This window comes from Sarcophilus harrisii, chromosome 1, assembly GCF_902635505.1.
Source record: "Sarcophilus harrisii chromosome 1, mSarHar1.11, whole genome shotgun sequence".
In the NCBI taxonomy this organism is placed as follows: Eukaryota; Metazoa; Chordata; class Mammalia; order Dasyuromorphia; family Dasyuridae; genus Sarcophilus; species Sarcophilus harrisii.
The window spans coordinates 340,874,534-341,007,272 of NC_045426.1; the positions used below are offsets into that span (position 1 = coordinate 340,874,534).

The following is a 132,739-nucleotide window of genomic DNA, read 5'->3' on the forward strand; positions in this document are numbered from 1 at the left end:
CCTACATTTGTAGAGGGGAGGGGGGAGTGTGGGCGCCCGCACATAGATGTGCCTTTAGGGGAGAAGAAACTGTGGCAGCTTTTTAAACTGGGTCTGGAAAGGAGGGCAGAATGGAAGCTGCAGAGCAGGAGGTGTGTTCAAAAGAGGAAGTATAGAGGGAAGTCGCCGGTGGGTTCATACCTCAGTATCAGTATTCTACATTTCTCAAGGACTATTTACACACAGCTGTTCCCAAAGCCATGCGCCCACAACTGCTCTGATCTGACTGGGTCTCTCACCTTCCTCCCCAGGTTGTTGGCAGAACTATTATTGGGAAGATAAGTAGCTTACAAAGAAGTTAGGGGTGGAAAAAGTTTCAGATCACGCATCATGATCTCAATGGAATGAGACTTGTTCCTTATGGCCTTTTCTATAGAAGGGAGCTAGAGCTAAGGGTGGGGGAAATTTTTTATTCATTAGCCAAGATGACAGAAAAATCTGGTTATTGTGTATGCCACTTTGGCCTAGAATGGAAGAGGAAAAAATATTTATAGAACCATAGAATCTCACAACGGAAAGGGAACTTAAAAGATCATCTAGTCCAGGCATTCTTAACCCTTTGTGGGGTGTATGTGTGTGAGAGAAGTGGAGTCTAGTGAAGTTTATGGACTGCTTTTCAGATTAATATTTCTAAATGTATAAAATACATAGAATTATATTGAAATAAAGATGCATTTCTCCTCATCTATATTCATAAACTTCCTGATCTACACTAGTTTTGAACTCTTAGGTGACAAGGGCTGGGAGGTCTGTCTATGGACCCCAGGTTAAGAATCTCTGATCTAATTCAAACCCCTCATTTTATAGATGAGAAAACAACGGCTGAGAGACCTGCTCAGACAGTGTTACCTGAAAAGTTAGAATCTGAATTTAACTTTGCTGACTTCCAAGCCAGGATCTTTACCATTCCATTTCATAGCTACAATTAAACTCAAAGGATTCCATCAAATAGCCAACCTCTGGGACAGTTATGGTACAGTTCTATTTTAAGGGAAGATATCTGTCATATATTTTAAGAAAAATGGTTCTATTATCTTCATTTCTTATATCCAGATCTCAAAGTAACTATTCTTCAGGCTTTCTTCCTTATGAACAACTTTGTTTTTCCTTTTAGCTTTCTGAAGGCATTGTGGCTCAATATTTTGAGTATACCAAATTTGGGAGTCCCAGGCCCCAATTTCATATTCTCACCACAAACCTACCTTAAGGCCACTGCCTGCCTACCTTTGCCACAGTAGGCAAATCACTTAAATCTTTTTTGGTTCTCAGCCTTCTCCTTTAAAAGGAGAGCTAGACTACAGAGATGGTCTCCAAGGTTCTGTCTAGCCTTCTAATAAAGACAGTTTTGAATTCCATCTCTGATATTTACTAATGATATGATTCTAGGCATATCTGTAACATGAGTTTTAATATCCTGATTGATTTTTGCAGTACTAACACTAGAGTTATTGGGAGGAACAAATGGATTTAATAAATGAATGAATGAAAAACCATTATTAAGTACTATGCTAAACATTGAAAAAACACAGAAAAAAGTGAGACAGTATCTATTCTCAAGCTTACAAATTCTAATAGAGAGGGTTCAGTGGCAGAGAGGGCTGGGAAGGTCCAGGATTCCTGAGAGTTCCTGCACTTCTGGGACAAGGGAGAGGTCTGGCAGAAGAGAGCAGGGCACATGGCAAGGCTTCTCAAAAGACTGTAGTTGATGATCCCCTGCTCATCCATCTAAGAGATGTGAACAGCCATGTTGATCGGTCTGACTTATGACTTGTTATAGATATGTAAAACACTTTTTCTCATTCTTAAGGCACTAGAACAGATTTCAGGATTAAGGAAGCCATTTCCTCTGACTACTACACCTGAGGTAACTGGACTGCATTACACACAAAGTAGATCTGAAAAGTAGTAGGCGACAAGAATGCATGATCAGCACTTGCCCAGTCAAAACTGATGTCCAGTTCCTCTTACTGTCCTGTTCTCTTGTTGCTTGTAGTTAAACCCCAGAAGTGAAACTGGTAAGAAAGCAAAAAGTGAAGTGGCCTGACCCTTGCCACTTGGAATCAAGTACCTATGTGTCTTAGGACATCCTGTTAGGAACTTAGGAGGTCAAAGCCCCCATGACCCAAAGATGAGTCTGTGGCTAGTACTTAGGGAAAGGCAACTACTAGATTTGGAACCAAGGAATGTGGGCCCAAATCCCAGCTCTGCTACTCACAAGCATCCACTAACTCAGCTTTACCATTTCCCTCACTGTCTTGCGTGGGTGAAGGCCCAAGAAAGGGGTGTTAGCAATGCTGGAGAAATAAAGGAGAGTTCTGATAAACAGTTCTCCAGCTTCCATTTAAATTCTGCCCCTGACTCAGGCAGCTTGGAGGCACAGTGGATAGAGCGATGGGCCTGGAGATAGAAAAACTTGAACTCAAATTCAGCCTTGGACATTTACTGTATGACCCTGGGCAAATCATTCTGCCTCAACTTCCTCATCTGTAAATGAGGATCATAATAGCACCCACCTTCCAGATAGGTTATTGTGAGGATGAGCTAACAAGTGAAAAGTAATGCACTTAATTAGTTTTTAGGGGGTTTTCTTTTCTTTTCTTTTAATAATTTTTTATTGACAGAACCCATGGCAGGTTAATTTTTTACATTATCCCTTGCACTCACTTCTGTTCTGATTTTTCCCCTCCTTCCCTCCACCCCCTTCCCCAGATGGCAAGCAGTCCTATAGATGTTAAAATAGGTTACAGTATATCCTAGATACAATATATGTGTGCAGAACCGAACAGTTCTCTTGTTGCTCAGGGAGAATTGGATTCAGAAGGTATAAATAACCCGGGAAGAAAAACAAAAATGCAAGCAGTTTACATTCATTTCCCAGTGTTCTTTGGGTGTAGCTGCTTCTGTCCATCCTTGATCAATTGAAACTGAGTTAGATCTCTTTGTTGAAGAAATCCACTTCCATCAGAATACATCCTCATAAGTAGCATTGTTGAGGTATATAATGATCTCCTGGTTCTGCTCATTTCACTTAGCATCAGTTCATGTAAGTCTTACCAATCCTCTTTGTATTCATCCTGCTGGTCATTTCTTACAGAACAATAATATTCCATAACATTTATATACCACAATTTACTCAACCATTCTCCAATTGATGGGCATCCATTCAGTTTCCAGCTTCTAGCCACTACAAACAGGGCTGCCACAAACATTTTGGCATATACAGGTCCCTTTCTCTTCTTTAGTATCTCTCTGGGATATAAACCCACTTCTAAGTGTTAAATGTCAACAATCCGAGATCTCTTCATATATTCTTTTACGTGAATTTTGGAAGATCAATTCAATGTGTACAGTCTTGCCGATGAGTTGTTAAAATTTATCTTCTCTCTTTGAAGATGGAGACAAACCTTTATAGAGAACACAAATGATTCTTGCCTAGAATCCCATACACCCTGTGCCTGCCAACTAACCAATGCCTTGTTCTGTAAATTGAGCAGAACCATACCTTTCTGAAGCAGATTCAGAATTCACCTGGTCCAGGAATTTCATTGTATGGTCTGGGAAATGGAGAATCAGGCAGGAAAGGCAAATTGCTCAGTTGTATTTCTTTCTTGAAGTCTTTTGCATTTTGCGGGTGTGTGTGTGTGTGGAATCTTGTTGAAGCCAATTTCTATCTTGTATCTCTTTTCTGAAGATCAAAAAATTCATTTTGCAAATAATATATACATTCTTAAAGTCAACAAAGCAAACTTGTATCACTGTAAGCCTCCCACTCCCCTCTTTTTTATGATCAGGGAAGTAAAAGCAGGTTTGCCCAACACATCATTCTCTTGTTCATAAAGTGCTTTCTTCACAACAGCCTTGTGGGGCAGATGCTTGTGGAACTTTTTATACGGCTCTATTGATGTAGAACAAATATCACCAGCTACTGGAGAAAAGTGCTCCATCATGTGGCTAGTATCAAATAGAGGAAGGACTGGGATTCTGCTCTTCTGGCTTATCCAAAGTCTGTGCTATTTCCATTCTACTTCTTGCCTCTAACCAAGAAAAAGAAGTGTTATGTGTTGTCAGCCGTATGATGAAATAGAACCTTAGCTTTCATAGCTGAGGATTCCCAGAGCCACATTCAGCTATAGTACTACCCATTCTTTCTTTTGGTTAATAAAAGTTACAAGTACACGTGATATGGTTTTGTCCAATTTTTTTCAACTGAAAAAGACAAAATGACAATATGATTTGTTTGTTTTTTAATTTGGGAAAGCATTTCTCTCAAACTTTTGAAAATCTAACTGAAATCAGGCAAGTACAAGAAACTATGGAATTTACACACAGAAGTTATTTTTAAAGTTGGCTCAATGCTAGCCTTTCTAAAGACCACAGAAAAATAACTAATTTCATCCCCTTGGCATTTTAAATAAATATGGTAGAGAAAGAAAGACATAGAAAAAAAATAACAAAGCAAAATTTTATTTCACAAGAGCAAATAAAAAAATTCTGATACTTTTCTTACATAATCTCTGAAAGTTTGAATGATTTTTTTAAAAAAATAATTTAGGCTTGGAAAAATTAAGTTATTTGGAAGTCTCACATGTGCAAAAATACAACAGAAATTGTTTCAAAGAAAACTGAAAGGAGGCAATTGGGAACATCACTTTCAACAGGATGTAGGGGACTTAAGGAACTGAAGATCAGAGTTTGAATAAATGATAGAAGCCAAGATATGCTTCTGTTACCACTTTTATGAATTAGAACATAAATGGTAAATGTTAATGCACTTCATTAAGAACCTGGTTACTAATTATTTATGATAAGCAGCAGAGTGGGAAATTCTGAACTCCTTTCCTTCTGGGCAACTATAACTTTAAAACAAGAACTGGTTTGAAAATCTAGAGTATTTACTTAGATCTATCTTTACAAAACCTATGATACTACAGTTTTCTTTAAATATTTAAAGGGAAAACATGGATCTTTAAATATTATGTCAAGTGTGATTTCTGATGGATGGTTAAAAGAAAGGGGAACTGCCTGAGTTCTTTTTCTTTGATAGGCCTGATACTCTCCTCAATGCTTTTCTGTGTGAATATAGCTAACTCAAATTACACTGACAAGAATGATAGGGGATGTAAGGCAAGTGATGCCTGCTTTGTCAGATGACAACTCTATCTGCACTCTGAAAGGAACCCTTGGTTACTTTAAAATTGTTCAAATGCTGGAAAGGGCAAAACTGAATAGACTGAAAAGGAAAACAATAGCACTTACATAACTGAGACATCTTAATTGGTTTGTTTTCCATAGGATACTCTTTCCCCTCACCTTCAATACAGAATGTAATCTTAGCCAAACCTCATCAAGGACTTACTACCAAGATATCAAAATCCAGAAAGTCTTTAAGAGAAAATTTTGAACATGAAGCAGTCATGGTGGGCTTACTGTAGGCATCTGGCAGTGAGTTGCAATAAATTTGTAATTTTCAAGAGAAATGACTTAGGAAATAGTTACAAATTCTCCAAAATAGAAACAAATTTGTTCAACTGAAGATGATTTGCAGTCTCAAGATGAGGTCTTTTGAAAGCCTGCACAGACAACAATGGGATAAAATAAATATTTGTGAAGGAAATATAAATCCTAGTATGAAGTCAAGCAACTAAAAAGTGTTAAAAGTAACAACAAACATAAAACATTTATAGGGTCATAGGATTTAGAACAGATATTGCAGATCATCTAACCTCTCATTTTATTAGATGGGTAAAGAAAAGAAGGGACTTGTTTCAAGTCACCCAGGAGCAGAGTTGTTCCTGGAGTCGAGGTCCTCTTTTCACAGTTAGTAATCTTTCCAATATACCATTCCATTATGTGGTATTCTTTTGGGGGATTAACAGAAATGCAGAGGAGTAAATAATCACTGAAAATGAAGTATGGGTGTATATAGCTTTCAGAATACACAATACCCTCAAATCTAAAAATGAGGAATAACTTTGGGGGAAGAGAGAAAGATGAATAGTCACAGTAGAGAAGGGTTTATTTACAAAGAAGCTCAATATAGGGCTTCTTTATATAGGGAACTTGCCTGCTTTATATTTTAAATATGTCTTATTGACATTCATTTTCAGTCCTCTTAGCAACCTAGGTTACTTCAAGCCAAAAGAGATCTTAATTCTTAAGCTATCTGTTTCTAACAATCCCACAGTGAAAGCAAAGTACAGGGTGAACAAATGGGGAATAAATTCTATACTACTGGCAAAGATAATTTGGGCAAAAATTATAGCAAAATACCCATTTAACCTGATACCTTAGTAGATGGGTATGTGGGATGGCTGATCTTAAACAGTTCCTCTACAAAAAGTATGAAGGCCACTGTTTCACACTGCTCACATTTCCTGCCATCTTCCTCACTTTTGAAAGATGTTTGTCTCTAATAATCTAGTCAATCTGAATGCAGGTAATGCCTGATGTCTTTGTATACTTATTTCAATAGACAGACATGTCTTTCTCTCAAAGGGTCTATAGTATAATAGGAGAATGAGACACCAACAGCTATGAAGCACGGGATTATGTAAAAGGCAACAGGATTCTACGAAGAGGAAAAAAAAACATTCCAATACAGTGAAGCAGAAAGGGAAAATGTGGTATTTTGGTAATGAAAAGATTCTATGCTTTTTAAAAAAGGTTTTCTTATAAATGAACACAGACAGACTTACTTTGAGACGAAAAATATCAAGCGACTTTGCCCAAGGACACCTAAAAAGAGGCAAGACAATTATTTATTTATATTTTCATTGACTATGCCATTTTCCTGTATAAAATATGCAAGTCCTAGGGTTGGGATTTAGAAGATAAATAATAAGTTCTTAACTTACTAATGGCTTATGTTGTAAAAGCTCACTTAGAAGTTGGTGGTTTGGAACTTGAAATCATCTCTTCATAAAATATTCCAAATGGTGATTAGATTCCCAGGTTATCCCTCAAAAAACCCATCTGACAGGTGGTAATATCAAAATATTACTAATAATATCCCTGTATTTCAAATCTTTAAAAGATTCCGAGTCCAAGTTCCAAAGACTATGGGGCACCAGCATTGGGGACAGATCTAAGCAGAATCCCACAGTAATGCTGGGGAGGATCAGATTGTCTTAAATTCATCATTTTCTCTGGTAGATGATTTATTTAGTTAAAATCTTATTTGATATATAGGAAAGGTTATTTTCAAGATGTCACAATCTATATAGTCAATATACTCTATATCTACTTTATAATCTATATACAACAAACAAATAAATAAAACTTCCCCTAAACAGACTGAGAGATGGTTAAGATTTTGAATTTTTCTTTTGTAATAGCTGGACGATGCTGTTTGAATGAAAGAAAAATTTCTTAAGTGTGATGAGTTTTATATAGAAAATTAAGAAAACCAGAGATTTGATTCATCTTCCCAAAAAGATTGAAATAAATTAGAATGAATATATTACAAATTAGTCTATTTACTAGTTATTCTTCCTTTGTATAGTATCATGAATGAAGAACGTGCAAAATTTATCTATATGGTGTGCCAATTAGTAAGGCACTACTTACTGTTTTTCAACTCGGACATCTTCAACAAGAAATCAAGTCTCACAAGGTATGGTCATTGTTTAGCATTTTTATTCTTTGAAACCCATAAGTATCAAAGACAACTAACTTCTCTGACTTTTATCTTAAAAAATAATTAAAAGGAGATACTCTAAACTAGAAATTTTAATTGGAAAGAAACAAATGCCTTTTTGGGGAGGAAGATTACATTTTCTCCTCAGTCACTGCCCTCATTTCTATCTCTCCTTCTAACTCCCCCTCAGCTCAGTCTTGTCTGAAAGAAGTAGCTGTATTGGCTCCATGATGATAGATAAATTAGATCAAGGCAAATCCAAAAACTCCCAAACTCCTCTACCTCCAAATGAAAGTTTTAGGAGCTGCACATTTAGCTATTAAATCAGATTTAATTTTATTTAATCTATCTTATGAAATCTGAACATGAACATAAGATAGCTAGCTTTGCACCCAGGAAAGCTTTTTATGAATTAGATGATCCAGCTTAGAAAAGGGCGAAGTGATTTATTCTTAGAGGAATATGAATGAAAAGGTAAAGTTTGTTTCCTAGAAAAATAATTTCATAGAATTTAAGGAACTCTGACCTCTGTATATACGAAAGACACAAATATTACCAAGAGTAATTCTTCAACTGAATATATTTTCATTGCCCCACCTTCTAGCAGCAGAATTAAAAGCACATTTAAAACACATATTTCTACAGATTAAGTTTATAGGAAAGTAGTCACGAGATTATGCTGATTATGCCAAGTCAAAAATAAATTATCAGCAGAACACCATTGGTACAAATAAGTCATTTTTCTTGAAATCATGCTATGTTAGAATTAATGTCGATAATACTCACTGGTTTAAGTTTTCTATTACCACATGTGATAGAAAGATGCCAACAGATTGCAGTTGTGAATTTCTGAAGCTCAGGAAAAGGCAGAGGAGCTCCCCAACATAGTCTGGACCTAGAGTTTGCCACCTATTCAAACAAACATCTTAGCATTTAGTCACAGCTTCAACTTGAGTCTTTCTGACAATGTAAGCATCAATTTTATCTCTTACAGAACATCCAGCATCAAGGGGCCCATCTTTCCTTCTATCAATTTATTTATTTCAATACATTTATATCTTGTTATTTCTCAATTACATGTAAACAAACATTTTCAACGTGATATTAAAAATTTGAGTTCCAAATTCACTCCCTTTCAGAACAGAAGTAGAAGGGGAAAGCATAAGAAAGGGGGAAGGGCTATAAAAGGGGAGGACTGTTTGAAAGAGGTAGCAGTCAGAAGCAAAATACTGGGGAAGAGGGAAAAGGAAAAAAGAAAAAATATAACTCGGGGAAAACAAGATGGCGGGCAATACAGAATTAGCAATTTAACTGTGAATGTGAATGGGATGAACTCTCCCATAGAATGGAAGCTGGTAGCAGATTGAATCTATCCTTAGTTGTTTACAAGAAAGATTTACAGCAGAGTAATACATTCAGAATAAAGGTGAAAGGCTGGAGGAGAATTTATTATGTTTCAACTGAAATAAAAAAAAAAAAAGCAGAGGTAACAATCCTGATCTCAGATCAAGCAAAAGCAAAAATAGATCTATAATACCATACAAGTGGGGAATCTCAACTTTGCTCTCTCAGAACTAGAAAAATCAAACCACAAATAAGAAAAGAAGTTAAGGGGAAAAAATTTTAAAAAGAAATTAAAGGGGTAAATAGAATTCTAGAAAAGTTAGGTATGATAGATCTTTGGAGAAAATTGAATGGAGACAGAAAGGAATATACTTTTTTCTCAGCAGTACATGGAACCTATACAAATTCCTCCCTTCTTCTCTTCCCCACTCTCTGAGAAAAGCAAGAAACCTGATACAGATTATGCATGTGCACACATGCAAAACATTTCCATATTAGCCAATGTTGCAAAAGGAAATATTAACATCAAATTTCAAGAACAATAAAGTAAAAAAACTATGCTTCCAACTGCTTTCAGATTTTATCAGTCCCTCTCTGGAGGTAGCCAGCAGTGCTCTTTCTAAATTCAGGGATTCTTATTTGTTGTTGAGTCTTAAGACACATCATATTCTTATGACCTTGTGGAACCATGATGTCTGTGGGCTTTCTTGACAAAGACACTGGAGTGGCTTGTCATCTCCTTCTTCAATGGATTAAGGCAAACAGGGTTGATTAACTTGCCCAGGGCCAAACAGTCAGCAAGTATCTGAGGCCCAACTTGAACTCGGGTCCTCATGACCACAGGCCCATCCACCGGGCCACACAGGTGTCACCTCAAAGATTCTTATCCTATATCCAATGAATTGACAATTCCTAGTAATTCTAGGTTGGAGTGCCATCAGTTTAGAGGATGCTCAATAAGCATTACAACCAGGACCACCTCTAGTCGTTCTAAATCTGTATCTTGCCACTGGACCCAGATTGCTCCAGAGGCACTGTTTACATTCAACCTGAGCCAAAGAGGGCCAAACAGCAACTAACTGGGGCTTGGCCTGGGATCTACTGAGTCCTCAGTAGGTCAGTTAAACAACACAGCTCTTTTCTTTCTTCTTTCCCTTCCCTTCTCTGTCCACATAGGGCAACAATACCCTTACCCTTAAGTACTCTGCCCAAAGGAATGTAAATTCCGATTGCTGAAACCTCCCAAGATATCTTGAGGTTTACAGGTTATGATCAAGTCATCAACCCAAATCACTCTGGTTCTCATTGACTTAACAATAGGTTCCAGGCCAAGCTCCACTTGGTCACTGTTTGGGCCTCGACTGATTCAGGGTAAATGTAAACAAGTGTTTCTGTTTTGATCAGAAACCTAGATGCATCTTCTTTTGACTGGGTAAAAGAGGCCATTCTCTGCCTCATTTCTTAACTAGCCTTAACTTTAATCAGTGATTGGGCATTGCTTTGGTCAAACTGAAAACTGTTAAAGACATTAAGGCCAAGGTCTCCCACTGCCTCCAGGGCCATCTCCAGTCGTCCTGATCTATATCTGGCCACTGGACCCAAATAGCTCTGGAGGGGAAACTGAGGCAGGTGATCTTGCCCAGCCCTCCCTCACTTAAATCTAATTCACTTGCATGTCCTGGCATCACCTCCCTGATATCATGGTCCTATTTGAGAATGAAGAACAAACAACAGTGCCATCAATTTGGAGGATGTTTTTATTAACAAACATTTATTAATGATGACCTTCAAAGTCTGGAAATGGAAGAATGTGAAAATTCTCAGAAAAGTGAGAATGAATGGGTAGAAATATAAATGTATGTTATGTTTCTCATCCTTTTTAAAATTAAAAAAAATTTTTTTTTTGCATTTGGGAGTTCAATCTCATTAAATTCTTAATTCAGATGGATGACCTTTGGTTCTTTCTTTACTGATTGATGACACACCTTACAGCTTCCCCTCTCCATAATAGGGGGCAGAAGGAAGGAATATTTCATTATATTCTATGAAGACAAATTAGAAAGTCAGACTTTTTTCCCAAGACAGACAACCTACCTTCTAAGTTTAGGGCTCCAAAGGGCCTTTAATGAGGAATTAGTCTTGAAGGCCTCTAACAATAGCTATTTGAGGAACAAAGAATCACTAGAAGAATTCAATTTATTAACAGAATCATAACTCACTCAAAACTGTGGAATATAAAAAATTCACAAAGCCTCAACAGAAGCCAATTTTTTTCTACAACTTGGGATGAGGAATAGAGGAAAAGGGAGTTCATATTCCATATATCATAAGATTCCCATCCTGAAATAAGTGACCAAGACAACTATGTTCGTCAACTACTATTTAACAACAGATTGGTATTAATTATTGTCTAATAATAATAACCAACAGCTCATTCAGGTTTACTTTCTGACATTTTCTAAATGACTAATTCAAGGAAAAAAGACTTACTTACAATTTTAGAAGAGTGTTTTTCTGGTAATTCAGATCTCTGGCAATCATACTGACAACATCATGAAGAACAGGCATTCGGTACAAGAGGCCTTCCAAAAACAGCTTTAGTGCCCAGAAATTTTTCTAGGAAAGTTTTTTTTAATTAAAAAAAGATTTTAATTTACTGCCATAGCAAACATTTCATTGTAATTCTTTTTCTTTCTCCCTAACTTAATATCTGCAGAGGTACCTGAAAACAGCATTTATATATAATAAGGTAACAAACTTGATTCACATTTATAGATAAGGGCATTCATAATATTCAGCCATCATTACATGCCTATTTTATTTTCAATGTCCCCAAAAGTTTTAGTGCACTTCTGGTTTTAACTGTTATTAACAGCTCCTCTCTCTTTCCCCTCCCTTCTCTCCCCTCCTATATATAGATACACACACATACAGGTAATATAAATAACTTAATTCTTCTCTACTTTTCCCTCTCAGCGAATACTCAAGTAATAACCTTCTTCCTCTCCCTTCCTTTTATTTCATAGTTTTTGAAATTGTCATTTTCTGTTTTTTTTTTTCTTAAAAAAGATTTCTTTATTCATTCTCTTCATTGCTTATGAATTTTGTCTGCTCTACACTTTTATTGTTTCACTTGTGATTATAATAATTATTTAACCCTTATCTGCATTCTCCAAGAATTTCTTCCTGAAAGACCACAAGAGTTATTTTCCCTTTATTATTAGCCTTTAAGTGACTATATATGTTATATAGTCCTCTTCTACCTTCTTCCTCTTTCACTCTGTCTTCACCCATTCTGCAATTAGTCCCACAAAAAACAGTGATTTTCTTATAGATAAAGCATTATGAGGTTTCATTCCTGTTTCTCTACTATCACTTCTATTTGACTTCCGCTTTCATTCATGTCTCTTTGTATACATTTTGAAAGAAATCTCTTCAAGGACTATCTCTTCATGATATTTCTGTTACCTTGGGTATATGAGAAACAACTAATTTTGGGGGTCTGGTTTTCTTTGAAGTAATGTTTCAAATTTTGACTGAAGATTTTATCTTTTTTTCATTTATAGTTAGATTTGTAGAGTAAATAATTTTGGGCTGTATCTTGAGTTCCTTTGCTCTTTAGATGACATTTCATTCTCTCCTTTGGTTTTCAGTGGTTCAGAATAGTCTTAAATTTAGTCAAAATTACAGTTAGGTGATATGCTAGATAATGTGCCAGGTCTGAAGTCAGGAAGATTAATTTTCTAGAGTTCAAATTTAGCCTTAGACACTTACTAGTTGTATGACCCTGGACAAGTTATTTCATCCTGTTGGCCTCAGCTTCCTCATCTATAAAATGAGGTGCAGAAGTAAATGGCAAACTCCTCCACGATTTTTGCCAAGGAAAACGCAAATGGGATCATGAAGAGTCCGACATGACTGAAATGAATGAACATCAGTAACAAAAATTTAAATTTCCTTTCCTTTCTATTTGAAGGTTTTTCTCCTGGTTGCTTATAGAATCTGTCATTTGTCAGTGGAATGGTTAAATTTAGCTACTAATTGTCTTGGAGATTACAATGTAAACTATGGATTCTTTGAATTGGTACTTTTGTTTTGTTTGAATGGCCTGGACAGTTTCTTATATTATTTTTCACTAGTGTTGAGGTATTTTGACTTGTCATATTTTTCAGGAAGCCCTCTAATTCTTAAATTATCTCTATTCATCTTGTGTTGAAGATCAATTAACTTTTGCTTGTATGGAGATAATGCTTTCCTTTGTTATTGCCTTTTGCTTTTCAGACTGTCCTTCATTTCTGTATACTTATATTAGTTATCCTTTCTCATTTCTTTAGTGAGACTTGCCACCATGGATTCTTTTTAAAAATTTCTAATCCTGGCAATTATTTCTGCTGAGTAGACTGTATATCTTATTTTCACAATTCTTATTTTAAACATTCTGTTACATCCTGCAATAGTCCCCTATCCCTCAAAGTCCTGTTTCACCAGAATAATTTTCCTTTGTCTGATAATACTTGTTTATAGATACCCGAACTCTCTAATTTGATCTGGAGGCCACATAACTTTCTGCTATTAGTATATTGCCTATTGATTTATCTGCGTATGCTCAAGGTCTTTTAAGTTTTCTTCTTCCTGAGACCTTCCCAGTCTTTTTTCCTTATTTTCCACTACTATTCTTTATGTAACCTTTTTCTCCCCTTTGACAGCAATTTCCTTGGAGGATAAATCTCAAAGAATCTCAGTCAGGTCGGTCCCTCCATGTTGGGCAACTTATGATTAAAAGTGTTGGTTCTCTGTCCCAAGGGACTTCTAGGGGATCAGTGTTATGTACATGGCATGGAGGGGCCAGAGGGCCAGAATATGCACATTAAGTAAAGACAGAAAAGCAGCTCTAAGAATGTGTTTACCTAGAAATTGATCATTAACTCCGAGTGGCCTGTAACTTATCAAGGCAAAGAATGCAGAAATCCAGATGGGGAATAACACAGATGGGGTCTATATAAGCAACTATAACTGCGCCATAGGGGATATATATATAAAAAGGAGAAGAAAGCAGGAGAGGGGGAAATGCAATAAATGCTTGCTGTGCTTAACAATCTGGTGTGACGGGTGTTCTGTGAGGAAGAACGCAGCAGGGTAGTAGCTGCGCCGGAGACGTCCAAAGACCTGGAATGGTAAGGAACCCAGTTGTAAATCTTCTGGGTGAGTAGAGGGAAACAACAGATCAGAACTGGGCCCAGATGAATGCTAGACTCCTTCCCTGCAGGATTACTGAAGTGACACCAAGGTAAACATACATGTCCTGTCCTTTGTCTCTCAGCTATTTCATTCACTGGATGGATGCTAGCTCTATTTTCATCCATCTCTTTGTTTGATATACAGCCTGAGATTATCGACTATTCCTCATTTGGAATGCAACATGTAGATATGGGTCCCCTCTTTAGTCTTTTCTGGATCTATGACCTGGAACTAGACAGTGAGCAACAGAGCTAGCAGTTAACTCTGGGTGCACCATCTGTCCTTAAGCTAAGACTGAATCACCCGCCATGCTTCTGGCCAGATGCTATACCTAATATCCACAAATCTGTCTCCCTTATCCTTATCTAGGCGGGGAAAAAAAATCATTTGCTATCATTTTTTCTTTTTATTTCCTTATCAGAATTTGACCTGTACATTTTCTAAATCTGTTTAAAAGAGTTGTGGGCTATGGAGATTGCTGTACCTCTTCTCCATCTTGGATAACCCAAGCTCAGTATTTTTATCCACTTACACTGCATTTTATACATTGTATTTTATGCATATGTATAATAACTACAATGCCAAAGACAAGTACTTTGGGGAAGGTCAGCTGAAAGAAAGTATCATTTTCCTCTTCCTCTTTAGGAGTAGTGGAAATATTCAGGGATTAGAAGAGATTTCATGGAGCTATCATCATTTGAACTAGTCTTGAAGGATGGTTAGGATTTCAGAAGACATAGATTTGGCAGTAGACTGGGAGAAGGGGGAAGTGTTCCAGGTATAGAGATTATTTCATCTTGGGCAATGAAATGGAGAGAGAAAAAAGCTGGTTGTATATAAGGACAGTAGTAGTAGTCTAGTTTGGTGACACAGAGTACATGTAGCTTGGGGAAATATGAATAAAGACAAAGGAAAATTAGTTTTTTGAAGGATCTTCACTACCAAGATAAAGATCACCCATTTAAATTCCTTCAATGGCTCCCTACTGACTACTACAAGTAATGCTAGGAAAGATTAACCTGGCAATAAGATAAAAAGAATAGAATGGGCGAGGGTGGGGGAAATGCAGGTAGGAGGAAGCTAATGAAGAATTTTTATCAGGTAATAAAAAGGATCTGAACCTAAAAAGATAGGAATAGAGAAATTGGTGGCTATATGGAATATTGTACAGATTTGATTAAAGCCTAGTAAATAGTCATAAATATTTATATAATTATATACATATAGACTAAAGAGTTATGCACTGCCTTTGTTTTTATGACTATTAGTGGGGTTCAGACTTTCTCTTTTTTTTTAAACACCCACATCCACAGGCTGGAAATAGAGGAAGGAGCTCCTCACGGCCTAATACCACTCTGACAGAGATTTTTAACCAACTCCATTTCTGACATGGGCTGGCTTGTGCCATTTTAATGCAATGTAGTGGTGCCTCACCCTCAGGGGCTCATAATATTAATGCCCAATTTAGTGCAGATACTAAAGTGGCCTAAGTCACTGTAATTCAGAGCACACAAGCTCAAGAAATCTGCTGACCTCACTATCTCTATAGCACAGATGACAGAAATGTGCCACCAAAATTGGGAGGTTTTTTAAAGAAGAAAGAAAAGAAAGTTTTAATTACAAATTCAAAATATTTATAACTTACCCCAAAAGCTAACATAATTTCAAGAAAAGAAGTCAACCATGGCAAGTCAGTTATCAGCATCTGAAGCACAGCTTGAATGGCGAGAAGAAAACAAGCCTCAAGGTTTAACTAATTAGAAAAATAAACAACAATCAGAATACATTATTTCTCTTTACTAAGTAAAATGCTGTGAGTGCAAAAGCACCCAGGCCTATATTATGAGCAAACTAAATGACAGATAGGGCTCATTTAATCACAGAAGCATGAAATAAATCCTCTACCAGCTGACATTTATAGAGTACCGAAAAAAAGCTTTCTGTTATCTCATTTGATCAAACAACTGAATTAGGTAGGATAATTTTTTTAGTTCCAGTACAGAGGTAACTGAGGCTCGAGACTGATTGTGAGAAGGGTCAAAAAACACCGACTCTATACAACATGAGAGGCACTGAGTTGGAGAACAAAGACAAAAACAGGCCATCCACCAGAAGCTTATACTAATGTAGTTAAGTCTATATAATGAAATACAAAGCAATTTCAAAAAGGAAGAAGCATTAAGAACTTTAGGGGTGATAGAATGCTCTGTGCTAACAAGTGGCACTGACAAGCACTGTGAGAAACCTGATTCTATGAAGTGGAGAAGAGGAGGAAGGGGACATCAGACATGGGGCACCACTTAAACAAAGATACAGGGATGAGAAAGTACCAAGGGGAATACACTTTAAGCCAATTTGACTGTACAGCAGAATTCCTAAAATAAGAAATAAGATTGGACAGAACTGTAGGAGTCAGATCATGGGAAGGCTTAAATGCCAAGTTAAGGATTTTATATTTTATCCAGGAGGAATAAACCATGTCTTCTCTCTCCAAGTTCCAAGTAAAATCAAGTTGCTTCAGTAGAAGAGCAATGAGAATGCCTATCTTAAATCACCCTTAACAAGAGATATGATCAAATCTTTCCAGAGCTCAGATGTTCTTCCCTGACAGCCAAAGTCTAAATTCTTTGGCTTGGCATTCTGGGTCATCTCTATCTAGGGACAGACTTCTCTCTCTACTCTTCTTAATGAATTCTCTTCACTCATACTGGATGACTTGTCCCATTCCTATTCCCACAAACATGACCCACTCTTTCTTGCCTTTATGCTTTTGCTCACATAGTGCAATACCCTCTCATTTTTGATTGTTGAAATTCTTCACTTTCTTCAAAGCCTGGCTCAAATGCTAACTCCTGATTGGCCCCAGTTAAAAGAGATCTTACAGACCTTTTCAAACTATCTCTTATTTAGTTTTTTATCTCCTCTAATACCTAATACATAGTGCCATTCACATGTGTGCCTAATAATAAATGTGAAATGAATCAATGAATGCATCTTTATTCAATGCTTATCCATGTGTGTCAGGCACTGTGTTAAGATGTTAGAGATAAAAAAAGAGTTAAAAGGCAGTTTGTGCCTTGTGCCTTCAAAGGGTCTACAGCCTAATGGGAGAGACAACATGCAGACAAATATATACAAAATAAGCTATATATAGAATAAACATGAAATCATTAAATGTTATGAACCAGAACTTGAAACAAAGTGTTAAGTCACTGGTACTGATAGAAAGAATGCTTAAGTTTACACCTTTGAGAGTTCACACATTAGCTCACACATTACAGTTCACATGTCCAGGAGATTCACAAAGTTACACATCCCACAATCCCATTCTCAGAGGAGGAGTCAAGCTTTGAGTTTACACCTCTAAAAGAGCATAAAGGGAGCTGAGTCAGTGGAGAAGTCAGTTGAGGAGATTGAGAAGCTAGAGACTGCAGTTGGGGAGAACTAGGGATTCAGAAGAGAGGCTAAAGCTGGCAGAGGCAAAAGACTAGCAATGAATGAGAGCTCTCGGAACCAAAGAAAACTAACCGGGCTATTTTGGAAGAGACAATAAAGGATCGGAACTTTTAACAGCTGGCTGCATTTGGAGTGATTATTACTCTAAACTGAAACTAAGGCTGACTCCAGAAGCTCCCCAAAAAAACTGCTCCCAGAGAACCATTATATTTTAGAAAAAGAAGAGAACATCACAATTAACAGAGAGAAGGAACCAGAATTGAGAGAGGTTGGGGAAGACTTCCTGTAAAAAACAATATTTTTAGTTGGAACTTAAGGTCAATAATCAAAGTAGAAGAGGGAGAATACTGTGGGCATTCCAGGATAGCCAGAGAAAATGTTTAGAAAAGAGATGGAGTGACTTGTTCCTGGAACAGCTAGGAGGCTAGTGTCACTGGGTCAGAGTGCGCATACACACTGCTAAGTGCAAGACTGGAAAGGTAAGAGGAAACCAGGTCATGAAGGGCTTTGAAGGCCAAATAGCATTTTTAAATTTGTTTCTGGGGAAGAAATGAGCCAGGCAGATTTACCAATAGATAAGGTGATGAGGGGCTGGCTGTAGTAGAGTGGCGTAGCATCAGAAGAGAGAAGGGAGTGCACTCAGGAGAGCTTGCAAAGATAAAATAGACAGGTCTTGGCAACATTTGGGATATGGGAGAGGAGGGTTGAGATAGTGAGCAATGCAGGAAACTTCCTGAGTTGTGAGCTTGATGCACTGGGATTATTTTGTTGCCTTCCACGGTAAAAGAGATTAGGAGGGTGCGTTTAGGTGGGAAGAAGTTGTTCTGGATACAGTGAGGTTAAGATGTGTATAGGACAGCCAGTTCAAAATGTCTAAAAGGAAGCTGGAGATGTAAGATCGGAGATCAGTAGAAAGACTGGGGTAATTCCCAAGCTGATGTTTAGTTTATTTAAATAGAAACCGAGGACTATCGTATTAAAAATCATTCATTGTTTAATACTTCAACTTTAAACATTACAACACATAGAGGAAAAAGAAGCAAAATTATAAACTTACAGAACCATAAAATACATTTGAAGGCAAAGAAACATTGACTTTCAATCTCAATTCTTCTAAAATGCCAAAGGACACATCCCACACCATCTGCAACAAAATATGTTGTAGGATTTAGAATTGAAAGACTTAAGGTTATCATCCAATTTGATCCCTTATCACTTCTTTAAATATATATTTTATCCCCCTCCCGATTACATGTTAGTTTTTGATTACATTGGTTCTGTTCATGCAAGAACGTTTTAATTTTATATAATCAAAATGATCTTACATTTTATCACGCTCTCTATATTTTCTCTGGTCCTAAATTCCTCCCTTATCCATAAATCTAAGATAAAACCATTCCATGTTCTCCTAATTTGCTTATGCTATCACTCTTTATATGTAAATCATATACCTGTTCTGACCATTCTTGGCCCACAGTGTGAGATGCTGGTCTATGCCTAGTTTCTGAAATACTGTTTTCTAGTTTTCTCAGCAGTTTTTGTCAAATAATAAGTTTCTGTTCCAAAAGCTTGGCTTTTTTGGGATTATCACATAGTAGATTATTGTGGTCAATTAATATAAGGAAATTTGTACCTATTGTTTTGATAATTACCACTTTATAATACAGTTTGAGATCTAGTACAGTACAGTTAGACCACTTTCACGTTTTTTTTTTTTATTGATTCCCTTGATATCCTTGAGATTTTGCTCTTCCAGATGAATTGTCATTTTTTTCTGGCTCTATAATGTTTTGAAAATTTGATGGATATGGTTCTGAATAGACTAATTTGGATAGAATTGTTATTTTATTATATTGGCTTGGCTTACTCAAGCAATTTTCCAATTATTTAGATCTGTGAAAAGTGATTAATGACTATTCATATTATTCTTTGGTTTGTCTTGGTAGGTACATTCCCAGATATCTTGTACTGTTTGCAGTTATTTTTTTTAAATAGAATTTCTCTACCTCTTTCTGCTGGACTTTGTTAGTTTTGCTGATGATTTATGTTGGTTTATTTTGTACCATGCAACTTTGATAAAGCTGTTTAATTATTTCCTAGGATTTTTTAAGTATAACATCGTATCATCTACAAAGAGATAGTTTTGCTTCCTCATTATCTATTCTATTTCTTTTTTTTCTCTTTTTCCTATAGCTAACATTTCTAATACAATATTAAATAATAAAGGTAATAAAGGGTATGCTTGTTTTTCACCCCTGTTTGTTCTGGGAAGGTTTCTAGTTTATCACCATTAAGATAATACTTGCTGATGGTTTTAGATAAATATTATCATTTTAAGTTAAGCTTCATTTTATCCCAATAGTCTCTAGTTTTTTGTTTTTTTTTAAATAGGAATGGGTGCTATGATTTGGTCAAAGGCCTTTTCTGCATCTATTGAAATAAACATATGCTTTCTATTGGTTTTATTATTGATATGTTGATAGTCTTCACAGTACTGAACTAGTCCTGCATTTCTGGTATAAATCCCACATGGTCACAGTGTATGATCTTTGTGATATATTGCTGTAATCTCTATTAGTATTTTGTTAAAATTTGTGTGTCAATATTCATTACAGAAATTGGCTTACATTTTCCTTTCTGTTTTGGCTCTTCCTGGCTTAGCTATCAATCTCACATTTGGATCATAAAAGGAATAGGATTCTTTCTTTGCTTACTTTTCCAAAGAGTTCATACAATATTGGGTTTGGCTGAATTTGCTTGTGAATCCATTTAGTTTGGTACTGAAGATTTTTTGGGGGGAAATTCAGTGATGACTTGTTTAATTTCTTTTTTAAGCCTGGGTTAAATATTTTACTTTTGTTAAACTGGGTAATCTATATTTTTTAACATATTCATCCATTTCATTTAAACTATAAAATTTCATGACATTTAAGTGGACAAAATAGCTTCTAACAATTGTTTCATTTCTTCTTCAGTGATGGTGAATTCACCCTTCATTTTTGATACAAGTAATTTGGGTTTTTTCTCTTTTAAATAAAATCAAATTAACAAATGGTTTACTTATTTTCTGATTTTTTTTTTCATAAATTACAAGCTAGTTTTATTAGCTCAATGATGGTCTTACTTTCCTTTTGATTTTCAGGATTTCCAATATGGTATTTAATTAGGAAAGTTATTCTTTTTTCTAGCTTCATGTTCAATTCATTGATATGCTTTTCCTCTATTTTACTGATGTAAGCAATTAGAGATATAAACTTCCCTCTAAATACCACTTTGGTGGATGCCATATATTTTGGTATGTTGTTTCATTATTGTCATTTTCCTTAAGAACAATGATTTGTTCTTTGACTCACTTTTTAAAAAAAGGATTATTTAATTTCCAATTAATTTTTAATCTCTCCATCATCAATTACTAATGCTATTTTTATTTCTTTTTGATCTGAAAAAGACACATTTATTTCTACTTTTCTGCATTTCTATCCTAAGATGTAGCCAATTTTTGTGTAGGTGCCATATGATACTAAGAAAAAGGTATATTCCTTTCTATTCCCATTCATTTTCTCCAGAGATCTATCATATCTAATTTTTATTCACTTCCTTAACTTACTTCTTGCTTATTTTTTTGGCTAGGTTTATCTGGTTCAGAGAGGGGAAAACTGAGGGCCTCCACTAGTAGTTTTACTAGTGATTTTCTCCTATACCTCATTCAAACTTCTTCAAAAAATGTAGATGCTATATATATGTTTAGTACTGACATGACTTCATTGTCTATGGTGCTTTTCAGCAAGATATAGTTTTCTTCCTTATCTCTTTACCGATTTCTTTTTAGATTAATGTAATACTTAGATGTAATATAGATGTAATACTTAAGTAATTACATTACTAAGTAATAGTAATTACATAGATCTAATACTTAAAGGCAATAAGTATCAGGAATGTCCTTAGAACTCAGTTCCTCTGCCCCAAAGCCAATGGTCACTTATGGCCGAGTCAGATTCACTTATTTTGTTCAAATGCAAAATGTTCCAAGCTAACTAAAACTCAGAAGTCAACTACAATGGTATTTTTCTTTTGCATAGAGTTGTTGGTAGTTTGGTTGTTCATTTACAATTTCTTAAATCCCTAAAATGATATATTCATGTACTTGAGGTAAAGCAGAGTTCATATTTTTCTAATTCATTTCATAGTTTATAAAGTGCTTTTCTTAAAGCAATCCTGCATATTAATATAGGATAGGTGTTATTCTCCCCATTTAGCTCATAACGGTAAATGGCTTGCCCAAGATCACAAAATCAGTAAATATTAGAGTTGAGATTGGAATTCAAGACTTCCTTTAAAAAAAAATACATATATATCATATTTTTCTCCTAGCTTATACTATTATTTCAGAGGCTGCATGTATTAATTTCAGATTTTGACTCATAATACCCATGGTATACATTCAGGAATGCATGACAGGAAGTCTCACACAAACAGGGAGTGAGCAATGAGTATAAAATTGTAAACAAGCATTTGAATATATGACATAAACTCAAGAAATTTAAAGAAATCATCTTTCCTGAAAAGAACACTCTCCCATCTATTTTCTGCAAGTTTTCTTATAGAAACTTTAGGAATTTCTGCACTGCTTTTCATCTGAAGTATTAATGCAGGCCACCTCAGGATACTAGCTTGCTTCTTTGGAAATGACAAATTACCTGTCTGAAGGAAGATGGTGGTTCTCTCAGAGTGAGAGTAGTTAGGAGACCATTCTGCTCCAAAATAGGACTACTGCCCAAAATTGTGATGAGTGTACTCCAACATCTTGACTGGAAAAAAAGGGATTTTAATTGACATCAAACTGCAGGCTCTCAAAATCTTACAAAGGATTTTCAGAAATAAAAAGGTGGAAGAGTGGGGTTGGGGTTGCTAATCTTTACAAAATACACCAAATACAAAAATAACACTCTATTTCCCTTTTCTCTCCCCAAAGATGTCAGAATTTAGGTATTTTAGTGGGGAGAAAAACAATAGAGAAGGCTTAGCGAAGACTTTCTAAGCAGGTGTTGTAACATGCCTTTGTTTAAAGAAAGAAACTGACTTTTTTGAATAATTTGGCACATGAAAATTTTTTCAGGCGAACAGGATAAATAATTAGAGGTATGCATGAAATAGAAATCTGGTTTTGGGATCAAGTTTTGGGAATCAAATCAAGTTTTGGGAAAAAATCATTTCTATAGTGCTTTGAGAAGTTTGCAAAGTACTTTTCTTATAACACTTCTGTGTGAAGGTAGCACAGAAGTTAGTAGGTCAGCTAGGCTTAGGGACTAGCCTGTGCTTTCACTGATAATAAAGGGCACCCAAAGATGAGGAGACTTTTGCCCCCAGTGCAGATCAGTTCCTTCTTCTTTGTGATTGCTAGTGTCAGAGCTATGCAGAGCACATTGAGGCTTGCTCTGAGGCACATGTCTGGTGTGTCAGAGCCAGGACAATAAGCAGGGAAAAGTACTAAGAGTAGACATGTATAGAGCTCCCTAGGATTTACAATATACTTAATATACATTCTTTTCTTAGGGAGGAGATAGTGTTTCAAGTATCATAATTCCTATTTAAAGAAGAGGAAAAAGGCTCAGAGAGGTTCAATGACTACCTTGCCCAGTACTAAATTATCTGTGTAAGAAGGCAGGAAGAAAGAGCTAACAAACTTGATTCTTCTTTTCATTTAGGGCTTACTTTTCAGCATGGAGAAAAAAGAAAATAAAGCTGGTCAGTAGCAACTTCTGAATTATAGTAAGGAATGAGAGACTGGATTGTACACTCAAACTGCTTAAAGCCTCTTTCTGTGGCTGTGACAAATACAATTATCATAAAAACCAGTTTGGCTAACTATGAATAGAATTAAAACAAATATTAAATGTCACAGAATTAAAGGTTGAAACTAGATTTCATTTTTTAAAACAAAAATTGGCTCACAGTAAGTGTGAATATAATGTGAATGAAGAATGAATAAATATGAATGGAGTTCTTACATTTCTGTACAAGGACTGATTGTTGTAGAGTACTCGGAGGGCCTGCTTAATTAGTGTACAACACTTTACAGGAGAACCTGAAAGAAAAGAGTTGAAAAACAAAATGACAGAATTGGCCTTTAAAAAGACACTATAAGGAGCAGCTAGGTGGCACAGGGAATACCCAGCACCAGCCCTGGAATTAGGAGAACCTGCATTCAAATCTGGTTGTAGCCACTTACACTAATTGGCTGTGTGACTCTGGGCAAGTCACTTAATCCCAATAGCCTTACGGGGAGGGGGGGGGAGAGAGGGAAGACAATATATTCTCCAACCCTAAAAAAAAAGTTCACTCAAATAATCTACTTAGCAAAATGGCAAATTCCTTCACAACTTATTTAAGGAACAAATAATTATTTTAATTAAATGACCATAATTGTTTCAGCCTGTCTGTAGTAGTTTAAAGGAAATATTTCAGGTGATCAATCTCCCTATTCATGCAGGGGTCCTCAAACTACAGCCTGCAGGCCAGATGAGGCAGCTGAGGACTATTATCCCCCTCACCCAGGGCTATGAAGTTTCTTTATTTAAAGGCCCACAAAACAAAGTTTTTGCTTTTACTATAGTCTGGCTCTCCAACAGTCTGAAGGACAGTGAATTGGCCCCCTATTTAAAAAGTTTGAGGACCCCTGGTCTAAAGCATAAGGATGCAATTAAAAAAAGCATTTGTCTCTGGCTAGGGAAACTATAACCCCTTGAGAAATGGAACTTAGGACAAGGGCTTTGAGGGTAGTAGTTTGCTAAGAAGGAAAGGGGATCTAAAAAGGAAGATTTAAAGATACCACAGAAATGACTATACAGAATGTCAGAATAGAAGGAACCTTAGAAATCATTTACTGCCCTTTTATTGGAGGAAAATGAAGTCCAAAGAAAGCAATGATTTGTTTAAGGTTATGCAATTAATAAGTGGTAGAGATGGGACTCTGTGACCAACTTCACAATTTTGATGAGGGTTTGGTTCTGTCTGTTATGTCACCTTTGATATGTACACAATATACATATATATAAAGATGATGTAGATCATACATACATACACACATATATATAAGTGCATATTTGTTCAATTTAGATTGCTGACTCGCATCCCGCACAACAATATATTTCATACTTTATAATACTTTTTAATAGTGCTCACCCACGTTCAAAATCCACTCATTAGAGTCCTGGAAATCCTTCCCTGAGGGGACACTTCCTGTCCAGAACATCTTCAGGTAGCACTCAAACTCCAAGGGTGCGAGTCGACAGGCTGTGCAGCAGGCCAGGTTGTTGATGGGAAGTAGTAATGAGTACGCAGCACTGGTGAAATCACCACTTTTGCACAAGTAGAAAGGAATCTTGTCTCTAAGATCCCTTAACCTGTGTAAAAGTTGCTTCCTTTAAAATTAAACTTCTTAAAGGTATAAATGAGATAGTAAGTGAAAATCTGTTTTAAAATATGCATAGAATCTAGACCCCTTCATTTTAAAGGATTTGGGCAATTTATAATTTGACCTTGAATGTAAGTGCATTAAGAAATGGGGATCATATGTATATTTGAAGGGACACAATTTATTTCTTACCCAACGCCTTCATTACACTTTACTGCTTTCAAATAGCGAACTAGTTCTTTGTACCTGAATGGGGGGAGAGAAAAACACTTTCTTACATCCTGTTTCAGTTGTTTAAAATGGACAAAGAATTTTAATTTTGTGTCTAGTAATTTCCTGCCATAGTTTACATCTCTACAGACATTTCGACATAATATTGGAAAAAAACTCATCCAAAATAAGAATGGTGATAATGTCAATCTGACAATTTGTAAAAAGAAATTTTTAATGGTCAATGGTTAAAATTAACATTCTATCAAGAAACTTAAAAATCTAATAATATATCAGGAAATTTTAGAACTAGGAGAGGACTTTAAGATCATTTTGTCAAATTCTTTCATTTTATAGATGAATAACCTGAGGTTCAGAAGAGTACATTAAAAAATGAGCATTTTCATTTTTTTTCCTTCCTTCTTTCTTTTTTTTTTTTTTTGCTGAGATAATTGGGGTTAAATGACTTGCCCAGGGTCACATAGCCAGGAAGTGTTAAGTGTCTGAGACCAGATTTGAACTTGGATCCTCCAGACTTCAGCTCTATCCCCCCATTTTATTCTTAATTTTCTTTTTTTTATTGTGAGCATCAAAACACAAATATTCCAATATACAAAATAGAAACAAAAGGATTGCAAAAAACAAATAAATCCCAAATCCTTGAAATTGTTAGGTTTATTAAATTTAACAAAATACTAACATACTGCTGTGTTTGTATACCTAAAGGATACATTCGGATCTCCTGAATTCTAATACTCTGCCCCTTTCACTGAATCAACTTGCTTCTTTCAAGCATCTATCACTGCTTATAAAATGCAATGACATGGAAGCATGGCAAATTAGAATTTTCTTTCTTCCCCACTGTATCCCCAAAGGAAAACCTCAAGAAATTCTATGAATCCAAATGATATCATACTTAACACAAACCTAAAAATTTCTCTATTTGTTTTCAAGGACAACAGCTATACACTAACATTTAAAAGCCTTCTAATTTTACTTTTGATGAATTGTTTTGAAAAGGTCTCTTTCAGAATAGACAAGACACTTAAAATATCTGCCCACTTAAATGTTCTCTGCTTCACATGCTACCAATCCTCACCCTCCCAAATTTAATGTTCTTTCCAAAAGATAAAGAATTAATTCCTATTAATTAAGAAATAAGAGTCTCTGCCTTCAGGGATATTACAGATTTGGGATGATGGAAAGGGAAGATATAAAAATTCATTTAGGTGAAAATGAATGAAATAATAGTAAACTGGTTCTATCAAAGAAGAAATGCTGATTAGTACTGTGGCAAAAATATAACCCCCTCTCCAAAACTGTGTCAAAACATAATTTAGGATCTTTAATATTTGTAGTGAAAAAAAGTCTTATTTTTTGACTATATATTATCATCTTTGGATTGTGGGATCATATGGGGGAAGAACCTGTCATTATATCTCCATTACCATCTGAATTCTGGTTCTCGATTCTTCAGAAACCTAGATTCTTGGAGCCCAATTTTCTCTTCTCAATTTAGTCTGTATAAATTTGCCACTTTGATTTTTCCTAAATCCTGCTGTTTTCAGGTCATTCTTGAAAATCTTCACTTGGGTTTCCTATTGCTAAAAGGATCAAGTCTCAATTCTTTAGCCAGTTATCCTAACACCTCTATAGTCCATTCTTAAGCAGAATGGTACGTAGTGTGGCAAGAACATAATACCTGGAGTTACAGGGTTTTACCCTGGCTTTGCCATTTATTTATTACCTGTGTGACCATGGATAATCTGTTTTCTCTTCTGAGTCTGTATTCTTTTAAAAATGTTATTGGTTAGGTCAGATAACCTATAATTTAGGTGATACTGCCAGCACTAAATCCTAGACTGTATTACATGAACCTCTCAGCTCCAACTAGACTATCTTTTAGTGTCTCCCAAATACATCTTGAACTTATTAATGTATGCATTTCTGCCCTAAAACCTAGGCCAAAAACATTCTTTTCTTCCCTCTACATCAACTCTCAAAATCTCATACATATTCTTTGAGGCTCAGCTCATATCTTATTCTGTGTGGATGAACTTTTTAACTGCCATCACCAGTGGTGGTCTTAATTCTCTCTTTTCTTCCCTCTTCAGAACTCTTATAACATTTATTTTCTCTATCACCAATAGAATCTCATTACTGCAGAGAAGACTAAAGACCATCTAGTTCAATTCCTACCTCAAATATTAATTTCATTTAGATGACCTTTGGCAAATAGCTAACCTGTTTCTATCTGAAAATATCGATTCTCTCCCCTTAGTAGCTTGTTCCATTCTCAAGTTTATTTTCAGTGCCAGTCTAATTTTATTTAACTCATGTCTAATATGCATTATTACTCTAGTTAGACTTAATGCTCTCAAAATGCAAGAACGATACTCCTTTGTACTTCATATAGTACACCTTATATAGTTAATAGTCTTAATATTTCAAGAATATACACTTCAAAAGGATTATGCAATTATAAAGCAATGGAAGGTTCGTTTTTGATTGTTTTTAAAATGGTATCTTTATGTGACAGAAAAGAGGCCAAAAAACTGTCAGGAAGAACTATGTCTTCTTGAAGTTGGGAAAACAGAGTTTTGAGACTGAAAAAGGTTCTAATATATGGCTATATATGGTGGCATGAAAATAATTTATGGGATTTTATAGGAAGGACATAATCAGGTTTTCTATAATGGAAGCCCAGCAGATCAGGATCCAGTTATTGAGACAGATGGATTGGCCTGGGGCCCAACTTTGTTCCTCTAGAGATGGAAAAAGGTAAGCAAAGAAAATAGATATACCTTGGCCTCGGGGGTATAAAGATAAAGTGTAACATCCAAGAGTTTGTGAATAGGAGAGGATCCCTCTTTATAAGCTTAAGGGATATTAAGTAAATTCCTGGGATTGGGCCTAGTCTATTTCTTTGTTAATTACTTGCTGGACCCATTTCACAGATGGAAGATACTCCAACATATTAAATATTGAATAAAAACTGTCTGTTTACTATATAAAAGAGAAAGGATCAGTAAAATATGGCTTTGAGCCAAATTCAGCCTGCTATAGGTTTTTGTTAAAAGAGCATGAACAAACAATAGTTTTTACATGCTGTAGAATCTGAAGGATGGCATAGTTAAAAGAGTTTAAAAAATTCAAACCATAAAAGAGACTCTTGTAACTCTGTCCTCCAGTTTGCTGTGCAGCTCCTTATGACCTCATGGACACCTAGGCCTACTCTCAAGTTCTGTCAAAATTAAGAGCAAGGTCTTTTCTATGAGAATAGGCCTAAAGTCAGCCCTAAGAGTGATCCCTTTTCTCCCTCTATCACCCTCTAAATGGTTCATATTGCAGAGATTGGGGGTGGGGGTAGGGGTAGTGAGAGAAAGTAACAGATAATACTTTGTTTCCTCACCACTCTCTGCCCAAGGAATTATGGGAAATGTTCTTAACCCATTAGAGATGAAAGTTTTCCTGTGCAGAAAAAGGGGAAACCTTGGAAGCCATCTTTCTCAGACATATTTGCTGCCAAAAATAGGAATTAAAATTGGTGGGAGAGTCAGGTTAGTTTTTTTCATTAAGAACATCTCTCCCCTTAGGTAAGAAAGAAATCAAAGAAAGGAGAAAAAGTATCCTCATACGCAAAAACATTTATAACAGCTCTTTATAGTGGTGAAGTGGAAACGAAGGAGGTATTCATACAGGCAGGGCGATGGCTGAATATATAAAAGCAAAGGAATATCATTGTGCTATAAGAAGTGACAAAAGAGACTTTAAAAGGAATCTGGAACACTTGTGTCAACTGATACAGAGGGAAGAGCAAACTATAGATCAATTTATTATATGGTAACATAAAGACACTATTTTGAAAGACTTAAATTAACTCTGAATAATGCAATGACCATTCAAAATTCCACAAGACGAATGATGAAGCAAGCCGAATTACAATATTGAATTTGTTATGTACATGATGCAAAAGTTGTAGATTGTCTCTTGTACAATCCTTTTTCTTCTGTTTTAGTCTATATAATGAAATACCCATTTTATTTGGTTTTTGTTAAATTCAACATTTTTAGGTCAAAGGATATGAACAGACAATTCTCAGATGAAGAAATTGAAACTATTTCTAGTCATATGAAAAGATGCTCCAAGTCATTATTAATCAGAGAAATGCAAATTAAGACAACTCTAAGATACCACTACACACCTGTCAGATTGGCTAAGATGACAGGAAAAAATGATGATGATTGTTGGAGGGGATGTGGGAAAACTGGGACATTGATGCATTGTTGGTGGAGTTGTGAACGAATCCAACCATTCTGGAGAGTAGTTTGGAACTATGCTCAAAAAGTTATCAAACTGTGCATACCCTTTGATCCAGCAGTGTTACTACTGGGATTATATCCCAAAGAGATTATAAAGAAGGGAAAGGGACCTGTATGTGCACGAATGTTTGTGGCAGCCCTTTTTGTAGTGGCTAGAAACTGGAAACTGAATGGATGTCCATCAGTTGGAGAATGGCTGAATAAATTGTGGTATATGAAAATTATGGAATATTACTGTTCTGTAAGAAATGACCAACAGGATGATTTCAGAAAGGCCTGGAGAGACTTACACGAACTGATGCTGAGTGAAATGAGCAGGACCAGGAGATCATTATATACTTCAACAACAATACTATATGATGACCAGTTCTGATGGACCTGGCCATCCTCAGCAACGAGATCAACCAAATCATTTCTAATGGAGCAGTAATGAACTGAACTAGCTATGCCCAGAGAAAGAACTCTGGGAGATGACTAAAAACCATTACATTGAATTTCCAATCCCTATATTTATGCCCACCTGCATTTTTGATTTCCTTCACAAGCTAATTGTACAATATTTCAAGTCTGATTCTTTTTGTACAGCAAAATAACAGTTTGGTCATGTATACTTATTGTGTATTTAATTTATATTTTAATATATTTAACATCTACTGGTCATCCTGCTATCTGGGGGAGGGGGTGGGGGGTAAGAGGTGAAAAATTGGAACAAGAGGTTTGGCGATTGTTAATGCTGTAAAGTTACCCATACATATAACCTGTAAATAAAAGGCTATAAAATAAATAAATAAATAAATAAATTCAACATTTTTAAAATGTTAAAAAACTATGATGAACTGAGATAAATGAAGGCTGTTGTGGGTGGGAAGAAGCAAAAGGAAGATTTTAGGGACTCACAATGTAGAAAACAAAAAATAGGGAAAGGAAATATATTTGAAGAACTCCTTCTTGAGTGATGACAACAAAAACTAGAGATGAATGACAGAATGTAAAAACTGGCTTATTAGGTCTTTACTAACTTTAGGGGAGCTCCTTTAGGCAGACTACCTCTTATTTCAGTACAAATTCTCATTAGAACAGGGGTTCCTAACTTAGGGTCCAAAGACTGATTTCAGGGATCCATGAAATTGAATGGGAAAAGTTAATACCTTAGTTTTAATTAGCCTCCAAATGAAATTCCTTTGATTACTAAAATAATGATTTGAAAACTATAAATGGGGGTCATCCATGAGACTCCTTCCCCCAAAAGGGTCTAGCCCAGGGGTCCTCAAACTACGGTTGCGGGCCAGATGTGGCAGCTGAGGACGATTATCCTCCTCACCCAGGGCTATGAAGTTTCTTTATTTAAAGGCCCACAAAACAAAGTTTTTGTTTTTACTATGGTCCAGCCCTCCAACAGTCTGAGGGACAGTGAACTGGCCCCCTATTTAAAAAGTTTGAGGACCCCACTCTAGCCTATTGCAATCACTTCTTTCAGAATCTGAATTTCCTATGTCATATAAATGCCTATTAATTTTCTCTGAATATTGTTTTTTTCTTCCTGCAAATCCAATTAATCCTTATTTAGTTCGGCTAATCCTAAATTTAGTCGACTTTGCTATTAGCATCACTACTGTACAATTTTTATATCCCTTGACAATCTGAACACAAAGTACTATATAGTAAAGGAACATTTTAAAACAAGGCACATGATGGAATTCATACACTCTTTTACTGCTTTTAAACAATAGAAGAAAATACATCAAGAAATCAATGTCTTTCTCGGTGAGATTTTATTCTCAGCAGAACACAAATGATTTAATTCTAGAATGAGTTGGAGGCAGAAGAGAAAAGAAACAATAAAATAAGATTTCATTTGCTTAAATAGTACCTCACTTTTATTTATTTCTTAGATTTGCAATCTATCCTCTCTAAATAAAACACTGTATTTCCTAAGTGACACACAACTTAGGAGTTAATCCCCATAGATATAAAGAATGGTTAGGCACTTACCGTCCCATACTTTCCATTTTTTCAGTTCTAGCCTTTATCACATTAAGAACTTCCCAGAGGAATTCCTTCTTTCCATTCTTTTTTTGTTCACCAGTAATGTTCTGGCCTTTTAAAACCGTAGTTAGTAATCTGTGATCCCATGATGGAACATTCAGGCTGAAAATTGGTTAAAATGATACAAACTGAATGATTCTTTCCTTATTTTAGAACCTAAATATTTTCACAGAGAACCAACATGTATATAGAAAAATAGTGATATTGCTTATAGAAGCATGCTCACTTGGTAAGGATCACAAAGACTGTGATTTTTTTTCCCTTCTTTTATTTTCTTCCTCTTAAATTATGGAGCCTTGAAAAAAATCTCCAAAATAAATTTTTATTAGTTTTAGATTCCTATTTTTAGTAGAGTAATTTTCTGTACTTTCTCTTTCAACTTCACCTTTTCTGAGTTGTATATCAAAACAAAAAGCAAGAGAAATTAAACTCTTCTTCTTAAATATATACACATAACAAATAATTTTCTAGACTGCTAATCTAGAAAATATTCTGTGCAAAACAATGCCAAGGAAATAATATGCTATGGATGATTGAATATTCTAACTCTGAATAATTATTACCCCTTGATTCTTTGCAGCCTCAGCTATCCTCTCCTTACCACTTTAGTGTACATGTTCTATAAGGTTCTTTTCTTTCCCTTTTCTTTTTGGTGAGCTCAATCAATTCCACTGCTTTAATTAGGGATTCCTTGAAAATGCCCCCTAAATTTGTCTTTAGCACTCCCTCCTGTATTTATACCTGTCTAATGGAATCTATTTGGATGTCTCACTCGGATGCTTCTCAAATGCAACATGTAAAAAACTGAACTCATTACCTTAAGTCTACCCTCTCCTGTGAACTTCTCTATTTCTTCTGATGGGATCTCAGACCCATTTCTGGTTGATATAAAGAAAAAGAGTGGGGCAGCTAGGTGGTGCAGTGGGTGGACCACCAGTCCTGAAGTCAGGAGGACCAGAGTTCAAATCTGACCTCAGACACGTAACACTTCCTAGCTGTGTGACTCTGAGCAAGTCACTTAACCCTAATTGCCTCAGCAAAAAAAAAAAAAAAAAAAAAAAAAAGTCAGACCTTCCGTAGCACAATTTGCAACTCTTATTTTTCTTGTCCATCTCCTGCATCCACACATTTTCATCCACTCTAGTTCTCTAGCTAGTTAGCTCTGCTCGATTTGCAATTCACTGAATAGTAGCAGCCACTCCCTTGGCACAAGAAACCCCCAAACAAGAAGCATTTGGAAACACTAGGGGTGTTGGCAGTTATTTGTGTAAGGAATAGCAGATTCAGGGAGGGACCCGGGAGATTCCAATATTCTCCAGAGATCATAGGTTGAAGTGCATATGGAATGCCACAGAAGCATTAAGTTGGATTACCTTTGCAGAGAATATAGATTGAATGAAAGATTACTTTAGGCTGCCTAAAATATTTCATTGGTCAGATTCAGGCTGTGACAGCACTTAGAGAGGTAAAAACCACAGATGTTATTTTTAATATATACTACTTTTTTCCCCCTGAGGCAATTGGGGTTCAAGGATTTGCCCAGGGTTACATAGTTAGAAAGATATATACTATATTTTAACATCTGTGTCTTAAGTTTTATCTACTAACTTCTATTTGTTAAAGCTCCATGCTATGAAATACTAATAATCATAATTCACATGTAAATAGTGCTTTGTTATTTGTGAAACATTTTACACAATCATGAAATTTTCACAACAATCTTGTTATATAGGTGCTATTACTGTCACCATTTTACAGATGAGAAAACATTGAGAGTAGTATAGTCACTTATACAGGGTCACAAACATAGGAAGTATTCAAGGCAGGATATGAACTTTCTGGACACCAATCTGAGCCACTTTTTCAGCATTTCCAAATTATCAGATATAAAAATTTATAACTGAAATGACATACTTACCAATTTGTGAACTTAAAACAATAAGGGGGAAGAGGAATTGTCTGGAAAAAGCCAATGAATTTTTCATAAAGTTGTTTAGGAAAATCACTGAGTACAAGCATCCTTTGGAGGTTTTTGGTAATCCTAGATTTAAGAAAGAAATTATTTAATCAAACTAAGAAGCAGCAGAAAATATTACTTTTCTAAGTATATGCAAAATGTTAGTATTAGAGAATAAAAAGAAAGCTATTACAAAAGAGGAACAAGTGGAACGGGGATCTCTTTCCTTAGAGGCAATAACATGTTCTAAATAGAAATAAGTAAATCCTTCTCCCTCCATTAAGCTAGACCACAAGGTGTTAGTGAGGGAGATTATAGCCTAAGTGCTGCTTGAATTACTCAACTGTATTAGTTAAGGATCAAAGTACAAAGCAGTAAGGAGAGATGGCTTTGGGTCTATAATATGATTACATGAGTTTGTAAGCAGTTCACTTAATAAACCTTGAATTGTTCACAAAACCACAAGTTAAAGAGGGTTTCCTATAGCTATCCTCTACATAATGATCTCTAGCTAGAAGTGAAAAAGAGCTAAGGAAAATGAGATATTCATTCACATGAACATGTCATTTAATATTCATAGATAATACACACATATTGTAAAGAATAGAGCTATCAGTTACTGCTATTGATTACCAAAGATTTTAAAAGAATTTTTAGTTATAAATACAGAGAAGCATGGAAAGACTTCTATGAACTAATGCTAAATGTATCTTGTTTCTTTGCAGAGGTGGGAGGGGACAGATGTGAAACATTGCAAAAATGGTTAGCCTTAGTTGGTAAGTTGTTTTGTCTTGAACTGCCTCCTTCTCTCTCATCCTATAACAGTTGCCTTCTGACAAGGGGAAGGATGGATATATCTGAAAATGAACTGAATTAAACACAAAAGATAGCAAATTTAAAAAATTCATAATTCTAAGTTTTCACATGGGAAGGCAAATGGACAAATTTGAGACTTTAATTTTATTTGACATGAATGGTTCTGAAAATGAACCGCTTCTATTAAACTCCTAATTCTATTGGAAAGGAAGCATATTAGAGAAAAGGAAATGGAAAGCTATTTGGTAAAATAAAATTAGGAAGAATTGCTTAATCCAAGAGAATAAGTGATTCAAATGAAGAAATAAAGCTAAAGGCTGGGGTAAGCTGGATATGAAAAATATATGCACATATGAGACATGGGGAAGCAGTTAGCTATAAGCAGAAATTAAGGGAAAAACTGACCAGTGCCAAAACTTTGCCTCATTTAAATTCATTCAAATTTGTTAATTTTAACAAATGGTTCTTATAATTGGAAAATGTTACTATAATTTTACTTTTAGAATGGAATTATCAAGAATAAGCTTATATGAGGTAAATGGGTAATGATGTATTTTGTTTCTTATTTGGTCATAAATTCCTTTCTTCTTCAGGGATCTGATAAGTAAACTATCGTTTGCTCTCCTAATTTGCTTATAGTATACCCTTTATGTCTAAATCATGAATTTATTTTGACCTTATCTTGGGGGTGAGATGTTGGTTGGTGCTTAGTTTCTGCCATAATATTTTTCAGTTTTCCCAGAAATTTTTGTTAAATAGTGAGTTCTTATCCCAGAAATGCCTTTGAGTTTAAGCAAACAATAGATTAACATAGTCATTGATTATTGTATCTTATGTACGCAACTTACTTCACTTATCCACTTTTTTATTTCTTAACCAGAACCAAATGATTTTGATGATTGTTGCAGTTTTAGGTCTGGTATGGCTAGGTCATTGTTCTTTGCATCTCTTCATACTCCCCCACTGCCCAATTAATTCTCTTGATATTCTTGACTTTCATCTTCCAGATTAATTTTTAAATTATTTTTTCTAGCTCTAAAAATAATTTTTTGGCAGTTTGATTGGTATATTTGTCATTTTTATTACATTAGCTCAGTCTACCTATGAGCAATTAATATTTTCCCAATTGTTTAGATCTGATTTAATATCTGTGAAAAGCAATTTTGTAATAGTGTTCATATAGTAAAAATAACATAATTATTTTAAATGGAATTTCTCTTTCTGTCTCTTGCTGCTGGGTAACATAGAAATATCAATGATTTATTTTATATCCTGCAACAGCACTGTAGTTGTTACTTCAAGTAGTTTTTAGGTGATTCTCTACCTATATCACCTGCAAAGAATGAGTTTTGCTTTCTCATTGCCCACTCTTAATTTCTTTTTCTTCTCTTATTGCTAAAGCTAATATTTCTAGTACAATATTAAATAACAGTAGTGATAAAGGATATCCTTGTTTCACCCCTTATTATGAATGCTTCTAATATATCCCCATTACATAATCCTTGCTGATGCCTTTAGATAGATGCTATTTATCATTTTAAGGAAAATTCTCCATTTATTCCTATGGTGTCTAGTGTTTTTAATAGAAATGGATGCTATATTTTGTAAAAAGCTTTTTCTGCATGTATTGATAATTTCATTTCTATTAGCTTTGTTATTGATATGGTCAATTATGCCAATAGTTTTCCTGATACTGAACCAGCTCTGCATTCTTAGTATAAATCCTACTTGGTCACAGCATATTACTGTAATATTACATTACTATAATCTCTCTGCTAGTATTTTATTAAAATTTTCCATCAATATTCATTAAGGTAATAATGTATTTTATATTTTATCACTTATTAGGATAAATGTCCATTTGAAATTTTGAAATAAAATAAAATTTTAATTTAATCATTGAAATGAAAATTTTAGTCACAGCAAATCTAAATAGATTTATTTTTAAGTAATCATTTATAATCGGGAACACTATCTTCAAACCAAGCCAAAAGCTAAATGTTTCTGTAGTATTAACATTAATTCAAGCATCAGAAAAAATGCTGGGAAACTAAATAAGGAACTAGAAGGTACAGAATGTATGTTTTTTATTCCTACATCAGAATAACTAACTTACCTTGACATGAGAAAAGGTACAGCCAATTTCAAAGACTCAGATGGTCCAAGATTTTGCCAGGGCCTAAAACAAACGTTAAAAATCACGCTGTTAATCATACTGACTGTTAACTGTTAATCATGTTAATCATACTGACTTAAAAGCAGTATCTACAGATTACTGATATCTCAATCAAGAAATTCTGCTGAATATCGGAAACTTGAAAAGCCCAGCACAAGACTGAGTTTTCTCATGTTTACCAGAAACCCCTTTTCATTCAATACCTCCAGGCACTTCACTTATTTACATCATAACTATTACTTGTCTTAATTGTTCATAATCATGATTGAAGGATGGACCCTATACAATCTATGTTAAACACTAACCAAAAGCACATAGATCAACTTTCATTTCTTTTAAACAATGCTCAATAATGTCATGCCAAATCTTACTGTTTGATGACAAGAATGAATTCACTAGCAACTCATATTGATACAAAACTTTTCAATGTATTTTCGCAAAAACCTGTGAAGTGGGTCAATTATTTGTCCTCGTTTTACAACTGAGGTTTATAGAGGTGAGATGATTTGTCTGGGGTTAGTACAGTGGTTCAGTGTGTTGTCTTTGACAAAGCTGATGCTCTTTTCCTCCACATCCCAATAAAATCATGTGATGTGTATGAATTCTCAATGGAAAGAAGCTACTTTCTAGAAGCTACTAATCTTAGAACTCTTACAGCTCTGTACCTGGACCACAGGTTCTGTCATCTGGCCAGTTCAGAGAGCCAAACCAGATTCAGAGTTGCCCCAATTAAACCTCACTCTGACACGCAAATGTTTACAATAAATACTATAAAGGAAGCAGTTTTGTGAGAAGGACATCCAATGATTCTCTATCTATTTTGGAATACAATTTTCGATTTTTAATTTCCTAGGTCTTCAAATTCAATTCAACAAACATTAATAATAGATTCTATTGTAGACATGATGAGTTTGAGATGCTCATAGGACATGTAGTTTGAGCAGTCCAAGAGGCAGTTGGACATTCGTGATCTAACTTGGGAGAGAAGGAATGGATTTTTGGGAAATATTGAGCTGATGAGGTCAACAAGTGAAACAATATAGTGAAATGAAAGTTCAAGAGAGACCTTTGGGAGATAAATGTAGTTAGCAGGTATGACAAAATCCACAAAAATGACAAAATGATAAAAATTCATCAAAGGACACAAAGAGAAGTGTTACAGAAACCTAGAGAGAGAAGCTACAAAGCATGACAAAGAAAAGGTCCTTTGTTGCTGAAGAAATCATTAATATTACTAATAATTTTGGAGTGAGGAATTTTAATTGAATGATGAAGCTGAAAGCCAGAAAGCAGAAGGCATAAAAGCTGGAAAGAGGGGTAGAAAAAACAAAGGGAAAAAAATGTATCCTAAGAATATACATTATCAAAACAGAACAAGAAACTTAATGAACCAACTATGCAATTTAAATAATGTCTGCCACTTTCTGCATGGGGTCTTTCTCGCTACTAGTGTCTATCCTGAAAAGGTTACAATATATCTGCTTTGTACATTGATATCTGTGTATGAATTACTTGGAACAAAGAAAAAATTTGATATGGCTTATTTTTAAAAAATTGAACTTATTACAATAAAACTAACACTTCCATATACAAAATAAAACAATTAAAGAGGACTGCGTGTAAAACTGCAAACATTTATTATGTACCCTATTTTTCCTTTTAAGATTAGAAATAGTAACAGTTATTCACAAATTTAAAAACAAGAAAATATTGCTTTATTGTTTTAAATCAATGTTTATTATCATGTGCTTTTACTGACTTTAAGCTAAGAATATCTTGCCTTGACCAGATGAAACTTAATTTAATTGGTTTCCCTACTTTTATTACTACTGTCAATGGAGTGCTAACAAATTTAGTGTTGCACACATTTCCTTGCTCTTTTGTTGCATTTTTTTTATTCTGTAGCCTTTAAGAACGGATATTATTCTAAGGAAATATATAAAAACTGTAGTTCTTAAAGAATACTTTAGGTATATAGAAGTCAAGTATTTTTCTTTTCTTTCTTTCTTTTTCTTTTTTTTTTTTTAAAGAAGGCAATCGGGATTAAGTAACTTGCTCAAGGTCAAACAGTAAGTATTAAGCGTCTGAGGACACATTTGAACTTGGGTCCTCCTGATTCTAGTGCTGGTGCTCTATTTATGCTATCTAGCTGCCCCTGATGTCAAGTACAGTAAAGATCATTCAGACTCGCAATGAAAAACAGATTCAGTTGTACTACATGTGTGAAGTGTAGTTGAAAATGAGTAGTGTTGAACTACTGTAGAAAACAGTAATTAGTTCTTGGAAAATAAGCAATGACCTTATTGATTCCTCTACAGTGCAGTGGAGACTTCTTGAGAGTTCAAAGTGAGAAGATAATTTAAAAATACCCATTAACCATTGCTAAAAAGAAAAAAAAAAATACTCGTCATAGGTGAGACAATACAAAGACTGAAATACTGAAGACTGGAAAAATTATCCAAGAAATGGTGATAAACATGCTCCACTGTTCTGGGACCTCACCTGATGTAAATCCAACTGAAAATGTATGGGCTGAAATTCAGGTTAGCTCTAGAAAAAAGTACTCTTTGTCAAGGGTAAGCTTTATATGATCTGAGTTTAGTTTGATGAAGAATTATGGAATATGTCAAAATCTTAAGAATTCAGTGACAAATCTTGTACAAGTGACTGCTGCAAAAGGACACGGGAAATTTTTATTAAAGATGTAAACATCTGGAGCAACTAGGTGGCACAGTGGATAGAGCACCAGCCCTGAAGTTAGGAGGACCTGAGTTCAAATCTGGTCTCGGACACACTTCCTAACTGTGTGACCCTGGGCAAGTCACTTGACCCCAATTGCCTCAGCCAAAAAAAAAAAAAAGTAAATATTTGTACAGCTATGATTACTTTGTCCTAGTTAATTTTCATTCCATAGTACCTATTTACATGTTGTCTTCCCCACTGTAATGTAAATTCCTTGAGAGAAGAATTATTTCACTTTTGCTTTTTATCTTACAGTGGTAAGCACATAGTAGGCACTTTATAAATTCTTAATAATTGAAATAAATTCAAAATAAACACAAAAGAGGAAATCTTGATAATTAGAGTAGAAAGATAAATATAAAATAAAACACCTATAGAAATAATATTGCTAAAAGCTAGTTCTTTGAAAGTTCTTAGTCACAGTAAAAAAAAAAAAAAATCCTTATGCAACTCATTTATGCTTAAAATAAAAAAATAAAATGGATGAAGGTCCTGGAAAGAACCAATACGACCAAGGGCACAGGAACAAAGATTAACAACCACAATCAAGAATAGATGTATTGCTTCTTTTGTGACTGGGATAAGCAAAAAAGAATGGATTATGCTGAAAAATTCTAAGAAACTAAGTAGAGATTTTAATTGCCTTCAGTTCTTAATATGTTTAAGTGAGAGGGAGAGAAAGCTGTAGTGCAGAGGAAGGAAAGAAGAAAAGATTTGAAATAGCATGGGAAATAAGATAAGAGTCAAAAATGGTAGAATAAAAAAAGTTGTCAGTAGCACTTGAGGTCCAGCATGAAATCAGGCAGCATACATTTGTAGCAGTGACAGTTATTCGTCCTCTATTTCCAGGGAAGGGATCCCAACATGCAAAAATCAATACATACTGAGCAGGATCCTTGTGAAGTGCTATTTCCCTGGCTGCTCCCAACAACATAATAGCAGCAGTTTTAGGCTTCTCTTTTTCTGCTTTATTTATAAATGAAGACACCAAATTGAAAACATCTGAATACCTAAGGAAAATAAGAATATGCTTAATTGATTGCATTTTTATATTTATATTATGCACTTTATAAAATGATATGAGGACAACAGAATCTATCTATATTCCTTAGCAATAGCCATTAAAATAAGTCAAATTAAACCTAAAGGTCAAGAAGCGACAAAGATGCTGGGTCAGTTGGTTCACTTATGTGTAAATCTATAATCCACATGAACAGATATATAAACTTAAGTCAACTGTCAAGGAGGAAACATTTCATGCCACATTAGGCTTTAAAGTCAATCATTTCTACTCCCCTCCTGGAAACTAGTTGGTAGGCAATACAGAAGACAGAGAATTGGTGTATTTTTCAAAAATTTACTGGAATAAATACTTAAGTGTTTGTCCTTTCTATTATCTCATGTTTTAGGAGATATCCTAAATTAAAACTGTATTTCAATCCGGAGTTTATAAAGGCAAAATTGGTGAAAATGTTGGGTGGACTATCAAAACAAAAGTTTAATTTTCAGTACTTTTACTCATTATTTATATAATCTTAAATCAATCTCTTAGCTTCTGAGGATCAATAGTCTCATCTAGAATGGGATTAATACCAGCCTGACTTAATTTGTAATGTTTTGAGGATTAAAGATACAATGCTTCTAAAAAAAAAAAAAAAAAAAAAAAAAAAAAAAAAGATTTATTGCTAATAAAATCTGAACAATAAAGTTAGAAGTTCTTCTCTCAATTTTTGCTACTTAAGGAAGGAGACGATACAGTAAATCAACAGAGATCAAAACAGGAAAGAGACCTTTACTAAAATCATCTTACATTGAGAGCCAATTTCCAATTTTCCTCAAAGAGACATTGCTTATTTTTTCTTAACTGGTTAAAAACTACAATGCTTTTTCTGTCATCAACCATGAAAATAGGATTGGATTCTTAATGTCTATGTACCAAATCAGCTCTAGAACCTCTCCTGAGTCTCCTTTTCAGTCAACTGCTGAAAAAAAAAAAAAAAAAAGTCTACATATCCTTCGCTAGACTTTTACTATAAAAGTAGCTAATTAGCTCTAATTTTAAACAACTCTGAAAAGCTGACAGTAGAAATTTTCAGAGAAAGCAGTTCAATTAGGCATTAACAGGTTGTACTTACAGTCCTGTTAATAAAGGGCTTTGTGGGATTGTGAACAAAATTAGCAAGAAAGCTCTTTTGACTTTTCATTATATAAATATGTAATCTAAAAAAATTTATATTCTCAACACAGTAAATGCAATTGACATTCTTTTCTTATTTATCTTTTGGGCATTAAAATACCTTAGCCAGTTGTGAAAATGTCACAAAGAGACTGTTAGAAAGCCATTATATAACTAGTAATATGGTAGTACTAATATTTATTCTATTTTCTTAAAAGTTTGTAGAAATTCTACAAAATACTGTAAAGAAAAACTTTGAAAGGAATACATAATATACTTAGAATATAAAGTATCATTCAAGATCTTAAGAGAAAAGAAAAAACATTTTTCATAGCATGACACATTCTCTACTTTGGATACCAGTGAGTCACTAAAAGACAAGTAAAAATTGCTTATAAGAGACATATCTGGTTCTCAAAGTTTACTACTGTGCTATCACTAACATTTTACCCACCTATATATAACCTCATTTTGAAGTCGGCTGCAGACACTACATTGGCCAGGTGTCTGTTTTGAGGGACACACACAGTCCTGAAGACTCAAAACAATTTCTCCAGAAAGATAGTTGTTATACTGTATAGAAAGCTCTCGAAGAAATTTAAACAGAAGCTCTCCTAAAATAAAATAAGGGAGGAAGGGGAGAGAATGGCAGAAGGGGAAAAAAGTTTTAATCAGAAGAAAAGAAAAAGCCATATAAAATTATTTTAAGGCCATTGGACCCAGATGGCTCAGGAAGTAAAAGTGGGGTGGGTGACCTTGCACAGTCCTCCCTCACTTCAATGCAACTTAATTGTATGTCATGGCATCATCTCCCTGATGATCTTCTTTGAGAATTAAGGACAAATAACAAGTAAGATAAAAGAAGAACAAATTGTAATGACTTTAAAGCAACGTAGAAATATCAACTGCTTACCCCCATGACGGAGATCTGTGTCTATCTCAGCAGGTTCCAAGTTAAAAATTACAAGAACACCAGTCAAAGTAAAATTTCGCTGATCCTTCCAAAATTTACTTTTGTTATGGGCATTGCAATGGCAAGAAGAAGAAGTCGTCCAATACTGACACTTTAGAAAAACAAAACAAAACCCTTCAACTTTCAAAAACAAGGAATTTCATACATATTACACAGCATCTTGACAGATTGACCATTATTTCTTATAAGATATTATAGACAAGGGATACCTTAGTTCCAAAAGACATAATGTACTTTTTTTATGTGTATAAAAATGACTCAATCGATCTATCATTAATAGGGTAAGTGTGCTGAACAGTGTTCCAAGTATAATAATGAAAGCATACTGATCCATTTATATTCTCTTGCCAAAAATAGATAAGTGCCCTACAACTACTAGCACTTTGGGGGTGGTATGAATCCTGACACAGCTTCCAGGCAAGTGTCCTCACTTGTCAGCCAGTCATTTCCAGTGATACTAACTGACAGAAAAAGGTTTCAGATGAAGAACATTTCTCAAGTGTGCTGAAGCATTATACAGTTTGGAAAGCTTAGCTTTTCAAGAAAGCAACAACCAAAAAACCCCAGCCAAAACTAAAAACCAAAAAACAACCAAAAAAACCACTTCACAACCGACAGCCTTTTCTTATATAGCTGGGATAACTTTCTTACAAGTTATATTAATTGAGCATATATGCAAATATTTCATAATTTCTTTTAATGTTGCTATTTTAAGGTAAAAGTTGACAGATTCTGTCTTTACCTTCATTACATAAGCCATAAGCTGAATCTCAATATAAGGTTTATCACGTTCCAGATTCCATGTTATTTTGGCCTGAGGAATTTTTAAAAAGATCACTGGAAAAGTACCTCCATATTCTTTCATTATGTTGCACTTTTTTTTTTAAATTACTGTTTTAAAGGCTATCCCTGAAATCAAATTCAATTCATCAAATTGAATGACTAAATCAAGAGAGCAGGGGGAAAGACAGGTACTTATGAAAGATAGATCTTAAGGGTTATGGATCTTTTTGGCTATGAAAAAGAGAGGCTTTAATTGACCTAGAGAAGATTCTAACTTATAATCTTGACCTCATCAAGCAGAATGATTAATTTAAACAGTTAAGATGTACTTAAAGAGAAGAGATATTAGTTATCCCTTCATTCTGGGGATTAGGGGTACAGTGCCTTTGTAATCTAGAAAATCTTTGTAAATTTTTTTGGCCCTCTCTTCATACCAGAGAAGTTTGATATTTTTCTTTTATGGATTATTTGTATGTATATATTATTTGTCTTGTATTAGTCTTAAAAATTTTTATGAAATATATCAGCAAGTTTTCCAATACAACTAAAGGTCTAATCAAATAAAATACTCTATGTGTACAACTGTCCTAAAATCCACAAAATTATTTTTTCATCACCTCAATCTTGATTTGATTTAATCTCACCTTACCTTTGATGCTAGTTTATCACAAACATAGCAGTAGCACTGACCACACATATCTGAATTTTGCTTAACAGGAATACACGTCTCATTCTCTGTTCGTCTGAAATCAACACAAAATCAAAATTAATGATAAAAGTTATATAAGAAATACACTACACTGATTTGAATATGTTATAATCTCCTACTTAACCCAAATTTGGCATCTATAAAACCTAACAATGGTCTATAATTATGCTTAATAGGTAAATGATAGTGGGGAAAAAAAGAGAATAATAAAAATAACAAAATTTTCACCTTAACTGAAATATAAGTGTTCTTTTCATGATAATTATATTTTTTTCCTTTCAAAAGAAATCATAAAATAGTAATGGAACACTTATTTGCCCTTGATAAATTCAGATCACTTAGGCCAGGGTCAACTGCAATCCCAGGTCTTGAAAGAATTGGTAGATATAAATGTTAAATAATCATCAGTGATTTATTCAAGTAAGAATAGGTCATATAGATTAATCTTGTTTTTACTTTTTTTCTGAGAGGGTTACTGAGATGGAAGAAGTCACTGGGTTGTTGTAATAAGTTTACCTAAATTTCTGATAAAATATCTCATGTTTTGTGTGGTGAGATTAATTAGGTGGATATAGAAGTAGCTGGAAGGCAGGACACTCAAAGAGCAGGCATTAACATGGAGCACTTGGGGGAGGGTTTGTGTGTGACAGTGTTTAATATTTTCACCAATGACTGGGATCAAGAAATAGACAATTTTCTTTTTCACATTTATGAGGACCCATGTCTGGGGGGGAGAGGGAGAGGAAGAATGATGCACAAAAGATCTCAACACGCTGAGATATTACGTTGAAATTAATAAGATAAAATTGAAGAGGAATAAACACCACTGGTTTTTGTTTGTTTTTGTGTGTGAAGCAATTGAGATTAAGTGACTTGTCCAGGGTCATTCAGCTAATAAGTGTTAAGTGTTCAAGGCCAAATTTGAACTCCTAAGGGTTAGTGCTGTTTCCACTGAGCTACCTAGCTGCCCCCCATACCTAGGTTTAAAAAAAAAATAAACTTAAGTACATGACAAGGGATTTTAGAGAGAAAGCAATTTTTCTGAAAAAGAGTTAGGCGTTTTCATAGACTATAAACTCAAAATGACCCAACAGTATTATATGAAAGAAACAAATGACATGATCTTTCACTTCATTGAGAGGTAGAACTTCCAAGAGTAAGGAGGCATATTCTCAGAGCTTAATATAGTATTTAGAACAGAGCACACATGTTATATGCTTTTTTATAGTGAGATCTCCTGTGGTATATTGTATCAATTCTATAACACACAGCTTATAAAAGACACCACCAGGTTGGAGAATGATCAGGGACAGTCAATCAGAATGGTGATGGTCCTTGAATCTATTTCATTTGACAGCTGTTTGAAATCTACAGAGAAGACTGGGAGGGAAGAAAAAAGGGGATTATATGGTAGTCATCTTTAAGCACTTTAAAGGCTGTCATGTGACAGAGGGATTAGATTTTTTTTTTTTTTTACACTCAATTCCAGTAGGTAGAACAAGAAACAATGGACAGATGTTGCAGAGAGACAAATTTAGACAATGTCAGAAAAAACATCCTAGTAATTAGGGGAGATTTCATTTTAGCGATATGCTTGAAGATGCAAACAAATTTCATCATGACAATTTCTACAAAACAAAAAGATTCCTAGGACAAAGTTTATTTATTTCAAGCTATATTTGATTTAACAACTGAATTTGGATAGATCCTTGAAGCTAAATGTAAATAGGACAAATTCAATGAGTAGAAGTTTTGCTTCTTTCACTTAGAAAGATAGCTAACACAATAGTAAAAAAAAAAAGAAAATTAGACACGAAAAGATCATAAGAGAAATATGTAGCTTCAAGTTAAACATACTTCAATTATAATTTTCCATAAGTTAAATTGTTTTGATCTATATCCCAAAAGTAAAGTTTACCCAGAAAGGAAGGCAAAGAAGGTCAATTGGATTTTACTCTGTCTGCCAATATCTTGAATGGTTCATTTGAGAATTCTAATTGAAATAAATAAACTCCAAAATATGTTTTGGTCAGTTAGGTGGGACATTTCATATTGAAATGGTCCCCTAACATGTATACAAGCAAATGAAGGTAGACTTTATGATACTTCATAAGCTGCCTCAGTTAACTTAAGGGTAAGGTTTTCATAAAGTTAGTCAGAATAAAAATATCTTCCCTTAAGTAAACATTACTCTATTATGGCTACAGTAAAAAAAACAAAACAAAAAACCCTAAAAAAACCAAAACATACTCAAAAGGGTGAGTCATACAGTCATATCTTGCATGTGGCATCACCATCCCTTTTTTACAGAAAGTAACCACTAGTCCAGATTCCTCATCCACGATTTCTTCAGATTTCTTCTCTTCTAGATCAGATTTATCATCTTGCATATCTGAAAAAGGTAGGGGAGTGAGATAAAAAAGTTAAGTATAACTTGATTTTTTAAAAAAAACCAATAAGGACAAAATCCTATTTTTTCCTTCATATTGATAAAATTAAAAAGTCCACTAATCTGGGTTTACCTGGAGAATTATTCCAAATATGGGTAAGAAAAATATCCCAAATACCTAAAATTAAATAAACAATAGAGACAGTATTTTGCTCTCAGAATCTTTAATATTTACCATCCCTTTAATAATGTATTACTTTCTATAGGTTAAATAATTGCTTTGGTTATATAGCCTTATGGTTTACAGAAGCACATCTCTGATGGAAGTGGTAAACAGAAATCAATATTTTTGCAATTAATTCAATATAAAGTGATCTCTTTATAGCTCTTCCTTGTTACTTCCCCATTATGCTCCAAATCCCAATATAAAACAAGTAGCTAGCTATGTGACTAAATTACTTCATTAGACTTGTTTCTTTATCTGCAAAATGAGATTTGACTAGATAATCTCTAATGATCAATAGCAAATCTTTGATCCATATTCTTCTAAGTCTAGATTAATTCTGTTTCAGAAACCATTAAAAAATTCTTTATATAATCTTAAAATAAAAATCAAGTCCTATCAATATACAGGTCTGCTTCCTATCCCAATTTCACAGCTATAAATCTATTGCGCCCATTATTTCTACATAATAAGGACTTCTAGAAAAATCTTCCTGAAGGATCAGTTTTTATTATGTCACTTCATTGATTCTATGTTCCCCCATTACAGCCCCAAATTTTCAGTCTAAGATTTAAGATCTTCCATCAATCCAATTCTATTTTACTTCCTATAGAGATTCCTAGGTGTTAACCATGCTAGTTTTCTAGTACTCATTCCTCTAAACAAAACAAACTAGCTTAATTCTGCTTTTGTTTTTAATATGCTATATAGCTAGCACTTATATAGGAATTTAAAGTTTGCAATTATATTATTATTATATTAGTTCCTCTATTATCTTCATCTGCATTCTTCCTCTACTTTTCTGTACCAATTAATATCCTTTTATTTCTTCATTAATTCAATGTCTACACTGAAAATAATTGACTATTTACTGCCTTCATTTGGTGCCCCCTTGTTTATTAAGGAGCCTAATGTAAAAAACAGAAAAGAAGTTAGAGAAATGAGCGATATGATGTAGAACTGATAAATACTTATTTTTTTTTTTATTAGTATAGCTTTTTATTTACAAGATATACGCATGGGGAATTTTTCAACATTGACTCTTGCAAAATCTTTTGTTCCAATTTTTCTCCTTCTTCCCCTCCCACCCTCTCCCCAAGATTGGTAGATAGACCAATACATGTTAAATATGTTAAAGTATGTTAAATCCAATATATGTATACATGTCCACACAGTTATTTTGCTGCACAAAAAGAATCGGAGTTGAAATAATGTACAATTAACCTGTAAAGGAAATCAAAAATGCAGGTAGACAAAAATAGAGAGATTGGGAATTCTATGTAGTGGTTCACAGTCATTTCCCAGAGTTCTTTTGCTGGGTGTAACTGCTTCAATTCATTATTGCTCTATTGGAACTGATTTGGTTCATCTCATTGTTGAAAAGGGCCACGTCCATCAGAATTGATCATCATATAGTATTGTTGTTGAAGTATATAATGATCTCCTGGTCCTGCTCGTTTCACTCAACATCTGTTCATGTAAGTCTCTCCAGGCCTTTCTGAAATCATCCTGTTGGTCATTTCTTATAGAACAATAATATTCCATAATAGTCATATACCACAATTTATTCAGCCATTCTCCAATAGATGGGCATCCATTCACTTCCAGTTTCTAGCCACTACAAAGAAGGCTGCTACAAAACATTCATGCACATACAGATCCCTTTCCCTTCTTTATGATCTCTTTGGGAAATAAACCCAGTAGTAACACTGCTGGATCAAAGGATATGCACAGTTTGATAACTTTTTGAGCATAGTTCCAAATCGCTCTCCAGAATGGCTGGAGTATTCACAATTCCACCAACAATGTATCAGTGTCCCAGTTTTCCCACATCCCCTCCAACATTCTGCATTATCTTTCCCTGTCATTCTAGCCAATCTGACAGGTGTGTAATGGTATCTCAGAGTTGTCTTAATTTGCATTTCTGATTAATAATGACTTGGAACATCTTTTCATATGGCTAGAAATAGTTTCAATTTCATCTGAGAATTGTCTGTCTTTTGACCATTTATCAATTGGAGAATGGTTTGATTTCTTATAAATTAGAATCAATTCTCTATATATTTTGGAAACGAGGCCTTTATCAGAACCTTTGACTGTAAAAATGTTTTCCCAGTTTACTGCTTCCCTTCTAATCTTATCTGAATTAGTTTTGTTTATACAAAAACTTTTCAATTCGATATAATCAAAATTTTCTATTTTGTGATCAATAATGACCTCTGGTTCTTCTTTGGTCATAAATTCCTTCTTCTTCCACAAGTCTGAGAGATAAACTATCCTATGTTCTTCTAATTTATTTATAATCTCATTCTTTATATCTAGTTCATAAACCCATTTTGACCTTATCTTGTTGTATGGTGTTAGGTGTGGGTCAATGCCTAGTTTTTGCCATACTAATTTCCAATTTTCCCAGCAGTTTTTGTCAAACAGTAAATTCTTATCCCAAAAGCTGGGGTCTTTGGGTTTGTCAAACACTAGATTATTTAAGTTATTGACATTTTGTCCTTTGAATCTAACCTATTCCAATGATAAACTAGTTTATCTCTTAGCCAAGACCAAATAGTTTTGGTAACCACTGTTTTAAAATATAATTTTAGATCTGGTACAGCTAGGCCACTTTCATTTGATTATTTTTTCATCAGTTCCCTTGAAATTCTTGACCTTTTGTTTTTCCATATGAATTGTTATTTTTTCTAGGTCATTAAAATAGTTTTTTGGGAGTCTGATTGGTACAAATAGATTAGTTTAGGTAGTATTGTCATCTTTATTATATTTGCTTGCCCTATCCAAGAGCATTTAATAGTTTTCCAATTGGTTAGATTTGACTTTGTGTGGAAAGTGTTTAGTAGTTTTGCTCATATAGTTCCTGATTTTCCCTTGGCAGATAAGATTCCAAATATTTTATACTATCTGTAGTTACTTTAAATGGAATTTCTCTTTGTAACTAACTGTTGGATTTTGTTATCAGAACACTGATGACTTATGTGGATTTATTTTGTATCCTGCAACTTTGCTAAACATATGGATTATTTCTAATAGCTTTTTAGTAGAATCTCTGGGGTTCTCCAAGTATACCATCATATCATCCGCAAAGAGTGATAATTTGGTTTCCTCATTACCTACTCTAATTCCTTTAATCTCTTTCTCAATTCTTACTGCTGAAGCTAGCATTTCCAATACAATATTGAATAGTAATGGTGATAGTGGGCAACCTTGTTTCACTCCTGATCTTATGGGGAATGGTTCCAATTTATCCCCATTACATATTGCTTATTGATGGTTTTAAATAGATCCTACTGATTATTTTAAAGAAAAGTCCATTTATTCCTATACTCTCAAGTGTTTTTAATAGGAATGGATGTTGAATTTTATCAAATGCTTTTTCTGCATCTATTAAGATGATTATATGGTTTTTGTTAATTTGGTTATTGATATGGTAAATTATACTAACGGTTTTCCTAATATTGAACCAGCTCTGCAATCCTGATATAAATCCTATTTGGTCATGGTGTATTATTCTGGGGATGATTTTCTGTAGTCTTTTTGCTAGTATTTTATTTAAGATTTTTGCATCAATATTCATTAGGGAGATTGGTCTATAAGTTTCTTTCTCTGTTTTCAACCTCTGGTTTAGGTATCAGTACCATGTCTGTGTCATAAAAGGAATTTGGTAAGACTCCTTCATTGTTCTTTAATGTTTAGTAGAATTCACATGTAAATCTATTTGGTTCTGGGGATTTTTTGGTAGGGAGTTGATTAATAGCTTGTTCTATTTCTTTTTCTGAAATGGGACTATTTAAGTATTTTACTTCCTCCTCTTGTTAATCTGGGAAGCCTATATATTTGGAGGTAGTCATCCATTTCACTTAGGTTATCAAAGTTATTGGCATAATGTTGGCCAAAGTAACTCATTATTGCTCTAATTTCCTCTTCATTGGTGGAAAGTTCTCCCTTTTCATTTTTAAGACAAACAATGTGATTTTCCCCTTTCCTTTTTCTAATCAGATTTACCAAACGTTTATCTATTTTATTGGTTTTTTTCATAAAACCAATTCTTAGTTTTATTTATTAATTCAATAGTTTTTTTAAACTTTCAATATTATTAATTTCTCCTTTTAATTTTAGAATTTCAAGTTTAGTATTTGATCTCTATTTTATTCAAGTAAGCCTCTAAAAATATAAAATTTCTCCTTATTACTGCTTTGGCTACATCCACAAATTTTGGTATGATGTCTCATCATTGTCATTTTCTTGCGTGAAATTATTGTGTCTATAATTTGCTGTTTCACCCAATCATTCTTAAAGATGAGATTATTAGTTTCCAATTATTTTCTGGGTCTATTTACCCCTAGATTTTTGTTGAATGTAATTTTTATTGCATTGTGATCTGAAAAGAATTAATTTACTATTTCTGTCTTCCTGCATTTAATTTTGAGGTCTTTATGTCCTAATATATGGTCAATTTTTGTATAGGTTCCATGAACTGCTGAGAAGAAAGTTTACTCCTTTCTGTCTCCATTCAGTTTTCTCCAAAGATCTATCATACCTAATTTTTCTAATATTCTATTTACCTCTTTAATTTCTTATTTGTTTTATGGTTTAATTTATCTAATTCTGAAAGTGCAAGGTTGAGATCTCCCACTATTATAGTTGCTGTCTATTTCTTTTTCCAATCTCTTAATTTCTCCTTTAAGAAGTTAGATGCTATACCACTGGGTGCATATATGTTTAATATTGATATTGCTTCATTCCCTATCTCTTTTAATTGGATCAATTTTTGCTTTTGCTTGATCTGAGATAAGGATGGCTACTCCTGATTTTTGACTTCACCTGAAGCATAGTAGATTCTACTGCAGCCTTTTACCTTTACTCTGTATGTATTGTAGGATTCTGGCTTTTAATCCAGTCTGCTATCTGCCTCCACTTTATGGGGGAATTTACCCCATTCATATTTATGGTTAAAATTACTAACTCTGTATTTCTTGCCATCTTGTTAACCTCAGATTATGCTTTTCTCTTTCCTTTCCCCCTTACATCCCTCCCCAGTATTAAACTTATGGGCACCACTTGCCTCACTCAGCTCTCCCTCTTTAGAATCCCTTCCACCCCCTTTAAATTCCTTTCCCTTTCTTGTACCTTTCCCTTATTATTCTTTTCCTTTTCCTCTTCCACTTTTTAATGAGTGAGAGAAGCTTCTCTGTAAACAAAATGTCAATTATTTTCTCTTTGAATCAACTCTGATGAGAGTAAGATTTACACAATGTTCCTCCCCCTCTCTAAATTCCCTCAGATGTGATAGGTTTCCTTTGCCTCTTTGTGGGATGTAGTTTCTCTCTTTTTACCTCCCCTTTTCCCTTTTTCCTGATACTGTCCTCTTTCCATTTCTACTTCCCTTTTTTTTTTTTAATATCAGTAAAATCAAATTATACATGTACTTTTTATGTATATCCATAACAGAAATACAGTTCTCAAGAGTTCTTTTTACCCGTTTCTGCTTCTCTTGAGTCCTATAGAAGGAGGTCAAATTTTTGTTTAGTTCTGGTTTTTTCCTTAGAAACAAGTGGAATTCATCTGTTTCATTAAATGTCCATCTTCTTACCTGGAGGAAAATGCTCGGCTTAGCTGGGTAGTTTATTCTTGGCTGCATTCCAAGTTCTTTTGCCTTTCAGACTATCAGATTCCAGGCCCTTCGATGTTTTAATGTGGAAGCAGCTAGATCTTGAGTGGTCCTTATTGAGGATCCTTTATTTTTTTTCTGGTTGCTTGTAATATTTTTTCCTTAATCTGATAGTTCTGGAATTTAGACACAATATTCCTTGGAGTTTTTATTTTAGAGTCTTTTTCAGAAGGTGTTCGATGAATTCTTTTAATGCCTATTTTACCTTCTGATTCTATTACATCTGGGCAGTTGTCTTTGATGATTTCCTATAGGCTCTTTTTTTCATCATAATTTTCAGGAAGTCCAATAATTCTCAGATTATCCCCCCTAGATCTATTTTCCAGATTTTTCCAAGTAGATAGTTACCATTTTTTTCCCCTAATCTTTTTCAGTTTTTTGATTTTGCTTGACTGATTTTTGATGTCTCAAGAATCATTTATTTCTATTTGTTCAGTTCTGATTTTTAATGAGTTTTCTTCATTAGCTTTTTTACTTCTTTTTGTATATGTCCAATTGAGTTTTTAAATGAGTTGTTTTGCTCTATGGGATTTTTTTTTCCATTTCACTATTTTTTTTTTTTTGCTGAGTTATTTTCTTTTTCCAATTCACAAATCCTAATTTCTTGGGAGTTCTTTATCTTTTCCAATTCACAAATTCTGTTTCCCTGGGAATTCTTTACCTTTTCCAATTCACCTTTTAGGAAGTTGTTTTCTTTTTCCACTTTATCAAATTTTTCTTTAAGTGAGTTGTAAGCCTTTTCTGTACTCTCTTGCATAGCTTCTCTTTCCTTTCCCCATTTTTCTTTTAGCTCTCTTTTAAGATTTTTTATAATTTCTTCCAGGAGAGCCTTGTGTGATGGGGACCAGGTTAGAAACCCCTTTGGGGTTTTGTCTGGAAACTGTCTGCTATTAGTCTCCTTGGGGTTGAAAACCTGCTCTCTTTCTGTATAGAAGCTATAGATGGCTCCTTTGGCTTTTTTATTCATTTTTTAAAAAATCCCTTAGGGTCTGCCTTCAGGGCAAGGAGGTTACCAGCTTCCTCTGCAGAGGAGGGTAGATATATGGACAGCAGCTGTCTTGCAAATTGGCTGCAAAGAGTGGCTGAGCTGCAGAAGTTCTCTGGGAAAAGCTCCTCACTGGAAGTGTCTGCCCTAGGTAGCACAGGCCCAGCTGGGGAAGTGCCCTGCTAAGAGCCCCAAATTAGCGACTGCCCTGGGGCTAGAGGCTGAACAGTGAACCTCAAAGTGGGGATTAGTAGTTGCCATGGGAAGAGCCCCACACCAACAGGAATTCTCTCTGCCCTGGGGAGTATAACTGCCAGAAGTTCTATTGCCTCAGGCCAAGCCCCTTTGCAGATTAGAGGCTACCTGAGGGTTGTGCAAATTTGTGACTGCCCTGGGCAAAGGCCCCTTGCTACAGAATGCAGCTGCATAGCTGTGCTGTGATCTATGCTCAGTCACTCACTTCGGGTTTTGGGTGGGTGTAGCCAGATCCTGTTAGATTCTGGCATTTTTTGGAGTACACTCTAGCTTTGGTTTAATTTCTCTGCTGGTCTACTGCTATGCAACCAAACTGTGAAAGAGTCCTCCCTGGAAAATTTCCAGTCACGGAGACCATCCCATCCCCTGTACGCTCAGTATGCTAGTCTCTGGTTCTAGCTCCTGCTTGCGCTGGCCTGCTCCTGCTTCTTAGGACAAACCTTTTCTGGTGATCTTCCAGATTGTCTTCGGCTGGTAAATTGTTATACTCCCAATTTTCGTGAATTTTACCAGTCAAGCACTATTTTTGAAGCTGAATTTGGTAATTAGTAGTGAGGGTATGAGAGGAGCTTAGAATGTCGCATTCGTCTTCTCTGCCATCTTGGCTCTGCCCCTCAATAAATACTTATTAAATCTGAAGTTGTTGGTATGTTTTTAATAATGGGATTTTCCTGTGCTTTTATATGTGTGTCTATATATTTGCCCAACTGGTCTATATATGGCCTGAATTTAGGTAATAGTTCCAAAAAGGTCTAGCATTAACATTATTAAATATTATTATTTAATTATTAAATATTTAAATTAAATAATTATTAAATATTATTACAGCATCAATAATATTAATATTACAACTCTTTTTTTTTTTTTTAAAAGATCCTACTCCAACCAAATCATACTTAGTAGAGGAGATGATTGTTACCACATCTTAATGACTTCATAATTTACTTAAACCTTGGGAAGACTGATAAGTAATTTCATTTTTTTATTAAGTCTGCTAGTATATTCAACCACATACCCTCCTAACTAGTCTCCATATATTAAGCCTACATCAAAGTCACAGAGGATATAGCAATGATACCATTTGAACCCAGGTTTTCTGATTCCAGGGCCAATGTTCTTTCCTCTTCACTAGGCTATTTCTCACTGTTAAAATAAATTGATATGGAGGAAAGGAGTTGACGGAAAAACAGAAAAGACTGGCTTTGTTGCTCTGTGTTTTATCACTGTGCATTTAAATTTGAAAACAAAACAAAAACAAAAGGAAAAAAACCTTAAAATTAAAAAAATACAGTACATACCAGAAGAATCAATCACCACAACAGAATTCCCTAAGGTAGTTTCAGCATCTGTTTCATCGTCACTAATTAAAATCACACTTTCTTCATTGGCTTCTTTTCCAGGTCCCATGGTATCTAATTCCAGAATAAGCACATATGATTAAAAGATTGGGTCAAAATGAAGAACAGAGATTCAAAGAACAACTCTCCCAACACAGAAGGCATCAGGATCTCAAATGGGATTACACATTGTCTTCTGTAAAATCACATGCTTTCCTAACTTTCTCTGTCTTTTGCTCATATTATGCCCAATATCTGGAAAGCACCACCTCCATTTCTGTATGTTTGATTTCTTGAAATCCTACTTCAAGTGCTACCTCTTCCAGAAAACCTGCCCTGACCCTTTCCCACCCAAATGTTCCTTCCTTTTTGGGATTTCCTATAACACACTATGTTCATACTTTCCCTCTGTACTTGTCTCAATCAAGTTTTTCTTACATATCTGTATGCCTCTCTCTTACCACCACCACCTTTTCCTTCCTGTAAGCTTGAAAGACTTAGAGACTAGATTTTACTGATCTTTGAATCTTCCATCATCACCTAGCACAGGATACTATATAGGAGAGGATTAAACATATTTTTTTTTTTAATTAAAAAGTATGAAACTAGTCTTTAATGCCAATGGAAGGGCAAATAAAGAAGTATAAACTATATTCAGAATCATTACTTTTCTGTGAAAATCTTCATAAGCAGTTTTGCTTCAGGGGAAAGAGAAAGAAATGATTCTAAGTTTTCATTTTCACCTTTTGAGACTCAGTCCTCAAAGACAGCTTCAATCTCCATTCAGAAAATCACTTCCTATTGGCCAAGAGCCCTAGGGAGAGCAGGAAGGAAACAGATGACAACCTATACCCACCTCCAAAAGAAAACAATCTGTATGAGTGTTTTTTTTCTTAAGAATCACCTAAGGAACTATATGTAATGTTTGGTCATTAAATCAGACACTTATTTAGTGGTTAGTAAATACAATAGTATGTGAAGCATTCAAAGATATGACTTGGTTGTGTCCATAAGTATGATGTGCTAAGTTCAACACAAATGGGAACACAGCTTTTTAACGCAAATTAAAATGTAAGTACATAGAAAGAAAATATAATATTATGAGCTATGATTAGGGAGGTAAGTGCCCATTAGTGGTGACTAGGATATTAAAAGATAGAGGTGAAGGATTAGAAGAGAAAGAAAAGTAGCTATTTTAGGACTGCAAAGAATATGAACAAAGGCACAGAGGTGGGAAATTGTGGAACATAACCAGAGAGGCACCAGTTAAGTTTGGTCATATATGTATAGGAAGAAATACAATCGATCTCTCCTCCCCCAGCAATGGTTTTCAATTAGTAAAGCACTTGGTCTAGAACCTTGAAAGAAGGTAAAGACACAATCAATCTTTCATTCAAGATTTTTTTTTTTTTGGGGGGGGGAGAGGGAGAGAAAGGAAGAAGGAGTGGTTAGGGGAGGAATGAGTCCAATTCAAAGACAGGGAACATTATAAGCAAAACCAAAGAAATGGATGGGGATGAACAAGAAAATGGAAGAAGTGGGGAAAAGGAAGAATAAAGAATAATCCAGTTTGGCTGGAACTTGAAGGAAAAAAAAAGAGAAGCAGAGGTTGTAAAGGTAGATTAAATGCTAGGAGCAGATTTTACTTTTGGCAGGCAATGGGGCATTACTGAAAAATTTATATAGAACACTGATTTATAAGAATGACTCATATTGGAGTCTATTTAAAAACATGTAAAGCTTAAGTTGGGGTAGTTGTAGTGTTCATAGAAAGGAGAGATATAAAAGATAATATAAAGACAGAATTGACAAGATCTGACAGTTGCTTGGTGTGAAGCTGGAAGAAGGGAAGAATCAAAGATGAGTATCAGAAGATGTGAAATTCAATTCTGCACATATTGAGTTTGAGTGGCAGTAAAACATCTAGGCAGAGATCCAGGTTATTTAACAAGAGCTAGAATCCAGGACTGACTGACTGGAGAAGGACTGGGTGGTGATTCAGATATTGTAATCATTTATATATAAGTAAAATAGTCTCATTTCATTTTTCTCATATTAGTATAATGATGACTTTAAAAGTGAAGCAGAGAATTTAAAATCCATTCCTTTAACCATACATACTCCACTGGAGGCTCTGTGTCCCAGGCCCTCTTCTTTTTTCTTGGTGATCTTATTAGTTCCTGTAGGGTCAATTATCATAAATTGATACAGGACTCTCATATCTAGATATTCAGCCCCAATCTCTCTTCTGCAGAACAGGCCTAACCCATTGACCTAACTACAGAACATTTACACTTATGTGTTCCTTCTAGCAACTCAAATTCAATGTATCTCAAAAACTCTATTTTGCCTTTTCCAAACCTTTTCTATTTCTGTTAAGGTTACTAACATCCTTCCAGTTTTCTTGGTTTGCAAACTTAGAATTATTCTCAATTCTCACCACTTCTTCATTTCATGCTAAGCTCTTGTTGATTATATCACTGTACCTTTCCACTTTTCCACTCTTAGATGGCCATTACCCTCATTCACAAAGGAAGAAAATGAGAAAGGATGTGACTTAACCTAAGATTAAATAGTAGTACTAGGTGGCAAATTTGAACCAAGGTTCTTTGATGCTAGATTAATCAACAAGCATTTATTAAGCCAATACCTACTAGTTGCTGAGGAGTCAAAGAAAAACAAAACAGTCCTTCTCCTTAAGGAAATTACATTCTGTTGAGAGAAGATAACATGTTCAGATGGAGACATTAATCAACAAGCATTTATTAAGTCAATACCTACTAGTTGCTGAGGAGTCAAAGAAAAACAAAACAGTCCTTCTCCTTAAGGAAATTACATTCTGTTGAGAGAAGATAACATGTTCAGATGGAGACATGTACAAAAGTAATCCATGGAGGGAGCTATTATCAGAAGGGATATAGAAAAAAGATGTTGTAGAGATAGAAATAACAATATTTGGCAACTGACTGGATATGTGGAATGACTGAGGTAAAAAATCAACTCAGCCTTGAGTGACTAAAAGGATGGTGATGCCTTTGATTTAATAATACAGAAGCCTGAGAAAGAACTGAAGGGAGGAAGACTTGGAGGTCATGGTGATTTTGAAAAACAGGGCTAGCCATCATAGGATGGAATGATGAAAAATTATGATCAGATAAAAATTTTTTCGATTTTGTGGACACTGAAGTTGACACTGATAGTGATGGAAAGTTCAAGGACAGAACTATCTCTGCATGTAACTAACCTGGAGTGATCATGAAAATTTAGTACACTGAGGAATTTGGAAGATAGCATATTTGAGGAAGTATAAATATGTATATTGAAGTTCTCTAGGAAGTGGATGGGAGCTGAGGACAAAAGACTTTGTCAGGCACTAAAGTCATTGAAGAAAAGAGGAGAATGACCCAGCAGTCAACAAATAACAGCCACAAAGATCAGGATTAGGTAATGAATTTAGATGATGTGAATCTCAAAGGAGAATCGACTGAATGACTGTGGTAGAAGAAAAGTCTGGGAAAGAAGAGGCATTGGGGAGCAAGGAATAGATAGTCTGACTCCCCAGTTGCACCAAATGAATTGAGAAGTATAAGGGGGGAAATGTAGCCAATAGGGTGGCTAAAAAGGTGGCAAGAGTGGTAGTATCATTAGATGGTGAGCCAAGTCTTGAAGGAACAAAGGAAAAAAAGAAGAAAGAAGTTTAAGATGAAACTAAGTTTATTCAGGGCAGAACAGAAGCAGCAGGGTATTTGTAGTGCGACTGGGAATCAGAAGAAAAAGGCACAAATATGGTCTTCATACCTAAACCAGGAAGACTCAAAAGAAAAAAATAAAAAATAAAACTATCACTCCTAATAAACATTGAAGTAAAAATGTTAAATAAATTATTGGCAGAGGCCACAAAACGATCCATTATTATACAGGTGATTCGATATTAGGAAAATGATAAACAACTATATTAATTACCAAAATAACAAATATAATGTTGTTAGAATAAACATATTAACAACTGCAGAAGATTTTGAAAAAAATACAACATTCTTTCTGGTTAAAAACATTTAGCCTTTTGGCTAAGATCAAATGTACATCTAAAATCAAGAGCTGGCATTCTATATTATGAAGATACACTAAAATCCTTTCAAGGAAGATGCAGTATGTACTAAGAATGTTCATTCTCACCATTTTTATCTAATACAGAAGTACTAGAAATGTCAGGTGTAGCACCAAGATAGGAAAAAGTGAAAGACTGAGCAGAGGTAAAGAAGAAACAAAACTTATCACTTTTTTTGCAGATCATGTGATAAATTCTTATCCTACAGAATCATCTAAAAATTATTTGAAACAATACCTTTTAGCAAACATGCAGACTATTAAAACACACACACACACACACACACACACACACAAAATCCTCAGCAATTCTGTATAATATCAATTAAGCCTGCTGGGAAGAGTCTGAAAGAGAAATTACATTTAAAATTAATTGCAGTATGCATAAAATATTTAGGAACTCTGGGCACAAAGAAGTTTTCAAATACAGCTACAAAATACTTGTTTTCAGAAATACAGACCTAAGTAATTGGCTGTTATATTAACTGCTTATGATATTAAACCAATGTAATGAAAATGAAAATGCTAGCTAAATTAAATTACATATTCAGTGATACATCAAACTCCTCTCATTTTCAATCTCTTCACTGGCTTTTCTACTATATAAGACATACCCAGATTTCCTTTTATCTTTAAAAACAAAAACAAAAAACTCTTCAGGGGACTCTGCTGTGATCTCGAGGTACAGCTTATCATATCATTTGTTAATTTAAAAAAAATTATCATGCAGTTAAGCCAAATGGATACACAAATATGCAAGAATTGTATATAAAAATATGAATTTGTATTTTTAAAGTATATTAAACAAAGTGATTAACAAAATTGTCCTGTTTGTGTCCCCTTCTTTTCATTATTATTTTTTTCTTTTTTCCTTTTGTTTAGTTTTTAACGGTTTACTGATGCTCAAAAAAAAAACCCCCAAAACTGTCAATACTAACCCAACCCTTCTTCCTTTAACAAATTAAGTCAAAACGAAGCAAATCAACACATGGGATATGTCATCCTATATCTTTTTCTCCATCTCACAACCAAACTCCCTGATGGGGTCATTTATAGCTATCATTTTCATTTTCTCACCTGCCATTCACTTCTCAAACCTTTGCAAATCAGCTTTTAATCCTGCTAGTGTTGTTCAGTTACTTTTCAGACTGGAACCCATTTGGGTTTTTCTTGGCCAAGATATTATAGTGTTTTGTGATTTCTTTTTCTTCATTTTACAGATGAGGAAGGAAAATGAAGCAAGCAGAATTATGTCACTTTCTCAAGATCACTATGAGTGTCTGAGGCCAGATTTGAATTCACAAAGAACAGTTTTCCTAAATTCCAGGCCCTGAGCTTTATCTACTGCCCCAACAGCTTTTTTATCTTAACACTTGATAAACTCCAAAGTTATCAACAATTTCTTTAAATTCAAAGGCCTTCCCTCACCTCAGACTTAAATTCAATTTAGTGACTCTGCAGCTTTTGATACTGTCAATCATCCCTCTTTTTCTGTAAATCCTGCATTCCTTGGCAATACTATTAGTTCTCTCTTTCTACTTTCCTTTAGTTATCATTCACCAGTTCCAATGGCTTCACTATTTTTATGCAGATGACTCCCAAATCTATATATACAGCTCTAATGAGATCAACACGGCTAACTGCAAGACCACTATCTCCACTTCCATGTCCGAGTTATTTAAAATACAACATATTTGATACAATATCCATACTTTTATTCAAATTTATCCTTCTACCTCAAATTTTCGTATTTTTATTGAGGGCACCACCATTCTTCTAGTCTTCTAGATTCACAATCTTCGAATTATTCTTTAATCTCCTCTTCACTCTCACTCTCCCACAGTCAATACATTGTTGTGTATTGTTCAAGTTATCTTCCCAAACTCTCTTGATCCCAATCTACTCTACTCTAATTCAAGCCTTCGTTATTTCTTATCTGGACTACTGGAATTGCTAACTGGTCTCCTCTCCTTCTTTTCCAATTTTTTGTAGCTGCCAAACTAGTATCCCTAAAATACAGACCTGTCTTTGTCAATTCAATTCTTCAGGGATTTCTGATGCTTCCAGGATAAACTCCTAGGCCTAGCATTTAAAGCTTTCCACAATTTCACTCAACTACAGTTTCTCATTTCATTTTATATTATTGTCTCTAATCTTGTTTTTGCATTTTCCCTCAGGTAGGGGAAGAGAAGTTGGTGGATAGACTATCTGCATTCAGGAAGACCAGAGTTCAAATCCAGCCTCGGCCATTTACTAAATTGCACTCACCTTAGATGTGTTTCAGAGGGAACTGGCTCCCCGGGGAGGGGATGGGAGTGGGGGAGGGGAGGGTTGAGGTGAGATAATACCCTTCTAGTACAACAGGGATAGTAACAGCCCCAAGTCCCCAAGGTAAAGGAATGAAAATAATAATAGCTTTACAACTATTATCTCATTTGATCTGCACAACACCCCAGGGAGGCAGGCACATAGGCACTATTATTATTCACTTTTTTTTTTTTTTGGCTGAAGCAATCGGAGTAAGTGACTTGCCCAGGGTCTCACAGCCAGGAAGTGTTAAGCGTCAGAAGCCACATTAGAACTCGGGTCCTCCTGACTTCAGGGCTGGTGCTCTATCCACTGCGCCACCTAGCTGCCCCATTCACTTTTCACAGACACAGAAACTAAGGGAAACAAAGCAGCAACTAGTTCAAAGTCTCCCAACTAGAACGGGTCTAAGGTAGAATCTGAAGTCCCGGGGCTTCAGACTCCAGGCTAAGGGCTCTATCCACCGCGCCACACAACTGCTTATTTGTTTGCAAAGTACTTAGTTCCACGGGAGGCCCGAGGTAGTAGCTTAACAAAGAACAGCTAACTTCCTGTCTCCTCCCACCCCCACCTCCCAGGATCTAGCACACTGGACCAATAAACAAAAATTCCCTTCCAATTAGATTGGATCCCCAAGATCCCCCAATTCAGCGTTCCATCTTCAGCTTCCCTGCTTTTTTGCCCACGGATGGGATCCTCTCTCCTTACCCTCCCTACCCCCCAGCCAAGGCTTCCACAAGCCTTCCACAAGGTTTAGGCGCCTGGGCCTTTTCCCTTCCCAAGTTATTACTTCTCTTACATTGCTGTTCCTGCAGATGCTGAGCTGCCCGCCGCCGCCGCCGCCGCCCCCCCCCCCCCGCCCCTCCCCCGCCCCGTGAGAGTCTGGGCAAAGGACGGAGGGGTTGTGACACAAATCTCGGAAGCGCAAGGGGCTGCGAGTGGGGTGGCCCGGGACGCCCGAAGCCTCGGGGGAGGGGCAGAGAGGGGCCACCATTAGTGGGGTCTCTACAGCTAGAGAGAGAGGGAGGCGCTCCGGAATGTGCTCGGGGCAGGGGGGAGCGAGCATGAGTTAGGAGGTTGGCGGAGTCAAGGCCGCGACGTTTCCTCCCGCGCTCACTCCCCTCCCAGACCGGCCAAGTTCCCGTGACATCCTCACCCCTTCGCCCGGCTCCTCAGACACCGCCCGACGGACGCCCGCGCCCTCCTTCGCTTAGCACGGTGACCGGACGATCCTGCCGCCTCCGTCTTTCCTTTCTTCCACGCCCCAAGGGCCCCCTTGCCTCTTCCTGCGCCGTCGGTCCCTCCAAATTAGTTAGCGCCGCTCTCCGCAACTTTCAATTCCCGCGGCACCGATGGCTTTCCGCTTTCAACCGTCACTTCCTTCAGGGGCGTGGCCTGACTAGGCCTGGGACGCGTGCTCGGGACTCCGCCTCCTCGTTAAATGGGCCCGGAAGAGAGAGCTCCTCACTCTGCGTAGACCGACGCTCCCTGCCGCCATGTTGGATCTTGGCAAAGGCGGGCAAGGTGGGCACGGAAGCAGCCATTATCTTCGTCGCCGGGGCGGCCATTTTTGATTTGGGTAGGAAGGCCTTCCTCCTTCCCTTCGATTTCCTGGGGACTCTGCGACGTCGAACCCATAGAACAGAAGACGGTCTATTGATTTAGGTGGGCGCCCTCAGGCAAGAGCTGGGAGGATACGGGAAAACTAGAAGGCGGGACTGACCCGCCCCCACTGTTGACGGAGGAAGCGTCGAGGCACGTAGTGGGATGGGGAGGTTAGGGAGGAGCAAAGTTTGGGTCACGTGACCGACGAGCCGGGAAAGGCTGCGTGAGAGCGTCTTGCTCTCTTCCGTTTTACTGAGTTAAACCCAGTTCCATGGCCTGCGAGCCTCCCCGTAGGAGGGTCACACAACCATGGGTCTTGGGGCCTCGAGTTGATGGTAATTCTGTGTGCTCAAGAATTAACTCGTTTCCTCCCGACCCTCCCGGTGATCCTGTGTGGACTTTTCTTGGCAAAGATTCGGGCCGTAGTTTGCTACGTCACAGGGTCACCCAGCTAGTAGGGAAGCCGAGCTAGTCTGGCTTCGTGGGCCTTATTAAAGTTCAGTCAAGCCTACGGGTATTTATTTATGAAGTGCCTTCTAAGGGCTAAAGTGCCGCAATTAGAAGCGGGGGTGGGGGTGGGGCGGGGGGGAAAGCAACAGAGAATTCCCCCGCTTTCAAGGAGCTCATGTCCTAGGAGGGAGATCAAAGGTAAACCACTGTGGACAAACAAGATACAGAATATATTGGAGTGATGGTGATGATAATAAAAGACATTTGACTAAGGGAGTTTGGAAAAAGTGGGATTTTAATTGAGATGAGAAAGAAGAAAATTATAAGTGTGGAAGATTGCTAGTAAAAGTGCACAGGGGGAGGCCAGATTTAAAAATCTGGGCCTGGAAGAAACTAGGTATTAACCAACACCTAACACCCTATAGCGAGATAAGGTCCAGATGGATTTGTGATTTTAGACATAAAGGGTGATACTATAAGCAAAGTAGAAGAACAAGGGATAGTCTCCCTTTCAAACCTGTGGAGAAGGAAGGAATTTATGGCCAAAGAAGGACCAGAGAACATTGTGAAATGTAAAAGGAATAATTTTGATGGTATTAAATTAAAAAGTTTATGTACAAATAAAACCAATTCAGCCGAGGTAAAGAGGGAAGCAGAAAACTGCGGGGGAATGTTTATATCCAAGGTTCTGATGAAGGCCTCATTTCTGATATAGAGAATTAACTCACAGCTATAAGAATGCAAGTCATTCTCCAATTGATAAATGGCCTGAACAAACAGTTTTCTGGTGAAGAAATTAGTCATTTCTAGTCATATGGAAAAATGCTCCAAATAAGTATAGATTAGAGAAATGCAAATTAAGACCACTCTGAGGTATTACTACACACCTCTCAGATTGGCTAAAATGACAGGAAAAGATAATGAATGTTGGAGCCTATGTAGGAAAACTGGAACACCGATACATTGTTGGTGGAGTTGTGAACTGATTCAACCATTCTGGAGAACAATTTGGAGCTATGCCCATAGGGCTATCAAACTGTACATATTCTTTGATCCAGCAGTGTTTCTACTGGGTCTGTATCCCAAAGAGATCATAAATGCAAAAATGCTTGTAGCAGGTCTTTTTGTAGTGATAAGGACCTGGAAATGGAGTGGATGCCCTTCAATTGGAGAATGGCTGAATAACTTATGGTATATGAATATTATGGAATATTGTTGTTCTATAAGACAAACAGGATGATTTCAGAAAAAACCTGGAGAGACTTACACGAACTGATGCTGAGTGAAGTGACTAGAGCCAGATGATCACTGGTAACAGCAAGATTATACGATGATCAATTCTGATGGATGTGGTTTCAATAGTGAGTTGATTCAGGTCAGTTCCAGTGTGATGGAGAAAGCCGTCTGCTTCCAGAGAGAAGATAATGGTGACTGAATGTGGATCACAGCATATTTTCACCTTTTTGTTGTTTGCTTGATTTTTTAAAAACTTTCTCATTTTTTTTATCTTTTTTCTTTTTTTGTATGTGTGCAGCATGATAATTGTGGCAATATGTATGGAAGAATTGCACATTTTCAGTCTACATTAGATTACTTGCTGTCTGGCGGAGAAAAGAAGGGAGGGAGAAAAATTTGGGACACAAAATTTTGCAAGAGTGAATGTTAACTAGCTTTGCATGTATTTTGAAAACAAAAAGCTATTATTTAAAAAAAAAAATCTGGCCTGGGATTTCATAGGCCTAGCAAACTCCATGACTTGACTTCACTCCCACTTAGGAATTCAGGATTTAGTCACATGAAGATCACCAAACTTCACAGACTAAAAAAGTCTTGTGGGGGCACTGGGAGGTTAAGTACCTTGTTTGCCCATTGCCCCTTAGTCATTATGTCAGAGGCATAACAAATCTAGCTCTTCTTTGCCCCAAAGGTCACTTAATGGAATATGAGAATTACCAAAATCAAAATAAGAAACATACAACATAGTTTCTTAGATAAAGTGCTTAGCATCAAGTTATCAACCAGTTGGCAAGCACAATATATTTTTAAAAACTACAAAATGAAATAATGCATGTTGTAAAACTATGGGTAGACAACATATTATTCACAATAGTTTTTCCTTCATTCTCCACAAGGACCATAATATCAGGGAGGTGATGCTATGCAAATGAATTGGATTCCAATGAGGGAGGGCGGTGCAAGGTCACCTGCCTCAGTTTCCCCTCTGGAGCCATCTGGGTCCAGTGACCAGATATAGATTGGGTCAACTGGAGATGGCCTTGGATGAAGTGGGAAACCTTGTCCTTTTTAAGCTAACGTCTACAGGTTTGTTTGATTGAGACCACATTCATTCACTGATTAAGGTAGCTATTGTGGCCAAGAATCTGTTCAGAGATTTATAGTAAAATGTGCAGAGAAGATGACATTCTTCTGTGTTTGTTTCTAGTGCTTAATAAATTCTCATTGGTTTACAGGAGAAGTATTTGATCTAGAAGAGCAAAATACAGTTTTAGAAATTGTTCCAACAAAGTTTACCCCATGTACATATTAAGTTCCTACAATATTTCTTGATATAGAATGACAGTTTTGTTCAACAATCCTCTGAAATTATGAAGATGTAGTTCATAAAATTGTTTACCACTATTATTTTGAGCATCAAGTACAAATAGAAGATGGATTCTTTATTTAGACCCATTTTTTAAACACTAAGTAAAAATAAAACATCTTTTTTCTCCCTCTTCTCTTATTCCTCTATTTAGCATTAGATGGCGCTAAAGATCCATGAATGCTAGTTGTCTCCCAAATATTAGGAGAAATAAATATTTTATGTATCATCAACTTTTATAAATAACTTGGAGGTGGGGGTAAATGTTCCTAGAAAACAACACAGAAAGTAAAAAATGTGACTGTTGATACATTGAACCTATGGGAAATAGGGCATTAAATTCCTAGGACCTCCTAAAACTATCATCTTTTGTGAGAGAGTACTGCAACTACACCTTTCTCCATACAAGTCTTTTTAAAAAACCTTAATTCTGATAATATGTACTTTCCCTAACACAATAACCATGAAATAATCCATAAAATTAGAGAAAAGGTGACTCTGGATGGGATGGAGAGAGGCAGTGGTAGTGATGTCAGAAGAATCCTAAGTAAAAAAGGGAAAAGAACAACACCTGATATTAACCCTAATCACACTTTTGGATCCATGGTTGAACTGTTCCCCTATGAAAAGCACATGTCTAGGGGTGGGTGAACTCAAAACTCCCACCCGGGGCACTTAGGCCTAACCCTGGAAATTATCCCTGGCTCAGATGTGGCAGGGCAGGCTGTGTTCTGCTCTGCTTTGAGCCACAAGCATATGAAGCTTCTAATTTTTTTTTCTCAACTTGCATAACCTGCTAATAATGTGCAAAGTAAATGTGAAAGTGAAAATGAAGATAATTAACAAAAAATCATGTGGATGCTTGAAGTCTTGAAAGTTAAATGGGAACATTAAGGGTTGACTGTACTTCATTTGGATGATAACTGGCCAAATAAGTAGTTTGTACATTTCCAAATATTAATGTAACTTACCTTAGTTTTTTTCAGAATTTTCTTTCCTTAATGTCCTTTTTTGATGAATTAGGTTGCTTAAAAGCTTTGTACAAAGAGTCTAATATTCTAATTTCCAAAATTTGGGTACAAAAGGATCTAATTTATGATGGTATAGATAACTCAAAGTAAATGATTGATCTAATATGAAGTTGATATTTTTGAAAATACGATAAATCTAAAAAATATAGCAGAAAATAGTTTCTGAAATTTAAAAGAATTAGTAACTGTAAAAGTGAATTATTTGTCTAGGATAAGTAAATTTTGCTAAAATATATTATTATATATATTTATATAAAATATTTCTATTAACATATTTTATAAAATACATGTTTCAGAAAATACGATTTTTAATATCCTCCTTGAAGAAAAGTATTTGTTTTTTCTCTGTGTCCCTGTGGCTTAGTACAGTGATTTGCACATATTAGAAGTTTAATAAATACTTATTAGTATAGAACTTTAGTTCTAATTCCTGCAGAATCCCTGGGCTAGCAGAGCTCAGTAACTAGATATTTCACATTAATTCATTTATCTATAGAATGTAAACTCCTTGAAAGCAGGTTATATTTCATTTTTATCTTTGAATCTCCAGTGTTTAGCACAGTGCTTGGCACTTGGTAGACACTTAATAAATGCTTGCTAGTTGATTTGTTATTTATGAAATAAAAATTTGTTAATTGACAGTTAACTTGCTAAACATTGGTTTAGGGGCTGTGGGGAATATAAAGAAGTAAAGAAGTGGAAGACAAGCTCTTTGCCCTCAAATAGTTTATAACCTACCTGTCAAAACAAGATACATACATGAAGCTAGAAGACTAAGTCAATAAGTAAACAAGTTGAAGGTAATATGGTGTGTGTGTGTGTATGTATATATATATATATATATATATATATATATATATATATATATATATACATACACACATTTATATATATATATACACACACACACACATTTATATATATATATATACACACACACACACACACACATACATATACATACATACATATATATGTGGAGTGGGGTATACACACACGCATACATAGATACACACATATATTTAAGTTATAAGAAATATCCTGTCAGTGGCAGTTGTAGAACTAAAATCAAACTAGTATTGTCTATTATATCTTTTTGGTAAAGAGGTGTTTGTTTTTTGTTTTTTTTTGAATAAGATTTCTTGTCCACTCTAAACGATGTTTGCTGAATAATTATATATTATAGTTCAACTGTCATGAAATGTAACTGAATTTTTTTTCAGACTTTTAGGCATCAATATCTAAAGCCAATAAAGGCTACATGCTCTATAGGCATATGCAACATTTGCTTATTGGAAAAGTTAAGCAAGGTAATAGGAAAGATATCTTTACTTTTTTTTTTTTTTGAGGCAATTGGGGTTAAATGACTTGCCCAGAGTCACACAGCCAGAAAGTGTTAAGTATCTGAGAACAGATTTGAACTCAGGTCATCCTGACTTCAAGGCTGGTGTTCTATCCACTGTGTCACCTAGATGCCCCATGTTATGAAAAGAAAGATTTTAAATTGTATTGTTTTATTGATGATAAAATGCTCTTTTGAAACTGATTTGAATTAACTCAGGTAATTTAATTTAAAAAGTACTCTATGTTATATATAAGCAATTCATAAGGGTCAGGTAGTGTTCCTTAAATTCTATAAAAATAGCAATGAGAAGGTGCATTATAAGAATTCTGACAAAAAAGTTGAGGTGGCCATTTAGCCATAAGGATTATTTTAAAATTGAATATTCATAAGTCAGGGAGCTTGCCTGTATTCTGAGGGGACTAAACAACATAATAGCATGGGGGATAGGAGCATAGGAAGTAGGAAAAAATGTTTTATCAAGATTGTATAAGGCAAAAGCACTACTGAGTGAATTTGTAGACTGAATATTTTAAAAAATGGATCTGATAGCTATTTTGCTATTATAACTTACATATCTGGAGACAGGATGATAAATGAAATAATCTCTTGAAGTCTCTTCTAGCTCTAATTTTTTTCTACATGTTGATCATAGTTATGAAAATTTCAAGAAGAAATTGAAAATTCAATAGATGTAGTAATTCTGAATCATGCATCTGTATCAGGGAAACCTCATGCAGCCCCAAGTTGGATACAATTCCATAAAGGCCTTTGATATGTGAGAAAGAACTGAACCTAAATTTGAGGATTGTATGGTTTCAATCCACTGACGTATGAAGTCAATATGAAATGTTCCTCCAACCGCAATGCCAGTGCCTTAGAGTAATCAGACCATTAAAATGTCCATTTGAAAAAATGTTCACATGTTCCATTTATATTTACTGCTGCTGTGCTCCATTACAAATCGAAGGCCTCTTTGTGGCCGATGAAAAGCTGAAGGTAGGTCAATTGACTGGAAAGAACTCTGCGAATTGAAACATACAATTCCATGTGGGTAAGTGTTAATCCGCCAGTCCATTGAACCCAAACAAGGCGCTGTAGATCTCTCTTTAAAACAGAGTTTTGGGAACTAACTGACAGCAGTTGGCTGGCGTTTGGGCACAGTTATAGTATTTATGTTTCTGTTGCCTTCCTTTTCAATCTGTGTTTCCTGCCACTTTTTGGTTTGCAAGTTATATTCATTGTCAATGTTTGGAAAGAAGATGCTCTTTCTGACAGGCTTCAACTAAACTTAACATTTTATGACAATTTGCTAGTGATTATTCAGTTTCCTTAAGATGATGTGGCTAGGCTGGGGATCTGAAGTACAATAATATTATGAGAAGTATTCTCAATGTATTTTCAATCATGAGAAGGAAGAAATACGTTAAACTTAATGAAAACACTTTTTCCTGTGAAGTCAACATCTTTAAAATGTTGATATTGGGATTTTGAATTTGAATTTAAAATCAGGAGGTCCTGACCTATAAGCAACCCTAACTCACTAAAATACATAGTTATTGTAACTGCACATTGGCTAATATTTTTAAGTTCCAAGGTCTCCTTTCCTCCCCTATATTAGTTTACCCCATACATTATTTCTTATTCTTCACTGAATAATAATGTGTATAACTAGGAATTTATTTCTCTCAATTATTCCAAGTAGAAAGCAAAGCCTGCTCTACTAAACTAAGTTTCATTAACTCAGGAAATGTGGGGTGGTAAAGGGAAAGATTTTTCTTCATCCTCTACCCAATATTATTGTACCGTGAGTGGAAAGATATGGCACAATATTTTGTAAAATATACCTTCTGAAACTTTTACTCAAAAGAGAGATATTAGTTGATGTATTGTTTTGTTTTGGTTTTTCCAATTCAGTAGCATATGGCTTCATAAAATTGCTTTCTTTATCCAGACTGGAAAGGTGGGAGGTTTTGAAGCAGTGGGAAAGAGAAGGCAATTATTCCACATATATATTCAGCTATATCACATAGTTCTTGGATGAACCTTTTCCTTTTCTGGAGAAAAAGGCAAAACTAGTAAGGAATCTATGCATAAATAGTTATTAGGAGTGAGGTTTGAGAATAATTAAAAAGGAAGACTGGTGATGAGAAACTGAACCTAAATTTGAGGATTGTATGGTTTCAATCCACTGACGTATGAAGTCAATATGAAATGTTCTGTTTCTGTTCACACAATCCCAGAACCTCAGTATTGGAAAGTGGTTACTTAGTCCTACTCATATACCATACCAAACAAATGATTATCTAGTCTTCGAAGATTATCTATGAGGAAAAATGTGGGAATATTTCCCACCTTTAAATAGCTCTAATTGTTAGGAATATTTATGATATGTAACATGGCTCTACCCTGAGGGCTAGGCCCATTACATTTTACTTTCTGTAGGATTCTTCTGTATACCGAGATATTTGAGGAATCTCTTTTGACTCAAGCCCCTACCAGTTGTGTTCTCCCCATTCTTGGAGGAAAAGTGATGATCACTCCAGTTCCAGATAACTACTTTATATTAAATTAGTTTCTAAAAAGAGATATTTACTTCAAAAATGCAGCAAGAACAAACATTATCTTCCTTCAACAACTCAGTATCTGGGGAGTAATATTTTCCCATACACTGTATAATTAGAGCTGTTATGGTCTCTAAAATAGTTTGACTTAACACTTGACAGGGTTTTTTTGCTGCTTTTTGCAGTTGAGGGTACCGGACACCTTCATGCTGGGGGGAGGTGTGAGGGGGTGGGGTGGGGAGGGGGGGACTTGACAGCTGTTTCCTTTCTCCTGGGTCTTTGGACTTTTGTTCTTTTTTTTCTTTCTTTCTTTTTTTTTTTTTTCAATTCTAAACACAGGGAATGAGGTCTACAATGCAGCCTGAGTGTGAGCCATGGGAATTTGAGAGTCCATTAATCCCAGCCAAGTGTAGCAGACAGCCCAGCAGTGACAACGCACAGATCCAGAGACTCCAGCCTTGTGGAAGCTGCCAATCTAGGCTTTGGATTTGAATTTGGTGGGATGAATGCTTTGTAGAACACCTCTCTCCAGATACTGAGTTGAGACATTAGTCTTCCAAAAGCAGCTCTCTAGCATCCTCACCCAGATAGGGCCATCTTAGGATATTTAGGCATGAGCTAGGCCCCCATTACACCTACTTTAACCCTAAATTTGTCTTCTTGCAGCATCTACCAAATGCTCTTGGTTTCTAATCCCTCCTCTTCAACATGCTTCAGCAGCTGCCATGTCCCTCTGAAGTTTTCGTTTCACTAGTCTAAAGATCGGCTTTCCTTTGGCTAGACCTCATATGGCATAATCTCAGGGTCCTTCTCTATCCTGGTTGCCTGCCCAGATTCTAGAACCTCTTATTAGTGGTTTCCTAACTGACTACAGAAATTCTAAAATTCAATGGGATTATTGTCTTTCTAATCCTGGACACTTTTTCTTAATGATCACCATAAGGATTTTCTTGAAGACTATATGGAGACATGTAAGATAGAGCCATATATATTGGCATGGAATTGAAAGTAACATGGAAACTATAAGAGTCTTAGGGGCTGGAAAGGATATGAGAGATCATCTAGTCCAGCATCCTTAGCTTTTTTTTTTTTTTTTTTTAAATAATTATAGCTTTTTATTGATAGAACCCATGCCTGGGTAATTTTTTTTTACAACATTATCCCTTGCCCTCACTTCTGTTCCGACTTTTCCCCTCTCTCTCTCCACACCCTCCCCCAGATAGCAAGCAGTCCTATACATGTTAAATATGTCGCAGTATATTCTAGATACAATATATGTGTGCAGAACCGAACATTGCTCTTGTTGCACAGGGAGAATTGTATTTGGAAGGTAAAAATAACCCCGTCAAGAAAAACAAAAATGCAAACAGTTTACATTCATTTTCCAGTGTTCTTTCTTTGGGTGTAGCTGCTTCTGTCCCTCATTGATCAATTGAAACTGAATTAGATCTCTTTGTCGAAGAATCCACTTCTATCAGACTACATCCTCATACAGTATCATTGTTGAAGTATATAATGATCTCCTGGTTCTGCTCATTTCACTTAGCATCAGTTCATGTAAGTCTCTCCAAGCTTCTCTGTATTCATTCTGCTGGTCATTTCTTACAGAACAATAATATTCCATAACATTCATATACCACAATTTACCCAACCATTCTCCAATTGAAGGGCATCCATTCATTTTCCAGTTTCTAGCCACTACAAACAGGGCCCTTTTCCTTCTTTAGTATCTCTTTGGGGTATAAACCCAGTAGTAGCACCAGCATCCTTAGCTTTTGAGAAAACTAAAGTCTAAGGAGATTAAATATTAAGTGATTTAACCATTGTCATAAAATTAGCATTCTATCTTAGGTAGTTTTTACATTAAAATACAGGTCTTGTTGCCCTTAAGATCATTTCTAAATTTTGCTGCTGCTTTGTCCTTGTCACTTATTTTATGATTATCAATCCATATTCCTCATAACAAAAGCACATAGCCAAATTCAGGAAACAGGAGAGAGTGGAAGGAAATGGTGAAGGCTGTTGAAAGTTTTGGGTAGATTTTCATAGTATGGAGCATATTAAAATACTTAAGTGTTAAGTGTAAATAAAGACATTGACATCTAGTCGGAATCACAACCACAAGTCCTTCAAACACAAGACCTCAAAATATTTTAGACTTGAAATAATCATGAAATTCTACTATTGGTGGCTTGGTCACTGACACTGTACTTGCCCTTGGTACCAGCTGTTTTTTCATAGAACACATTTCCTTTCCTTGGAACTAAATATAGATTTAGTTCTATTGTGCTCTGACACTTCTTTAATGAAATGGTGATCAAGTCTCTTGGTTTTTATACTTGATATTTAGTAGAGACTTCTTAGACTTTTGATAAGTTTTTCTTTCCCCTTAATATATCAGACACTTTAGTCTGACTGTCAGTTCTCTGCACCCCTTGTGGAGTAACTTGAATAGCAGAGATGACTTGTATTCCTGTGGCGTGATTTGGCTGCCAGCATTTTTCTTTTGCCTTTAGCTGAGAGGATGTCTTTTGACCCCTGCTTTAGCATTGATTCGTAGCTTCCTTGAGAATCTTATCCTGTCTGTACTCCCTTTTGCTTTAGACTTCCAGGGCTGAGGTTTCCTTTAGCATTAAAGCAGGAACAAAACCAGCTCTACTCTCCAGGAATTGAACTCTTGTGGTTACTCTTCTGAAAAGCAAACCAAATGTGGAGTTGGGCTCATCTGGATTCCTTCAACAGCAAATGAATATCCAGACCTTCCTTTTTAACAGTCATGTCTGCCCTCTCTTCTTTTTAAGTAGGGGATTTGAGAAGCTTATAGTGCACTTGACTGAAAAGTTGGATCCATTTACCTACCTCAGGGAGTGACAACCAAGCATTAAAATATCAGAGGTCATTTAATTTAACCCAAATTTGAATTATTATCCTAAGGACTGGATAAGTTGAAAATAAAGGAGGGCTGAGATTAGATCTCCTTTATAGATATACATCACCTAATGATTTTGTTTTCTATAGTTAGCTCCCAACTTTGCTTCTACCCTTTTGGCTATTTGTAGTGTGTCCCTGATTAAAGTCCCTATGCTAAGAAATATTGGCAAGGTCTCTAGTACCTGATCCCTGGTACCAAAAACTACTTTTGAGTCCTGTCTCTTTTTTAAAAGGGTTCTAAATTTGGAGCTTGAAAACATTTAGCAATTCATTGTTCTTTCATTTTTCTATTTAACAACATATATCAGACAATAAGGTATCATACAAATATTTTCTACTTTAAAAAAACCTGACACAATATCCCCTAAATTTCTGAAATAAGAGTTATGATTTTGAACTACAAAAGAATTTGTGGCAATGTCCCTTAGTATATTTAAAATATATTTAAGTTTATAAAAATTGCATTATACCAAAATTTTCAGGACATGTCTTTTACATAAAGCAAATATCCATTTGCATGTTTATACTAAATAAGATGAAAATCTTTTACAAGAGGCCCACTCCAATGCTTCATATTGACATGTAGGTGACCTTGAGGTTGTAAAGGCTATGCCAGTGGAGCATAGACTGTGTCAGGTTATATACCAAGCTGGAAAGGCTTTAGGGACAGGCCTTGTGATAGACTATACATTTACTCCGCAAGGATCCAGTGACAAATTACAGATCCTTGACGTATAGAAGAAATCTAAAAATGTGTCCTTAAAATGGGAAAAAAATCTACTACTATTCCTCCAAGTGAAAGAAAGAGATTTAGATGGTTTGAGATGGATGACAGTATTTTGTCAAAAGTATTTTTAAAATTTTTGAAATTCATGTTATAATGTGAATAATGGAAGTGAAATACACAAAGTTACTAGCACTAAAGTGAAATTTTTAAACCATTAAACAAACACTTTTTGGGGTGTGTGGGATAATATTGTTACCTTTATACATACATACCCTTATTGTGTTCCTGTTTCTCATATACACTGTCTAATCTATAAAATAAGTACTGATCTGTACACCCTTCATTAATGACCTTTATCCTTACTTTGGCTTTTACTTGACCATCTTTCTTTCATTCAAGCAACATAATATTTCCTGTTGATTAATCTATTTTGTTACAATAAAACAAAAATTCTGACATTTATCATCTCTATGACATCTTATGATGTAATAAGCTTAGAATTGTGATGTTAAACAATTGGGTAAAGGAGAAATTAGAATTCTTTTAGTGAAAAAAAAAAGCTTAATGTCCCAAGGAAGCCTTAAGAGAAGAAAAGCTAGTAGACATAAGTGAAAATCCTTATATGATAACCAATATTTCCATTATAACCAGTACACACTAAATAATTTCCTTTTGGAAGATGTTTGCTTAACTATTTATAGAGTGTAGTCTGGAGTTGGGGCTACTGAGTTAGCTTGGGGAGAAGAATCAGAGTATCTGGCCTTCCTCACCTTTTTGTAACTCATCAGTGACTTTAAGAAGCAAAATTATATTTTTTTTGTTTCTCCTTTGGTCAATAAATTATTTTTCTATTGTTTGCCATAACCTTATTTAGTCACCTTTACTCATTTGTTGTTGTAAAAATATGTATCTGAAAGATCATTGGACAGCTTAATAGATCTCTGGATGGCAGATCTTTGGAGAAAATGAGATAAATTAATGTAATAGAAAATATTATTGTCCATTTTGTCACTAGTAAAATTCTGCTGCAATTCTGATGACATGCATCTATCCATTTTACTAATAACTTAATTCTTTTACACAATGACTTTCAAACTTTTGAAGTTAACGTTATTTCAGTGAGAGCAAAATGTATCTTTTCCACCCATTCCCACTTTCCCTATGTCTCCTACTTCAGAACTTCATTAGAATCAATTGGGAAAATCCATTGATAGTAATGAAACATTAAATTAACATCTGAGTTTATGAAGTATGAATTATTAATTTTGTTAATAAACTGAACAAATTGTCATATTATAAACATTAGCACAACAAAAGACCAGTGCACATGGAAAGGGACTGTTCACTTTTGTATTTTTTATCTCATGGACAGCAAAGGGAAGCTTGTAGTTCATAGCAGGTGCTCAATAAATGCATATTGAATGATTTATTCATCACAGGGGAAACCATTGTTAATATTGAAATCCAGAAAGAAAAATCTTGTAGTTTTTTTTTTTTTTTGGGGGGGGAGGTCTAGTCTATATTCAAGATCTTTTCTCCTATCTACACTTCTCTCTGTTCCCTTTTTTTTCTGGACTATACTGGAAACCTTCTGAACTGAAGAGATCAGGAAAGGTCTTGTGTAGGAGGTGGTGTTTCAGCTAGGAAATTTAAGAGTTGGAAGCAAGGAAGGAGCATATTCTAGGGTTGGAGATTAGAGATGGACCATCATGTGTGTGATGGACATTTTGGCAGAATGGTTGACCTTGCAGTTTATCAAAGGGAGTAATGTGTACTAAGTTAGATGGAAAGTTAGTTTGGAGTCAGTTTGTCAAAAGCTTTAAATGGCAAACAGAGGACTTTATGTTTGATCCTTGATTCAGGGAGCCACTGGATTATCTTGAGTATGAGAATAATGTGCTCATGCCTGTGCTTCAGGAATATCACTTTGATCATTGTCTGGAATATGAATTAGAGTGGGGGAAAAAAGATAATAGGGATGTAATTAACAGAAATGGAGAGATTTGGAAAAGGAGTGTGTTTTGGGGAAAATATAATGAGTTCTTTTTTGAGTATGCTATATCTATTTGAATATGTTTGGTAGGCAGTTGCTTATGTGGAATTGGAGTTTAAGAGAGTAAAACTGGAGACAGATCTGGGAGGAATCATGGATAGAGATGGTAATTGGATCCATGAAAACTAATGTTCTTCCTCTAATATTCCTGTCTCTATGCTTCTAATTTTGGTTGTCTACAATTAGACATGTGGCTTTTCCTAAAATATCCCAATAAAGTCCTTTTGCTTTGCATTGTCAATCTAATTCTTCTGTGAAGCTCCCATTGGTGTCAGCAACTGTCTAATCCATTATATCAATGGTTTGGGGATTTGCTTTTTAGAAAATGGCTCTGATCACCTTGCTATTTTATAAGCCTCTTGAGGTTTGGGGTGACAGTTTACTTAACTTTGTGTGTCCCCCCACAATATTTAATCCTCATAGCAACTCAGTAAATGTATCTCTATTGGTAGTATTATCCTTATTTTATAGAATGGTTAGTATTTTTTCTATAAGAAAAATTTTTTATTTTTTTAATCCAGTTAATCAAATTTGATCATTTCAATTAGTGACAGACATGTTCTTTATATGGTCTTGTTGGAGGAAAAAGTTTTGAGAAAAGTTGTTAAGTGTTAAAAGGTGTATTTACTATGTCCACATGTACGTATTTATAAGTATGTTACACATATATACCTTTAGTTTAAATCTGTTCTACTACAGTATACAACGTTAGAAAGCCACAATAAAAAAGGAATGTGTTCTATGCTATAGTACTTAAAATATGATAACACCTTTGCTACAGGAAAACCAGATGTCTTTTTGAATAAAAGAAACATTTATAGCATAAGCATGGGGAAACACTGGGAAATGAAGCTATAAACAAATATCATAATGGGCTTGTTGTTTGTACTTTGTTTTTGTGAAGGGGACCAATGATATCAGAGGATAATGCTTTGACTCATGAGTTTAGTGAGAAAGAGTGACAGAAAATTGTCAGCCTGCAAGAAAAAAGTTAAGATAATTGGTGATGACCCAGAATGACATGAATGACCTTGGTATTTTCAATTTTGGCCTGGCCAAACTCTAAGCACTCCACAGTGCCTGCTTCACCTGCTTTCATGGCCATGGAACAACTTTTCTGCTGGGGGAAATTTTTCTTCCTTGGAGAGGACATCCCCTAACCCTCTGACAGGTTGGAGGCCAGCCAGTCCCTTAACTTGGTTTTTAGTCCGTCTGACTGGTCCATGCTACAGTTTCTTGGAGCTGCAGTAGAGAACTGAATGAAAGGTGGACACCAAAGGTGGACGAGCAATCCTGAAAAAAGCTTGATAAGTCCTCACACAGAAATGCTAGACCTCCCTGAAAACTCCAGGTTCTCTGTTTTCAGATCCAGACTAGTTCCACCTCTATTCTCAACCTTGGGGCAAAGATGATCAGGATTGCTGTCAGAATCTATTGGCCTGGAGCCCCATCTCTAGCTCCAGTCCTTCCAGCCTCACATCTTATCTTCTCACTCTATTCTCTCTATTATCCAGTCAATAAATTCTTAGTCCCAGTCTCCTGACTATTTGTTGTAGATAGAGCTTCTCTGTCCTAACATGCCAATAAGTTAAGTGGGATTGTTTTAATTGGAATGGTTACAACATGGCAAGTGAAGATGAAATGGTGGAGGTTGTCCTTTGTTCTCCAGAAGGACCAAAGTGACACTATTGTGTTGGGATCAGGGTGTCTTGACTGTGACTGATCAGACCAGTATGAGCTTGGAAGGCTTAACACGGGTTGGACACAAATAATCCAAATGAACATTTGGAGAAGAGAAGAACCTAAATTTGTACCTCTCACATTTATTTTGAACTACTATAATTCTGTGTCTTTCGTGCCTACAGGATTTCTTGTTGTCCATAAGCATGCACACATTCAAAAGAATGTAAAATATCATCAGCATCTGTAAAGGTGACTGGAGCTTCTAATAATAAGAAATTAAAACAACATTGAATGATCATTTCACACTCACTAAATTAGTGAAGACAATAAAAGAAAGAAAAAATCAATATTGGTAGAATAGCTCCCCTAATTTACTGCTGATGTACTTTGATTTGTATCAACATTTTTGGGAAACAATTTGGAATTCTGCAAGAGAAGTTGGGGGGAAAATTCATATCTCTTTGTTGTTATTATTATTCTAATTGATTCCATGATCCTATTTGGATTTTATATCTCAAGAGTATGTTAATAGCAAGAAAAGATTTTTTTTGTGGAAAGTATTTGTATCCCTATTTTTAAAAGCAAAAAGTTGGAAACAATCTGTATGCCCAGGGAAGGAAGCAAGCAAATATTTATTAAGTACCTATTATATTCCAGGCACTATGGTAAGCACTTTAAAATATATATATTCTCACTTATTTCTTACAACATATCTGGGAAGTAGGTGCTACTATTATTTCCATTTTGCAGAAATGGGAAATTGAGGCAGTCAGAGGTTAATTGATTTGCCCAATGTCACACAGTGAGGATGTATTTGAGGCTAGATTTGAACTCAGATCTTTGTGATCCTAGTGATCACACCATTGCCACCTAAATTCTGGGGTCTAGAGAAATTTTGGCATATAGATCTTATAGAATATGGTTATATCTTAAGGAATGATGAATATGAAAGATTCAAAGAAAAGTAGGAAGACAGTGCCTGGTATATAATAGATGCTTAATAAATACTTTTTGACTGATAAAGAATAGAGGAAGCAGAAAGAAAAGAACAGTTTATACAGTGTAGATGAAGACACCTTTAATCAGGAACAACTTGCCTCCCAAATTATGGAAAACGGGTACCAGTTTATTTAAAATAGAAGCAAATGCTCTTTTTGTTGACAAATGACATAATTAAATAGCAATATTGCATGCGTTATCAGTCACAATAGCTCTCTTGTGATGTTTTGCTGCTTATCCATTGAAAGCTCTTCTACATTGAATCGTAACTTTGTTGGGATTTGTATAATGTTTCAAAACAAAACTTATTGTTGAAAAGATGAAATATTTGGCTCCCTGATTAATTTTCTGTCTTTGGAACTGGCATTCAAGAATCTTACTGTTTTTAGATTGAGAATCAAATTCTCATCACAGTGAAAAGTTGGAATAGGTTGTTTGCAGAGACAAGGATGATTATAGTGAATAGGAAAATAATTAGATACTTAAAAAACAGTGTATATTAGAGTCTGCATGTATGTATGTATCATGTTGCAAATTCTAGAATAGACCATGAAAATTCAAATTCACTTTAAATGGTGCATTTTGTATTTATGGAAATTTTGTAAAATTTAGATATGATCTAAACAAAGAAATTTTGAAATAACTCAATAACTTTATTTTATTTAAAAAATTTTAAATCCAAGCAGTCACTTCTATTTACCAGTTCTCTTTCCATGAATATGAAAAATATAGCTTTTCTGAAAATGCATATTATTCTCTCAGTTTCAGACAGCTAATTTTGAGTTATGTATGTCCAGCAAAGATATATAATTTAAGAACATAACATATTCAAAATGCAAACTATTCAAAAATACTTCTTTTGGGGGGTACATTACAGATACTTAGAAGCTCATCTGTGGAGAATTAGATGGATATTATTATTGTGGAAACTAATCCAAATTGCCTGTTATCCATAGGCAGAAAATTAAAGGACTACTTAAGCCCACTGTGCAGATTACAAACTTGGTGGCATGACTTTGAAACCAGTAGTACTAATAGTTTGAATTTGATATTTGCCAATTCTTTATGTTTAATAGTAACATCTGGTATCATTATATAGTCTGGCTTAAGCATTAACTATTTTCCCTCCTTTTACATTAGTAGAACCTTGATTGTTAAAACCCTTCCCAAGATAGCGTTAGACAGAGATCTAAAATTGATGGTGGGACTGCATTTGACTCATTTGAAAAATTGGCAACAATTTTATATTGAACTGGATCTTAAATAATTTATCATTGTATAATGTCTTTGATAACCGAGATTCTTTTCTTCCCATTAAAAATATTCAGGAAAATAGTCTCTTCTTTAATTAAAAATAAGAAATGAAAAGCACATGCAAATGACAATTGAATACAAAATTTCCTCTTTTCCTGGTCACTGTTTTAACTTAAACTCTAGCTATAAGTGACCAAAAATCATTATTATTTATTCCCACTTAGCTTTTTAGGCCCTTGCCTATGAGGTAGACTGATGCCTAAGTACCTTTGACCATTCCCTCATATATAAGTAACTGACCATTTACCAATCCTCATTTAAAGTCATGTTTAATGTTTTCTGATCAGGCACTAATTAGCCTTATACTAAATTTCCTTTTTTCTTCATAATTTTTGAGACACATTAGGGAAAGTCTGCTTGATTACTGCTAAGGAAAAGACCACAGAAAAAGTAAAAAATAGCCTTCATGTCAGCCTATTATCAACAGAATAAACAAAAATAAATATTAATTAAATTAATTAAAGTAAAATTAAAGTTAAATAAATAAAGCCTTTTCTCAAATGCATTTCTTATCAAGGTACAATAAGATAACATGATTATCCAAAGTTATACTTCAAATGGCTGAAGAATAAGTAGTTGTATACTTGAAAATGAGATATAGACATGAGAACTAAAAGGAAACTTAGAGACCTTCTCAGCTTCCTTATTTCATAAATTAGGAAGCTAAAGCACAGAAAGGTGACTAAACACAGGTCAGGTAGTAAGAAGCCCAGCCTGACATCCTGGTAAAGTGGGAAGTTTACTGGACTTGGCGGCAGAAGATCTGATTTCTTGGTTTGGCTCTGACACTTATTTGCCATTTTGCTATGAGTAAGTCACTTGGAGTCTATGAATTACCATTTCCCCAAAGAGACCTTAGTAATCATCTAATCTACTTTTTCATTTTATAGATGAGGAAACAGTCTCACAGAGGTGAAATACTGATAAATAGGGGTGGATCTGAATTGTAACCACCTTAACCAGTAGTCTTGTCCTTGTAATGCTTTCCCCCTTTCTTTGTCTCTCCCCCTCTCCTTGCTCCACCCCCCACCTTGTACTCCATCATGCTGTACTCACCTCATTGGTCTTATCTCTAAACTGTGGAAAACAATACTTGTACTAGGAAAGTTGTTATGAGAAAGCTAATGTGCTACATACGGGTCATCATACCTGATGTTGACATGGTTGTTTCAGATTTACAAAACACATTATACACACTATTTGATCTCATTTTACCCTCATAACAACCTTGTGATCTGGGTATCATTATTTTACAGAAGTGGGAAGGAAGGCTGAAGGAGCTTATGGCTCATTTTTGTCACATTACTTTCTCAGTGCCAAAGGCATTGCTCCACAATGGAGCTTGAAATTGTTACTTGAAATTTAGTGTGGTTTTCATTCCATGACATCACTTTTATACACAATAGCGTACTTTTCAGTTTGTTTTTAGTAAATAATCACATTTTCATAAGGTTCTCCATTTCATAGGAATCGTTGTCAAAGTACAAACTGAAAAAATTGTTCCTACCACTTAGTTTAAAAATGCAAATTACACCAAGATCTAAGATTTCTATAGCTTTGAAATAGAAGTGCTCAACTTTACATAGTGTTTACATAGTGTTTTAAGGTTTGCAAAGCACTTTACAATATTATCTCACTGGATCCTCACAACAACCCTGAGAGGCAGGCATTATTATCCTCAGATATTACAGTGTTTGTCCAGGTTCACCTCTGGAGGTGTGGTGGTTTGAATTCAGGATTCCCTGATGCTAGATCCAGCTCTCTATTCACCGTGCTATCTAGCAGTCTCAAGAGTTTTAGATATGCCTTGACAGCAATTTTGGATGGCTTATCATCTGCTAACAAAGGAGAAAGAGTTGGGGATTTGACTACAGATCCCTGGCTAGCATCATTGAACCCATGATTTAAATATTAATCTGAAATATTCTTTGTGGAGCAATAGAGTTGTACCTTCCATTTAAAATCTTTAAATGAAACACCACTCCTCCCAATCTGAGATCACAGATTTTATCCCTTATTTTCAGTAAGAAGCATATACATATATAGATTACCATTTTCCTTTCAGAATCTGCATCTGAATTGCTAATGAGAAGTTTGACTCAACTGAAATTTTGTTGTTTTATTCCATTGGATTATATTGCTTTCTTCTCCACATAGTGACTGTTGGACCAGTGACTGAGTTCTGCATAGGCCAAAAGAACACCACCCAAACCCCAAGAAATAGTGTCAGGAGGAATGCAAACATTACAAAGTCTTCATCCTGGGAGGGAAGTTTCCTGTTCTTGGGGGGTGCAGGTAGGGGGGCAGTCCAGAAGCCAAATTAAAATCTGTCCATTTCACACTCAACTTTTTTTTCCTTTGGCAGGTTTTGATATAACAGGTTTTGCATAGCTGCTAGACATCTTCCTAATAGTATCCCCTATGAATTCTAAATTTCAGTCACAGTCTCTAAATTTTCATTAAGAGCCGTCACACAGAGAGAATGATGGATTAGATTTTATTGTTGGAAAAACTCCAAATAAAATTAGAGTGCTTCTTTCATTCCCTCCGTCTTTTTCCCCTTTTCTGAAACCTTTAGTTTCCCCTTCCATTTTTCCTTACAAATAGGTATCAAGTAATGTTTATTCTTTTGAAATTAAAAAGAAAATTATGCAAGTGCCATGCTTATTCTTAGTTTCATTTGCTTTCTTTTTACTATAATCTTCTAAGAGTCTCGGACTAGTCTAGACAGTACCACTCTGGGTATTGAGCTTAGACACAAGCTTCCTTTTTTTTTTTTTTTCCTTCTTCAGTAAAGCTTGTTAGAATTTATATAACTTTGTAAACTTGTGTTAAAAAAATATTGATCACATTTCATTACCTTTCTCTTTCTTTGCGTTTTTTCCCTTTTTTTCCTCCTACAAATTCTTTCACTATTTCTCTGATTTTAATATACTTAATCATCTAAGATGACTGAAACAATAATCTGTTATAAACCCAAACCACAAAATTTGAACTGAATATTTGTTTCAAAACCAGCCACTGTTTGGAGTTGTCAAATTTTGATAAGTTGCTGTCCATCCTTACCATTCCCTATTGGTACATTTTAAAAACAGATGTTACTTCTTATTTCAGTGAAGAAAGAAAGAAAAGATCACACTCCTCTAAAACTGGGGCTTAAATGCATTTTGAGATGCTTTTAGCTCATCGTTTTAAAAGCATAAAGTAAGGAATTGTTAAAGTGCAGGCAATGGGTATGAAGCATTCAAAAGCTAATAATGTTGGCATTATTCATGTGAGTGTCAGTTTCTTTAAATTAAATTCCATGTGGATTTAGTCAGCAAAGACTTTGAACAAATTTTAGACAGCCCCCACCCCCACACCTCTCACTTCACAGCATCTTAAATTAATATTGTGCAGAAAGATCAGAATTACCCAGGCAGCCAGTAGCTGCTGTTCTGGGTTTGCAGAAAGTGAGATTTTTCTGCTTTATTGAAATAGCAAGTAGAGCTCTGATATTCTTTTATATTCAGCCATTGGATGATATGACAACCATGTAAGATTTGCAAATGAAAACAATGCTAGAGATCAAGGTCAAGGTCAAGACATGATCAGAATTTTGTTTCAAATGAATTCACTTTGCTAAAATAGGAACTCTTTGGAGCCTAATCTCTAAATCTATTCTCTTTCCCTGCTCTCACCCTCAAAATGCCATAGTAAGGTTTACACCCATAGAAAAATGATTCCACTAAAAATACCTTCCTTCGCAGCCTTCCAGGCTTTTCCCCTTGAATTTTAATGTTGTCCCAAAGGAAGAGATGCTGTCTTGGCAGCTGAAAATAAAATAAAGTTTAATGGATACTTTTATTGGTTTTTTGGTATCACATTTTCAGGGTGATGGTGCCAGAAAAACCATTGGAATTTTTTTGAGACTAAGGATTTAGAGGACATTGGTTAAACTCCCAGAAGAAATTAAGGGTGAGTCTGGGTTCTCTTAATAATCCCAAATTAGGTAAAGAGATGGCCTTAAATAAATACAAGTGTTTTCCATGATCAAAATAGATCACTTTAATACCAGCAAAGTCACAAAGTATTGTTACAAATCAAATTCCCTGTTCACTTTGTATGACTCTTTCACCCATCCCATACTCACTAAATTGAGCTGAGTTACAGCCCCAGTTCCTCCAGAAAGAGAAGAGATCTGTTGTGATGGCTTGATTGTTTTCTTAATTATAAAGCTTGCTTGCATCCTGGTGCTTCTCAATCTGTCTATTCTCTTCTCTCCCTCCACTCTTTCTTTCCCTGTCTCTCTCTCTCTGTCTGCATGTTTCTCTCTCTCTCTCTCTCTCTCTCTCTCTCTCTCTCTCTCTCTCTCTCACACACACACACACACACACACACACACACACACACACACACACACACACTTTCTTCATCCCCTAAACAGTAAACTACATTACAGAGCTAATCCAAGTTCAGGGATGAACTACATATGTTTAATCAATGAAGATGAGGAGAGCCCGTTCTGTAGCACACCTCACCAGCCACTCTAGCACACCTGTGTATGGACAGACAATCCTTATGTGTGTGCATATGCGGGTAGGGGGAATGCTTCTACCTTTTAAATAAAATAAATGTAAAAGCCATTTCAAACTACACTGAACAAGGTAGGAAAAATACTCTACTGGGAATAATCTTTTATAAGTTTAGGGGAAGAGATTTTGTGAACTGTTTTTCATGTTTAAAGTCCAAATGTCTATGAAGTAGTCATCCAGGATTCTGCCCCTGGTATTGTACCCATTTGGCAAGAGAGGTAAACTTCACACTCCAGAGTTAAGTGAGATTTATTCTCCTTCCCTTCTCCCTTAACTGCTACACACAAAAATTCCAATATTCTACCTCTTCCTCCCTTTACCCCAGAATGTCACTTTGAATTCTTCATGATTTGTGAAATTTCCCAAATCTTATATTTGGAATACTAACCTAGGTTTTTTTTTTACTATGACTTTATGATTCAGGAGAGCCAATCCTGGAACCTGGGAACCAGTTAAATGTACCCTCAGTTTCCAGGGGCCACTCCAGAGAAGCCAGACATAATGGAGCCCTGTGGAGATTTAAGGACTGCTTTCAGTATGTACAAGTGCACAGGTTCAAAGGAGGCCACTTAAAGAAATTATTAAACTTTGATCCTTTTGGTGCTCACTTTTGAAAAACTGAACTTTCTTAATGGGGTTCTAAAACAGCTATCCCTCCTAAGCTTCAAAGGCCTTTGAGATACATCTCACTGAACCTTGTTGCTCTTTCCACCTACATAGCCAAAGCAAAGTGAAAGGTTTTATAATAATCTAAAATAATTATGTTTTCCCAAATAAATGTGATTTGTGGGCAGTCTTGCTCTCTTATCTTGGGGATTCTCATTCCAGATTGGTTGTTCTATGGCAAAACTGATTTTTTTTTTGTAGTCAGTTGCCCTACCCTGGGGTCTATTCATTTTGAATAGATGAATTCACTTTACAAATTTAGCACTTTTCCTTCATACTCTGTTCTGCTGTTATTGAGCATTGCTTCTTTAGTTCAAATGTAATCAATTATTTATCTTATTACTTGTTATCTATAGTTAGTTTTTGAATATTTCAGCACCAGTAATAAGACCTTACATTTATATAGTATTTTATATGTTTGAAAATGCCTCTTTGATAGTGGCAATCTATATAGGAAGATTAGTTGTTGTTCATCCTTCATACCAGAAGAGGACCAATGACATCATAATGTTGAGATCAAGATACAATGTGTTTGACTGTGGTTGATTAGTTCAATATGACTTTGGAAGGCTCTACCACAGCTTGGGCACAAATAATCCCTTTGACCATTTGGATTGGAGATGTCTCTAGATTTTTGCATTTCACATTTTTTTATGCTATTGAATTCTGTTATGCTCTGTGTCAAATTGTGCAAGTTACTTAATCTTGGAATGGAGATTAGTAACCTGTCTGTAAAGAATAGTCTTAGAAAGTTACTTAGTGTAAAGAGAAGTTAAATGATTGCGTATGGCCACCTAGCTGTGCTATATGTGTCAGAGATGGAGCTTCCATCTTTTTGACTCTTAACTACTTACTGTCATATACACACACAACTATCATGTATATGTACATACAAAACATATGTTGTTTATTCTTTTATTTAATCTTCATTGATAGGGCAAGTGTTGTGATTATAGATAAGGAAAGACAAACTAAAGACCTAATTGTAAATAGAGAAGCCCTCCCTATTTAATGATACAGCCAGGGCTCTCAATCTAGTAGTCTTTCTACTTACTATACCACACTGTCTTTTGTCTTTTCCTCCAGATACAGAATGCTTCAAGGCTGTTTCTCCTTGCCATTACTTGTTGGGTCACCAAGAAATGGAAACTAATTTTAATGTCATCCTAAGGACATAAATGGGAGACCCAATCCTCTACCAATAAAATTAATAAAATGAAATTCATTCCAACACAAAAGAGCATCATTTTTTTGTATCATGCCCCTTTCTGATGTTGCTTCTCTTACTAAGGCAAATAGGATCATAGGATTGATGATTAAGAACTGATTGTGCTCTGTATATCTTCTTGAGAAATGCCTTCCTTTCTTCACTGTATGAGCAATCCTAACAGCAGTCATCTCCACTGCAAATCACAAAACACCCCACACCTTCCTCACTTTATCTTCTTTATTCAGGAGCTTACCAGGACTTGGGGATAACACCATATTATAAAGGGCCACATCTGGTTTTTTGTGGGTGTTTTTTTTGGCCAGCTGGAGTCTTGCTTTCTTGTGGTTTTCTTTCCCCCACCCCCACTTTTTATTATTAATGAAACATCACAGGCCATCAGTCTATGATGTGGATTAGGCTGTTCAGTTCTTTCAAAAACTGCCATCTTAATGGTCATGAGATTCCAACTTAACCTCTTCACTGCTGGTTCTATTAACCCCACAGGAAAGGATAGTGCTTTAGTTTAAGTAGCTGGTTGTTTAAGAGAAAAAGAAAAAGATTCTTATTTTGTTTTCTATGTGTTTGTAGTTATTAAGTCAGAACAGACTTCAAAATGAAAATTTAGATTGTTCCCAAACTTTAATCTAATTCTTCCTCTTCACTATGGAAGGCCCTATCTGCATTGGCCATTGATTTTCTCACCTCTAAATGATGAATGAATACATGCAAAAACCTCTTATAAAATGCTTATTATGTACACAGAAAGCACTGTTTTATGGATGATGATTGAATACTGGCTCTCTTATTGACTTTCTCTAAGTAGATCAGTTTCATATCTTCTTTTGTTCCATAACTGACCCTTAATTTAGAAGGCAGTTCTAAGACAGAATGTGCACTTTCTTAGTTGAATCCTAAGGAATCATGTCTACTTTTTAAAGTTAGGACTTGCATGGTATGTTACAGGCAACTTGTATTTCTCTTGTAACTTACCTGAATATAAATGGGAGAAGCAAATCAGAAAAATAAAATTTTGATTGGAAGCAGGACATTTTGGTGTTAACTTCAAAACCTACATTACTGCAATAATGCAGAGATACAGACTGAAGAAGCAATATGGGAAAAGGGATTGTAAACTGCATAGTTCAGAATTTGTTTCAGATATTTCATTTAAAATATATAAAACCTTATCACAAGACTTGGCCACCACTTGTTTTTATTTTTTGGCCACATGAACTCAATAAATTGTTTACTAAGACATGGAGGGGTTGCATCTGAATTTTTGGGAGGAGTGTCCACCAGAATTAAATTATGGATTCTTGAGATACTGAGACAAGTATAGGGTTCTTAGACATTAAGAATGATGAAAAGATATTTCTTCCACTATGGAGCTTCCACTATGGAGTCTAGAAGAATTTGACTTGGAAAGGAATTTAGAGATAATTTATAATTATCCTTCATTTTTAGTGATCACCCAAGGATAACTGAATTTCTTTAGCAAAAAACTAAGCCATGCTTACTTTGTTTGTGGTAATCACAACTGGTGTTGAATTACTTCCATTCACTTACCCCCAACTTTATCCTTTTCCCATATTAATGAGGTGCAGTGGGGTACTCATTTCAGCCATTGTAATGTTCAGTGCAGACTGATACATAAATAGACTGGTCCCAAGGGTTGGGATCAGTGATAAAGAATGATAAAGTGGTTAGGTTGACCATGACTCATCCTGTTGTGCATTCTATATACACAAAGACCTGTACCACAATGACTTGGCTGTAAGAGAACGGCATCAATTGCACAAATAAAGGAGACATTTAAGACTGGGTCCTCTGTGACAGTAAATAAATACTATTTTCTTGTTATTGTTCAGTTGTTCAGCCATGTCTGACTCTTTATGATCCCATGGACCATAGCACCTTAGGCCCTTCTATCCTTCTCTATCTCTTGAAATTTAAGTTCATGAGTTCATTGTTTATATGACATTATCTATCAATCTTGTCTTCTGCTGCCCCCTTTTCCTTTTGATCTTTCCCCATATTAGGGTCTTTTCTAATGAATTCTGTTTTCTCACTATGCAGATCTATATATATAGTCTACAGGTTATAGTTAACTCATACAGCTACTGAAAGATTTGACTCAGTGGGTTATATTCATCATCTTTGTCTTCATCCACAATTGGTCTTAAAAATATTAGCCAGGGTGTAGATTAAAAACTCATTAGAGCTATTTCTCTAGCCAGCCCAAATAGTTATATTCTTTATTAATATTACTACTCCAAGTCTATTCTCCCTATGTAGTGGCTTTTAAATGGGGTGTTAACATGATTTGTAGCTCATCTTGGTGTGGAAATGAATTATGGTTAAGATGTATGCTTTTGCCTGTGGTAAGCTCACAGCAAATGAGTTATTAGGATATAGTTCTGTTGTGTATGTTAATAACCACCGATGAACAGTCACCAAGTAGTTGTCATTATTTTTAAAGTCATGAAATTTTGCTAGATCTTGTTTCAATATGAGCTTGACTTTTTTTTTTTAAGATTTAGCTTTTGGTGTTCTTAATTTATTAAAAACACAAAAAACAGAATGTACAGATAAAAGCTCATCATCTCAGAATCAACAGAAAAATGTTTCTTCAGTAAGTGATAATCAGGATAATTTGAGACAAAATAATTTCCCCTGTTATCAAGAATTGAAGTACTCTGTTTCTTTCTAACCTTCTTCTGCCTCCACTTTAAATCACTATGCTGTTTTTGTGCTTCTCAGACTGAATCTGATTTTACTAAGTGTGTGTGTGTGTGTGTGTGTGTGTGTGTGTGTGTGTGTGTGTGCAGAGACACATATTTTAAGAAAGAAAGGATCTGGCTTAACTCTAAAACTGTTTCACTTTCCTTCTACTTCTTTTGTCCCTCCACAGGGAAATCCTCAGTGCACAGTTTCCAAACTCTAATGAACACCAGCCCCTCTCTCTGTACCTTTTAGGATCCTGATTCATGATGATCATCCATAAATATTACTTTAAAAACTTTTTGGAGAGGCTCCCTAGAGCCTAGATTCCAGCCGACATCAGGAAATGTCAGGCATTTCTCCTCCTTCTCCTCCTCCTCCTTGAGAAGTTGGTAGCATAGCTGGAAAAGAACAGATGGGTTAAATGCTGTAAGATTTACAGCACCCTGTACCTCTGGGAACTATAAACCGACAATTTGTTCAATTTCAAAAGCAGACCTCTTGCCCGTCACAGGACCTTTCAACACTGTTCATAAAGCAGGGTTTAAAAAACCTGAGATCTTTTTTGATAAAAATGGATACAAAGTTCATTTTTCAAACTGTGCCACAAAAGCTCTTTGAATGATGGAGATGTATGCAGTAGGAAGGAAGAATGGAGAAGACAGGGAGCTCTTTACAACAATCTTTGCCAGTTTAGTTTAGATTTTTTTTTTGTCCTGAGATGGGAACATGTGGCCAGCTGTCTCTTCAACTTCTGCCATAACTGTTATGGGTCTGATGGATTTGTGGAGACACAACTTGGTTTTTTATTTGGCTAAAGAAAATGTCATTTTTACCTGACAGCTGCTAAAGATTCAATGAGAAACCAGGGAGGAACTGAGGATGTATAAACTTTATTCTCTAGAAACCAATTCTTTGCAAACATAATATTCCCTCTTTGCATCTGTCTCTGTTTCTCTGTCTCTGTCTCTATCTGTTTGTCTGTCTTTCTGTCTCTCCCTTTCTCTTCTCCTCCCTCCCACCCCCGCACCCCCCAGCCTTTGGAGGATAGCAAACTCAAGGACTAGCTGAGTTTCTGGGAAGGATTTGGGTTAATGAAACTAGTGTCCCCTATCATTGAGAATGTGATTGTCCTGGCCAAAGCCAAGCCCATCAAATTAAATTGCTTTACAAACTTTTACCCTTTGCCTTTCTACTTAGTTTATTCACTGGCTACTTTATGGATATGTTCCTATTTTTCACGGGAGTCATTTCGGGACTCATGTGTAAGATTAGAAAACATTTAATAAATGTCATACAATAATCATCAGATCATTCAACCACATTATCAGATCATATTTTAAGTTTTTATCAAAAGCCCCATAGCATTAGCAAACAGGCTCCCTCATTGGAGGCAATTCAGTTTTTCAGGAGCCACAGGGTCATCTAACTAGAACTCTCCGGGGCCAGGAAGTTCCCAGAGATATGTCTGCTTGCTGCTTTGTTTCCCCTTCTGCCTCCCACCCTTACAGCCCGTCTGTGGTCCTCAAGTTTGATTTACAGCAATCTGTTACTATAGGAGTAAGTTTCTCCACTATGGCTAAGTCTAAATTCAACAAATATACTTGTTCTTCCACTGTTCTTGTACAATGAATGTTCATTCCCTAACCTTGTTCTAAGGCATAACATAGGTGGATTTATTACATATTTTGGCATGGACTTATGTGTTTCAAGTGGAGATAGATAAAGCCACAAAATTCATTTTCATTTGAATGACTTAAGCCAGATTTCTATCCAGTCAGATTTCTTATGTAATGAAATCATTAATAAGAGAGAAATGGTTCCCATAAACCAAATTCTTGGAATTCAGTCAATTAAAAGTCTTGAATCATCTCTGGAAATAAGTATTTATTCCCAAAGAGGGGGCGGAGGCCATCTGTGTGCTTTAACAGATTAAATTGGTAGTAAATTCTTTAAAAGTAAATAGGTACATAAGTCTAATGTTATGAATGAGTACCTCCAGAGCACCCTTGAGAGCTGACTTCAAGCTTGCTGTTAAGTTTCTTTACCACAAACTACTCTCAGATTCAATTGGTCCCTAATGATTGACTGAGCAGAAGACCATTGATTGTACTGGTGGCAGTTCAAGCTGTCTGATCCCTATCTGGACATGGATACAAAATAATAGGAAGCTGAAAAGGTGGTAAGGAAAGAGAAGGTGCTTGGTTGAATCCAAGGAGAGCAGCTGGTTGTACTTCTAAGACCTCTTTAAATGGAGGCCATGAGAGGATTTTTTTTTTCTTCTCCATCTTCTAGACCTGTAATCAGAGAGACAGAGGCTACTCAGGGTATTAATAAGATGCAGGTTTCTTCCTGAATATCTTTAGATTCTTCTCAGATCATATCTTTCTCCTCTCACTCTCAGCAGATTTTGCCTCCAGCTTTATTTATTTGTTGGAGGTCATTTGAAAGTTCTGAAAAATTTCCCCCATGTGTAGTAGCCATGAAGCTTTTTTTTTTTTTTTTAAGCTTATTCTGGAAGCAGGTTTCATCCCCAGGAGATATCTTTGTAATTGATCCATTGAGGCTAGTGCCTCAATTTCCTTTTGTTGTTCACAGATAGACATAGACAAAGGTTACCTATTAGGTGTCCTTTCTCTCTTAGAAAACAATACATCATACTCTGATGTCTGAATTCTAGACAGAAAAACTGACTCAAACAAATGGATAAATAATTAGGAAAGGAGTCCTAATTCTATAGGTAAGCTGGTTTCTAGTGTTATTATTAATTAGCCAGGCTAGGGTATGATTGTTGATTATTCTCATCACATATTGCCTTGCTAAGGAGAGAGAAATGTCAATTTTATGACAGTACATCAAATTCTTCTAGGAAAAACTCTTTGGATTGAATAATTGAAACTTCTTTCCTCCATTCCATGCCTGATAATTTAAGTTTCTTTGGTCTCATATATTAGATATTCTTCCCATTCCTCTTTGTGAAGGGTGTAGTCTGAAATTTTTCACAACTGTATTAATCACTCAGTCATTTGTCTTTGCATCTTTACTCATCTTCCTTGATTTCCAATTATAAATGAAGAGTTGGCATTCCTCCTAGCAAAAATTAATCCCTTTACCTGTGCTTTTGATTCCATCATCTCTCTACTCTTCTGAGTTCTTGCTCTACCAACCATTCTTCTTTCTCCTTCATTTCAGTTTTCTATAGATTCCCAGTGCTCAATTAATCATACACTTGCCCCTATTGGATAAGTAAAACTCTCAACCCATATGGTGGTGAAAACAACAACAATCCTACTGTTAGGATTTGCCTAAAACAACATAATGATTCTGTGGCATGTCAGCATCGTAGATGTTATAAGTTACTTGAAATAAGGACAAGGTCTTTATTTTGCTCATCTTTTTTAGATATACACACCATATATCTGGCTTTATTTTAGAATGCTTTATACATTCTATGGTGTCATGGTCCTTTTTTCTCTTTTTTAGATATACACACCATATATTTGGCCATTATGCTTTATTTGAAAATAAATTGCACTCTTCAGTGCCATGGTCCTTTGCTCCTTATTTAAATCTTAGTACAATTTTTTTTAGTCAGCAAGCCCCAGAATTTGGATTGCTCATGGCCTGTACAGGTTTTTAGCTGCAACAAATCTCTTTTCTTACTTGAGTTTTTAAATAATTAATTTTACTTTTTAAAATTATAAACTTAAGTACTATGAATTTTCATTTCATGTTTGTTTGTTTTTTAAGGATATAATAAACCTCATACATTACTTTCAAAAGTGCCTTGTTTTTCTGTGTTTATTTCTGAACTTCCTTTTGTTTTCTTGTGTACATTTTAAAAAGTCTCAATAGTTCTCTTTTATCAGCATCATTATTTCTAATTTCTTCCATCATCTGCTGCCTTTTCTTCTGTCACAAAATATTCCTGACTGGGTCCCCTACAAATTTGTTACATGCGTTCAAGTTAATCCTTTTATTCCTGTCTAATTGATTCAATATTCCACTTACCACAGTATTTTTTGGCAAACTTTTTCCTTCCTTCTTAAACCTTCCATTGCTCCCCTTTCCTCAAATCTCTCAGTTGAGTAGCTTGTTTCATATTTCACTAAAATATTGAAGTTATTTGCTGAAAGCTTCCTCTTCTCCCCTCCTCCTTTTTTCACATCACTCAAATATTTCCCTCCTCCCTCCCTCTCTCCTCTTTCACCCCATCTCACATGAAGAAGTGGTCCAATTTCGCAAGTCAAAGTACTCTAAATGTACAAGTGATCTCATATCATTCTGTCTTCTCCAGGAAATTGTTCATTCCATCATCCTTTATTACTAATCTTCAGTTTCTCTTGGTCTACTTGCTTCTCTACTTGCTTTTCTAATGCCTACACACTCTTGTTTCTCTGAGTCTTAAAAAATTGTCATTTGATCAATCTGTCTCTAATAGCCATATTCTTATTTCTTTCCTCTCTTGAGTTAATAAACCCCTTAAGAAGACTTTACAATCAGTACCTCCATTTCTTTTCCTCTCATTCTTTTCCTAACTCTCTGCCATTTACCTTCTGATTTCTTCATTCAACTGAAAGCTCTCTCCAAATTGCCAAATCTAATGACCTTTTCCTCAATCTTCCTCTTTCTTGACCTCTCTGCAGTTGTTGATACTCTCAATCCTTTTTTCCCCTTGATCTCATTTCTCTTTAGTTTTTTTTTTTTTTTTTTATGTGACACAATTCTCTTTTGGATCTCTTCCCATCTATCTGACTCTTTCTTTGCTGGATATTCATATAGGGCATGCCCACTAATTTTAGATATCTCTCCATGTTCTGGCCTAGGTTCTTTTCTCTTCTTTCTCCATATTATTTCACCTGGTTATATCATCTGATATCATGAATTCAATTATCATTTCTATGCTGATGATTTTCAGATGTATTTATCCATTCTTAACCTCTCTACTAACTTCCATTCTCACATCTCCAATTGCCCACTGGACATCTCAAACTAATGTCCCATAAACATCTCAAACTCAATACCTAAAACAGAACTTATTATCTAGCCACCAAAATACTCTCCTCTTCCTAAGTTCCCTGCTACTGTTGGAGGTACCATTACTTTCCTGTTCACTCAGTCTTATAGCATAGGTATATTCCTCAACTTCACAGTTTCTGTAATCTTCCCATATCCAATATATTGTTAGGTCCATTCTGCCTTGACAACATATCTGCTACACAGTTTTTTCTTTTTGGATATTGCCTGAGATAGGCCCTTATCATCTCATATTTGGACTTTTGCAATAATCTTCTGGTTAGTCTTCTTGCTAAAAAGTCCTCCCTCCAGTTCATCCTCCAATCAGTTACCCAAGTGATCTTCCTAAAGTTTAGATTTGACCACGTCCTTCCTCTTCTGCTTCCAGTCAAAAAATCCACTGGTTCCCCATTACCTCCAAGATCAAATGCAAAATCCTGTGTTTGTCTTTTAAAACCCTTTCTAATCTGGCTCCCTCCACTTTTTCTGTCTTCTTACACTTACAACCCCATCACTCCATGTAGTCTAGGCTCTAGAAATATTGGTCTCCTTGTCATTCCTTATAAAGTAAACCCTATCTCCTAATTGTTCATTTTCATTGGCTATCTGCTATGTCTGAAATTCTCTTTTCCTCATCTCTGCCTTCTGGTTTTCCTGGCTTTTTCAAGTCTCAGTTAAAAAATTAAAATTCCTCCTTTGCAAGTAGCCTTTTCCTAATCCGTTTAAGGCTAGTGCCTTCCCTTTGAGGTCACTTCCAATTTATCTTGTATTTATACATAATTGTTTGAATAGTATCTCCTTTAGCTCTCAAGCTTCTTGAAGAGCAGAGACTGTTTTTGCTTTACTATGTATTTCCAAAACTTGGCACAATTCTTTCATATAGTAGGTACTTCTTTTTGGTCAGTCCCACTTAACTCTTTGTGACCCCATTTGGAGTTTTCTTGGCTGAGATACTGCAGTGGTTTGCTATTGCCTTCTCCAACTCATTTTACAGATGAGAAAACTGAAGTGACTAGCTTAGGATCTATTTAGTAAGTGTCTGAGGTTGGAATTAAATTTAGGAGGAAGAAAGTCCTGACATCAGGACTGGCACTCTATCCATTGTGCCATCTAACAAATGCTTATTGACTTGATTTCCTTTTGTCCTCTGCTTTAAAAGATTTTAAATTTATTATTTCTTGAAATATAGTGTCCAGAGTATTTTTTTGCTCAAAGTTTTCAGGGAATCCAATGATTTTTTTAAAAATAAAATTTCTTTTTTGTTGTTTTTTTTTTTTTACATCACTAGAATTTTCCTCAGCATCCTTACTCCTATCCTTTCCCAAAGAGCATCTCCTATTAAAAATTAATCTTTAAAAGAAAAAAATTGAAGAGGGAGAGAAAAATCAGCAAAATTAATAACTTGAAAAAGTCTAAAAATAAGTGCAATATAACATATAAGTCTATCTCACAAAGGAACAGGGTGATGATGTTTTCTCATATCTCTTTTGTGGCTATGCTTATTCTTTGTAATTTTGCAACATTCTTTTTTTTTTAATTTCTATTTATGTCTCATTTGTTTACATCAACATATTTTCACCAGTATCCCCTTTGCTTCCCAGAGTGATCCCATAAAACAAATTGTATTTTATAAGACAAAAAAAAGAAAAAAAGAGGAAAACATTTGTATAACTTATTAATTCATTGAAAACATCTGCAAATAGTTAACAATTGTGGAACTCCTATCTTTACAAAATGGTGGGGTTTCTTATCATTTCTTCTTTCTAGTCATGCTTATTCTTTATTATTTTTATTTTGCAATATTTACTTTTGATTTTTTGATTGGTCTTTTAAAACTATAAATTTTAATTTTGGCTTATGGAATAAAACAAGCATTTATACAGTGTAGTATAATGATAAAGATTATTGCAAATGAAACTGTAAATCTATATGTACAACTTGCTATTCTTTTCAAATATATAACATTGTCATGTAAATTTATTTTTTCTCCTTCCTCAGCTAGAGTTGGCTACCATTAGACACAAATAGGTATATATCTATATATCTATAGATATAAGTATGTATATATTTATGTATATGTTTATATTTATATTTATATGTATATATTTATATCTATACATGTATATTTATATACTACAGATATATATATATATATATAAATAAAGTTATTTTATATATATTTCTATTTATCAGTTCTTTCTCTGGATGAAGATAGTGTCCTTCTTCATATGTCCTTTATAGTTAATATGGATATTTATAATAGTCTAACTTATTTGCTCAAAGTCATTCTTTAAACAATATTGCTGTTATTATATGCAGTGTTCTCTTGGTTCTGCTCATTTCACTCTTCATTATTTCAAGCAAGTCTTTTCTGTGTTTTTCTGAAATCATTGAACTCGTTTCTTATAGCTCAGTAGTATTCCCATCATGATCATATACTTTTCCATTTACATTGTTGTCATTGTATATTTTGATTTTTCCACTCTATTTCATTCTTCATCAGCTCATGTAAATCTTTCTTTGTTTCTCTATAGTCATCATATTTGCCATTTTTTACAGTACAGTAACATCCCTCTACATTCACATACACATTTATCATTTAGCCATTCCCCAATCAGTTGGCATTTAATGTTATTTGTCCTTTGCTCTCCAAGAGGACCATGACATTAGGGAGGTAATGCCATGATATACAAGTGAATTGGATTTAAGTGAGGGAGGACTATACAAGGTCACCTGCCTCAGTTTCCCCTCCAGAGCCATCTGGGCTCAGTCCAGTATTCTTGAATGGGTATTTACTTTGTTTCTGATTGTTTAGAATAAAAGCATATTAAAAAGTCACCTATTACTTTCTCTAGGAATATTAAGAAAATATGATTTCTTCATTTTACATTTTCCCCATACTTTTCCCTTGTGAATGTAGGAAGAACAAAAACTGAACCTTCCTTTGAAAGTGATTAAGTAATTGTTGCTACACCTCAAGGGGGCTCACAGTTTTCTCTTTTTAAAATCAAGGTTAATTACACACCTCTCAGATTGGCTAAGATGACAGGAAAAGTTAATGACGAATTTTGGAGGGGATGTGTGAAAACTGGAACACTGATACATTGTTGGTGGAATTGTGAATGGAGCCAACCATTCTGGAGAGCAGTTTGGAACTATGCCCAAAGAGTTATTGAATTGTACGTACACTTTGATCCAGTAGCATCTCTACTGGGCTTATATCCTAAAGAGATCTTAAAGGAGGGAAAGGGACTCATATGTGCAAAAATGTTTGTGTCATCCCTCTTTATGGTGGCAAGAAACTGGAAACTGAATAGATGCCCGTCAATTGGAGAATGGCTGAATAAATTATGGTATATGAATGTTATGGAATATTATTGTTCTATAAGAAATGATCAGCAGGATGATTTCAGAGACACTTGGAGAGACTTACATGAACTGAAGTTCAGTGAAGTGAGCAAAACCAGGAGGTCATTGTACACAGCAACAAGAAGGCTATACGATGATCAATTCTGATGAATGTGGCTCTCCTCAACAATGAGATGACTGATGTCAGTTCCATGATCTTGTGAGGAAGAGAACCATCTACACCCAGAGAGAGGACTGCGGGAACTGAGTGTAGAATATAACATAACATTCTTCCTCTTTTTGTTGTTGTTCACTTGCATTTTGTTTTCTTACTCATTTTCTTTCCTTTTTGATCTGATTTTTTTAATGCAGCAAGATAATTATATAAATATATTTACATATATTGGATTTAACACATATTTTAACATGTATAATATATTTTGGATTACTTGCCATTTAGGGGAGGAGGTGGGAGAAGGAGGGAAAAATTGTACATAAGGGTATCCAAGGGTCAGTGTTGAAAAATTATCTGTGCATATGTTTTTAAAATAAAAAGCTTTAATAAAAAAAATCAAGATTAATCTAGTGATCACAGGAAGAAACTCAAGGGGAAGTAATTCAGGAAGGAACAGGAATGTTAGCCCCTAAATGTATTTTTAACATATTAGAATCTTTTTTTGGGAGCAGAGAATTATGTTGCAGGGCATGGGAGATTTTGCCACTTTGTACATCTTTCTCTCTTTGAAAATTAGAACTCAATCAATCAACATTTATTAAGTGTTTATTATGTACCAGTCATTGTGTGAAGTGCTGAAAGTACAAAAAGAGACAAGACAGTCCTTACTCTCAAGAATATATTGAGAAATATATATATAATATATATTGGGGAAGACAACAAATAAGTACGTACAAATAAAGTGGAAATGCAGGAAATGGGGTGTGTGTGTATTAAATTCAATAAATTTGTTTCTGGAAGACTTGGGTCTAAATCAGAAGTTAAATTGTCATCATCAACAGTGAAGTGATATTAGGCATCATATAAAATAGAAGTATGAAGTAGACTTAGGAAGGCATAATGATAAGTGATGCCAAAAAATTGTGTCATAGAAATTTATCACAGGTGACAAAGATTTGCCATTTATTACATGAAATAGCTCATGGACCAAATATGACTAAATAAAGAAGAGTCATATTGATTGAAAGTCATTCCCCCCAAAAGCATATTGCTTAAAGTCTCGGGGTATAGGAGCAGCGGGGGCAAGGAATAGAGAATAAGGGGAGGAGTGGGAGAAGAGTTGGAAGAGCAGGGGATGCAGGAGGAGCCAGGTTTGATTGACCAGTTACAAACTTGTTTAAAGATATGCTAATCAAGACAGTCTCAGAGGTTGGAGATGTAATGGATGGCTTTACATCCATTCTATGCTCACAAGACAGTCTGGAAAAACTGACCTGATTATGATTAATTATAGGATTATAGGAACAGGATGGGTTCTTTTAGCAATTCCTGAGAATAAGCTGGTTTAGAGTTCATATCATTTAGTATTATCTTTAACATTAAAAATATCATAAAGAGATATATGCATACATACATACACACATATACACACAGTCACACACACAGAAAGAGAGAGAGAGAGAAGAAAGAGAGAGAGAGAAGAGAGAGAGAGAAGAGAGAGATGAGAGAGAGAAGAGAGAGAAAGAGAGAGAGAGAGATAAGAGAGAGAGAGAGAGAGAGAGAGAGAGAGAGAGAGAGAGAGAGAGAGAGAGAGAGAAGAAAAATAGAGGGGAGAGACAGAGAGAGAGAGATTGAGATTTTGCTCCAGACACCCTGGACCGATACCTCAGTTTCCTCATCTATAAAATGATGTGGAAAAGAAAATGGTAAATCACTCTAGTATCTTTGCCAAGGAAACTTCAAATGGGGTCATGAAGATTGGACATCACTGAAAATGACTGAAGAATAACAAACAGCAACAGACCCATTGTAAGTGTCAGAACAGATTGTTTCTCTGTCTTCCTGGAAGTGTTCTTCATTGGAACAATCTCTCACAAATTAATAAATTGTTCTCCTCATTTTATTTTAATTTCTCCCTTTGCCACCTATAGACTGTCTTTTCCCCGAGACATGAATTACTTTAATGTCATTTATTTCTCTTCCCTGTGCCTCTTTTATTTCCCTCTCAAATAGCCCAATCACTGATTCTTGGCTTTTTCTTCCTTTCTTTTAAACACTTCTTTGTTATTTATCCTCCTTGGTTAGAGTTTGTTTTATTTAGGAGTAACACCTTCCTTAACCTATGCTCTCTTATTCTCTGCATTTCTCTTCTTCTCTTTTTCTCCTGTTTTTTTTTTTTTCCTGTAGAGCAAATATATATCTGCACCTAATTCTCTGTGTAATTTTTCTTCTGACTAGTTCAGATTAAAAGTGCTACCTGCTTCCCTCAATTTTTCCCCATTGCTTGTATGGTCAACTTGAGTACCCAATTATGAAATAATTTTCCTCACTTTTCCTCTTCCTTAGCAGATTTCTCCCTCCTCCCTTTCCTTTCTTTTAAGATCATAAAAATATGATAAAACCTACTCCTAGGACCTCTGACTTATTGGATTACCCCCGATGTTGATGGGGTTCTAGGAAGACACATGTATCATCTGCCCCACATTAATTACTAATTAATTTATGGAATTATGAAATGGAGGCAGCACAGCAAATTCCCAGGAAAAATCATGATGACAGCAGGGAGCAATGCTTCAATTACACTTTAATAAAGCAGAGAGAACACAAGAGCAAAGGGCATAGAAAGTATGGAGACAACACAAAGGATGGAATATAGAGGCAGAAAGCATGGGGAGCGGGATGGGGTAGTAGAATAAGGGAGAAAGTATAAGGAGCAGAATGGGAATGGAAAGAATAGTTTAGTCATTTATATAACCACAGAATACAGGAAGCACTAAAGCAGCATGGACCTTTAGAAGATGAAAGAATGCTCCAGGGATGGGAGTTTAGGATCTCCTTTTTATAGGGTTTTGGTGAGGGACAGATAACTCTTGTCCATGCTGCCATAGGGTTAGTTCATTAACTTATCCACATCAATTCAAAGTTATTAGCAACATTTCATTTTCTGGTCTTACTTCGAATGTCTGGAGTTTGTCTAAGGTTTATAGACTCTGACAGCAAGCTTTCCCCTGATTTAGCACATAGTCTCAGGATGTGATTTTTATGTAATTTGTGATACAGTTTCCAAGTTATGCTCTTTTGATCTATGGGATAATCTGTAAGTGATGTGTAGATTCCCCTTTATAATCTTATTTCCTGCTATTGTTACTTTTTAAACTATACTAACTAGAAGGGAGTGGGTGCGGTCAGGGAACCAAAACAAGATACAATTTTAACATATATTAGAATATAAACAGTTCATCCTTTTTAAAGTTTCTTATGTTTTGTTCACTCATATCTACCTTCTTATGTTTCTCTTGACTCTGGTGTTTGTAGTTCAAAGTTTTCTATGTAGATCTGGTCTATTCAACATGAATGTTTGGAAGGGCTCTATTTCATTAAAGATCTTTTTCCCCCAACCTTTCACTCCACCCTGACCATTGAATTATACCTGGTTTTGCTGGGGGTAGTTTTATTGGTTTTAAACCTTTATTCTTGGAATATCATATTCCAAAGCTTCTAAGAGTAGTGGCCAGCAGATCTTAAGTAATTTTGATTGTGGCTATTTGGTATTAGAATTTTTTTCTTTCTGTCTATTTGCTGTATTTTTTTCTTTGACCTGAAAGCTCTAAATTTTTAGGTATTATGTACCTGGGAAATCATTTTCAAGAGGTGGTCAATAGATTCTTTCCTGCTTTCAAAAGATTTTGGTAGCTTTCTTTCATAATTTCCTGAAATATAATGTCTAAGTTTTTTTTTGGGGGGGGGGAGAAGAAAGCAAGAGGATCATGGATTTCAGATAACCCAATGATTCTTAAATTATTTTTACTTGTTATGTTTTTCAGGTAAGTTTTTTTTTTCTATGAGATTTCTTAACGTCTATTTTCCCCCAATCTTTTGACAGCTTTCTTTTTAAAATAGCTTTTTATTTTCAAAATACATACAAAGATAGTTTTCAACATTTATCCTTGTAAAACCTTGTGCTCCAAATTTTTCTCCCTTTCTTCCCTTCATACCCTAGATAGCAAATAATTCAATACAGGTTAAACATATGCAATTTTTCTAAACATATCCACATTTATTATGCTGCATAAGAAAAATCAGATCAAAAAGGGAAAAAATGAGAAGGAAAAAAAAGCAAGCAAACAATGACAAAAAGGTGAAAATACAATGTTGTGATTCACATTCAGTCCCTATGATCCTCTTTTTGGATGCAGATGGTTTTCCCAAGTCTATTGGAATTGGCCTGAATCATCTCATGGTTGAAAAGAGCCACATCAATCAGAGTTGATTATCACATAATCTTGTTGCTGTGTACAGTGATCTCTTGGTTATACTCACTTCACTTAGCATTAGTTCATGTAAGTCTCTCCAGACCTTTCTGAAATCATCCTGATGATTATTTCTTACAGAAAAAGAATATTCCATAACATTCATATACCATAACTTATTCAGCCATTGCCTAACTGATGGGCATCCACTCAGTTTCCAGATCCTTGCCACTACAACAAAAAGGCTGCCACAAACATTTTTGCACATGTGGTTGACAATGTTTTAATATTTCTTGTTGTCTCATGGAATCATTAACTTCTATTTGGTCTGTTCTAATTTTTAAGGAGCCTGTTGTTTGGGTAAGGTTTTGTACCTTTTGGGCCAAGCAGTTAATTATCTTTCCATTTCTTTTTTCTATTGCTCTCTTTTATTTCCCCCCATTTCCCTCCAATCCTCTCATTTTTCCTCTACTTATTTCCTTTAGCAGTCTCATTTCATTTACAAAATAATTTTTATCACTATGCTGATGTGGGATGGAGAAATGACTCGCTGTGATTTATTTTGTTTATATTTTGAATATACTTATTTATGGATATATTAACTTATCTGATAGAACAAAAGTTCCTTGAGTATGAGAAATGTATCTTTCTCTTTTTATTCTCTGTTTCTCACTGTGCCTATCACATAATAGGTGTTTTATGACTACTTATTGTTTTTTTTAATTTTTCTTTATTTTTTTCAATGAAGTCCTTCTTCATTGAAATATAAAGGATGTAATAGATGTCAACTGGCATATGGGGGCATTAGTCCACAATACATGCATAGATATTTCCTTCTAGGGTCCTGTCCAAGTGACCACTTGGAAGTGTTAATGTACTTTTGGCCATGATGACTCAAGGCATGGTATTGTTAAATGAGAAAAAAGTCTTTGGCTTGGCTGTGGGACTGGAAAAAATGATGATTCAGAGCTTGTGAAGCTAGAATTTATCATACAAAAAAAGGCAACTTGCTCCTTCATTTTTCTGTTTTCCTTTGAGACGGAGAGGAAATAGCACTACTGAGATGGAGTCTCAAGATCCAGGTAGAAGAGTTGTAATCCTGCCTCCCATTTGGTCTTGGATGCTTGTGAGCACGTAACTTCTTCCTCTTTGTGTTTATCTTCTGATCTTAGATAGATGAGTTTTCTAAAGTGGAAGAATCTATAATATAAAAACTTATGAATTTGGTAGATTTAGAGGGTCCATTAATTTGAACTGAATAATGGCCATCGACAGCAGACATACTTCAGATAGATACAGAGAGATAGTCCCTAGAAGACAACGACAGCTTCAGGGAGGATGAGCCTTTAAGACAGAGAGAAATGCCAACTAGGACTCTAGAAAGACATTAATCTTTGAAGTTCAGCAGGGAATTAACCTAAGGAGAACTTCATCTGGAATCCACAAAGGCAGAAGAGGACTTCTAGGTCAGGGGTGAAGAGTGTCCTTTTGCCACATCTTCCTCACTACCATTGTGTTTTATTTTTGAGCCTACTTTCATCATGAACGTATGTGTATTTGTGGAAGGGTGTGCTCCACATTTGGGGAGGGAATGTAGTTCCTTAGTAAATACCTTTTGTAAAAGCCAATTAAGTCTGAATGGCTAATTGCTAGAGGAAGCATTTTCAATGGGTACTTATGAGTAATGAAAATCCGGTCTCTTGAGGTTACCTCCAGTACTCTGAAAGTAGAAGCAGTGTACTACCTAGGGATGTGAATATGATGTTAGAATCCTAGATTAGATAGAATTAGTTAGAATTGAGATAACTCAATGGAGTTGATAGAAACAATGCTTACACCTTTAAGAGTTTACACATCAGAGCTCACACCTTTAAGAGAATTTACACATTAGAGCTCACACATTGGAGTTCACAAGTACAGGAGATTCACAAAGTTAACTTTGTAACTTTGTGAATTCACACCTCCCATAATCCCAGGAGGAGAAGTCAACTTTTGAGTTTACACCTCTAAAAGAGCATAAAAGGAGCTGAGTTAGTGAAGTGAGTCAGTTCGGAAGATTGACAAACTAGAGACTGCAGTGGGGCAGAACGAAGGATTTGGAGTAGAACCAAGATTCAGAGGGAGCTGGAGGTGACAAAGGACAAGCTGCAAGAGCTCTTGGAACCAAGCAGAGAGATAGGCCTCTAAGAAAACTAACCGGGCTATTTTAGAAGAGACAATAAAAGACTGTACTTAAATCCCTGGCTACATTTGAGGTGATTATTACTCTGAACTGAAACTAAGGCTGCCTCCAGAAACCTTCCCAAGAGACCTGCTCCCAGAGAACCATCATATTTTAGAAAAAGAACACTACATGAGCTCAAGAAAATAGTCTCAGAAGATGCTACATAAAGAACATATCATTTTTTCTAATGATCTTCTGGGGAGTGGAGAGAAAGTCTTTGAGTCTCTATGTCTTCTCTGCTAAGAGGCACTTTGAACAAAGAAAATAATTTTTTAAAAAGCTTTTTATTTACAAAGCATATGCATGGGTAATTTTTCAACATTGACCCTTGCAAAACCTTCTGTTCCAAATTTTCCCCTCCTTCCCCCCACCTCCTCCCCTAGATGGCAGATAGTCCAATACATGTTAAAATATATTAAATATGTTAACATATATGTTAAATACAATATTTGGATGATGATGATGATGTGTGTGTGTGTGTGTATGAGAGAGAGAGAGAAATTGTGTTCCTTTTAATCTGTAAAATAATCACTCTGAAATTGTGTCCCCTTTGATTCAGGGTCTCCCAGACTCCAGAGAGTCTAGGAGAAGACATATTTTCCAGACTGGGCCTTTTCTAAGGCAAATCACCTCTCTCCCCCTCCCCTATTGATCTATTGGGTAACTGGATCCCCATTCAGGAAACCTTCGAAGTGAATTTCATTCAGTTGGAGATCTGAGCCTGATACTGAGTGGCTTGAAACTCCAAGATAAGTATCTAGGCCTGGGGGCACTGGCTCTCTTTTCAACTGGAAGCCTTGGCCTTCTACAAAAGATAATTCTAAACTCCAAATCTTTGCAAAAGTCAGAAGTAGGAATTATGCTTCTGCCAAGGGACCTCTCTCACCTCTTGGCACAGCTGCCTACCAGGACTTTTGCTTGCTGTGAAGATACCCTCTTCTCAGAGTTAACCTTTATTTCCCTAACAGGATTTTGCCACTCAGAAATCTGCCTTCCTAGCAAAGCTGACTTCTCAGTGCCAATAAACTTCCCTTTTTCGATTCAAAATTTTCGGGTACATTAATTCTTTTCTTGTTGGACCTTTTCTCAGTCGACCAAAGAGGGGATTCTCACAACTCTCTGCACTGGCACTAGAACAGCATCATGTATGCATATTTACACAGTTATCTTGCTGCACAAGAAAAATTGGATCAAGAAGGGGAAAAAAAAACCTGAGAAAGAAAACAAAATGGAAGCAAACAACAACAGAGAGAGTAGAAATGCTATGTTGTGGTCCACATTCAGTTCCCACAGTCATCTCTCTGGGTGTAGCTGATTCTCTTCATCAATGAACACATGGAACTGTTTTGAATCATCTCATTGTTGAAGAGAGCCACATCCATCAGAAATGATCACCACTCAGCATCAGTTCATGTAAGTCTCTCCAGGCCTCTCTGAAATCATCCTGCTGATCGAGAAAATAATTCTTTAGGTCAGAAAGACTAGCATTTCACAAGTCACTGCCAAATTCTTTAGACTCTATAGCTTCTGGAAACAAGATCCTCAGTACTTTTAAAAATTCTTACTCATATTAATTCCTTACCTTGTTAGTACCTTGACTCAATGACCTTTCTGCAGCTTCTGGTTCATGTTCTTTAATTTCTCTTTGAGTTATCTCAATTTTTCCCTCTTTAAATTTAGCCTTTGGCTAAATTTGTCTAAATTGTCATTTAAAAACTCTCCAAACTTCCTTTTTATAATTACATTTCTTTTCCCCCCCTTTTTCTTCAGCTTGAATCCATTTCTAATTGTTGCTCCAATCCAACCTAGGGAGGCATAATGAATAAAACTGTTGGACCTAGAGTGAAGATATGCCGCTTCAGACAGTTGTTATCTGTGTGATCCTAGAGGCAAGTTATTAACTTTTTTCAGTTTCAGTTTCCTCATTTGTAAAAATGGGAATAATAATTGCATCTATCTCATAGGCTTCTTGTGGGAATCAAATGACATTTGATTAAAAGTGTTCTGCGGGCAATTAGGTTGGAAGAGTGGATAGAGTACTAGCTTTGGTGTCAAGAGGACCTGAGTTCAAACCCAACCTTATGTACTTACTGTGTGATGCTGGGTATATTAGTTAACCCTGATTGTCTCTAAAAAAGTGTGATCTATAAATGTTGGATATTATTATTCTTCCATGAAACCAGATGTATTTAGGGCTTTTGTGCCCATTTCTGACTCATTTCTGCTGGTAGTGCTGTGAGCTTAAATAAAAAACTGTAGGAACATTTGATTTGAGGTTTAGTTATCATCTCTGGATAAAATTGCCTTGATCAAGTTTGTTTTACAAAGCATTAATCCATCAGAACTAAACTTCTGTAAAGTTCTAAAGCCCTGAGATAATATTTTTTGATTAGTCACATATTTATAACATTTGTACTAGAACTCACTGCAATCTGTAACATTCTTTTTTGGGGTCCAGTATCATGTTTCTGTGGAACCAATAATTAGCACTAGGTGAACTATGCAAGTCAAACAGGATCTTTCCTCCCTCTTGTCCTTACACAACTTTGGCTGTTTTTCATTTAGAATTTTGGGAGGTCTTATGACAAAACAATTCCCTAAGAAAAGATCACCAAGCAAATAGATAGTCTTTTAAAACATAAAGACTTCTCTTTTCACTATCTTATTTTGAAGTTCAAAGGAACTTCAAGTAAACATTTTTTTCCCCTCTTCCTTTTTTTTTGTCATTTCTGGGTTATGGATTGTAGTGGGATGGAAGAAACTAAAAGGGTCTGTGAGCTGGGATGGTTTAGTATGAGTAATGGTGCAGAGTACAGTACACTGAAGTTCCAGTCAAGAGGTCACAGAGCTGGGATATCAGTTTATATACAAAAAAGGAGGTAATTACTATTAATCCAGAGGACAAAGTCAAAGTTGGAGTTGATGTAAATGAGTCAGAGCCAGTTATCAAAGGTTGATTTTGAGTAGGAGGCCATATCACTCAGCTCTTATTCTGGCTTTGCTTCCTAGGCTGGGTTAAGCATACAAAGTTTAAATCAAAAGAAAACCAAGTGGAAACAGGAGATTTTGAGGTCAAGTAGAGAGGAGGAATGCCCACATAGCATGGCTGCTTGGAGTGTGCCTGATGATCCTAGGGTGTGTGTGGGGGTATCTTCTGACCACAAAACCATTTTTATTATAAACAGATTAATTATTATAATCATGATCATGATAACTAGCATTTAAATATTTCCCCTTATGTACTAGGCACTGTGCTAAGCACTTTACAAATATTATCTCATTTGATTCTTACACAACTGCATGAGGAGTGGGTGCTATTATTATCCCCTTTTTATAGAGGGAAATTGAGGTTTTCAGAGATTATGTGACTTTCCCAGGGTTATACAAGTAGAATGTGTCTTGACTGATAAACTACTTGCAAAAGGCAACATTGTAGAATTTGAATCCTAGCACTGTAATCCTGGGGTTAACTAGGAATAAGTGTTTGTCTAGCTCCTCTGAAGAGTTCTCAGGGTGAGATTTCATGTTGGAAAAGACCCTGATCAAAGTGCCTAATGATATGGATTATAAGCTTAATAAAAGAACAAATGAGAGAACCCAGGGCTAGATAAAAAGATAGACCACTCTTTTTGTAAGAAAATTGGAAAATGAACATAAGTAAAATGCCAAGAAGTTGAATTTGGAAAATTTTATTTGACTCATATGATGTTTAGCAGTAATAAGTGGTGATGGAAATATTGTCTTTTTTATGGAAAGGATTTTGGATACTTAACTAGAATAGTTCCCAAAGGAAAGAGTAAAATCAGGCTGAATCTCAACTGAATGTAGACCCAATTTTTTTTTTTTTTTTTTTTGATCCTTGAGCAGATGGAAAGGGTGTGACTGAAAGAGCCTAACATGGAATTGGGCTAGGCAGATTTTATGTCTGTGACATTTGGAGACCTATCTATAGTAAAAAATAAAAGTCATGCCCTCTTTTCCATTGCCACCCCCATACATCTACTAACAAGTTTCATTTTTTTCCTGAAATCGTTATCAGTTCTGAGCCAATGCTGTTTTCTTCTTTTTGTTTTTCTAAAAGAGCATATCCAAACTTTTCCCATAAAACACAATCTATGATGATTCGGGTTTTTTTTTTTCTTCTTAGCAATATTGGTAGTATCAGTTCTATTTCTCTTAAGCCTAGAAAAAGTCTGTGGACCCTAGTCAGACATTCCTGTGAGTAAATCAAAGAAGCATTGTGGTAGAGTATAACATGGAATCATGAGTTTTGGATTAAAATCCTGGTTCTAATATATACTAGCAATATGATTATGGACAAATTGGATTTTCTGAACTTGCTTCCTTATCTGTAAAATGAGACTATAATTCCATCTCACAGGGTTTCTATGGGGACAGTGCTTTGTAAACCTGAACATACTATATAATAATATAAGTTGTTAAGACAAAAAGACATTGGTGAGGCTACTAGTGAAACAGTTGTTGGGTTGTTGTTGGTTTTTTTTTTTTAAATTCCAGGAAATATGAAACAATCCAAGCATAATAAGTCACTAATAGTGGGGAATCCCAGTAAAACAACTATGCAGCTATCATTAGCTTTGCAAAAGTTAGCAACTATAGTGCTGAACTTAAAATTTCTTACCCAGGATATATATATATATTTTGGCCACTGGATTAAAAATAGTTTAGTCCTAAATTGCAAATTTTGGCCATGAAATCATTTCACTGGAGATTGGGGACAATTGAAAGCAATTAAAAAGATTGATCCCCAAAGATGTGGTTAGTTGTCAACTATCAGCTTCTGATAAGGGTCATGTAATGTCTAACTTGTGCCCCTATGTGTTATTGTCCATTGAATATTTTGTCCTTCATTGTATTCCTTGGAAAGCAGAATTTCCTAGCATTAAAAATTTAGCATTATATGATTATTTCCTAAATTATGATATGTAGTTAATTGGTGAATCCAAGAAACTGGTCAGTCAGTACATGTATCCTGAGCAGATACTGATGGTTGGTAATAGGTGGGACACAAAATTAAATAGGAAGAGTATTATCTGGATTGCCATTAGGGAATTATCCAGTGTGTTTAATAGCCCCGGACTTCTCTCTGAGACAGAGGGCTATATTTTTAATAATATTTCTCTAGTGACACTTTTGCTCTGAGTCTTAGCATACCATAGTCTTGAAGAGTTAAAGTTATGGGCTACTCAGAGAGCAGTAGAGAGGCTCACAGTTGGTTACAAATAACTAGGGGAAAATTGTATAGAAGAAACAGGGTAAAGGTTATCATTGAAGAGCTGTGTGACCAGAAGGGAGGGGGCTTGTCATGTAACCAGAATAAGAACATAGCGATGGATACTCCACACATTTCTCTGGTATTCACATAATTCTGAAATCCAGAAATGAAGGTCCCTGTGAAGAATTTGTAGTAAGGTCTATCTGGCCCCTTCACACCTCAGTGTTGTCCTTAGGCCAGTGGTTCTCAAAGTATGTTCCAGAGAATCCTGAAGGCTTCTGAAACCATTTCAGAGGGCCTACAAATTCAAATTTATTTTTTATTTCTAAGATGGTAAATATGTATAAATATAACCCACATAAGCAAAAGCTCTTTGGAGAGATCCTCAATAATTTTCAATCACATAAAGTTACTGAGAACAAAAGTTTGAGAATTACTACTCTAAGCAGATGCCTGTGTTTCCTCACCACTGCTCCTGGCGTGGCTTCAAAATAATGCCTGGACCAGAAAGCTAATGCTGGCTGAGTTGTAGCACACAGAGCTTTATTTCAGGGCTGTTGCCTTACATTAAAGTCTTCACAACCAGTGATCTGGGATATAAGTCTTACTAAGGCAGCCTACGGATGCTTCTGTTGCAGTACCAGCTGTTGTGGCTTTGGTTAGCCAGGGCTTAGTTTATGGTCTAAGTTTAGGGTTATTGCCATGCTTTTAAAAATAGTGAAAGCTCTTCCATTTGTGCTTTTGAGTTTCCCTTTCTATGCATCTGGCCTGGCCCTGGTTAGCTTGATTTGCCTTTATTTAAATAGACAAGCATCTCTTGGAACACCTGTTTGGAATGCTAACAGTCCCTTCCGAAGAGTTTGTGGTCACCGATTCCCAATGCCTCTGAACCTGAACTTGTCAACTTGTATAAATTTGCCTTATAAGAAAATATCCTCTTCCCTGTTTTTAGGTCCCTGCTATAAAATTATTTTTCCAAGTCCAACCATGAAACACACCCAGCCAGAAAGAATGGAGGATTTTTCCTATGAAGTCAGGTCTGATATAACTTCTCAAATGAGGAATTTTTATTAGCAAAGAGAAAAAAAATGGTAAGAAATTCATCATCTCTGCTCATAAGACCTTCGGTTTAGAGGAAGAAACCCTTGATCTACATGGTAGAACCACTTCCTTTAATGAATAGCCTGTTCCAGTGTTACTTTTCTGATATTCAAAAATATTTCACCCATTCATGATTTTGTCAGTGCAGATACTCTACAGACTGAAGATTGCAACCTCTCTGTGCCTTAATAGAACTTTATGAATTTTGAAAAAAAATTGATCCCTTTTTTGTTAACCTTCTGGGTATGAAACTCTCTCTACATGTCAATAGACTGATCTTGGATGAGAGACACAGAACCTGATGCTGAGAGGAAATTCCAGAAAATGAACCCAATGGGAGTGGTCAGAATTGTTATAAGCCTGCCCTTCCCTCTGCCTCCTCCAGATTCAATTTAGAAAGGATGACCCTAATTAAGAAAGACCAAAATTGCCCACTGCATCTTGACCATTGCCAGTCACCTCGATTATGTCTTGCTACTGTACTTTGATGACTGGAGGAGAGAGTGAGACTGATGACTTTGTGCAATTCTGCCTCTCTTAAATCTAACTCACCCACTAATCAAGATGTCACCCTATGATATCATTAGTCCTCTTCAAGAATGAAAGATGAGGGCAGCTAGGTGGCATAATGGATAGAACACCAGCTCTGGAGTCAAGAGTACTTAAGTTTGAATCCAGCCTTAGAGATTTGACATTTACTAGCTCTTAATCTTTTTAGTCTTTAATTTTTGTCTTCCTTATACTTATCTATCAGCAGCAAAGTCTGCTTGTGTTGGCTATAATTTGGCTAGCAAAACCTTATTTCCCTATACTTTTTTAGTTACCCACTCCATGATAATCTAAAATACTTCTCAGCTTTTTAATAAAATTTTTATTTTTGGCTTCACTGAACTCTTGGAGCAGAATGATTCTGTTCCAGATATGTCCTTGCCTCCTCCTTAGTCATCACTCTTTTTTCTTTTTTTTAATAAAAAAATCCTTACTCCATGGCTATGCCATTCAATCTCTAGCCTCTCCCTGCCTATGACATGAGAGCTGAGAAATACATCAAAGGTGTCATAATAAAAACCTAATTCCTTCCCTGTCAAACCCACCTTCTTTTAGTTTCTTCAATATTTCTTAGCAAAGGGAGCTGTTTAAGAACTAAGACAGATTCATTCTATGAGGATCAACAAGAACCTGGTGCAACCTGGGAGTTGTAATCCAAGGGCTGCTTATCTCAAGCCCTTCTGCTATAGCCTGAAGACCACTGCCCTAGAGGCCCAGGAGGCCCCTTCTCTAATCCTCAGAGTCCTCCCTTTAGGACTGGCTCATAGAACTTCTTTACCCATTTCCTATTAAGACCAGGATAGGAAGAATCTGTCACACTTCTTGTGAGCCCAAGATAGAATCAGCACCAGAGGGCTGTAAATGGGGGTGGTTTTGGCTGTGCTAAGACATAGGTGTGTAGGGAGGGCTGTTCATGCTCAGAGCCTCTTCCTTCTCACAGCCTGATTCCTGCATAGTTCTCACTCTCTAGGTTTCATACATCACTCACTAAGCACTCAATTTGCTCAACAACAATAATAACTCAGCTGCAACCTCCCAGGGGCCTAAGCTTATATGTGTACTCCACCACTTGATAATGAGCAGTCAAGAGAAGTCTTGACCTGCTCTTTTATAGCAATGGGAGGTAGGTGAGTTTTCCTTGGACATTTACGATGCTTACAAGGAAGATGAATAACATACAGATCTTGCTGTCAAGCACTTAGAGTCTAGTCGAGGGGAATAAGATATAGAGTCGTACCTAGGGCATAGTGAAAAAGGCTTTACCCCAGGGTGCTGATATTTGGGAGTGGCGCTCTTCCCCTCATGCTTCCCCACTGACTCATGTCACAATGTAGTACAACTACGGCCATTCCCAGGAATAGTTGTATGGGACTCATGTCCCAGACACCATCTTCTTCCCTAATCCCCATAGGATCAAGGATCTTGAAGGCCTAATCTCTTAATATCATTATACCCATGGTCAGACTGTTTTCTGTGTTGTCAACCCTCCACTCCTGCATCTGCTTTGACCCCAGATGAAAAAATGACTAGTTATGGCTCTGATAAGAAAAGTAATCCAATAACTAAATTACAAATTAGAAAAAGAGGGAGCTAACAAAATTTTATAGAGGTTTGACAGAGGTTGGGAAGGAGGTGAAAATCACTTATCTAGTGGGGATCAGGAAAGGACATTGTTTTGTATATTTCTTTTACAATGTTATTAAGTTTTTATATATGTTCTTATCTCCAAGTAGACTGCAAACTGTGAACAAGGACCATTTATTTATTTATTATTCTTTTAAAATATCTCCCAAAGGGCTTTTCATAAGATGGACATTCTTTTTTTCCCTTCTAAATCTTTAATCCTGTGAAATTTTTATTTTTATTTATTTTTAATTTTTTTAATTATAACTTTTTATTTACAAAACATATGAATGGGTAATTTTTCAACACTGACCCTTGCAAAATCTTCTATTTTAAATTTTCCCCTCCTTTCCCCTCTCTCCTCCCCTAGCTGACAGGTAGTCCAATACATGTTAAATATGTTAAGATATATGTTAAATCCAATATATGTATACATATCCATAGTTATCTTGCTTCACAAGAAAAATTGGATCTAGAAAGAAAAAAAAACCTGAGAAGGAAAATAAAAAAGCAACAAATAGAATGAGAATACTATGTTGTGTTCCACACTCAGTTCCCATAGTCCTCTCCCTGGGTATAGATGGCTCTCTTCATTACTGAACAATTGGAGCTGGTCTGAATCAGTTCATTGTTGAAGAGAGCCATAACAAGATGAACATTAAACAAATGATCTTGACAAAGTTCTGTGCTGAATTTGTCCAAGGCAAATTCATTATGTATGATATCCTATTTAGTATTTAGAGTTTACACTATTTAGTGTATTTAGGCCAACAATTTAGTGTAATTCTTGAACCAAGAAAAATGACTTTAAAATATTTTGACACTAGAATTTTATTAGGAGAAGTACATTTTCATCTTTCTTTTTCTTCAACTTTTGACCCATGGTATGAGCACTTCTCTCCTGGGTACTGGCATTGAATACAGGAAATGCTTCCTGCTTCCAATTTTTTATCAGTGACATGTTAAAAAACCACATGCAGGCAAAGAGTCACATAGTTTGAGCTTTCCTAATGATTTCATTTGATGGTTTCCTCAATCCTAGTACTGTTATTTCAATGAAACTAAATTTAGGAATACTGATAGAAATGAAGGCTTTGGTTTTATTGGATTTTTGAAAAAGAGAGAAGGAATGTGGAATCTGGATATTTACTTCTTTCACATGTCTCCCAAGAACTTTTTTAAACATTCACAAAAATAGAATGTACTTTTATTGAAAGAAAAGAATTTTTACCTATCAGAAAATTAATAAAATTTGTCTTATCTATAAAATTTTTGAGATAATCTCATTAATTGCAGCCAAGCTATTTCCTAAGGACCATTTATGGCCTAGCAAAAGTTTTCAGTGGCCAATGCCATTAGCTCCCCAAAATTCATAACTCTTGTATCCTCTTAACCCACTCAATACATACTTCCAATGTACAGCTTCTATTCTAATAAGACATTTGGTGTCGGGGAAGTAAAAAGAAGGGGAAAATTGAGATGTGGTCAAGATTTAGGATAATAGTAGTGATATCTGAACTTAAAAACATATAAAAATTCTCACAATTTGAGTCAAAATATGAGAAAAACGCACTGTTTTATTCATCGCCCAGAAAAAATTCTAGTACAGACTCCTAATTTTTGTAACCTGAGGCCCTAGATGGAACTATTGTTTACATGTTATGAAAGGATTTTAATTGCTTTGTGTGTTCTGAAGGGTTCAATATGGCTTTAGCTTACAAAAATGCAAATTCTGAATTTAGATGTACTGACATTTTCTTCTTATTAGTACTAAATTAAGGCAACAATAATGATGCTAAGAATAGAGATTACTCTGTAGTGGTATTTCTCAGACTAATTTGTTCATAGGACATGTTCAGGTTGGATATATTTTGATTGTACTGATAAATACTTATCTTTGGATATATCAAGAATAAAGTTAGAGCTGGGGTAATTTGGAAACAAAATAGGGGAAATTAAGCTTACATATTGAAAAGTTGCCATACATAATAAGCATTTTGATATTCACATAATTTTGTAGCTAATATTTTAGGAAGGAAAATATTGCCAGCAATGAAATTCTTATAAGCAGTCCTATTTACATCATTTGGAGCACAGTTTTGGAAAGGCTGGTTTGGAGGATCACACACATCTGTTCTGTGATTCTGCCTCTAACAGTCACCAACATAAGGTGCTGAAAAAGTTGATGGACATTATGGGGGAATAGCCCAAAACACATGCCCTAATTCAATCCAGGGAAACTTTGTCCTGAATTCAGAAAATGTTCTGCTAATAAATTCAGGATTTGGGAGGGGAGAGGAGAGAAGAAGAGAGGGAGGGAATGATATGGGATTGTTTGATGATGAATATTATTCCATTTTGCAGATGAGAAAGTTGAGTTCAAGTTATTTTTCAATCATACACATTACCAACAGAAATAGATTAGCAACCCTAGTTTCTTACTTTAGACAACTGATGGAGATATCTCTTTGGTACAGATGTTACACCCTCTTTTAATGATGAACTCATTTAAAGCCCACAAGGGGAAATATAATAGCCTCAAAGGTCTACGGGAGTTCCACTTCAGCTTTTGGGAGTTTAAGATAAAAAACTATGAGTTTAGTCAAAATTGCTCTGACTTCAAGTTTAAAGAAAATTCCTAACATTTGGGCAAAGGTTAGACTCTGCCTAACTTTACAGTTAAATCTATTTCTGGTTAATCCTTGACCTATTTGTGTTTAAGGGAAAATTCAGTTTACTGGAAATGTTTACATAAAGAAATAGCAGATACCATTCTAACGTCTGTGGATCCACTGGCAGTGGATGGGGAAGTTGGGGAAGAGCCAGACTTTTTTTCAGTACTTCCCCAAGGCAGATTCTTGTACCCTTAGGGGCTTTTAGAGTGAATGAATCTCATTCTCTGCCATAGTTCAGTTTTATCTTGCTCCTCAGAGCTGTGCTACAAAGTCATGCTTGCTCCAATTTCCCAAGACCAGATCCTGAGGTTCTTTTTCTTTTTCTGAGATAGATCCACATTTTTTCATACAAATTTCTTAGGGAATGACCAAATCTCCAATATAATCACTTTCATTGATTCAAGAAGGTGTGGAAGACCCTGTTCACACTGATTTTTGATTGTGTTAATCAAGAAGTGTTCTTATCCAACAAAAATAATTACTTTTAAGTGAGTCCACTCTTACATAGGAAATTTTATTTGGAATTATAGAAAATTGCATTTCCCTCAAATTTCATAGAATCACAGAATTTCAGAGAATTGGTTTTTTGGATCTTGGGTTTTTTGTTTTGTTTTGTTTTGTTTTGTTTTGTTTTGTTTTGTTTTGGTGAAGCAATCACAATTAAATGATTTGCCCAGAGAATTTCAGAGTTGAGACCCTCACCATTATATAATCCAACTTGTATCTGAACAAGAATCCTCCCTAAAACATCCCCAAGAAATGATTATTCAGTCCTTGTCTGAGGTACTACTACATTCAGAGGTTCACAGATTTAAATCAGAAAGGGCTCTCAGAAGACAAGTAGTTCAAACACTTCATTGTACAGATAAAGAAACATTTATTCCACTTTAAGACAATCCTAATTTTCCTTAATATAAAGTTCATTTCTGTCTTATATAGCTTCAAGCCACAGCAACATAAATAACTAGAATAATGCATAAAATATAAGATTTTTTTCATGCATTTGTTTTTGCTAAAATTATTTTCTTTTCTTTTTTTCCTTAAAAAAATTGTTTGTTGGAAGGGATGGCTCTCTAAGAGATGGGAGCAGCGTTGAAAAGAGAAATTTAGGTGTTGCAAAAGCAAAATCTATCATTACAAATCTATTTAGAAAGCTTTTGTGGCTGCTGCATCATACTGTTGATCTAAAATGAATTAGCAAATCACCCAATTTGCCAGACCTTTTTCAGATGAACTTCTACCTAGCAAGCTTTCCTTTCCCATCTTCCTTCCTATCATCCATACCCTGGCCTTAAATGGTCACAGACATTCCCAAAGAGTCAAATAAAAATCAAATTTGGTTTAAGGAAATTCCACCCATCTTGCAATTATTATCATACTGCTTTACAATATAAAGAGGAAGCTATTGATCTTAAGCAAAAGTGATTTTTCAGGATCTAGTAACCCACTTATAGTACCATGGCTCTAGTGTACCTGTTCATCCATCATGCTGCAAACTTAGGGGAATAACTAGTGAGATTTCCAGATGTGGATGTAACCACTGAGAAAGAGACCTGAAATGTTTTAGGTAGACCACTAAGGGGGTTTTATTACACTTGTATTATTTTAGTTCAAACTTTGTGACTTCTTACCTGACTGTGATGAAGTGACATTGCAGAAAGATGTACAGGTAGAGAATAAAAACCAGAGCATGTTATATTTACATAAGGAACAATGACAGTTTTTTAAACCATGAAGTTCAAATACAAATTCAGTGGGATGACCTTGAGAAAAGATAGAAACCTCTGACCTCTGGACTCAATGCCCCTAAAAAGGTGTGTGTGTGTGTGTGTCTGTGTGTGTGTGTGTGAAGGTGAATATGTAAAAATATGGAGACAGAAATCCTAAACTTAGTGACTGCTGGCCAGGCTATCTTTGGTAAAGAAAGGAAGGTAAGGTAAAGTTAGAGAGGAGTTAAGCATCAGGACTAATTATAAATAATTAGATGATAAATTCAGTTATTTCTACATACTGAAGGAATACAAGGATTATCAGTGCTCTCTTACTTTCTTGTCCTGGACAAAGCATCAATTGCTTCACCTTAGTTATAACTCTCATAAAGAGACAAAGAAGATTAATGAAGGCTGAAGAACATCCTGTTATACATATCATTCTAGTCTGGGGGCCACTGAATTGTGAAAACTTTGCATTGGGGTATTTGTAAAATAGAACCCACATAGCACACATTTCTTAAGGTATTTGTAAGGATAAAATTGTAAAATGTTTGGTAAACCTTAAAGTACTATATAAATGCTTGTTATTATTACCATCATTATAATTTATTGAAAGGGATAGTATTCAGAACTAGAATGGTAAAAAGTTATGCTGTTTTTTGCCCTGATCAGATCACATTTAGAGAACTGTAATTTAGTTCTGGGTACTGTCTTTTAGGAAGGAGATTGATAAATTGGAAATTTTCCAGAGGATGGTGACTAAGATGTTGAAGAACATTAAGATCATGATATATAAGAATTAGTTGAAGAAACAGGTGATATTTCGTTTAGAGAAGATAAGCTTGACAATAATATTATATTAAAAATATTTTAAAAGTATTCGAAAGGCTGTCATGTAGAGGAGAATAAAATTAGGAGCAATAATTGACTTGCAAAGATGCAATTTCAGGTTTGAAATAAGGAAATATTCCCAAACAATTAGAGCTGTCCAAAATATGCAATGATATGTAGGTATTTTCTGTTAAACCAGAGCTGAATGGAATATTTTCATGTTTGTTGTAAAAGGGATTCTCACTCAGGTGTATGTTGTATTAGATGGATTCCATGACCCTTTTTTTGTGATTCCCCACATTTCCAAGGTTTTAAGCTGCCTTTTTGCAGAGGAAAGCTGTGATGCACACATCCCAGCTGCCCAGGTAAAAGCTCCACTGAAACCAGGAGAAGTATTGTTTGAAGAGGAAATCTGGGCAAGAGCTGAAAGTCTATCATTTTATTGACTTTTCTTTTGATTTCAATTGGAAGTTTTTCATACGGAGATAGTGTGTCTTTTGTGGAAAGGGTGCAGCACGAGACTGAATTGTGTTTGTGGTGGTACAAGGCAGGGGGTTAGAGCTGAAAGAGAAAAACTAAATCAAAAAAACTTGCACACAAGTATAATTTCAAATAAAAAAAAGATACAAAAGCTTCATGGAGTCAGATAAAACAAAGGGAAGAGAAATCCAACATTGAGATATGCATGTCTGTCTGGATGAATAGAACTGTCTCTGTCTGCTTGAAAGAAAGAAGCAAACAGCCAAGTTTTTTCATCTCAGCAGGTAGAACAGACATCCAGTAATGTGAAGACTTCCTGCCAAATCAGTGGTTATACAACCCAGTTTGCTTTGAGATATTTAGCATGAATATGATTAAGGATCAAATCAAATTTGACAGCATTATTGTACAGTAATGGACAAAATATTTTTGGCTGGCATAATTGGTATTCAGATAATACTGAGGTGTTACTAAATTAGATAAACTTTAAGGTTCAACTTTTAGATTTCATTATTCTGTGATAGCATTGATTCAGGCATAAAGAGATATGGGGAGTTCTTTTGCCGTTTTCTTATTATGTTTGGCCAGTTAATTAAAACTTCATGCATAGATGGCAGTTTTTTAGCTGTAAAATGAAGAAGACAGACAACCCAAATAATACTAGTTAGCTACTGTCAGAAGTGAGGAAGAGGTATTAAAAGATAATTATCAAGAACTTTGCTATGTATATAGAAAAAGGTAATAACTTTTTTGAACCTAAAGGTTCCCCACATATTCAGTTCTACTCAAATTGTTCTATTTTCTAAGGAGCTAAATAAGGGATATTGAGAGTTTGGGAAGAGCTGTGGTTGGTGACTGGTCAGACTTAAAAACACTAGTCCTATGGATTGCCTCTCAAATTCATGAATTATAATAGATTATAAAATTTTAAGGTATATGTGAGTATTTGAAGATTTCTATCACTGACATGAGTTTTGTATCCCTCTTTTGAAATTGTAGGAAATCTGTCATGAAATGACTGTCAGAGAATTCTTGACATGTTCGAGCAAATAACCACTGGAAAAAAAAAGTAATTGTAAAAAAATCTAAATGGAGGTTAATATTGAATTAGAGGGGAAGGTTAGTATTTCCTAGACATTTCAATATGTCCCTCTGAGAAATATGAGATATATGTGCTTGATGCCTTATTATTAGAGACCATTTTTATCAGGAACCTCAACATATAGCACAATTCCATAGAAAGTAGAAATAGAGTCTTTTGGAGGCCTGTAATTCCTTTCCTTCAAATAAATCAACAGTTTTCCTGTGTACTATCATGTCTATATATCCATCTTAATCCCAGTGATTATATAGAATAAAAGTAAAACCAGAATTAGACCAAGATCTCTCAATTCCTATCTACTCATCTCAAATCTTTTCTCCCTGGCTTCCTGCCAGTTCATGTTCTTTCTCATCTTAGCTCAAGACTCACTACCACCAAGAAAGGTTTCTTACGTAATGTCACCTCATAATGGAGGTCTTGAAAACAAGATTTATTTTTTCTGGAGCTAGCACATTTTCTGGCCCACAGTAGACACTTAATAACTGCTTGTGGTTTGATATGATGGCTGTATACCTGAGTAGATAGAGTAGACTTGGAATAAAAAGACCCAAGTTCAAATCCTGCCTCTGTCACTTAGTTGTGTACTCCTGGGCAGTTCCCAAAGTCAGTTTCTTCTATAACAGTGAGTTAAACAGAAAACTCAATTAACAAGCACTTATTTTTGACCTATTATGTGCCAGACATTATGCTGGGAAACAAATATAAAGAATGAAACAGTTCCTACTCTCAAAAAGCTTACATTATTATGGAAATGACAAGTACATATGTAAGTATATATAAAATGAATATGGGCAATTAGGTGGAGCAGTGGGTAGAGTGCCAGCCCTAGAGTCAGGAGGACCTGAGTTAAAATACAGCCTCAGACACTTATGAGGCAGTTCACATAACTCTGTTTGCCTCAGTTTACTCATCTGTAAAATGAGCTGGACAAGGAAATGATGAACCGAAGAAAACCCCAAATGGGGCCAGAGTCAGGCACAACTACCACAATGAATACAAATAAGTGCAAATTATTAGATACGATTTTTGATGGGGAGTGGGTATGATAAGGAGCTGGGAGCAGGAAAGTCTTGCTGTTGTCATTGATCATTCCAGCCTACAGAGGTCTATAGGTCTGTCACCATACTGGTTTCTATAGCCTCTGACATAAGCACACCTGAGAGAATAGGGAAGGGCTGCCAGGATACGGAGCAGAACAATGCTATACTTGACCTTGTGACATAGTCATTATTGCCAAAGGAGGGATGAAAACTTTAAGTTGTTTACAGTATCACCTAGTGTTTGAGATCTCCAGAAATACAATGTAGAAGAACACAAACATAGACTTTTTTGAGAATGATGTGCCCAATTAGTATTTTTTAATGGTTTAAATTTTTAAAAAATTTTTTGTTACATTATAAGTTCTGAACTGTCTCCCTCTTTAACCTGTACTAGAGAAGACTACCATTTGACACAAATACAAACACATATGGGCAAAAATATACTATGCATATACCAGTTCTTTCTCTGAGGTGGATAATATTTTCCTTCATAGTTCCTCTGTAATTGATTTGAATATTTATACTATTCAGAATAACGAGTTGTTCATAGTTATTCTTCAAACAATATTGCTGTTCCCATATACAATGTTCTCTTGGTTCTGCTCATTTCACCTTGTTATTTCATGCAAGTCTTTCCATGTTGTTCTACAAATTAACCAACTCATCATTTCTTATAGTACAGTAGTATTCCATTAAATTTATGTTTAGCCATTACCAATTGATGAGCATCCCCTCAATTTCTAGTTCTTTGCTATCACAAAGAGAGCTGCTATCTATGTGTTAATTTACATTTCTCTAATCAATAGTGATTTAGAATATTTTTTCATATGGTTATAGATAGTTTTAATTTCTTCATCTGAAAATTATCTGTTCATATTCTTTGACAATTTATCAGATAATGACTCAGTTCTTTACATATTTATATGTATATAATATGACTCAGTTCTCTACATATTTTAGAAATGAGGTCTTTATCAGAAATACTGGCTGTAAAAAAATATTTCCCAGCTTCTCTTGTAATTTTGGCTGTACTGGTTTTGTTTTTGCAAAAAAAAATTTAAACATTATAATCAAAATTATCCATTTTGCATACATAATGTTCTTTAGTTCTTTGTTGGCCATATATTCTTTCCTACTCCCAAGATCCCACAGGTAAACTATCCCTTGCTCTCCTTATTTGCTTATAGTATCATCCTTTATGTCTTAAACATGAACCCATTTCTACCTTAGTTTGATGCCTAGTTCCTGCCATATTGTTTTCCGGTATTCCCAGAAATTTTTGTCAACTAGTGAGCTCCTATCATTGAAGCTGGAGTCTTTGGGTTTATCAAACAATAGATTACTATAGTCATTCATTATTGAAACTTGTCTACCTAACATATTCTACTGATCCTCCATTCTGTTTCCTAGCCAGTACCAAATAGTTTTGATGACTGCCACTTTATATAGTTTTAGATCCAATATGGCTAGGTTACTTTCCTTTGCTGTTTTTTCCCCATTGATTTTCTTAATAGTCTTGACTTTTTTTTTTCCTAGCTCTGTAAAATAATTTTGCGGGCAGTTTGATTGGCACTTAATAATATTAATTTAGGTAGGATTGTCATTTCTATTATATTAGCTGAGCCCACTCATGAGCAATTGATATTTTCCCAATTGTTTAGATCTAACTTTATTTCTGTGAAAAGTGTATTGTAATTGTGTTCATAAAGTTCCTGGATTTATTTTGGCAGGTAGATTTCCAAATATTTTATATTATCTATAATTATTTTAAATGAAATTTTTCTTTCTATTTCTTGTGGCTGGATTTTGTTGGAAATATATAGAAATGCTGATGATTTGTGTGGGTTCATTTTATATCCTGCAACTTTGGTAAATTTGTTAATAATTTCAAGTAACTTTTTTAGTTAATTCTCTAGATTCTCTAAATATACCATTATATTATCTGCAAAGGATGAAAATTTTCTTCCTTCTTTTTTCTCTTATTATTAAAGTTATCTTATTAAAGTTGACATTTCTTTTTTTTATTGCTCTCCTTTATTATGTTTTTAATTCTGTATTTTATTTTATTTTTTTGATTTTTTAAAAATAAAATCAACTTTAGGATGAGAAAGCTAACCCTATAGCCCAATGGACACAGGTTCAAGTCCTACCTGTAATGCTCTACCTATACAACCCCAGGAAAGTCACTATACCTCTCAGTGCCTCAGGTAACCCTCTGAGATGATGATGTTGCCTTCCTAACCTTCATCTGTGAAGGGAATTTCTATCTCAAGAGCTTCCTATATCAGTGTAATATCAGTTCCGAACCCCAAACCTTACAATGGTCTACCAAAATCAAAATGGTTTCTCTTTCTTTCTTTCTTTCTTTTTTTGTATATTTGTTTTGTTTTTTTAAATAACTTTTTATTGACAGAACCCATGCCAGGGTAATTTTTTACAACATTATCCCTTGCACTCACTTCTGTTCCAATTTTTCCCTTCTCTCCCTCCACCCTCTCCCCCAGATGGCAAGCAGTCCTATACATGTTAAATAGATTACAGTAGATCTTGGATACAATATATGTGTACAGAACCAAACAGTTTTCTTGTTGCTCAGGGGAGAATTGGATTTAGAAGGTATAAATAACCTGGGAAGAAGAACAAAAATGCAAGCAGTTTACATTCATTTCCTAGTGTTCTTTCTTTGGGTGTAGCTGCTTCTGTCCATCCTTGATCAGTTGAAACTAAGTTAGATCTTGTCTTTGTTGAAGAAATCCACTTCCATCAGAATACATCTTCATACAGTATTGTTGTTGATTTCCTGGTTCTGCTCATTTCACTTAGCATCAGTTCATGTAAGTCTCACCAATCCTCTCTGTATTTGTCCTGCTGGTCATTTCTTACAGAACAATAATATTCCATAACATTCATATACTACAATTTACTCAACCATTCTCCAATTGATGGGCATCCATTCATTTTCCACCTTCTGGCCACTACAAACAGGGCTGCCACAAACATTTTGGTACATACAGGTCCCTTTCCCTTTTTTAGTATTTCTTTGGGGTATAAGCCCAGTAGAGACACTGCTGGATCAAAGGGTATGCCCAGTTTGATAACTTTTTGGGCATAGTTCCAAATTGCTCTCCAGAATGGCTGGATGTGTTCACAATTCCACCAACAATGTATCAGTGTCCCTGTTTTCCCACATCCCCTCCATTCTGCATTATCTTTCCCTGTCATTCTGGCCAATCTGACAGGTATATAGTGGTATCTCAGAGTTGTCTTAATTTGCATTTCTCTGATCAATAGTGATTTGGAACACTCTTTCATATGAGTAGTAACAGTTTTAATTTCATCATCTGAAAATTGTCTGTTCATATCCTTTGACCATTTATCAATTGGAGAATGGCTTGATTTCTTATAAATTAGAGTCAATTCTCTGTATATTTTGGAAATGAGTCCTTTATCAGAACCTTTGACTGTAAAAATGTTTTCCCAGTTTATTGTTTCCCTTTAAAGTTGACATTTCTAATACAATATTGAATAACAGTGCTGATAATGAATGTCCTTGTTTCTCCCCTGATCTTACTGGGAATGCTTCTAACTTATCCCTATTACATATAATGTTTGCTGATGATTTTAGATAGATGCTAAAAAGTTAAATGAATTAAAAGAGATAATAATAAAATCATATTAGTGGGTACCTCAATTTTTCCTTCTCAGAATTAGATAAATCTAACCATAAAATAAATAAGAAAGAAGTTAAGGAGATGTTGGATGAAGATTAAATGTTTAAAATGTTAAATGTGCATACCTTTGGTTCAATGGAAGTCACTTGGCAGGATAAGGTACTGGAAACTGAGATCCTCTCTGGAACTAAACTGTCAAGTATTCAAACTCTACTGCAGAGAACTCACCTCCTTTGGGCTGGTTATATTGTTTAAATGCCAAATGTATGCTTGCCAAAAAGAATGTTTTATGGAGAACTCACACAAGGCAAGCACTCACAAGGTGATTAGAAAAAGTGATACAAGGACACTCTCAAGGTTTTTGAATTGATTGTAAGACATGGAAGAGTTTGCCACAGGACCACCCAGCATGGCATTCCCTCATGAGAGATGATGCTGTGTTCTATGAAAAAAAAAACAGAATTGAATTAGTTAAGAAGAAACAGGAGATGCATAAAGTTAAAGAATCTACCCCAAATGCTCACAGGGACTACTTGTTTCTGACACATGGCAGAGAATTCTGAGTTCATATTGATATGATCAGTTACAGCTGGACATACTAACTTGACTCTGTCATAGAGTCAAGATGTTATTTTTGGTCCTCTTCGAGAACAAAGGATGACAAAACAACCAACTAAACAACCAATTAGAAATAAAAAATAGGACATGATTTTCTCAACTGGATATGATACCTTCACAAAAAATCTTGTAAACAAATGCAGAAGAGCAGAAATATTAATGCTTTTTAGACCATATTGCAATAAAAATTGCATTCAATAAAGGACCATGGAAACATAGATTAAAAATCAATGGGAAACTAAATAATCTAATCCTAAAAAACAAGTGGGTCAAAAAATAATCATGCAAACAATAATTTCTTTAAAGAGAATGACTACAGTGAGACATTCCAAAATTTATGCTAAGTAGCTAAAACAGTACTTAGGGGAAATTTTATATATTTAGATGCTTACATCAGTAAAATAGAGAAAGAGCAGATCAATGAATTGGGAAGAAATTAAGAAAAAAGAAAAAGAACAAATTGGATATTTTTCAATTAAACATTAAATTGACAAATCAGAAAATCAAAGAGAGAATTGAAAGTGAGAAAAACAATGAACCAATAAATAAAACTAGGGACTGTTTTTAATGGAAACCCCCCCCCAATAAAAAAATTAGTGGTTAATTTGATTAAAGAAAAGAATTACCAGGATCAAAAATGAAAAAAGAAGCAGGAGGAGGATTTTTCTTTTTAATTTTAAATTTTTCTAGTAAATTTATTTTTAATATACATTGCTTTATGAAACATATTGAGAGAGAAATATCAGAGCAAAAGGGAAAAACCAATGGGAGAGATTTTAAAAAATAGAAAAAAGAAGTGAATATAGCATGTATTGATTTACATTCAGTCTCCATAGTTCTTTTTCTGGATACAGATGGCATTTTCTGTCCAAAGTGTATTGGGATTGCTTTGGATTACTGAACCACTGAGAAAAACCAAGTCTTTCATAGTTGATCATCACACATTTTTGCTGTTAATGTGTACAATATATTCCTGTTTGTGCATGTTTCCCTCAGCATCAGTTTGTGTAAATCTTTCCAAGCCTTTCTAAAATCAGCTTTTTCATCATTTTTTATATTACAATAATATTCTGTTACCTTCATATATCACAACTTGTTCAGCCATTATCCAATTGATGGGCATCTACTCATTTGCTAGTTGTTGCTACCCCAAAAAGAGCTGCTGCAAACATTTTTGTATGTGTGAATCCCTTTCCTTTTTTTATGATTTCCCTGGGAGACAGACTTAGTAAGGGCACTGCTGCGTCAAAATTCATGCATAGTTTGATAGCCCTTTGGGCATCATTCCTTTTTTTTTTTTTTTTTTAATTTAATAGCCTTTTATTTACAGGATATATACATGGGTAACTTTACAGCATTAACAATTGCCAAACCTCTTGTTCCAATTTTTCACCTCTTACCCCCACCCTCCCTAAATGGCAGGATGACCAGTAGATGTTAAATATATTAAAATATAACTTAGATACATAATAAGTATACATGACAAAACATTATTTTGCTGTACAAAAAGAATCAGACTCTGAATTATTGTACAATTAGCTTGTGAAGGAAATCAAAATGCAGGTGTGCATAAATATAGGGATTGGGAATTCAATGTAATGGTTTTAGTCATCTCCAGAGTTCTTTTTCTGGGTATAGCTGGTTCAGTTCATTACTGCTCCATTAGAAATGATTTGGTTGATCTTGTTGCTGAGGATGGCCTGATCCATCAGAACTGGTCATCATATAGTATTGTTGTTGAAGTATATAATGATCTCCTGGTCCTGCTCATTTCACTCAGCATCAGTTCGTTAAGTCTCTCTAGGCCTTTCTGAAATCATCCTGTTGGTCATTTCTTACAGAACAGTAATATTCCATAATTTTCATATACCACAATTTATTCAGCCATTCTCCAACTGATGGACATCCATTCAGTTTCCAGTTTCTAAGCCACTACAAAAGGGCTGCCACAAACATTCGTGCACATACAGGTCCCTTTCCCTTCTTTATAATCTCTTTGGGATATAATCCCAGTAGTAACACTGCTGGATCAAAGGGTATGCACAGTTTGATAACTTTTTGAGCATAGTTCCAAACTACTCTCCAAAATGGTTGGATTCGTTCACAACTCCACCAACAATGAATCAATGTCCCAGTTTTCCCACATCCCCTCCAACAATCATCATTATTTTTTCCTGTCATCTTAGCCAATCTGACAGGTGTGTAGTGGTATCTTAGAGTTGTCTTAATTTGCATTTCTCTGATTAATAATGACTTGGAGCATCTTTTCATATGGGCATCATTCCTAATTGCTCTCCAAAAGGATTGGATCATTTCACAACTCCACCAACAATGCATTAGTGTCCCAGTTTTCCCATATCCTCTCCAACATTTGTCATTATATTTTCCTGTCATTTAGCCAATTTGAGAGGTGTGAGAGGGTACCTCAGAGTTGTTTTAATTTGCATTTCTGTAATCAATAATGATGTAAAGCATTTTTTCATATAATATAGATGGCTTTAATTTTGTAATCTGAAAATTGTCTGTTCATATCCTTTGACCATTTATCAATTGGGGGATGACTCATATTCTTATAAATTTGACATAGTTCTTTATATATTTTAGAAATGAGACCTTTATCATAATCACTGACTGTACTTCCCTTTTAATCTTGTTTCTGTTGGTTTTGTTTGTGCAAAATCTTTTTAATTTATTGTAATCAAAGTTGTCCTTTTATAACGTTCTCTAGTTCTTCTTTGGTCATAAATTCCTCCCTTGTCCAAAGCTCTGATAGGTAAATTATCTCTTGTTCTCCTAATTTGTTTATGGTATCCTCCTTTATGTCCAAATCAGATACCCAATGTGACATTATTTTGGTATGGTATGTGAGATATAGGTCTATTCTGACTTCTGACTTATTATTTTCCAGTTTTCCAGCAATTTTTGTCAAATAATGAGTTCTTATTCCAGAAGCTGGAATTTGGGGGTTTATCAAATACTAGATTATCATAGGCCTTGATTATTGTGTTGTGTATATCTACACACAGCATTTCTTTGTGATAACAAAGACCTGGATTCCCATTAATCTAAGAATGACCAAACACATTGTCTTACAAAAAGAGATGTAAAGAATTTAGAGAAACACATATGAACTAGTGTTTTTAGCATAATGCTTGGCACACAGTAAACACTTAATGCTTGTTGATTGAGGGATAAAGAATGAGATAAAAACCAGGAAAACTATATTTTATATGTATACACACATTTTACATATATACACACATATCTATAACAACATAAATGGAACACAGGATTGATAGTTGCTTTTAGTGAACTTTTTTCCTCTTTCTCTTTTATTGTTTGGAACAAGTCATGGCTAACTGAATCGGATAAGAAGGCTGGATATATTTAGAAATACATATATACACACATATCTATAACAACATAAATGGAACACAGGATTGATAGTTGCTTTTAGTGAACTTTTTTCCTCTTTCTCTTTTATTGTTTGGAACAAGTCATGGCTAACTGAATCGGATAAGAAGGCTGGATATATTTAGAAATAAAGTCACACAGGGGCAGCTAGGTGGTGCAGTAAATAGAGCATCAGCCCTGAAGTCAGGAGGACCTGAGTTCAGATCTAGCCTCAGACACTTAAAATTCCTAGCTGTGTGACCCTGGGCAAGTCACTTCAACTGCCTCAGCCAAAAAAAAATAAATAAATAAAGTAACACAAAAATAAAAGTCTTATACATACATATATGTATGTGTGTGTATGTGTATATATATATATATATATATATATATATATACTTTATATATGACTTTATAGTTGCTTGAGGCACCAATGGTAAAATGATTTGTTCAGAGGCACACAGTGAGTATGTGTCAGAGGTGGTACTTGAATTTAGGGTCTTCCTGACTTCAAGTGCAGCTCTCTAATCACTAAACCATGCTGCCTCTTATCAATAAAAATAAGATTGAAGAAAAGAAATGAGGGTAAGAAAGAAAAGAATCAGTTGTATATCTCTTGAGTGAAAGATAATTAATAGAAGTGAAAACAAAAACCCCTAATTACTTTTTAGTACAGGGGTTACTTCTGTTTCTTTAACATTGATTTTTTTGTATCCTCCTTTGCTGTATTTTTATGTCAAATATGGGGACAAATTGTATATTCCTTGTGTGATGAAGATGGATATTCCCAGAACTCTGAGTGAATGTTAGAGAGTGTCAAACCAAGAATTTACTGTACCTGTTTTGCAAAACTGTTTATGCCATCAATTCCTGAAGGCATTAACATATTATGAATAGAACATTTGTACTTCATCCTGTGTTGTTAGTAGAGGGTAGTGGATGGAGGAAGGAGAAAGGAAGAGAAACAGAATTGGCCAAACTATTAAGCTTTCTCTTCTATATCAATACTGACTAAATCACCAATATCAAAACACAGTAGTTTCAATCCAAACCTAACTGGGGTGGAGGTGGGGCCTTAACATAGATAGTTGATTTTAGTCATTTACTTAGCTATTATCAAGTTACAAAATTGTCTCAGGTGAAAGGGAATGGGGTTGCTAATTGTGTAGGTGGATTGGAGACATGTTGCTATAGAATAGGTATGGCAATTTAGTGACTGATTAGGTATTTTGGAGTGAGGGAGACTGAGTAGTCAAGGATGATACTAAAGTTGCTAACCTGGGTCACTGGAAAGGTGGTGTTACCCTCCCAAAACATGGAAGTTTGGAAGAAGTTTGGATTTGAGGAAAAAGGTAATGAGTTCTCTTTTGGACTTGTTGAGTTTGAATTGCCCAAGGGCCAACTAGTTTGAAATGTTCAATTATGATGGGGGAGGTTGGAAATATAGAGTCAGGAATCATTTTTATAGAGATGATAATTAAATCTATCATAAAGCCACCAAGTGAGAATGTATAGGAGAATGTATATAAAAAAGAGAAAGGGTAGAAGTAATAGAACAGAACCTTGGGAAAGAGCTCCTATTGGGCACATCCTATGGATTGGTGATGATCCAGCAAAGGAGGTTGAGAAGAATTAGTTAGATGGATAGATGGGGAACCAAGAGAGCAACCCCAAAGTCCCAAAGAAAAGAGCATATCCCAGAGGAAAAAGTGATGAATAATATAAAATAGTATAAGTAGTAATGGCAGCTCACCAGTCACTTACTTACCAAAAAACAGTATGTGTGAACTGGAACCTGCTTCCTTCCCATTTTAGAAATCAAGTCTGATGTAGATATCCTTTAATCTTTAAACCAGTGGCTTGCAATAATTTCTGATGTAGCAGAAAATCATGTCTGTCTATTTAACACACCACAAAGTTTTTTTTTATGATGGATTTAGAAATAGCCATTAAACTATATGTAGAGACTGCTTCTGTGTGCTTTTTTTTCTTAAAGAAATATAATACTTTCGGGGCAGGTAGGTAGCTCCATGGATAAAGCACAGCCCTGAAGTCAGGAGGACCTGAGTTCAAATCTGGTCTCAGACACAACACTTCCTAGCTGTGTGATCCTGCGCAGGTCACTTAACCATAATCCCTCAGCAAAATAATAATAATAATATAATACTTTCAAATATGGTGAATATAAGAACTTGTGTTGTATCCGTTGTTGATTTTTAAAAGGTTTTATAAATTTTTAAACTTTGTTTTATTTTAATCTTGTTTTTACATGATAGATTTTAATACCTCCTTACCTAAGCCCCATACTGTATTGAAAATAATCACTTAAAGAGAAACAACTGCCAAAAAAAACTAAATCTGTTGTTTCTTATAGTATATGTGATGTTACAAACACGTCCCTCCATCTCTGTGCATAAAGAAGTATTTTTCATTATAAGTTTTAAAGAGCCAACCTTGTGCATTAGAGTTAATCAATTTCACTGCCTTTTATTATTTACTAATTTTTTAAACTAATTTAACTAACTAAATTTACTAACAATGTTTACTAATATTGAAGTCATATGTTTTCCTGGTTCTACTTATTTAGTTCACAGATCATTTTGTACAAGTCTTTCCAAGTTTCTCTGATTGCTCATATTTGTTATTTCTTTTGTGGGTATGTGTATGTTATTTCTTAAAATTCTAATATCTTGTATTTATATACGCTTATAATATACTAGAAGCTCTGCTAAGCACTCTAAAAACATTATCTCATTTGGTACTCAGCACAACCTACAAGGCTGTCTTGTTATTATCCTCATTTCACAGTTGAGGAAATTGAGGCAAAGAGGTTAAATGACTTGCCCTTGTTTAAGGGTCACACAGTTGGTAAATGTCTGTGGCTATATTTGAATTCAGGTCTTCTGAATGCTGACTCCAGGTCTAGCATTCTATTCACTCTATCCAATGTCCTTTTATTAATGAGTCAAGGAGTTTGGAGCATTAAGAGAATTAATTTCCCAACAGATTAATTTTCCATTAAATGGACATCTGGCTAAGTGAACTGAACAACTTAAAACAATAATCTTTCTAAGACAAGGGATGAATACTCTAGGTCATCTCCTCAGCTTTTTCTAGATCAGAGAGGTTTTAGTGAATAAATTATGATAGGCTAATTATGATCATTTAAAATTTAATTTTCCAAAATAATTTAACTGCTAATTTGACTTACAAAATTTTCATCTAGATTCATCAGGAGCATCTCTTTCTCCTACTTATAGGATAGGCAGACAGGAATGTATTTATAATTGGTTGACTACTTGATGTTCAGTAGTCCTGCCCTAATTTCTTTAAAGCTTTGGGCATTGGAACTGTGTGTGTGTGATAATTGGGGTTAAGTGACTTGCTCAGAGTCATTCAGCTAGGAAGTATTAAGTGTCTGAGGCTGGATTTGAACTCAGGTCCTCCTGTCTTCAGAGCCCGTGCTCTACCCATTGTACCATCTAGCTGCCCTGGAACTATATTTATTTTTATATCACTATTGAAATATTTCCAGTAAGTGATGCTTGGGCCTCCTATGTGCAAACGAGAGGAAGAGTTGGATGAAGGATCTTTCTCAAAATGATTGTGATCAGGAATTTCTGAAGCTGACATTTGTAAGTATAGTGAATTCTTCCCTACCCTGATATGGATCACTATTAACAACCCCAGTAATCTGTCAAACTCAGTTCCCCAAGAGAATTGTTTTGAGGACAAATGAAAGAGCTCCACATCTTGCCAGCTTCAGAGCCTTCTGAGATAAGTATTTCACTTTTGAACTGGATGAATAACAAGGGTGGGAAACTCTGGAAGAAAGTCAAGAGAACATGATGGGCTTCTCTGTTCAGAAAGCAAGTAGCTTTCCTTTTTGCCAGCTATAATTCTCAT

At 35.3% G+C, this 132,739-nt stretch overlaps 1 protein-coding gene across 3 annotated transcripts; it reads right to left on the minus strand.

The window, feature by feature from the left end:
* Positions 1–4,487: 4,487 nt before the first annotated feature.
* Positions 4,488–62,676, minus strand: LOC105749540. 3 transcript variants are annotated; one of them, XM_031945743.1, is made up of 21 exons: positions 62,474–62,675; positions 55,647–55,717; positions 54,865–54,978; positions 46,288–46,429; positions 43,978–44,071; positions 42,486–42,636; positions 42,027–42,186; positions 40,281–40,406; positions 36,595–36,657; positions 33,624–33,746; positions 31,652–31,807; positions 25,320–25,373; positions 24,896–25,116; positions 23,722–23,798; positions 22,411–22,521; positions 18,771–18,857; positions 15,903–16,010; positions 11,514–11,635; positions 8,462–8,584; positions 6,735–6,774; positions 4,488–5,609 (listed from the first exon to the last, which is right to left on the minus strand). In XM_031945743.1, exons 3-21 carry the CDS (start codon positions 54,971–54,973, stop codon positions 5,532–5,534), a joined length of 2,145 nt encoding a protein of 714 aa, XP_031801603.1. In that variant the 5' UTR covers positions 54,974–54,978; positions 55,647–55,717; positions 62,474–62,675; the 3' UTR covers positions 4,488–5,531. The 3 variants fall into 3 exon arrangements, with proteins under 3 accessions (XP_031801603.1, XP_031801605.1, XP_031801604.1); XM_031945745.1 differs by lacking the exon at positions 15,903–16,010 and having other exon boundaries at positions 62,474–62,676; XM_031945744.1 differs by lacking the exon at positions 55,647–55,717.
* Positions 62,677–132,739: the final 70,063 nt, after the last annotated feature.

Bases quoted from the DNA above. Each gene is read 5' to 3' on its own strand.
- LOC105749540 (XM_031945744.1), bottom strand. From the start codon at position 54,973: ATGGGACCTGGAAAAGAAGCCAATGAAGAAAGTGTGATTTTAATTAGT. The intron at 22,522-23,721 runs GTAAGAACTCCA...CTTTTTTTCCAG, and splicing joins ATCAGTCCTTGTACAGAAAT to TCAAGATGTTGGAGTACACT. The intron at 8,585-11,513 runs GTAAGTAAGTCT...TTGTTTGAATAG, and splicing joins AAAAACACTCTTCTAAAATT to GTGGCAAACTCTAGGTCCAG.